Source organism: Acipenser ruthenus, chromosome 2 (assembly GCF_902713425.1).
Source record: "Acipenser ruthenus chromosome 2, fAciRut3.2 maternal haplotype, whole genome shotgun sequence".
Taxonomy (NCBI): domain Eukaryota; kingdom Metazoa; phylum Chordata; class Actinopteri; order Acipenseriformes; family Acipenseridae; genus Acipenser; species Acipenser ruthenus.
The window spans coordinates 75,948,296-76,092,474 of record NC_081190.1 but is presented as its reverse complement, the minus strand read 5'-3'; the positions used below and the strand labels follow the sequence as shown (position 1 = coordinate 76,092,474).

At 38.1% G+C, this 144,179-nt stretch overlaps 3 protein-coding genes, 1 long non-coding RNA gene and 1 pseudogene across 4 annotated transcripts; 3 read left to right on the top strand and 2 right to left on the bottom strand.

The window, feature by feature from the left end:
* The first annotated feature begins 14,279 nt into the window (after positions 1 to 14,279).
* LOC117408798 (uncharacterized) lies at positions 14,280 to 21,509 on the top strand. Its single transcript, XR_009308975.1, has 3 exons — positions 14,280 to 16,207; positions 20,197 to 20,321; positions 21,423 to 21,509. It is a non-coding gene; the product is annotated as an uncharacterized LOC117408798 (long non-coding RNA).
* A 4,838-nt stretch (positions 21,510 to 26,347) lies between these two features.
* LOC117408800 (interleukin-8-like) lies at positions 26,348 to 29,050 on the top strand. The gene is made up of 4 exons (XM_034014113.2): positions 26,348 to 26,501; positions 27,504 to 27,639; positions 27,891 to 27,974; positions 28,375 to 29,050. The coding sequence occupies exons 1-4, from the start codon at positions 26,444 to 26,446 to the stop codon at positions 28,385 to 28,387; spliced, it is 291 nt and encodes a 96-aa protein (XP_033870004.1). The 5' UTR covers positions 26,348 to 26,443; the 3' UTR covers positions 28,388 to 29,050.
* Positions 29,051 to 64,840: 35,790 nt separating this feature from the next.
* Positions 64,841 to 79,929, top strand: LOC117409118 (structural maintenance of chromosomes protein 2-like; annotated as a pseudogene).
* A 1,597-nt stretch (positions 79,930 to 81,526) lies between these two features.
* Positions 81,527 to 126,341, bottom strand: LOC117409438 (proteasome adapter and scaffold protein ECM29-like). Its single transcript, XM_034015483.3, has 49 exons — positions 126,045 to 126,341; positions 124,284 to 124,414; positions 124,046 to 124,162; positions 123,463 to 123,581; positions 121,204 to 121,353; positions 120,743 to 120,914; positions 118,028 to 118,167; positions 117,531 to 117,612; positions 116,113 to 116,232; positions 112,104 to 112,189; positions 111,419 to 111,494; positions 111,251 to 111,300; positions 110,881 to 110,947; positions 110,654 to 110,776; positions 109,504 to 109,607; positions 108,990 to 109,113; positions 108,427 to 108,507; positions 107,924 to 108,143; positions 107,043 to 107,134; positions 106,744 to 106,878; positions 105,851 to 106,016; positions 105,565 to 105,737; positions 105,082 to 105,183; positions 104,676 to 104,799; positions 102,641 to 102,786; positions 102,449 to 102,503; positions 101,893 to 102,007; positions 101,458 to 101,526; positions 101,055 to 101,172; positions 100,382 to 100,549; positions 100,008 to 100,087; positions 99,525 to 99,630; positions 99,049 to 99,096; positions 98,657 to 98,775; positions 94,796 to 94,946; positions 93,898 to 93,963; positions 93,389 to 93,478; positions 92,247 to 92,313; positions 91,853 to 91,944; positions 91,701 to 91,767; positions 90,588 to 90,779; positions 89,907 to 90,118; positions 89,720 to 89,763; positions 89,196 to 89,388; positions 84,434 to 84,581; positions 84,012 to 84,117; positions 83,483 to 83,571; positions 82,880 to 82,951; positions 81,527 to 82,512 (listed from the first exon to the last, which is right to left on the bottom strand). Exons 1-49 carry the CDS (start codon positions 126,064 to 126,066, stop codon positions 82,373 to 82,375), a joined length of 5,529 nt encoding a protein of 1,842 aa, XP_033871374.3. The 5' UTR covers positions 126,067 to 126,341; the 3' UTR covers positions 81,527 to 82,372.
* On the bottom strand, positions 86,713 to 89,171 carry LOC131701728 (uncharacterized). The gene is made up of 2 exons (XM_059001427.1): positions 87,573 to 89,171; positions 86,713 to 87,419 (listed from the first exon to the last, which is right to left on the bottom strand). The coding sequence occupies exons 1-2, from the start codon at positions 87,778 to 87,780 to the stop codon at positions 86,713 to 86,715; spliced, it is 915 nt and encodes a 304-aa protein (XP_058857410.1). The 5' UTR covers positions 87,781 to 89,171.
* Positions 126,342 to 144,179: the final 17,838 nt, after the last annotated feature.

The following is a 144,179-nucleotide window of genomic DNA, read 5'->3' as shown; positions in this document are numbered from 1 at the left end:
GTTGTTGTGGGTTGACTTGATTTTACATTGTAGAATTATAATAGCTGATTTCAAGAAACTAACAAAACACAATAAACACAATCAACAACAATAATTAAATTTGTGTATTTCAAGGGAGCACTCATTACACTCTTTACAGATTAGCAGATACATTTATATTATTGAGTGCATAACATCAGTGACATGCTGGCGAGCAATTTGTCATACAGTTTGAAAATGGTATCGAGTCTAGGCTACTCTGGAATTGATGTAATCTTAAAATTGATGGGGCATGCTCCTAATCAGGCGGCAGATGACGTCTTCAGAACACCATGACGGCAGAAAACACCAAGCTCTCTGATGTCATGTGGAGGGTTACACATATGTCCCACTAATTTACAATATCAATATAAAATATTTTGGAATTAGTTGGTAAAAATCCACCATTTGCATATAGCCTTGTCATCTTCTCTGGCTAACTAGCAGGTGTATGGTTGTTAACGTGAGTGTTTTGTTTATTTTGTCTTGTCTAAAATCTACTTGTTTGTTGTTATTAGATGGCTAACATGATCCAGAGCTGTCGCTACAGGCCAGCACAAAACCCAGACAACACTGCACTTGTTCACAATAAATTGTATTTTCACCATGAGCACTACAGCGCTCACTTCGGACTTGTGACTGTGTTTGTATTATCTGTGTGTATTTAAATACCGTGTTTATTGTTTCGGGACTGAACCCATGGATTTAACTGATTGTAGTGTCAGAGTGGGTCATAATATCACTTTGTGTATGAAATTAACATATGATCAATTGAGGTTGATAACATATTATTAGTTTGGTAGATCATGTCTAAACTAAATAAACACGGTAAAACTAATTTGCTAAATTAGGTACTGGAATGTTGGATTCTGTTCTGAATGGAAAGTTGAATTAATTCTCGTGCATAGTGACATGATTACAACGAGAAACGAGTATTGAAAATACTAATGCAAAATAGACACTTTGTTTGATTAGACATAATTAATATTAGTATTTTAACCATGTATGCTAATAATGTTATGGTCGTTGTAATCGTTTGACTATGAAATCAATCAGCTGTATACTATTCACGCATATCTCCAACCAATAGCCTTTCCTTTCGTAATGTTTGATTAGTTGTGCACCCCATTTAATTCTTAAATAAACTATTGTTTTATATTTCTGACACATTGTGTGAATGTCGGTTATTGTCAAGGGAACTGGAGTTCTACATGATCCAGAACTTAAATATGGTATGTCCCATTTCTTACATTTTGACATCCCTGAGTGGGCGACTAGAGACTAATTTATATTTAAATAAATTGTATACCTAATTCACTACATGAGCAATACACATTGTTGTGTATTGCCAGTTCTCATTATTCTTTACTGTTGTCATCAGACTTTAGATTATAAATAAACCATCATTTCACTAGTACTTTGTTGTTTGTCCTTGTCTTGAGCACTGCATCACCTCTACACCTGCGCACTGCAAACCACTTTGCCATGATTTCTATTACACGAGAGTAGATGTTAAAACTTCATGCTGATTTGAACTTGGCTCTCGCCAAGATAAGCACCAACTAAGACGTAGCTTTACAGTAAACTAATGTGATCCATATGTGTCTCCACCCATTTGCGCTTCCTTCCATATGATGATGTATATATCCTTCTGTCTGGTGTTGATGGCTGAAGTGTAATGCTGGCTCCAGGGATCAGCTTATTGTCTCCCTAGCGCATCAGCACACACAACGGCTGCAATGCTGGCTCTAGGGATCAACCACAATCCGGTCTCCCCAGCGCATCAGCATGACAAACGTCTGGATTGAGCTAAGAAGGGTACATCTCTGGGGTCTTCAAGTGGGCACCTTCCATCCTCGATGTTTCGTCGACTAGCCCACGACACCTCAAGAGGGCTCGACGGTAATTCTGGAGTCCCAGCATCACCCCACTCCGTCCCCCACTCAACTCAGCCCAGCTTACTTACCCTTACATCAGCGTTTCTTTCTTTCTGTTGTGCTTGAGATCCCCAACCAGAATCCTTCTGTATAAACCACAGCCAGTTGCTGCTCCTCACTGCTGCTTCAGATAAGTTCTTCACTGTGTGACGCAAGTCTTGGCCACTGAATCCGACGTCTCTGAGAAACTGGATTGTAGAGTGTGCCACAAATCCTTGACAACCCACCTCCACTGGGTAAACCCGGACTCTCCATCCTCGCTGTTCTGCTTCAGTGGCTAGTTGAGCATACCGCAGTTTTTTCCTCTCATACGCCTCATCTACAGCATCCTCCCATGGCACTGTTAACTCTACCAGGTATAGTGTCATTTTGTAGAATACTGGAAATGTACTTGGATGTGTGGGAGCTGTTATCTGTGCCTAAGTAAAGTCTTCACTATACTGACCAGTTCTCCAGATTTTACTGATCCATTTTTCTGTTCTACAGAATGGCCCATGAGTTGTCAATTTTTGAGTGTTACTAGTGATTCCTTTGGCATAACAAATAAATCAGTTAGGGACAACTCATTTATACAAAGTGGGTGCAACAATTCAGATGACAAGCATTTCAAATTCATTTGTCCAATCCCTGTAACTTTATGTGCTTATTTTGCATAATACAAAATCATTAAAAATAAAATCCCTTTCAACAGTGGTTTTCTTAAAACTTGAAACACATCCTTCTTGACAATAAAAAAGACTGCTCTTAAAATGATAAGCTATTTGCTTGTAAAGCAATAAATCTAAGACAGGCAGTAAAATTATTATAGCAAACATTTAGCTCATTGTGAAATAGTGTTGTTTAAAGGGAGCTATTGATACTGTGATAGAGCCATATAATTACAGACCACCTATAAAAATGATCTGCTCATGAAAGGTATTATTAGCCACAAAGGCTGTGGGTAAAATGTTATAGTACAGTACAATAAGTGAGATAATAACCGATATAGTACTGACAGGTTCCACCTACTTTACCTGTAAAGTTTTAAAACCATACTAAAGTATGCTTCAGGCTATGTAGGTCTGTTGGACTTTTGCTTACAACTTTCAAGAATTCTATAATTAAATAATTCTATAATTATGTATGATGACTTTAATTTTGAACCCTAATTTAAATGCCATAGAAATGTCAAACTAATACTACCCCTTCACTATCTAAAAACACCCTGAAACAACAGTTTAACTCATTACACTGAAGAAGTAATTAGCCAAAATGATTGTCTACATGAAACCACCACAACTACTATTGCTAACACGGAATGGGTGTAACTAAAGTTTTGAAATATTATTTGTACCGTATTATTAGAACTAGCAACGTTAAGACCCTCCTATCCCCTATCTACTGGTTTGTTGAAGGATTTGTACTGTATACTTTAAACTGTGGTGTGCACATAGCTGTCATTCGATGCTAAAATTAGTGGTCATTATTATTATTATTATTATTATTATTATTATTATTATTATTATTATTATTATTATTTGCAAACTATTTCTACTTTTTAAAATCTGCATTATGCTTAACAGTATTTGCTTAATTTACTGAATCTGCAGAGTAAGCTAAACTACAATACTGTACTGTACTGTACTCAATACTGACAAAGGAAGAAGCATTTCCTTATTTCTTGAGTATTGCAAATTCAATTTATTTGCTGATTTAAAAAAAAAAAAAAACTTTTCCTTTCGCGCTGGCATTTCACTGACCTTAGCAAAGTAGAAAATGATGATCTATTTTACAGCAGTATAAACAACAAGTTCACAAATATGTATTGCATTCTTCAACTTTTAAGAATGATTACAATATATCCTATTAAAGGAATACATTCCCGAACTGAGGATTTGTGTTCTAATAGTATGTGACAAAAATCCTTTTAAAATGATGAAATTAAATAATGCTTGTGTAACCGGTATATAGTGCAGTATTAATCCTACACCAAAGATCCTGATCCAGTGCCACGTTTTCACTGCAGCCACTATTGTTTATAGTGTGCGAATATGTAGGCTGCATTATTTTCTTTCTCTGTTATTTGTTATTTTCTATGAACTATTTTGCTGGAATGTAGTTAAATAATACTCATGAATATAATACAATGTGGATTGGTACAATATTGCGACTGAGTTTGTGAAATGAAGTATTTTAATTACATTAATTTTGTTTTAAAAAGATGGTAATTCCGAAATGTTTCTGAAGTTTTTTTTACCCCATAGGAGATGAATGGTGAACCGAGCCATCTTTTACTTATTTTCTTTTATTTTCTGTTATGCAGAGAGAAATAAACGTCGCCGTCTTCCAGCATTTGATCTCCAGTGGTATACTTTTTAACAAAACATCCAGTAACACCAACACAACGCAGATATAGGATAGGAAACAGAGACGCAGGTTTCAGAGCTTGCTAGCCAAGGACAGACACACATAGACCGGTTACACTTGCATTGTACCGTTAAACTTGTTTATTGTCGTTTGCCACCGGTGTCCAGGCCAAGGCAAAACAGGATGAAAATCCCCTCCTAGGAGCATCCAATTCCCCATCCAAAGATATGTCAACCAATGCCACGTGTCCAGATTCTTTTGAGGATGCTCCAATAATCTGACCAGATTAAAGATTAATTAATATAATATACATATAATATATATATATATATATACAGACGTGCTCAAATTTGTTGGTACCCCTTCACAAAAAAAGAATGCACAATTTTCTCTGAAATAACTTGAAACTGACAAAAGTAATTGGCATCCACCATTGTTTATTCCATATTTAATAGAAATCAGACTTTGCTTTTGATTTTTTATTCAACATACTATTGTAAATAATAAAACAAATGAAAATGGCATGGACAAAAATGATGGGACCGCTAACCTAATATTTTGTTGCACAACGTTTAGAGGCAATCACTGCAATCAAACGTTTTCTGTAGCTCTCAATGAGACTTCTGCACCTGTTAACAGGTAGTTTGGCCCACTCTTCCTGAGCAAACTGCTCCATCTGTCTCAGGTCTGATAGGTGCCTTCTCCAGACTGCAAGTTTCAGCTCTTTCCATAGATGTTCGATAGGATTCAGATCAGGACTCATAGAAGGCCACTTCAGAATAGTCCAATGTTTTGTTCTTATCCATTCTTGGGTGCTTTTAGCTGTGTGTTTTGGGTCATTATCCTGTTGGAGGACCCATGACCTGCAACTGAGACAGAGCTTTCTGACACTGGGCAGTACATTTCGCTCCAGAATGCCTTGATAGTCTTGAGATTTCATTGTGCCCTGCACAGATTCAAGGCACCCTGTGCCAGGCGCAGCAAAGCAGCCCCAAAACATAACCGAGCCTCCTCCATGTTTCACTGTAGGTATGGTGTTCTTTTCTTTGAAAGCTTCATTTTTTCGTCTGTGAACATAGAGCTGATTTGACTTGCCAAAAAGCTCCAGTTTTGACTCATCTGTCCAAAGGACAGCAAATTCCACTCTGGCTTTTTTATGTTTTTCTTTCAAAAGTGGAGTCCTCCTGGGTCTTCTTCCATGGAGCCCACTTTTGCTCAAAAACGACGGATGGTGCGATCAGAAACTGACGTACCTTCACCTTGGAGTTCAGCTTGTATCTCTTTGGCAGTTATCCTTGGTTCTTTTTCTACCATTCGCACTATCCTTCTGTTCAATCTGGGGTCGATTTTCCTCTTGCGGCCGCGCCCAGGGAGGTTGGCTACAGTTCCATGGACATTAAACTTCTTAATAATATTTGCAACTGTTGTCACAGGAACATCAAGATGCTTGGAGATGGTCTTGTAGCCTTTACCTTAACCATGCTTGTCTATTATTTTCTTTCTGATCTCCTCAGACAACTCTCTCCTTTGCTTTCTCTGATCCATGTTCAGTGTGGTGCACACAATGATACCAAACAGCACAGTGACTACTTTTCTCCATTTAAATGGGCTGAATGACTGATTACAAGATTGGAGATATGTGTGATACTAATTAAAGAAACTAATTAGTTTGAAATATCACTATAATCCAATTATTTATTATTTTTTTAAGGGGTACCAACAAATGTGTCTAGGCCATTTTAGAATATCTTTGTAGAATAAGCAATAATTCATCTCTTTTCACAGCTTCTTTGCTTTATTCTATGACATACCAAAGGCATGCAAGTATACATGATAAAATAGCTTTTAATTTCATCACTTTTCAGGAGGAATGAAGCATTATTTCAATGAGCTGTAAGGGTACCAACAAATTTGAGCATGTCTGTATCTATATATATATATATATATATATATATATATATATATATATATATATATATATATATTCATTATAACAGGGCTTGGAAAAATAACAACCTCTGATTGGTTAAACAGCATCACATGACTGTGCGTATATATAGCATATAGCACGGCTTGCATACTAATGAGCCGCTTCACACTAAATAAATCACTACGCACCACTACATTCTAAATTCCATGACAAACTGCCATTTTGTTATTAGTTACAAAACCACTGCCAAAAGTGAGTGGCATTTCACCTATTTCCTTTAATATATTTGGAGATGAAACTCCACATAACATATTTTTATAGTAGAAGTTTTAACATCTCTGCTGACAGCGAGTTTAAAACCAGCAATAATGTATTCCTGTCAGTCAGGAAAACTCTTAGAAAAGCAGATAACGATAAGGCCAGACATCACCCCCCGAATTACCGGGCTGGATTTTAAGCGTCTGCGGGAAACTGAGGTACTGTCTCCTGACACCGCGGTCGTATTGGTGCGTAACTGGTTCAATCATCAACTTAATCTGGCACGACTTGGACGCGAGGGTGTCCGACAACAAACAAAAACATATTTTGAGATCCAAAAGGATGAAAACGTACTAGAATGAACAGCGAGGATGAAGAGTCTGGGTTTACCAAGTGGAGGTGGGAATAGATTTAAATATTCTGTATAAAGTTAGTGCTATTAGTAACAATGAGCAAAATGATTATGTATGCAATGTAGTGTTTTACTTACACAATGGGATCAATAGGTTCTTCCAAATCAACACCCCAGGGGGGGAAAGTTGTCATTAAGGCAAAAGTGTGTGGGGGGTGTTGGGCGGGGGGCGAAATTACAGGCATTATTAACATTAGGTTGATACATTACGTTTACAATTAGGCATGCTTAAAATTCAAAGGTAGAGCACAGCAATAATCAAGAAGTGCAGTTAACATATTTCTTGACTGGTGAAATATAACTCAAAGTTGCTGCAGTATGTCCACTGTATTGTCATTTCAAATATTTTCACAAAACAAACATTCAACTTTAAAGTGTGCAGTGCGAAAACACATCATGAAAAAAAACACATTTGTAGGTGAAAATCACTAGAATAAAAGTTGCTACATTTAATATATATATATATATATATATATATATATATATATATATATATATATATATATATACAGTGCCTTGCGAAAGTATTCGGCCCCCTTGAACTTTGCGACCTTTTGCCACATTTCAGGCTTCAAACATAAAGATATGAAACTATAATTTTTTGTGAAGAATCGACAACAAGTGGGACACAATCATGAAGTGGAACAAATAAATTTGTTTATTTTAACAAATAAAAAACTGAAAAATTGGGTGTGCAAAATTATTCAGCCCCTTTACTTTCAGTGCAGCAAACTCTCTCCAGAAGTTCAGTGAGGATCTCTGAATGATCCAATGTTGACCTAAATGCCTAATGATGATAAATAGAATCCACCTGTGTGTAATCAAGTCTCCGTATAAATGCACCTGCACTGTGATAGTCTCAGAGGTCCGTTTAAAGCGCAGAGAGCATCATGAAGAACAAGGAACACACCAGGCAGGTCCGAGATACTGTTGTGGAGAAGTTTAAAGCCGGATTTGGATACAAAAAGATTTCCCAAGCTTTAAACATCCCAAGGAGCACTGTGCAAGCGATAATATTGAAATGGAAGGAGTATCAGACCACTGCAAATTTACCAAGACCTGGCCGTCCCTCTAAACTTTCAGCTCATACAAGGAGAAGACTGATCAGAGATGCAGCCAAGAGGCCCATGATCACTCTGGATGAACTGCAGAGATCTACAGCTGAGGTGGGAGACTCTGTCCATAGGAAAACAATCAGTCGTATACTGCACAAATCTGGCCTTTATGGAAGAGTGGCAAGAAGAAAGCCATTTCTTAAAGATATCCATAAAAAGTGTCGTTTACAGTTTGCCAGAAGCCACCTGGGAGACACACCAAACATGTGGAAGAAGGTGCTCTGGTCAGATGAAACCAAAATCGAACTTTTTGGCAACAATGCAAAACGTTATGTTTGGCGTAAAAGCAACACAGCTCATCACCCTGAACACACCATCCCCACTGTCAAACATGGTGGTGGCAGCATCATGGTTTGGGCCTGCTTTTCTTCAGCAGGGACAGGGAAGATGGTTAAAATTGATGGGAAGATGGATGGAGCCAAATACAGGACCATTCTGGAAGAAAACCTGATGGAGTCTGCAAAAGACCTGAGACTGGGACGGAGATTTGTCTTCCAACAAGACAATGATCCAAAACATAAAGCAAAATCTACAATGGAATGGTTCACAAATAAACATATCCAGGTGTTAGAATGGCCAAGTCAAAGTCCAGACCTGAATCCAATCGAGAATCTGTGGAAAGAACTAAAAACTGCTGTTCACAAATGCTCTCCATCCAACCTCTCTGAGCTCGAGCTGTTTTGCAAGGAGGAATGGGCAAAAATTTCAGTCTCTCGATGTGCAAAACTGATAGAGACATACCCCAAGCGACTTACAGCTGTAATCGCAGCAAAAGGTGGCGCTACAAAGTATTAACTTAAGGGGGCTGAATAATTTTGCACGCCCAATTTTTCAGTTTTATATTTGTTAAAAAAGTTTGAAATATCCAATAAATTTCGTTCCACTTCATGATTGTGTCCCACTTGTTGTTGATTCTTCACAAAAAATTACAGTTTCATATCTTTATGTTTGAAGCCTGAAATGTGGCAAAAGGTCGCAAAGTTCAAGGGGGCCGAATACTTTCGCAAGGCACTGTATATATATATATATATTGTGATGATTTGTCACAGGTTTTTCTTGTCAATTCCTCACAATATATATATATATATATATATATATATATATATATATATACACACACACACACACACACACACACGGAAATGGCTTTACATAATCTCTGTAAGTAAACAGTGTCCAGTGTGAAAACACAACATGGAATAATAAATTAACATAGCATCCAAAGTAGTACTGTAGCATTAAAATGTTCAATACAAAAAATTGGTGCCTGAGTTACAAGTTCTTGCAGTGTCTTAAAAAAAAAATTAAAATCAAAAATATGGTTGCACAATAAAACCAGGAAAGCGTAATCAACCAATCAGACTGCAGTGTGTATCATCCGATCTGAAACCACCGAACTCCATGTCTTTATCATGTGAAACTTCATCATTGATGATGCAAGCAATTGTCTGAATCATTAATGCTCACAGCAACTTTGTCAATCAGATTCAAAAGTCTTTTTGTGATCTACGTTTATTGCTTAATGTTGATAAAACTAAATGTATGTTATTTAATAGGGGACGTGCAAATGTTACCAATCCTGCAGTTCTTGAGCAAGGCTGCAAAATTGGTACCTTTTGTAAGGTTCACCTTGAGCAAGTGGAAGTTTATAAATATCTGGGTATTTGGCTAGACAGTGCACTTACTTTTATACCACATATCGTTAAACTACAATCGAAAGCTCGAGCTAGACTTGGCTTTCTTTACCGAAATAAATCATGCTTCACACGACCAGCTAAGTACTTACTGGTCCAGATGTCTGTACTACCCATTTTAGATTATGGAGATGTCATTTATAAAGCTGCTTCAATCAAAGTTGGAACCCAAAACTGACACTCAACAGATGAGTTCTGGATGGGGGCTCCGAGCTTTACAGAAGGATCGGGCTTAAATTAGTTACTTATTCCCGACTAGATTGCTGAAGTTAGTTACTTATTCCCAATTCGAGGGCTGAAGTCAGTTACATAGGGCAGAGATGGGGTACCCATGTTCCTGGAGGGCTGGTGTCCCTCTTGGTTTTTGTTCCTGGTTTTTGTTCCAATGGGATTTTTTCTCCTTTGATTTACAAAACCTACTCAACACGTTGAAGAGGCAAGTGAATTTCTATTGTGAAACAACAGTTAAAGAAAAATTAAAAAACGGAAATGTCTTGGTTAGATAAGTATTCACCCCCTTGAGTCAATACTTGGTAGAACCACCTTTGGCAGCAATTACAGCTGTGAGTCTTTTGGGGTAAGTCTCTACCAGGTTTGCACATCTGGATCATGCAATGTTCGCCCATTCTTCTTGGCAAAATTGTTCAAGCTCTGTCAAGTTGTATGGGGATCGTTGGTGGACAGCAATCTTCAAGTCTTGCCACAGATTCTCAATAGGATTCAAATCCGGGCTTTGACTGGGCCACTCTAGGACATTCACTTTCTTGTTTTTAAGCCACTCCAGTGTCGCTTTGGCTGTGTGCTTGGGGTCATTGTCCTGCTGAAAGGTGACTCTCCATCCCAGTCTTAGGTATTTTGCAGACTGAAGCAGGTTTTCCTCAAGGATTTACCTGTATTTAGCTCCATCCATTTTGCCCTCTACCCTGACAAGCTTCCCAGTCCCTGCTGATGAAAAGCATCCCCATAGCATGATGCTGCCACCACCATGCTTCACAGTAGACATGGTGTTACCTGGGTGATGTGCTGTGTTGGGTTTGCGCCAGACATAACACTTTGCAGTTAGGCCAAATGTTCATCGGACCACAGAATCTTTTGCCACATCTTTTCAGTCTTCCACATGCCTTTTTGCAAATTCCAAGCGGGATTTTACATGGGCTTGCCACTCTTCCATACAGGCCAGTTTTGTGGAGTACCTGAGCTATTGTTGACACATGGACAGTTTCTTCCATCACAGCCATGTAACGTTGTAGGTCTTTCAGAGTTGTCATTGGCCTCTTGCTTGCTTCTCTGCCCAATGCCCTTCTGACCCGGCTGCTCAGTTTGGGAGGACGGCCTGCTCTGGGTGGTGCCGTATACCTTCCACTTCTTAATGATCGACTTGACTGTGCTCCAAGGGATATTCAATGCCTTTGAAATCTTTTTATACCCCTCCCCTGATCTGTGCCTTTCCACAACTTTATCCCAGAGTTGTTTTGAAAGCTCCTTGGTCTTCATGGTAGTATCTTTGCTTTGAATGCACTACCCAACTGTGGGACCTAACAGAGACAGGTGTATTTAATCTGAAATCATGTGAACCACTTTTATTGCACACAGATGGACTCCATTTAACTTATTGTGTGAATTCTGAAGGCAGTTGGTTGTAGCCGAGCTTATTTAGGAGTGTCATAGCAAAGGGGTTGAATACTTATCTAATGAAGACTTTTTAGGTTTTTATTTTTAATTGATTTGGTCTTTCACCTCCCATTTTTTCACACATTGAAAGTGTTGAGTAGGTTGTGTAAATCAAAGGAAAAAAAAATCTAATTTAAATGCATCAAGGTTTCAGGTTGTAACACAACAAACTGTGAAAACGTCCAAGGGGGGTGAATACTTACTATAGGCCCTGTATGGGTATTGAAAAAGTATTAGTAGGTAGAAGAGGTGGTGATATTAATAAGAAACTATTACAATGGGAATCTTTCTGGATACAAATTCTCAATACAATGACACCTAATGGTATGAATGAAAAATTTGATTTAACTTCCTTTTTGGGTTGATTAATGTGAAAGATATAAGACGCTGACGTTTTAAATGTTTTTTTCCTGAAATGATTTGATTGTTAATTGGACACACCAGTATCCAATCATGTAGACAATTATATTGAGTGGTGATTGTTTGCTTTCGAAACATGTCTGTTATTTTTGTTCTCTGTTTTTAAGTAATAAATATGAATTAAATAGGACAACGTAACGTTGAATTTCTTTGTGTGTGGATCTGTACTTTTGCATCACTAGACTTTTTTTGTGGATTTACACACCTAACACATCCTGATTGTGAGGAAATAACTTTCTGGATTTCAAATTATCAGAGAATGAAATTACATTTGTCTGTCTCTACTGTCTCTTCTTTACAGTTTTGTTCTTTGCTTGTTTGATATTTTCCATTTTGCAATTTGAGCAAAATAATTAATAAATGCTCTCATTTTCATACTAAATAGCACTTAATACATGTAGTACTGTACATGCCACTATGCACCATACTCTATTCGCAAGACAATTGCTTAACCTTCAACATCACACCCAGCTTGAGGTGGCAAAGCCCTCACAATGTGCGCTAATATGCAGGACAAGAATGGTGTGTATGTGTGTAGATTTCACGGCATAGCCTATGAATGCCTACTTGTGCCACTCTGCAATCTACTTTATGTTGGAAAGAAATGCTCAAGCTATAAAATGAAACCCTACTTACTTTTGGGAAAGTATACCAGAGCCGTAGTAAGGGAGAATGAGTGGACAGCATCTGAGCTGCATCTCACTACCGCCACCTAGTGCTGGTGGTGTGAGCATGCAACCTCAAGGACCTTAGTGCCTATTAACCCTTTGCGGTCCATTGCCGGACCCTGTCCGATATCATCAAAAAAATGCAAAAAACGTGTTTCTAGTCGTTTTTTTCTCCGGAAAAAGCTGAGAAAATCATTCAATGGCCGAGTGGGAGTGACAGGAGCCGAGACAAGCCAATAAAAAAAACAAAAAAAGGCATATCTCATGAATAGTCATACACGCCCCTGTCATTACATAGGGGCGGTCATAAGGAAACAAGCTGGCTGTTACTGAATCAGCGCACAGAGACTATCACAGACATTTGCAGAGCTTTTTTGAGATGTTATAGTAATAAAATAATGACTTGGATTGCATTATTGAGGAGTATGGTGATAAAACGAGTGATCAGGAGTTGATTGATCGGTATCTACGACTATTATTATTATTATTATTATTATTATTTATTTCTTAGCATATGTGAAAGTGATAGCGAACAAAAGGGTGGGGCGGGGCTGGAGATGCCTAGTGAGTGCTTTGTTGATGTGCAGGACCTTTTAAAATTAAAATCTAAAATTAACTGCACGTGTGAAAATAAATTGGACCTGACGCGCCTGACACGCGCTGAATAAATGGACTGCGAAGGGTTAAAGGCATAGAGCAGGGATGGCGAACCTTTTTTAGCTGGAGTGCCCAAAGTTGGATTTTTTTTGTCATTAAGTGCCATCGGTGCCAATGATTAAATAGGGGTGTAAAAGGTTATACGGCGGCTAAACGGTAACTTTTTAAAACAATATTTACTTTCCTTTTTTTTGTAATTAAGTTTTTATTAAGCAAACATACCAAAAAAAAACAGCAATCCACAATACAAAATAATCAAGAACATTACATGAATTAGGACAGAACCCCTCCATCCGCCCTCATCCCCTCGCAACCTCCCCAAACCCTGAACCCCCCTCCCCCCTTTGCTGTCTGGAGAGCAGGTGTGGGGGAACAATATTTACATTCCTATGACTAATGGGACTTCTGCTGCTGAATATCCGCTGACATTTTTTCAAACCATGGTTCATAGTCAGAGCAACACATGCAGCACTCATGTCATCTGTCAGTCTATTGCACATGTCTGATTTGATCAAATTCATGCCAGAAAAAAGCTGCTCACAAAAATATGATGAGCAAAAAAAAGTTAGAAGTGAAATTTCAAGAGTTTTCATTGCTTTAAAAGAATGTGGCAAAGAATTCCAGACTTTCAATATCTCATTTTCTGCACTTTCTGCTTTTTCCCCCCATCTACTCTGTCACACTCAATCTGCTGTAATGTTACATGCAGATCAGTGAATTTTCTTTTCCACACTGCACTTTCTTGAAATTCCAACAATTTCATTTCCAAACTTTCAAGTCCCATCCATTCCAACTGGGAAATATTCAGTTGGTCAAACATGGCTGTGTCAGGCTGTCACGGGTGACCTCGAACCAGTTATTATGTGTAGTAAGAAATTGGATTCCTTTGCATGGAGAATTTCAGTGGCTAGAGTTCACGGCTCCTCGATTGATTCAGATTCAGTTGTATTAAGTCTGCCCACTAATAATGTAGAGCAAAATAGGTATTGTGGTGTTTGCAGAGCCGACCCGAGCTGAACCCAAGACAGAAGTGGAGTCCTGCTGGGAACGAGCTGAAACATTGGACATGGACTGGATGATTTAAAAATGAAATGTATTAATAAGATGATATGTGCTGTAACCATTTGTAATGTTTGAATAATCTTTAGTCTGTAACGAATACTGTAAAGTGCTCTCTCTCTGTAAGACCGTATAACAGAATCTGGTACAACTTGATACACTGGCCGGCCTTGAGCAGTCTCTTATTAAAATTGGCACGATTCCCAGAATTTAGTGCTGAAATCTCTGTTAAGACTTTTCAGCTTGACTACAGAATAATGCTGTACTAATAGATGTATGTTAATATGCTTGTTTTAAATGGTATAGATTGCTGTGGTAACATATAATCATAGGTAGTGATAATTATTGTTAGTATGAAATACTATGAACAATTTTTATGTATAAGATCATATGATTCACTTTGCTTAATATGATAGCATACCTGAAGCTGTTTTCTATCAAGATGAGCATAGTTAAAAACTGAGTCCTAATTCAATGAAAAGAATTACTGTGTGCTTACATTCAAGAATTATAACTTCTGAATATAAAGGGAAAAGGAGTTAGGAGTATTCTTAAGGGAAAGAGAAAAACAGAAAAGGATTAAAAGACCTCGCTTTGAGTAGGTTTCTGCTTGTAATTCAGTTTTAAAATAAGTAGGTGAGTAAGAACAACCTAGAGTAAAAGCAGACTATAACTTAAGAAAAATAAGCATTGTCAGAAGATACACCACAAATAGAGAGCAGAAAAATTGAATAAAATCCTATTGTAATATTGCGGATATACTGCTGCTAGCAGAAAGTAATAAGGTTAGCAGCCATACGCTATAAGAAGTAATGTACTAGTTTGACTCTGAAGTTAAAAGACGCAGCATAAAAAGATGTTGTGTTTAAAATACAAAATAAAAGGATTGAATAAATAATGAAGAATAAAAGCAGGAGATAGGTTTTAGGAGAGTAAACTCTATGTGACCTGTCTTCTTGAACTCTCTATCAGCCTGCCCTTGGAGAAATTAATATTAGCTGCTGGAAGGCCTCTTTGGTGGGAAGAAGCCGGAATTTTTTTATCAGAAGGCTTATAGTATCGGGCCGGACTGCAAAAATAGGGAGTTAGAACGGATGGTCTTAGCACCTAAGATAGTTAGTTGCCGGGCGGAACAAGCACGTAAGATACAGGTGTAAGGAAAGTTCTAGGGAACATTAATCACTATTAAACTTGGCAAGAAAAGAGGTGTCTCCAGCAAGCTGGTTTTAGCCAGTATGTGTATAGCTGAAAAATACAGGGTCATCTGGATGTCAATTAAGTTCAAGCTACCAGGGGCCCATAGGAGAAAAACATTACAGCTTTACAGCTCAGTAAAATAGTTAGGTTTTCCATAAGGAGAAAACTCTACATTAAAAAGATATAAGATGGAAGTTCCCTATAATACCTGCTAAACACACACCTGTAAGGAAAGAATGAAATTAATTTGAGAGTGAGATGACATGAGGGAATATATTTTTGAAAGCCAAGTTCATGTAATCAATTATAATCATTATAACTATAACTGCTATATTATGATATAACTATTGGTGTTGCATATATTCAAAAAACACCACTTTTCTTATATTGGTGTTGCATATATTTAAAACACCACTCCTTTTTATAATGCACCCATATTAAGTAGTGAATCAAGGTTGCAGGGATTTTGTGAACTCTGCTTCACCTAACTTTTCAGATGAAGGAGGGGGGCCAAGAATGAGTGGATGAGAACATGGGCTAGTGTTGATTTGTTGACATATGACTCTAATTGAGTCTGAGGAGTTGGTTGAATTCTTTAGAGATTACTGTTTGCCAAGAGATAAGGACTGTCAATATAGATTGATGACTGGATCTAATTGGGGCTTCCCATTGCTTTCAATGGGACGAAAATTGTATAAAAACCCTGGGCCGATCACACTGAGACCACCACAATCAAGCTGGGCAGAGCTATGTGGTCCATCCTTTGCAGATCTCTACAGAACAGTCCTTCTCTTTTGTTCACGCTACTCTTCCTTATAATAGGAGGTAAGCATATTAATGGTATTATTGTATCTCACATTTATTGGTTATATTGCTATGAGGTTTTGAAACAATGTTTTATTATTAAGAGTGTTATATTGAATGTGCTAAAACATAGCAGTGGGTGCTTGTAGGCTTTGTGCTTAACCAGCCTGAGGGCTGCACTGAATACATCTAATTGTATTATGTTATTGAAGTATTAAATGCTGAAGCTTGTAATAAACTTAGGATTGCTAATTATTGTTACATGTTTTCGGGTTTTGGTAGTATGCGCAAACTACTAAACCAATATTAAAGGCATTTTAATAAAACGAAGGAGCGCTGATGTTGCTCTGATTCGTAAAACTTTGAATAAATGAGTCTGAGTGATTTTCTTGATTAAATAAAAAGGTTTTAAGGACACACCGCTCGTCCAGTGCTCGAACATAAACCACTAGGAGTTTTAAACATCTCTGTCCTCCTTAACGTCTCCCCTGAGTTAAGAGTGTGTGCAGAGCAAATAATATAATAAAAGAGAACGTGAAAAGTGAAAACGTGACAAGGCCTGCTCATGAAAGGCAGTGTTGCCTCCATGTTGCGGAACTGAATAAACCTGGCTGCAAATGCTTCCCTTGAAGCCCCCACGATTTTGGAAAAATGGTGGTAAACTTCCTGCAGGTTACTGGGACTGTCTGCAAAGTGTGCAGATTTCTGCAAATGTGTTTTCATGTTTGGGAAGTATTTGAGCTGTCCACAGTCAATGTATCTTTCAAACACATCTAACTTTCTTTCAAAAGCTCTGATATCCCCAAACATGCTTTCAGCTGTTTTGCCAAAACCCTGCCATTTTTGATTCACGCCATTAAAATCAACCACATCCACTTTTTTTTTCAACTGTATATTTACTTACATATAACATATCTACTGCTTTTACATTTTGTAAAATAACTATTTAAAAGACGAGTAGCAGATAACATACTTATTAGAAAAAGATTTCTGTGGTGTCAAACTACCTTGAAAAAAAGAAGTATCCACAAATGTACTCTACATATCAGAGGGATCATTTATTTTGAGACGTTTGTTTTTTGAGAATTTACAACCTGCTTTTCCCCACTGTATGAAGAGGGGTAACATACCACAGTATGACCCGTCAGAATTTAAACATGCATTTCCCCATAGTTTGAAGATTAAAATAGTATTTAAAAAACAAAAAAACAAAACAGTGCATCAAACAAAGAATACATAGTTTGAGATACGAGTATGTGACAGTGAAATATATTTTCGGTATTTATGACAAGGGAAAGGTTTGACAATCAAAATAGAGTGGGATATTTGCTTTAAAGTTCAATGCACAAATACACGTGTTGCCGCCAGTGACACCTGCAAAAGACCTTGCAATGCGCATTAACACGTGTGCGAAAGTGCTTGGTTATGTAATTTCGACCTATTTTAGGCTCGCAGACCCCCGACCCTGAGTGTAAAGTATGAAAGATTGTGGCCATTTCTCCATTTACAGGAGATGACGGTCAGTAAAATGCTACAAGCATCAGGCTAACGATCCCTTCCTCCCGGCGTGTCCCGCTGACACATCCATAGCTGACCACAATTACATTTGATCCTCCATGGGACAGATTCTGGTATAGTAAGCAAACTTGTTAAATTTGCAGACGACACAAAAATAGGAGTAATGGCCAACACTGTTGCAGCAGCAAAGGTCATTAAAAATGATCTAGACAGCATTCAGAACTGGGCAGACAGATGGCAAATGACATTTAATAGAGAAAAGTGTAAGGTACTGCATGCAGGCAATAAAAATGTGCATTATAACTATCATATGGGGGATACTGATGGGGAATGTGGGGAAGCTATAAAAAGGCCAACAAGGTGCTCGGATACATTGTGAGAAGTGTTGAATTTAAATCAAGGGAAGTAATGTTAAAACTTTACAATGCATTAGTAAGACCTCCCCTAGAATATTATGTTCAGTTCTGGTCACCTTGTTACAAAAAGGATACGCGGTGATCTGATTCAAGCATTCAGAATCCTAAAAGGTATAGACAATGTTGACCCAGGGGACTTTTTTGACCTGAAAAAAGAAACAAGAATCAGGGGTCACAAATGGAGATTAGATAAAGGGGCATTAAGAACAGAAAATAGGAGGCACTTTTTTACACAGAGAATTGTGAGGGTCTGGAACCAACTCCCCAGTAATGTTGTTGAAGCTGACACCCTGGGATCCTTCAAGAAGCTGCTTGATGAGATTCTGGGATCAATAAGCTACTAACAACCAAACGAGCAAGATGGGCTGAATGGCCTCATCTCGTTTGTAAACTTTCTTATGTTCTTATGTTCTAATGCACAGTAGTAATGCAATTGCGGCAAAATCACAAGTTTAAAATAAGCAATTCCTTGTTGTTGCAACAACCTTAACATAGTTACGCAAAAGCACATACACGATACACGTTGTCCTGGCACGGAGCATGGAGGGTAAGGCTGTTCAGTAATAATTTGAATTTGGTACTTATCTATACAGAATACTTCAGCTGTGGATCTCCGAGGTTACAAAATAGCGCAACCGGGACAAGCAGAGATAACGTCTCAATGCAATTAAACAGAAACAGGTGTTACGCAGATTTCTGTATCCCCAAAGAATTCTGTATTATGGATTTGACACCTGCGTAGATCAAGATTGTTATACGTGAACGTTTGATGTTTCTGAACAGTATTTTACATGTAATAAAATTAAAATGTGTTTTAAAAGGAAAATAGTTTTATAAGGTTACTTATATAATCAAGGGTTTCGTGTATTGAGCAACGCAAGGCCGAGCGTAGGCCCTATAGAAATTCAGTGGTGTTAAATGTGCTGTTTTATTTTGCTACAGAATTAGTTTGGTCTTGTTTTCAGTATTTGTTGCAAACTGCAGCAGAACTCAATGGCAGTGCTTGAGAACACAGTGGGGCTGAAGCACAGGGATATCACGCATCCACGTCCAGCTTTGAAAAACTGCATCTGCACGCATGGAATCATGAGGGGATACAGAATTCTATGGGGATACAGAAATCTGCATAACACCTACAACACTCTCCATAGAACAAACAGTAATAGTCCTTGCGCCTCCCACTGCCTCCACACTCTGTTCACCAAAACATCTCATGGGATGGGGGTTGACTCACTTTAAATACTATTTGCCTACAAAGAGAAAACAATTAAAACACTTAACAAACAACCTGTTTTCTCAACTGGCACTTAAGTTCTTACAGGTATTAATAGAAATGGGTTCTACATCTGTACAGTGTAATGTTTTTTTTTTTAAACGATGACATTGAATTTAGAGGGTTTTTTTTCTTTTTATAAAATAGGTGCCATAGCTCGTCTTTTAGTTTTGTTGTGTGATCCTGTGCATTTCTAGTGAAAGATACTGTAAATCAAAATGTTAAAGTTACATATGCTCGTCACCAGTTTTTTTTTTTAAATTATTTTTATTATTTATTTATTTATTTTGTTATTGTTTTTATTTTACTTTCAAAAAAAAATAGCAAATAGCATTTGGGTATAAACAAATAATTTGTTGCAGAACTTTAGGGACAAAATAAGACTTAATTTAGCAGGATTACGTGATTCATCATATCCGTTTTAAAGGTATTCAAGTGAAATGAGTCACATAATAATTAAAGTATAGCCACATAAAATGTTGGTGGAAAAACAAATCAAGCTCCTACTGCTTGAAAGTTTTTGAAATTCACAGTATTCTTACTAACCTCCCACCTCTTTATTTGCTGATATTTTATACTTCAATATTGAATAACGTATGTCGATATTTCAAAGACAATACTGTAAATGAAGGTTTTGCTGCTTTTTGGTGCATACTGTGTAATCTAGTAGCAATCAGATCACGTGTGACCTGCAGCAGAGACCTATCAACATAAGAAACAATTGAGGCTACCAATTACATTATAAAAGCTGACAACAGGTAATAAACTACCTTTGATTACCTTTGTTTGTCTGTTTCCTACAGATGTCAGGACTGTGTCAGGACTGCCCAGTCCCTGACCACATTCCGGCGCCTCCTTAAGACTCACCTCTTCAAAGAGCACCTGTAGAACTCCTCTGTTTGTATCCTGGGACACTATCACCCTTCATGTAAATGTGCTTTATTTTGCTCTTATCTGCCCCCTATTTTACTGCATTTAATCCTGTACTTCAGAATACTGTAATCTGCCAAGTTTTTAACCTGTAGTACTTTGTATTTAATCACATCCTGATGTAACTATCACTATTTAATCATATCCTGATGTAAGTATCACTATTACCTGCTGTATTATTGAATTGTGGTTTGTCAAACTTGTACTTTACTTGATCAAAAGTTATTGTATTTCTTGCTCTTATTGTATTACTTGTATTGTAACGCTTGAAATGTTTTTGCTTACGATTGTAAGTCGCCCTGGATAAGGGCGTCTGCTAAGAAATAAATAATAATAATAATAATGAATAAGTAGCCTAGTTTCCAGTGCTGAAAAGCTGGCCAAACCTCATCGTCATAACCAACACTGATTTCTCACTCTTTTTTTATGTACACAGGTTCAGTAAACAAGACATCTCCACCACAACATTGTATTGGTGTTATATCAAACTTCAATTATTTTACAGTTTTTAGAGAATACAATATCATCAATACAATTACTTTTGGAGTAAGCCCTCAAACTATTTTTTTTTTTTTCTGGTTACGTCACCGTACCTTGATTAAAGAAGCACCTCCTCCTGCCAGTTCACTGTCGGGACATTCCAGTTTCCGAAGTGAAGTAACACGCAGAGTTTAAAAAGCCCCTCTGTAAAGCGCTGGAGCAGTTAATCACTAGCTTCTAAAATAAACTACTTCAAAAGGAAAACCGTAAAGAGACGCAAATTCTCCGAGCAAAATGAGCAGCACACTTTCACTGACCCTTCTGCTTCTGTTGACAGGCTGTACAGTTCTTATCCATAGTAAGTGACATGTATTGCAATTTATTATCGCCTGGCTGTACAATATCCATGGGCATTTTGCAGCTGGACTACTGTACTGCATACGATAAAAATACACTGTAATATATTGCTACTTAATTGTAAACCAAACCACTAAAGATTTCTAAAGCAAAGGCGTAGACAAGTATGTAAACGGTGGACTATAAGCGTGCATGTTTGTCGGTAACGATGTGCAAACTAGTTTTATGCATGACATAAACACTCATTTGTTTTCTTTTTCAGCTGCTCCTTTGGGAGTGGAGTTGCGCTGCAAGTGCGTCAAGACGATTTCAGACTTTATTCATCCAAGACAAATCACTAACATAAACATAACACCAGAAGGACCACACTGCACTAACATAGAAGTAATGTAAGTACCGTATTTGTCTTAAAATATGAATTTAATATAATGTGCATTTGTTTGTTAAAAAAATATACAATACTATGTATGCTTATAATTTTTTTATTATTATTTTTAGTGCCACTCTAAAGAATGGAGGGAAGGAGATCTGTTTAAATCCTGAAACCAAATGGGTGCATATAGTTATTAAAAGAATGTTGCACAGGTATGTTTCCAGTTGTTTTATATTTGTAGTCTAAAATGATAATAAAGCATAATTAATTATGTATGATAATGCAACAATATACAGTATATAAAATAAACATCTTGCCAGGTGAGTTGTATCTAAAAATGGTTGTTGTATTTAATATATATATATATATATATATATTGCAAAATGTGTTAGGAAAAAAGCTTAGATCATTGAGTTTGTTCGTGGATTCTAAAAGTAAAATGTGTTGTTCTTTTCAGTGCTAATGGGAAACAATGAGAAGAATCTTCATCGCTCTTGGAGGACATGAAAATTTCCTGTGAATTGTCAGTTTAACAAATGTGTGCTGCAGAGCTGAATGCACTGGCTTACTGCTGCAGGAAGTGAACCTGAAATGTATTTTTGTTTACTACTGTAAGTTGCCCTGGATAAGGGTGTCTGCTAAGAAATAAATAATAATAATATTCTTCTGGTAATTAATAGGATGATTGAGCACCTACTTGTGTTCCTAATTATTATTATTATTATTATTATTTATTTCTTAGCAGACGCCCTTATCCAGGGCGACTTACAATTGTTACAATCACATTATACATTATACAGATATCACATTATTTTTACATACAATTACCCATTTATACAGTTGGGTTTTTACTGGAGCAATCTAGGTGTCCCCCCACTGGGGATTGAACCCACAACCCTCCGGTCAAGAGTCCAGAGCCCTAACCACTACTCCACACTGCTGCCCCAATGTTCCAATGGCATTATTTGTCTGTCATGTATGGCATACTGTTATGTTATAAGGTTACCCTGAGGCTGAGATTTGTCTGGTGTGTAAAATTTGAAGCCCTCAGTGATACTCATAGTCGTTTGAAACTAATTTTTTTTTTTTTTTGTGAACATTTTTTTTTTTATAAATTTTTCATTTTCAAAACAAAAATACACAAAACACACAATTAATGTTATTGACTGGCTGTGATAGTAATTAAAGCTGTTAAAATATTTTAGAAAAGTTAACTTACTTTGGAGCCACATTTAATTTTACCTTTCTTAACTTTTCATGAATATTATTTTTTAACAGTGTAATACAGTAACATTACTTGCACTAGTGGATTTTAAGTGTAATGTTAATAATATTTATTGTGTGTATTGAAATGTATTTATGTTTTTCATGCTATTTTGTGCTATGCCTATTTATATTTTTTAATACTGAAATAATTAACCAACAATAAATGTATTATTTGAGTAATAATAATAAAACAATGATTATATTTGATTCTCTTTTTCATTTGTGTGAGAAAACCATATTTAATTAAATCCTTAGAAAGTGGTGGTTATAAGTGATCCAGTTCTCATTCAAATAATACTATAATCCTCCTATAAAAAATGCTAACCATCTCTAACACATGGTTACATTTTAAACACTGAATTTGAAAGGCACTGTGGTCTAATGGGACAAGGCTCCAGGTAGGAAAGTAGAAAATTGACCCTTGAATAATATTCATTACAAAGATCAGAACCTCTGAGGTTCCCAATTCCCCATTTAACACCACCATTGTAGAAAATAACGTTCACCAATAACGTTGTGTGATAAGACTTTTTATGGTGGGGAGCATGTTTGACAATTGTTAATTAGGCACTATAAGGGCCAGCAAAGCAGTGGGATGAAGCCGGTTCCAATGTAATGAGCTGAATTGCTTGAGTGTTCAAATCTCACGTGCTGCAGCCAATGTTTAACCTGTCTTCAGGTGTGCAGTGCATTTTTCATGGTTTAACTGTATAGCTGCTCATTGTACAAAAAATCTTGCCGTGATGTCATGCTTTCAATTTTGCTTACAGCTAAAATCTGTGTTTTCAATAAAACGTGTTGCTCTTAAAAACACCGTTGGGTTTTTACTGGAGCAATCTAGGTGTCCCCCCACTGGGGATTGAACCCACAACCCTCCGGTCAAGAGTCCAGAGCCCTAACCACTACTCCACACTGCTGCCCCAATGTTCCAATGGCATTATTTGTCTGTCATGTATGGCATACTGTTATGTTATAAGGTTACCCTGAGGCTGAGATTTGTCTGGTGTGTAAAATTTGAAGCCCTCAGTGATACTCATAGTCGTTTGAAACTAATTTTTTTTTTTTTTGTGAACATTTTTTTTTTTATTAATTTTTCATTTTCAAAACAAAAATACACAAAACACACAATTAATGTTATTGACTGGCTGTGATAGTAATTAAAGCTGTTAAAATATTTTAGAAAAGTTAACTTACTTTGGAGCCACATTTAATTTTACCTTTCTTAACTTTTCATGAATATTATTTTTTAACAGTGTAATACAGTAACATTACTTGCACTAGTGGATTTTAAGTGTAATGTTAATAATATTTATTGTGTGTATTGAAATGTATTTATGTTTTTCATGCTATTTTGTGCTATGCCTATTTATATTTTTTAATACTGAAATAATTAACCAACAATAAATGTATTATTTGAGTAATAATAATAAAACAATGATTATATTTGATTCTCTTTTTCATTTGTGTGAGAAAACCATATTTAATTAAATCCTTAGAAAGTGGTGGTTATAAGTGATCCAGTTCTCATTCAAATAATACTATAATCCTCCTATAAAAAATGCTAACCATCTCTAACACATGGTTACATTTTAAACACTGAATTTGAAAGGCACTGTGGTCTAATGGGACAAGGCTCCAGGTAGGAAAGTAGAAAATTGACCCTTGAATAATATTCATTACAAAGATCAGAACCTCTGAGGTTCCCAATTCCCCATTTAACACCACCATTGTAGAAAATTCTAACACGTAAAACACAAACGCTGGAGTTTTCAAGAGTGGTTTGGATAAACACCTGGTAGTGTGTGTATATATATATATATATATATATATATATATATATATATATATATATATATATATATATATATATATATATATATCACCAATAACGTTGTGTGATAAGACTTTTTATGGTGGGGAGCATGTTTGACAATTGTTAATTAGGCACTATAAGGGCCAGCAAAGCAGTGGGATGAAGCCGGTTCCAATGTAATGAGCTGAATTGCTTGAGTGTTCAAATCTCACGTGCTGCAGCCAATGTTTAACCTGTCTTCAGGTGTGCAGTGCATTTTTCATGGTTTAACTGTATAGCTGCTCATTGTACAAAAAACCTTGCCGTGATGTCATGCTTTCAATTTTGCTTACAGCTAAAATCTGTGTTTTCAATAAAACGTGTTGCTCTTAAAAACACCTAAATGTGTTTCTAAAGTGTGTCAAGGCGAAAACGGTAAGTTAGCATTTTCAGGTAACATCAATGAAAGGTATAATTGTATGTAATACAATTAGAAACATATTTAAAACAGCCAGACACTCTAAAGTTAAGTAGTGAATATATTTCAATTTCATTTATCTTGCTCTTAATTGTATTATTACTTGCACTGTGATTCTTGAAATGTATTTTTGTTTACGAATGTAAGTCGCCCTGGATAAGGGCATCTGCTAAGAAATAAATAATAATAATAATAATAATAATAATAATAATAATAATAATAATAATAATAATAATAATAATCTAGCCGGTAAAAAAAACAAAGAAAAAAACTTACAATACAGTATATTATTAATACAATGACAATACAATTGTAGTAATATTCGTATTGTAATTATTTATGTGTACAACTCGTCAAGACAGTACAGTAAAGTACAACTATACAGAATTCTGTTTATTACATTTCGAGTTAACCTTTGGGCAATTCAATTTAGAAATGCATGTAACCTGTTATTGTTATTATTTCATTTTTAATAAATACTCTTAGTATATCACAGATTATTATATACATTTTAAGATATCCAAATCACTGTACAGAATTCTATTTATTAAATTTCAGAAACCTTTTTTTCCTTTGGTGGTTGATCCAAATATCTCCTATCTAATTCAGGTAAGAACTGACAAGACTTGAAAGATGAGCCTGACAGATAGAAGAAAGAAGCGACGGCAAATCCAATATGGCATCAAGACCTTAAATTGCACACAACACATCCGTCTGCCTAAAAACAGACAGAGCCACACAACATGAAGAGTAACTGCTCCCCGGCAGTAGTGTTCAAATAATGTCTCCAGCTCTCCAGTCTCCAGCTCTTCAGCCTTTTGGACATTTGCAAACAAACCTTAACGTTATTTTAACAAAGTTTTTGCCATTGAATATATATATATATATATATATATATATATATATATATATATATATATATATATATATATATACAGTATATTCAGAGATTCTATTCTATTCTATAGATGTTTTATACTTGTATTACAAAAAATCTTCATGTATAACCTCTTATTACTGCAACAAGGAGCATGCCTACTGTATTTGGCTTACAAAGTTAATATAAAACATGTTTCAAGTAGGAGGAAGCTACACCCCCACCCCACAGCTGAAACTACCTAAGGAAAGCAAACATTCAGGTAAATTCATACATGCTGTTATAAAGCATTAACTATGTTACAGTGCCCTTCCCTTCCTTCTCAGGGACATTGGTTTTGGAGTGTTTCCAGCTGACTTACGTCATTTAAAGTTTAACGCCATGCAGCCAGATTAGCCAGTAGTTGCATATAAGAGACAACTTTTCTGAGAGTAGAAGCACAAGCCTAAACCATAGCAGGCAGACGAATCAGGCAGCCAAACTGAACTATTACCACAATGAATAAAAAGATTGCTTTTATATTATGGATTGTCATGTGTGCTGCAGTTTCAGAAGGTATGTTCAACCGTACTAGAAATACTATATTTTTTATTTTTATAATGTGTATTGGATTTTGTTGTCTGTAGAAAATACATACAAAGTAGCACACAAAAAGCTTTTGTTACACTTTGATGAAAGTGGATTGGAACTGCAGTCAGCCATATGTAAAAGTATTTTACTGGCTTATAGTTTTACTATGTACAGACTTGGAATGCAATCTTTTACTGCTACATTAGTTTGGTAAATCATTCTGTATACCGGCAGCTACTAGTGTACACGAGTAGCAGTTTAAAGAACCGATAATCTTTGGAAATTAAGTGCTTAGTGTTTATAGAATTAATAAAGGTGCACGCATCTGTCACATTAACTTTTTTTTTTACAGTTAAGACCAAATACTTATCAGGTAACATTGGTACTGTAGCATTATTATTATTATTATTATTATTTATTTCTTAGCAGACGCCCTTATCCAGGGCGACTTACAATTGTTACAAGATATCACATTATACATTTTTTCACATTATACAGAGATCACATTATTTTTACATACAATTACCCATTTATACAGTTGGGTTTTTACTGGAGCAATCTAGGTAAAGTACCTTGCTCAAGGGTACAACAGCAGTGTCCCCCACCTGGGATTGAACCCACGACCCTCCGGTCAAGAGTCCAGAGCCCTAACCACACTGCTGCCCACTTACTTAGGTTACTTGCTTCCTTTTTATACATGTGGCCACTCCCCAGTTAGCACTCAATTACCTAACTGGAGAATGGCAACACTTGTGATTGCTGGCAGGGGCAGGTTTAACCCCATCCCTGCCAACCTTACCATCCCACACACCCACTATTTACAGTAGCAGGGCTTCTGCCCTGCCACAGGACATTATATTACTTTTTTTCTGAAGAAACAAGTAACGAGTAATACGTTTTTTTGTTTTTTTTTAGCTTGCCCAACCCTTTAAATAAATGCATTTATACGTGTTGTTTGGATTGAACCTATCCTTTCCTCTTTTACAGCTGGAGTTCTGGGCAGAGCAGGAATCACTTTCCGTTGCCAGTGTCTACAAACCTCTTCACATTTTATCCACCCAGTGCACTTTGCTGATATTCAGATGATCCCTGCAGGGCCCCACTGCATCAACCTAGAAATGATGTATGTATGTGCTTCACTAACAGAAATGATGTATGTATGTGCTTCACTAACAGAAATGATGTACATATGTGCTTTACTAACAGAAATGATGTACATATGTGCTTCACTAACAGAAATGATGTACGTATGTGCTTCACTAACAGAAATGATGTACGTATGTGCTTCACTAACAGAAATGCTCATACATTGAAACTGGAAATGCTATTACTGATAATAACGCCTAACACTATGAACATATCATTTTTTTCCAGTGTACAACTGAAATCTGGTCGAAAAGTCTGCTTGAATCCTGGAGCTAATTGGGTGAAGATGATTATTAAAAGAATTTTGAACAGGTATGTTTACAAAACATTATTATTTAATTTGTGACAAAAGGTTTCAGTACTTACAATTTAAAGCATGTGACTCGATCCCACAGAATCAAATAATCTAAATATTTTTGGGGGATAAGGGACATCAAAACTTAAACAACTACCTACAGCTATTTCTGTAGCTACAGCTACCTGTAGCAATTTCTATCATACTATCTTAAAAAGGCGGAAGCCAAAACATTGTAGCTAATTATTAAAACAATGAGTTTTCAGTTTGCCAATTATGCAAATAATATTTTGGGGGCAAATTTTAATTGCTGATTGTAATCAGTAAAATGTTAAAATAGTGTTGAAATTTCATGTTCTCGTCAGGTTATCGATTTATAGTAACATTATTTTTTTTATTTCTACTTTTTTTCTCCAGGCAAAAAGATTGATTGCAAGAAGAAAAGAGAGCACCTGCTTGTTGGTCACAGGTCACACCACTCTAGTATGAGAAATAATATATCTTTATTAGCTGGATTCTGCTTCCAGAGAGTGCCAGCTACAGCTCTCCAGTGGCTTAGAGGAGATATGGATGCTGCTGGCTCAGCCTTACACAGAGCCCTTACTTCAGATTGGGTCTGAGCAATATTAGCTTATGGGTCAGTTTAGTACTGCACCTGTCAATACGCAGCTTGAAGAACCATTTTTCTCTGTCAATTTGGAGTACAGTAATGGTATTTGCTACAATACTATACACATTAACATATATGTAATATGATATAATCAAAAAGTGAAAGAATTAATTAACCTTGCCACTTGTAATGCTGTAATACACACTTTGCAATAAGAGTTGTATGGAGTTGAATATTGCGAAAACAGTTTACAATGAAATTCACTTTTTTCTTTTTCTTTCAACTTATTTTGTATCACAAAAACTAAAATCCTACCTGAACCATTCCTGCATTAAACTCAAATATACTCTAAATTAGCTGAGCTACTTAAGAATGTATCCACTGACTTGTAAATGTATGTTTTGTTTTTATCTTTCTACCCTGTAGAGTCAGTTTTGTATATTTTTTAAAGGAAAAATAAAGTGTTTAATATTACAAGTCTGATATACTGATTCTACTTTACTGCACTTCTTAGTAACAACAGAATGGTCCACCTCCATAGAAAACAAGGGGTGAGCAGTGTCCGGTTGTTGTATGATAATCCATAACTTTAAACACCCAATCCTAAAATACATGCAAACTGAAAGAAAAGTCTATATAAAAGACAAACATTTGTTTAATAGTGTCATATTCGTTGAAATAGCATTCATTTTTAAAGTAATAAAAAAGATATATATAACATTAGCAAAATGCTACCATAGTAATGTCTCTAAAAGTGCCTTTAAAAACAAAACTATTCTATTTGGCATTTCTTCCCTCATTATTAATTTGGCAGATGCCTTTATCCAAGGTGACTTACAGAGACTAGGGTGTGTGAACTATGTATCAGCTGCAGAGTCACTTACAACTACGTCTCACCCAAAAGACAGAGCACAAGAAGGTTAAGTGACTTGCTGAGGGTCACACAGTGAGTCAGCCGGGATTTGAACCGGGGACCTCCTGCTGAGAAGACCTTTTCTTTAACCACTGAACCACACAGCCTCCTGTAATCATACTCATATACCAGTAAAAGGAATCAGGAAATGTTCCTACAACAAGTCTAGCTTCAGGGGCTGGAAATATTTGTCAGAACAATATAAAGCCAACTATCAGATTTTTAGGACTTTCTATGTGATTGTTTTCCAAGGGGAAAACACAGACTCTGTGTCTGTGGGTCTTATCTGGTTTGTCTTTTCTCAAATAGTGACAAACTAAACATTAGATGACCTTTTCTGGGTAATGTTCAATGGTGTGGCAAATTGGCTAATTTGATAACATTGTAACATATAAACAACTAGACCAGCTGTTTCTTCTTTGTTGAAACTCTTGGGTCACACTCAAATATATAGTATACTAAATTAAAGAATATGTAGAATGTATTGCAAACTATGTTCATACTGCGTGCATATTCATACATACTGTACATACAGATAATGCATGTCACCGTTTAAACCTTGCAGTTTGCACAAATATTTTCAGATGAACTGAACTGAAAAAATACAGTAGCAATTAAATATTAGAATTATGATATACCATTAAAACTCCAGCCACACACAGCTAAGTAGTTATTTATAACAGTCTACAGATTATAATTCTTTGATATACTGATGAGAAGTTTAACGTATATATTCCAAAAGACTGGATTTAAAGCCGTGGTGTGGGGTGTTTGTTACTGATATACTTCTTTGGTTTTTCTACAGTATTGTAGCATGTTTTGCAGGTATAAACACACTGGAAGTTATAGTTCTTTAGGCATAGCAATACTTTATTAAGGATAGTTTTGCTATTCCCGTAATGTGTGTGTGTTATTATCCATTAAGTGAAAAAATAAGTGATATCTGAAACAAATAGGTCAAGTTATCAAAAGTGCCCAGCCATTTAATGTGGAGATATCAAAAACACAAGCCAAGTTTCAAGCAACCTTTGGGGCAACTGTAAAACCGATGGGGTCAACCAATATCCCCCACACCTGTGCACCAGCACTGCTTTCACCCTGCCACACTTACAAATAACAAAATAAATGACGTAATTATTGGATAATTACACACAGACACTTTTTTATTATTTATTAAATACTGTCATGTTAAACACTATTACTGGCACTTAAAGGAGACGGTAAGTTTTATGCATATGGGCCACAGTATGTTGCTTGTTTTACTCCACTCAGAACAACTGCTTACTAAACATCTTTGTGTCCCTGAATCAATAATGGTCCAAAGATACATGCAAATGACTTACTTGGAATAACAAACAAGGGATGGGACATTTATTACGTTTGACCCCACTTTATTACAGGACTTTATTAAGGATAATATAGCCACCCTAAACTAACTCATGCCAATTTGTGCTGGTGACAAAACATTAACATCACAAACACCTCCTCAAGTGTGATAAAATGATAACATATATATCACCCGAGGCACCTGCAGAGACAATTTCATCACATAGAAAAGAAAAACACCTTCCTGCCAAAAGGGTGTGGTGAGAAATTGGCAGCGCGGTGTATAATATTTGGCTTAGGGCTGTATTTCAAGTTAATAATTCTGTTTGGAAAGATAGTTACCGTAATCTGGGGCTATTTTGGACAGTTTTGATACGCTTTTTTTTATAGTTATTTTTTTAGAAATAAGTTTGTGATATATTTACAAAAAAAAACATTGAAAAATGGAAACATTTTTGTAACACGTGACTTAGACCCTTTTTTTATTTAAAATGTGTCCAATGTTCCAGGGCTTTGTGGAGTCTTTGGACACCCCTTCAAAACTGTGACTTAACCACTTTAAACCATCCTCATTTCAACATTGGACACCTGAGAATGTTTTAAAAAAAGAAATAAACAAAAATAGTGTAGTTTGTTCACAGCAAAAGTAAATTGTGCTTTTTGGCCAAAAAATCAATTGCTGTGCAGGCAGAACTTTAAACCCCTGAACTACTTTTTTTTTTTACTCAAAAAGCTGTAGAGAACAAATATAAACTAAGTAATGTTAACCTGCAAACAAATATTTGGGTCCTCTTTTTTTCTTTTTTTTGTTGTTTCACTGAACACAGAGTCCATCAACAGGCCTTCTTCAAACCGGACAGCGCCATTTCGGCGAGTTCCCTATAATCATGGTAGCTTCGAGCACCAAGTTTTCTTTTACATGTTTGAACCATTTCTACCCTCTCTGCAATCTAATGCCCTTCAGCGATGAGGATTTCCTAGTCTGAAATTCTTATCACGAGATTTAATGTTAACACCCTCACATGATCAGTGATGAGATGAAAATCACCTGATATGCGGTAAAGTAGTATGCGGTATAGTAACGTAGTATATATCATATGCAGAACTATTTCTGTCCAGAGTTACTCCAAAGAAGTCACACAAGTTGGAGATAACACTGGACAGGTCATTTTCTTGGCCATGGAAAGGGCTACAGATTAGAAACAATATGTCCCCAAATCAGTGATTTGTGCAGATTCTGACAATACAGAACAGTGGTTCTCGTACGGTAAATTGTGAGAAAAAAGCAAGCAAAGCAGATAATAAATAGTATAACATAACTTACCAGTTTTTTTTATTTTTTATTTTAAATAAATGTATAGCACTTATTTATGCTTTTGTATTAAATCTTATTAAATATTAAAAGCAAGTCAGTTTTTTTGCTGGTTTAACAAACACAATCAGCCTTTCAGAAGGCCATTTTTTATATAGATTTAGTCACAAGTTATTATTTTGATTTATTTTCCCCCAATTTGGAATGTCCAATTATGTTGTTTCTCCTCACCGCAGCGAGTCCCCACACAGCACAGACGTTCTGAGGGCATGTGAGAGTCCTCCAATCTCACAAGCCTAAAGCTAGAATCGCTTTTACGCCGACCAATCCAGAGCAGAAGTGGGCGGGATACCGATCCTACAGGACAGAGACCAGCCCTGCCTCTTATTCACTCTGAATGTGCTCCGTGTCTGGCGAGTAGGGTTCGCTGTTGCGCAATGAGAAGCAATATCTGTCAGTTTCCCATCCCCCACCCAGGGAGCGTCAGAGCTAATGTGACCCCCCCACCTCAGGGTCCCCAGCAAAGTTCGGCCTCTTTGCACAGCCTCGACGCGAACTGGTGCCGTCCAATATGTGTGACTCATCCTGCACTCCCTGTGACAGCACTTTAACTGGTTGAGCTACTCGGGGACCCCTAGAAGGCGCATTTCTTGAGAGAAAATGTATCACAATGCATTTTCACTGCAAGTATTGTTATGGGGAAACTTTTTTTAAGAAACTTTCTTCTGGAAATTTTGTATCTTTTTACATTTGACCATGTTCGAATTATGTAAACAGTTTGAAAATAACATTCAAGTTGTAAGCTTTTATGGTGATTAGGTACAATTTGAATGACTCTTAAAGAAAAAAAAAAACAAAAAAAACCCTGACTCAGAATTCCAGCATAGCAGCCTAAACCGTCTTTGAAAGGGTTATAATAAACCCTGAAATACATAGTTAAGGGGTGGAATTCAGGGTAAACCAACCCTACCCCCGAATTCATGCAATTCGTGTTTTTTTTTTTTTTTTTTTTACCTGTAAACCCCCTTAACATTAGGAATCCAAATCATGCACTGTGTTTGTAACTTTCATTAATACGGGGACAACCTTTTTTCTAGCAGTTCAAGTCTTGAGCTGATGTTCTGGTTCATCACAAAGGTGAATAATTGTGCTCCTGTTAAGTCGATACCTGCTACAAATCACATCAGGGTCAAGTTGCAGCTCGAATGTGCAGGGTCTTCTCACTCTTCTGGGATGATCATTTTCCAAGATATCTCCCTCAATGTACAGCCCATACAAGTCTGCCATTTTTCCATTTAGTGCGATGAATAGGCTTGTCACGGAGTGACCCTAAAACCCTTCCCTTGTACAAAGTGCGAGGACCTTTTTTGAGTGAAAGGTATATGCAGCCGAGATGTCTGACTCTTTTACAGAAACAGTTTAATTTATTTGAAGTCTTCCCACTAATGATGGGAATGGGAATGTAGAGATGGGAGCCCAGCTAACAAGATTTTTGCAGGTATCAAGTACACCACACCTCTGATGTAAAACGCTGGATGCACAGGGCTGTCGTGGTGTTTGCAGAACCAGTCCGAGCCGAGCCGAGCCTAGTGCATTGCTCGAATCCTGCTGGAAACGTGCTGAGTTATTAGACATGAATTGGATGATTTAAACTGGCCTGTATTGATTGAAATAATATGATATATGCTTTGTCAATAATTATATTAATACTGTATATACTCCTTTCAAATAGATCTGTAAAACCAGTAGAAAATATTATTAGCAATCTATGAAAGCACCTGCTGGAAGGAGTCAAACTTAGCAGGTTCTTATCATAAGGCCTTGTTAGCATATTCCAGTTTTATGAGAAAAAGTAGCCAATTTCTTTTGTTACTTTATTTTCATTACTTTCGGATAACAGAAGGTAGGAGTATTAGAAAATGCTTCTCATATTAAATGAACACCAAATATTAAGGCTAGGATGTCAACACATGCTTCAACTGGATTTTGTATGAACAGAGAAAGGAGTCAGACTTAATTCAGTAAAATAATATTACCATTTCTAGGAGCAACTGTTATACTAAAGTAACTGAATTAGAAATACATGTTTGCGGCAATGTGCCCCACCCCATGTGCATTTGTATTTTATGTTGTATGTTGCGTGTGTTAATGTTGGTGTATTGTAGTTGGTACACGGGATATAATGTGGGTAATGAGCATGAGTGTTTAAAATGTATAATTGTATTTTGGCACAGGGATTGTACTTCACTTCACATGCATTTAAAGTATGTAATAATATGTGAGCACGGGGTTGCACAGAATTAGTTTGGATTCAAGTGAATAATTAATTAGTAATTGAATCCCGGCACAACAGTATATATAGATGCACAAAGCACTCACTCTGGGTTGTGTGTTTGGTGAGTGGAGAATGGGTGTGGAGAAGGAGTAAATAATAGTAAAATAAAGTAAATATAAGTTGTCGTGTCCTGTTTTCTGTTTAAATCCTTTTGTTTGTTTATTTATTAAAACACTGAGCGCTACTGCATCTCAGATTCACTCATCACTACTGCCTTTGTGTATGATTCTTTCTGGTCTGACATCATCTCTGTAGCTAGCCTGCCACAATGTTAAAGTTAACCTGTTATACAAATAACATATTACAGTTACAAACGAAAGAAGTTCAGTACTAACTGACACTGTCAGAATATTGTAATAATTGTACTGTGTTTTAAAGAATATAAAACCAGCATAAATAATATTGCAGCAAATTATGAACAGGTTACAATGATTTGAACTAAGAAAACTGAACAAGTGTTAATGTTAGAAAAAAAGCTTGTCTGTGTGCCTTTGTTATTCGTGCACATACACTTTTGGAAGCAGGTCAGACTATTGAATATAAATGTTTAGTTTATATAAAGGTTTTACTGCAATAAAAAACAGGAACTGTTAGGTTAGGATATTAGACAAGTAAAGTGTAAACTGTATTCAATCATTTTAGTACACAATAAATCTACAGAAAAATAGCCTTGCCCTTATCTGCTTGCATGCAGAGTGGTGCTAGATATGGCAGGTTCTTTTTGGCAGTCAAAGTGAGATTTACTTGTAGTCCGCAGTTTTGAATCCAAGATCTTTCTATCATAAGAAAACCTTGTAGTCGAAGTGAGCATTCCACAAATTAGGGGAGTTGTGTCCATTATCAGTTCTTATCAAATAAGTAGCGACTTTCTTTGAGAGAAAATTCGATTTTTTTTTTTCCCCCAGACGCAGACTAGGGTGTGTGAACTATGCATCAGCTGCAGTGTCACTTACAACAACGTCTCACCCGAAAGACGGAGCACAAGGAGGTGAAGTGACTTGCTCAGGGTCACACAATGAGTCAGTGGCTGAGGTGGGATTTGAACCGGGGACCTCCTGATTACAAGCCCTTGTCTTTAACCGCTGGACCACACAGCCTCCTATAACTGACTTCATGGAGTGAATTTGGAGAAGTGCTTACAATGGTGTTTCATATTAATCAAAACAATAGTCTTGGCAAGAAAACAGGGTGTCTGAATCCTGTTTGAGCAGGCAACTTTTAGAAACAGAGAGAGGTCAGACATAGTCAGAGAATGGCACAGTTAAATAAGGTTTTTATACTTAACATGTTCATTATAGCTTAAATTTAAATGGAAATAATTGAACTAACCGCTGTATACTTATTCAAAGGCAGTCTTCGTCAAACACTTTGTTAACACACATTTGTATATGAAGTTAAACTAGCCCATTTACAACACACAGAAAAGGTAACATAATATGTGGCTAAGAGGGACATATAACTTTGGACCCAGCTTAATATAATCAAATAGAGCTGGTGTTACATATTAAAAACATCTCTCATATACTTGCATTAAATTATAGCAAGGACTCTCTTAACTTTGGTCCACCTAACTTTTTAGAAAAAGGAGGAGTTGGAAAAAGAGAGCGATGAAATCATGCTCCAATATCTTTTGGCAAGAAGATATATTCAATCAGTTTTGAAAAAGGGGTTGACCAGATCCTTCTAGAATGTATAATTAATTTAAAGATAAGAAATGTCAAGGCCGAGTGATGATTAGATTTACTTGGGACTTCTGATGTATTCAATGGAGGGAAAATTCTGGGAAAATTCTATATAAGCCCAGAGCAAGACCCCATTCAATATCGCTTAACTTGCTAACTACAAGCTGATGTGATCCTTGCTCTGAGGATCTCTGAACAACTGATTGCTGTTTGGTCGAAGTCAAGTCTCTGCCTTTTGAAGACAGTTCCTTATTTTTGCTGTCCTTATATTATATTCTACACTTCCATATATTTTGGAAGGTAAGCATATATTTGAATTTATTATCTCTTTTATATTGGATGCATTGCTATAGGGTATAGAAGTTATGTATTAGTTTTAAGAGAGTGATATATTGAAGGCTTTAGAACATAGCTGGTATGGCAAGCCAAATTATCATTTAGAGATATCTCTAATTGCATTTTAAGATATCTTGAAATATTTAGAGATATCTGTAAAACATTTCAAGATATCTCAAATTGAATTCCAGATATCTTTAATTGTGCAGTTTTTAAGATATCTAAAATTTATTTAAAGATATCTGTAAATCAATTTGAGATATCTAAAAATGAAATAAAGATATCTCAAATTGATTTACAGATATCTTTAAATACTATGGAAACTATATGGATTGTGCTAGCATGGTACGCCAAACTGTCGAGAGATAGAGATATCTTAAAATGAGGGTTTTAAAGATATCTCTAAATCATTAAAAGATATCTCGAAATAACTTCCTGTTCATTTAAAGATATCTTTAAATAGTTTGAAGATATCTTCAAATAACTTCCTGTTCATTTAGAGATATCTCTAAATGATTTAGAGATATCTCTAAATATCTTCCTGTTCATTTGAAGATATCTTTAAATGGACAGGAAGTCCATTGAAAACATAGAGCATTTTCACAGGAAGTCATTTTGAGATATCTTGAAATAACCTCCTGTTCATTTGAAGATATCTTCAAATGATTTAGAGATATCTCTAAATGAACAGGAAGTTATTTCGAGATATCTCTAAATGATTTAGAGATATCTCTAAATAAACGGGAAGTTATTTGAAGATATCTTCAAATGATTTACAGATATCTTTAAAACCCTCATTTTAAGATATCTCTAAATGACAGTTTGGCGCACCATGCTAGCCATATCCACATATTATTTAAAGATATCTCAAAATCATTTGAAGATATCTTTAAATAACGTTCTGTTCATTTAAAGATATCTGCAAATCATTTGAAGATATTTTCAAATAACTTCCTGTTCATTTAGAGATATCTCTAAATGATTTAGAGATATCTCTAAATATCTTCCTGTTCATTTGAAGATATCTTTATATGGACAGGAAGTCCATTGAAAGCATTTTCACAGGAAGTCATTTTGAGATATCTTGAAATATCTTCAAATGAACAGGAAGCTATCTTCAAATGATTTAGAGATATCTCTAAATGAACAGGAAGTTATTTATAGATATCTCGAAATGATTTAGAGATATCTCGAAATGATTTAGAGATATCTCGAAATAAACAGGAAGCTATTTGAAGATATCTTCAAATGATTTACAGATATCTTTAAAACCCTAATTTTAAGATATCTCTAAATGACAGTTTGGCGCACCATGCTAGCCAAATCCACATATTATTTAAATATATCTGTAAATCATTTGAAGATATCTTCAAATAGCTTCCTGTTCATTTAAAGATATCTCTAAATCATTTGAAGATATCTTCAAATAACATCATGTTCATTTAGAGATATCTCTAAAACATTTAGAGATATCTCTAAATAACTTCCTGTTCATTTGAAGATATCTTTAAATGGACAGGAAGTCCATTGAAAACATAGAGCATTTTCACAGGAAGTCATTTTGAGATATCTTGAAATGGCTTCCTGTTCATTTGAAGATATCTTCAAATGATTTAGAGATATCTCTAAACGAACAGGAATTCATTTCAAGATATCTCTAAATGATTTAGAGATATCTCGAAATGAACAGGAAGCTATTTGAAGATATCTTCAAATGATTTGCAGAGATCTTTAAATGAATAGGACATTATTTAGAGATCTCTCTAAATGATTTAATGATATCTGAAAAGTATTTAAAGATATCTCAAAAACATTTAGAGATATCTTAAAATGATTTAAAGATATCTAAAAATGCATTTTAGATATCTCATTTAAAGCTCCATTTCACTGGGCGTGAGCTGGGGGGAAAGATAAGGCAGAAGAAGCAGCAAGGAGCAGTTAGTAGGACAGAATGTGGTCACCGACTGGGGCCGACGCTGTCGACATCCCAGGGGCGGAGGACCCGGCAACCGGAAAGGATAGAAAAGAGGTCGTCGACTGGGGCCGACGCTGTCGACATCCCAGGGGCGGAAGACCCGGCAACCTGAAAACACATATGAGGGTTAGACTTGAAAAGCCACCCCTCGGGAGGAGATGAGAGAGGTACCCAGCATTTGAGGCTTATGTAAGGGGCGCTCGTAAAACCCCTGATTGGCCGAGACATCACGCTGCCTGGGACCTGAAAATAAGGACAGAGCATTGAGGTTAGTATAGGACTCGGCACGAGTGACCACGTCCTGAAGAGAGGCAGAATAGAAGAGAGCCTCGAGTGAGATGAGCGCAGGAGCTGCGACAGGACAGAGTTTGGCCGGGGGTCCGCTCTGACTCACGCGGTGAGAACCCCTGAAGGTAAGGGAGGCGGCTGCCTAGCCCTGAGGTCGGGGAAGTGAGCCTCACTTGCCCCCCAAAGGATGGACCCCCGGCACCTACGAAAATTCCCACACCATGAGACAAACAAGACAGAACATGCCAACGCATAACATAAACAAACAAACAAAAGACCAGAAGGACGAACAAAGGGGGATTAGTAAATTTGTTAATGGGATGTGACTGTGTATACTTGACTATGTGTATACCTGCCGCTCAGTGGAGAGGAAAAAACCCCTCGAAGCGAATTTAGGGGAAAACCTCAGGTGGCCCCGGCGAACAGGTAGCCCCCACTCCGGGCATGCTAGCAATTTTAAAATGGGCTGCTGCTAGAACGAAGGGAGATGAATGGACGTAATAGTCTACTGCGGAAGAGGACCAGCGGCCCATGGTCTTGATCAGACTGTGATTGATGCTGGCTCTTGCAGCGGAGGTAGCTGCACCTATACGAAATGAATGGGGAGAATACAGCTGAGGAGGGAGGCCTGTTCTAGAAAGGAGGGAGGAGAGCTGGGCTGATTAGGAGATTTTCGTCGCTGCAGGGAAGCTTGAAGCTGAAGAAACTGTGTATTCTGAGCTTCCGAGGAAGCCGAAGAAGGCTGTGAGTGATGTTGGCCCTCGCAGCAGAGGGGGCTGTGCCTACGGAATGATTGGGGGGGGGGGGGGGGGAGGCCCGCTCTGGAGGCAAGGTAGGTTGGAATCCAGTGACGAGTGATCCTAGGAGTGAGAGAAATCAATGAGGGGGTGAAGTAGAGGAGGGAGGCTTGCTCTGGAGGGTGGAAGGAGGGGCGATGAGTGATGATAGGAGCGAGAGGAATCAATGAACCGAGGGTCCTGGGGGGGGGGGTTCTTGCTGGGGAGATACCTTGATGATGAAAAGGGGCAGATAGGGGACTCTACTTGACAGCTGAATGGACTAACCACGTTGAAATTGATCCCTCTTGGGGGTATGACCGAATGGTGAAGTAAATCAGAAGCAGAAGAAACTGCGAGTTCTGAACGTAATAATCTACTGCGGAAGAGGACCAGCGGCCCATGGTCTTGATCAGACTGTGGTTGATGTTGGCTCTCGCAGCGGAGGTAGCTGCACCTATACGAAATGAATGGGGAGAATACAGCTGAGGAAGGAGGCCTGCTCTAGAAAGGAGGGTGGAGAGGTTGGCTGATTAGGAGATCTTCGTCGCTGCAGGGAAGCTTGAAGCTGAGGGAACTGTGAAGTCTGAGCTTCTGAGGAAGCCGAAAGCGGCCGAGAAGCAGATGAGATACCTTGACGTTGAAAATAAGGGGCAGATAGGGGAATCTGCTTGACAGCTGAATTAACTGACGGCGCTGAAATGGATCCGTCTGGAGGTACACAACTGAATGATGGCGTAAATTAGAACTGTGAATTCTGAGCTCCTAAGGAGACCGAAGAGGGCTCAGATGCAGATGATCTCCATAGGTAGATCCTTGTATGGGGAGAAGCGGCGTTTCAGAAGAGTAGAATGAGCAAACTGAGAATGGTCATTGATGCGGACAGCGGGAAGGTGAGGCAGAAGGGAAGGCTCTTAAGAATCAGCTGTTAGGCAGATGGTCTCCATGAGGAGATCTTCGTAAGGGGACAAGCAAACTTTCCAAAGAGTAGAGATAAATGAATGGAGAATGTCTGTTGATATAGGCAGGCTGGAAGGTGCAGCAGGGGGGGGGGGGGGGGACTTTGAAGATTCCGGAAAGAGTCAGACAAACTACTGGTATGGAGAGAATGGTGGGAAGAAAAAATCCCTAGCTGGACGATGAAAGCCATGATCTGGTTTGATTTGAAGGAATAGGATGAATCAGATTCTGGCACAGAATGTTTAAAACACTGACCAGGCTGTACAATATGAAGCTGTCGAAGGAGGGAGAGAGCTGCAGATACGAAATGCTGAGCAGATTGAAGGAGGTTACTGAGATGATGAGTCAGTCAAATGACAGCTGGTGAATCGGGGGGGGGGGGGGGGGGGGGGGGGGGGGGCACGCAGCAGACGGGACCAGTCGACGGAACTTGAACACTAAAAGTGGAGGCCGAAGGGGAGCTGGAACTGACAGTTGAGGTAGCAGCTGGAACCGACGAACATGTGTAAATCGACTGCTGGGGAAGCTCGGCACGCTTTGTGCTCCATTTACTGGAATTGAGGGCAGAGATGAGATGTTGACTATCCTATGTGTCAGTGAATACGGGATCGATCTGTGGTCTGCTACTATCATGTCTGCTTGAAATGGAAAAGGTGAACTCACATTGAGAGACTGGGTTTCACAACTCCAGTTATTCTCCTAGAGTGGAACTCCTTAACTCATAAACAAGACAGATTTCCAGTCTCACCACGTCTCTCACCATGTATTAATGCTGTAATATTTGAGAGGATGTGTGGACATATGAATAGATTGCTGAGAAAGACAAGCACCTCGTATTTTTGATTAGATGGGGATTAGCATTAGCCTTGACTGCGGAATGCTTCCACGATCTGCGTATTGGAGGAAAGCGGAAGCGTTGAAAGATCTGGAGTAGTGCAGGTACAGATTTAGACTGTAAACTAAAGCAACTTGCATGCTAGAACAGTGAGTAGATCTGAAGAGGGAGCAGAGATCTGCTGCAGGGAAGAGCAATTAACAGTAGAGGATGGGATCTGCTGGACGGTGCAGAGATCTGAGGAAGTAAACAAAGAAGTGCTGTCAATAATGAGCGGTGGTCTGCTGTAGAGAGAGATCTGCTGAAGCAGTGATCTGTTATTGTGAATGGTGGACTGCCATTGGTAGAGCGTGGTGGTCTGCTGCAGAACGCCGATATCTGCTGAAGCAGGGATCTGTAATAGTGAATGGTGGATTGCCATCGGTAGTGTGATGATCTGCTGTAGAGCACAGACATCTGCTGAATGCGGTGGATATTGGACTGTGAGTTAAACTGATTTAGATGAAGCCAGAGATGGAGAATACAGAGAGCTGAGGCTGCTGTAGAACCTAAGAGGATGAAGAATCCACTGCTCTGAGGCTGTTGAAATATCTATAGATTTGGTCAGGAGCAGTCCGCCTCAAAAGGGGCGGGGGGAGGGGGGTAAGAGTTGAAATTGAAGAATGTCATTTGATATAGATAGACTGAGGATGAGGCAGGATGGGAACTCCCGAGAATCCATCCGAGTGAGAACTGCGGGAATAGATAGAAAAGCTGTAGTGTCCGAGCTTTGCAGCGAAACCAAACTGGTTTAATGTATAGAGAGAGAGCTTGTGGTATTATACTGCCATCCAGAGGTTATGATTGGAATTACATCATTGACCTGAGTGAATCAGGGTATAATCTAAGAAGTTATTACGATTAAAATCCTTGTCTATGTAGAACAACATTTGCTTATTCCTTTAGATTTGTATAATAAATATTCTAGACATGTTTAGGACAGATAGTCATGAATGGAAATAAGTTAACGCAATATTTAGATGTTATGGTTCGGCGCGTTGAATTCGTCTCTGCCAGTTGTGAAAGTGCAGCAACAGGAAGCCGGAAGATTGCGGTGCTGAGGCGCAGAGCACGCAGAGCCTGATGAAGCTGCCTGGTCACCATGACAACTTACCACTCCCCGCAGTCACTCAATAAGGGCGTTGCCGTGGTAACCATAGTCTGTGAGGCGCCGGTGGAAAAGTTACAGTACAATAGTGTAGTTGGAGAATGTTGTGACCAGTCGAGTCACGAGCCGCCACTAGTTACAAATTGAGTTTAGAATGGGCTGGATACGTCTTTAAAATGTTGAACGTAGCTGATGGAGGTCCAGGGCAGGATCTTCTGATGAAACGGTAATTGTGCTGGCTCAGTGGGAGCGGGGGGAGGGGCGTCTGATTGCAAGCGAGGAGTAAAGAAGGATTAAGCCGACAAAACTTCGTGGTAGAATTAAATAGAGCTAAGGTAAGGCAATCGCAGACAACGGGAATGTCGATGTCATGTCGAAGGAGCTTGGAAGTTTAACGGAGGACCAGACTTTCTGATAAAGTTGCAGACAAGTTGAGTATTGAAGCTGCGGTTTGGACGGCTATGAAGCCGAGGTGGAGACCGGATGGAACAGGAAAGAGTAACGTTGGAGCTCTTGGAGCCGAAAAGAGAAGCTGACTGAAAAGAAAGATCACCTGAGCAGGTAAGAAAATGATTGATAATATCTTGGCAGCGATGTGCAGAGAAACGACCTGCGTGAGCAAGGCAACGAAGTTTAGATATTAGAGGTGAAGCACGAAACGACGGCGTCTAAGCGTTTGCTACAAAAACGAAACACTAGACAGAAAAGGTGCAGGTGATCAGGTCTTAAATAGTAAATAGAACTAATTAACTGGATTAGAAAATTGAAAGATTACAGATTAGCAGCCCCCCAGCTTCACGCCCCCCGAACCTCGCAAGCTAACATTTAAAGATATCTTCAAATGATTTAAAGATATCTAAAAATGCATTTTAGATATCTTAAAATGATGTAGAGATCTCTCTAAATATTTGAAGATATCTTCAAATATTTAGAGATATCTGGAAATGATTTAGAGATATCTTCAAATATTTAGAGATATCTACAAATGAATTAGAGATATCTCTAAATGATAATTTGGCTTGCCATAAGCTGGGGGTGTTTTAGCTTTGGCTGACCTAAGGGCTAAATATATGATAACAATATTCATATTACTGTATTGAAGTACTAATGCTCTTAAACCTGTACAGGCACTGGATCACCCAGACTGCTTTTTACTTGGGATTTACGGTGGTCTGCGCAACCAACCAATCCAATTTTTAACATAAGCATTTAATAAACCAACAAGAGCACTACTACTGCTCTGACTTACCAGGAGACCGAAACATCTTTATGTCCTCTTGAACGTATCTCCTGAGTTTATGAGTGTGCTTAGAGTATATATATATATATATATATATATATAAATAAAAAGAGCACGATGCGAAGAATTCTGACAGGCTACACATGTGATTTATGTTTTCCAACCAGTAAGTAGTCTGTCCTGTTCAGACAAGTTAACAATGCAATTCAATGTATGCGTTACTGTGACAGGATAGCGTGACGGCCCAAGATGTTAACTGGCAGGAAGCGAGACTCAGAGATATATGTTGCCAGGTGTGACAGGGCCAGGAGCCCTGTACATGAGAATATTTGTTTTGTATTATTGTTATAATGATTATTATTATGATTTATTTAAATGTTTTAAAATGATAACATATCCATCACCCGAGGCACCTGCAGAGACAATTTCAACACATAGAATAGAAAACCACCTTCCTGCCAAAAGGGTGGGGTGAGAAATTGGCAGCGCAGTGTATAATATTGGGCTGTATTTCAAGTCAATAATTCTGTTTGGAATGAAAGATAGTTATTTAAAATAAAGTGGTTATATTGTGAAAAGAGATTATATTATATTATTTTTTAATACACTGTAAAACATTACTTATGTACCTGTACTGATTAATTAACTGTTTTGTTAAATGGACAAGACGGACGCCCCCACATATTCCAAAGAGCTGACATTTTCAATAACTTTAATGCCAAATAATGTTAATAATGTACCAAATTGAACTATTGGATTAACAGTACTCCAAATAAAAAATGTGCGAATGTACATCAGTGGTCTAGTCCTAAATCTTAAAGTAGCGGAACACCAATTAAAATCTAGATTTTTCTCAAACAAATTATATGAATGTATGTTTTATTTGTACATTGAACTTGTGGTAACATTTAATAGGTAATGCATGTGTCTCACATGCAACTTTTAGACTACATTGCTGCCAGATTGGCGTTTTTCCAGACAAATGTGGCTTGTTTTGAAAGCATCTAGCGGGTAAATGTTGTCTTCGGTGGTTTCAGGGTTTTTTTGTCTATTTTGTATCATGCATGTATTTTTCTATTCCTTTCGATTATGAGGTCATCACCAGCGCAGAGCTTCAATCACCACGATTCCCTGTATAGTATATCACGTCCTTCCCGTCTTTTTTCTGGAGCTCTGCAGCCAATAAAATTACAAATCACACAAACGCTGTTATTTATTCGTCACTAATTTAAGAACTGTATCAGTACAATTAGAATTGTTTTTGTTTTTAAATTGATTTTTAAACACTATCTGCCGACAGTTCTGGACAATTTTATTTTACACTACATTCTGAATTTCTTTTTTTTTCCTGGACCAAGCGCATTTGATCTCATCAGATAAAAAAAACAGTGGTTCTGGTACGATAAGTTGTGAGCAAAAAGCAAGCAAAGCAGATAATAAATAGTACAATACTTACCAGTGTTTTTTATTTTTTATTTTAAATAAATGTATAGCACTTATTTATGCTTTTGTAATATATATATTAAATTTTAAAAGCGAGTGTGGTTTTTGGCTGGTTTAACAAACAAAATCAGCCTTTCAGAAGGCCATTTTTTCTATAAATTTAGAGTCACAAGTTATTATTTTGATTTATTTTCCCCCAATTTGGAATGTCCAATTATGTTTTTTCTCCTCACCGCAGCGAGTCCCCACACAGCACAGATGTTCTGAGGGCGTGTGAGCGTCCTCCAATCTCACAAGCCTAAAGCCAGAATCGCTTTTACGCCGAGCAATCCACAGCAGAGGTGGGCGAAGCTAATGTGACGCCCCCCTTGGGGTCCCCAGCAAAGTTCGGCCTCTTTGCACAGCCTGGACGGGAACTGGCAGCGTCCAATAATAATAATCTTTATTTTTATATAGAGACTTTCATAGTGGACCACCATCACAAAGCGCTTTACAAGATACGAGATAAGCTGTGTGACTCCTCCCTCGCTCCCAGCAGCAGCACTTTAACTGGATGAACCACTCGGGGACCCCTAGAAGGCGCATTTCTTTAGAAAAAATAGAGGTCGCAATGCATTTAAACTGCACGTTTTTTTGCCACCTAAATTATGTCTCGATTTTCAGGGACAGGTAATTTATTCTACTTGCAAAACCCTTTGCGGCTCCTGCTTATGACTGATTTAATTGATACAACAATTGATTTTCAGGTTCATTAACAAGCCAGTTAGTCACATTTCAATAGTCTGGACTTCCATTTAACTGGAAAATATAAAGGCAGTGCACATGTTGTTGCAACAATGGGACAAAAAGAAAGGAAAATACATTATTAGCCAATACATTATTACCCAATTTGAGCTAAAGGGTCTTCATATGGAGACAGATTACTACTGCATCTCCTGTGGTGCCATTCCTTTATCTGTAGCACCATCATTTGGGACCTGAAACACTAAAATGGGATAGTAGGAGGATACATTATTATGGGGAAAGTTTTTTTAAGAAACTTTTAAAACTTTCTTCTGCCAATTCTGTACCTTTTTACATTTGACCATGTTCCGAATTCTGTAAACAGTTTGAAAATAGCATTCAAGTTGTAAGCTTTTAAGTTATATTATATGGTTTTATGGTGATTAGATACAATTTGAATGACTCTTTAAAAAAATATAATACTAAAAATAAATAAAAAACCCTGACTCAGAATTCCAGCATAGCAGCCTAAATTGGCTTTGAAAGGGTTATACCCCTTAAATAATCTCCTTAATCTACAAATTGAAGGGATTGAAACCCCTTAATAAACCCCTGAAACACATAGTTAAGGGGTGGAATTCAGGGTAAACCAACCCCCCCCCCCCCCCCCCTTACCTGAATTCGTGCATGAAGATTAAGGGAAAATTAAGGATGAAACCTTCTCTTACATTTAAGGCCAGGGAGAATTGACCAATTAATGACAAAATTAAGGTAATTTTAAGGGATAAAATAAAGGGATTTGGTTTCAATGTGTTCCTGGGCTTGTAATAAAATATAATTTACTTTAAAATGCCTTGAACTGCCTCTATCGGTAGGTGGAATGCTATGACAAATATGTAACGCTAAGTACTAGCTTTCTGCACACGGACAGTGATCAATATAGGAACGAAAAAGAGTGTTTTTTTTTTTTTTAACCCCCTTAACATTAGGAATCCAAATCATGCACTGAGTTTGTAACTTTTATTAATATGGGGACAGCCTTTTTTCTAGCAGTTCAACTCAGCAGCAGTGTGGAGTAGTGGTTAGGGCTCTTGACCGGAGTGTTGTGGGTTCAACCCCAGGTGGGGGACACTACTGGTAAAGTACCTTTGAGCAAGGTACTTTACCTAGATTGCTCCAGTAAAAACCCAATTGTATAAATGGGTAATTGTGTGTAAAAATAATGTAATTGTATGTAAAAAATAATGTGACATATTGTAACAATTGTAAGTCGCCCTGGATAAGGGCGCCTGCTAAGACATAAATATTAAGTTATGAAATATTAAACTCCCGCTCATGTTCTAGTTCACCACAAAGGTGAATAATTGTGCTCCTGTTAAATCGATACCTGCTACAAATCACATCAGGGTCAAGTTGTAGCTCGAATCTGCAGGGTCTTCTCACTCTCCTGGGATGATCATTTTCCAAGATATCTCCCTCGATGTACAGCCCATACAAGTCTGCCATTTTTCCATTTAGTGCAATGAATAGGCTACATACTGTATGTGATTTATGTTTTCCAACCAGTAAGTAGTCTGTCCTTTTCAGACAAGTTAACAATGCAATTTAATGTATGCGTTACTGTGACAGGATAGCGTGACGGCCCAAGATCTTAATGGCAGGAAGCGAGACTCAGAGACATATATTGCCAGGTGTGACAGGGCCAGGAGCCCTGTACATGAGAAGGGGGCAGGGCAAAGCCTTGCTTCTATAAAGTATATTTGTTTTGTATTATTATTGTTTTGTTATTATTTTGATTTAAATGTGTTCTGGCAGAGGCGAGGTCGGCAGCTCGTCCTCTGCCAGTAGTATGAGAAAACCCATGTAGAATGTGACCGAGGGATTATCAGATAATTGATAGCTAGTTAATCCCTTGGTTACTAATATAAAAGCCTGCAGCTCTCCCTGCTCCGGGTGGGTGTTCGGAGGAGCGAGCGAGAGCGAGAGGAAAAAGGAGAAAATAAATAAAAAATCATACAGGATCAGACAGCGTTTGCCCAGCTTGACCTATATTGGTTTGTTTGTTTTGTGTTCGAGATTTTGTTTTGTTCTCTTTCAATTCAAAGACGACCACCAATGACATTATGTACGGGATAATGTATACCAGAGCCGTCGCGAGGGAAAAGGAACGGCAGCATACGAGGGACGCATCAGAACCGCATAACCCAAAGGTTAGCGGTGTGAGCTTACACCCTCAAGGACCCTTGTGCCTAATGAAGGCAGGGCATGGTCTACCACATTAAGGCGGTAGAACCTGGAGAAGGTACGCAGTGTAACCCAGCTAGCCGCAGTACAAATATCAGGACATCAAGGCTCCTCTGAAGAGGGCCCAAGATGTAGCCAACCCTCTAGTGGATTGTGCGGCTACCCTACCAGGTGGGGGCAAGCCAGCACCATTATACGCAGTCGAGACTGTGTCCACAATCCAATGTGACAGACGCTGCTTAGAGAGGTGCTGTCCTAGGGTCCGTGTCCCATGACAGACAAAGGGCTAATTTTATTTTATTTAAAAACAATTAATAAAAATTACAAAATTGATTTAAATAAAAAAAAAAAAAATCTGAATCAAATAAATCCGATTTATTTTTATTTAATTTTTTTTAATAAAAGAAATCTCCAACCCTACAAGCTTCGAGTCCTAACAGGTCTCCATGTGTAATAAACTTAAAACCTCATTAAAAACTGCAACAAACAAATATATAATAGTACAGTATTTATCACATTCCCACATGTTTTTACAGGAAGGAATTTAACCCCCTCCCTGCCAACCAATATCCCCCACACCTGTGCACCAGTAGGGCTTTCACCCTGCCACACTTACAAATAACAAAATACTTAAATGACGTAATTATTGGATAATTACACACAGACACTTTTTTATTATTTCTTAAATACTGTCATGTTAAACACTATTACTGGCACTTAAAGGAGACGGTAAGTTTTATGCATATGGGCCACAGTATGTTGCTTGTTTTACTCCACTCAGAACAACTGCTTACTAAACATCTTTGTGTCCCTGAATCAATAATGGTCCAAAAATATATGCAAATGATTTACTAGGAATAAGAAACAGGGGATGGGACTTTTATTACGTTTGACCCCACTTGTGTAGTAAACATCTTGGAAATACTTTAGGTATCCCAGATATATGGCAAGCCAAATTATCATTTAGAGATATCTCTAATTGCATTTTAAGATATCTTGAAATATTTAGAGATATCTGTAAACATTTCAAGATATCTCAAATTGAATTCCAGATATCTTTAATTGTGCAGTTTTTAAGATATCTAAAATTAATTTAAAGATATCTGTAAATCTGTAAATTTGAGATATCTAAAAATGAAATAAAGATATCTCAAATTGATTTACAGATATCTTTAAATACTATGGAAACCATATGGATTGTGCTAGCATGGCACGCCAAACTGTCATTTAGAGATATCTTAAAATGAGGGTTTTAAAGATATCTCTAAATCATTTAAAGATATCTCAAAATAACTTCCTGTTCATTTAAAGATATCTTTAAATAGTTTGAAGATATCTTCAAATAACTTCCTGTTCATTTAGAGATATCTCTAAATCATTTAGAGATATATAAATATCTTCCTCTTCATTTGAAGATATCTTTAAATGGACAGGAAGTCCATTGAAAACATAGAGCATATCTTCAAATGATTTAGAGATATCTCTAAATAAACGGGAAGTTATTTGAAGACATCTTCAAATGATTTACAGATATCTTAAATGAACAGGAAGTTATTTGAAGATATCTTCAAATGATTTACATATATCTTTAAAACCCTCATTTTAAGATATCTCTAAATGACAGTTTGGCGCACCATGCTAGCCAAATCCACATATTATTTAAAGATATCTCTAATCATTTGAAGATATCTTCAAATAGCTTCCTGTTCATTTCGAGATATCTCTAAATCATTTCGAGATATCTATAAATAACTTCCTGTTCATTTGAAGATATCTTTAAATGGACAGGAAGTCCATTGAAAACATAGAGCATTTTCACAGGAAGTCATTTTGAGATATCTTGAAATGGCTTCCTGTTCATTTGAAGATATCTTCAAATGATTTAGAGATATCTCTAAACGAACAGGAAGTTATTTCAAGATATCTCTAAATGATTTGCAGAGATCTTTAAATGAATAGGACATTATTTAGAGATATCTCTAAATGATTTAAAGATATCTGAAAAGTATTTAAAGATATCTCAAAAACATTTAGAGATATCTTAAAATGATTTAAAGATATCTAAAAATGCATTTTAGATATCTCATTTAAAGCTCCATTTAAAGATATCTTCAAATGATTTAAAGATATCTAAAAATGCATTTTAGATATCTTAAAATTATTTAGAGATATCTCTAAATATTTGAAGATATCTTCAAATATTTAGAGATATCTGGAAATGATTTAGAGATATCTTCAAATATTTAGAGATATCTATAAATGAATTAGAGATATCTCTAAATGATAATTTGGCTTGCCATACAGATAAGATTCTCCCTCAATCCATCCTTGCACTAAATAGGACAAATAGAATTGTATTAAACAAGTTCAATGGATCCCCAAATGCTATTAATGTACTACCAATTCAGAATGGCTGGGTGGGATATTTGTTTTTCAGTTCACCTCAACCACTCTGCAGCAAATTCCTAGACTTACCGGCAGTTGAGATAAATAGTCCACAGTGGAAACTTACCGGCAGTTGAGATAAATAGCCCACAGTGGAAAATCCCAGGGTTACTTAAATTTAGGACTCCATTGTTTAGGACTTAATTTCCCAATACTCTGAATTTGAATATAGTTAGTGAAGTATGATCAAATGTTGCTTAAGAAACACAGAAAAATCTCACAGAGGTTTTCTTAAACAACATTTTTTTGGCATTGTAACCATTTCATGCAATCCTTAATGCGGCTATAAAGAATGTGAAATTTAAACAGCAGTGTGCATGAAAGAGTGAATCATTTTTAAATAGATAGTTGGAGGTGGATCTTTGGTTCTTAATTTCTTTTGTTCAAGCTCATGCCTTGAGTAAAAACACACAGTATTGTTGCTGTTTCTTAAAAGAGTGCTAATAAAGGCTGTACAATTTAATTTCTTACCTTGAATTGCCTGTATTATCTCATTCTGGTGATTAAATCCCCAGCAATGGAGATGTAGTGGAGGCGCCCGTACGTATGTCACAATTCACACATTTCTCCATAAGAATGGGAAAAAAAACAACTTGGTAGGTTGACAGAAAATTTAATAGCAAACATTTCTGTGGTTCTGTGTGGTTTACACATAAATGAATAGCATTGTGTAAAAGAAATTATGTATTTTCATATCCTGCTAGTCAAAATTACACCAACTGAATCATCACAAATATATTTTCTCATACTATTTCACCATCACATCCTAATATGCCAATTGAGTCACAATGGCTTATTGCAAAATATGCTAATTTTTTTTTTGCTAATTTGTCTCTGGTGAGATTTTCAGTGGTCCACAGTGGTCCAACATATACACAGTGAGCTGTTGAGCGAACTCACTCATCAGCAAGTAGCCTCACCCATACAAACATCTATACAAACTTAGGAGTCCTAACAGGTCTCCATGTGTAATAAACTTAAACCCACATTAAAAACTAAAACAAACAAACATAAAACAGTACAGTATTTATCTACTGCTAGCAATAGCTCAAGCGCTGGCCTATTGACATGATTTCCAATTTCCTTTTAGCGTTACAGTATGCAGACACAGGCCACCCAAACCTTGGCATAGTGGGTTACAAGTCAAACATTCTGCTGTAGGATTTGGAAACTGTGTGGTTTTACTTGGAAAGAAAGCTACCTTCCTTAATTTGACCAAAATTACACATAAATCTTTAGAGTTAGAGGAAGATATCCTGCATAGCTTACCCTCTTAAAGTCCATGTTAAAACTGGTGTTAAGGACAATGTCGTGGACAGTCGTATTGTACATAATTGTTATGCATCAGTGTTTCAAGAAGCATTTTTGCAACAACTGGAATGATTATAGAGACTCTTTACATAAGTTTATTTGTCATACTTTATACATCTTATGATTGAATGTTTATAAAACTATGGATGGATGAACACCATGAATCGCTGGATTCTGAATAACTTTGTGTAACTACAGGTAATCACTGTTCATTGTACTCAATATACACACTCAATATGTCACTGCGCTTACTGATGATCTCTCTTAGTTGACCAAGGGTCTGTTGGTTGCCTCAGTTTTTATGGGAAGAATGAAAAAAAAAGAACTTTGACTCCCATCATCAAAAAAAAACAAACCTCTGTACCTATAATATTCTACTTTGTGGTGCTAGTGATAGCGATTTAGGATCAAAACTTGTTCTTCGTAATCATTGTCCACTTGCAGAGCAGAAATGCATGATTTGTTATTATTCAACTCAGTTACATATTCTTTAGCCATTTTGCATACCTTGAGATTATACAATATTACTGAAAAATATCCTGTGTCTGATTTGAAATGATTCTGTATTTTATTAATGTTTACTAATATAGTTTTAAATGTTGACCACCACTATTTCTCCCTTATTGCCGTTTCTTTAGTTGATTTGAATCATATGTAAATGATATTACTATTTACCTGATTTCTTCATATGCTACTAAAAGTGCATCACCCCAGCTGCTTTGGCATAATGCATAAAAATACTTGTAATTGCGGTAATTTTTGTTCAACTGTAAAAGGTTGCAATATATTTATTTATGGCTAAACAGTCGTCAAACGGACACTATCTACAGAAAATACACATATATATATATATATATATATATATATATATATATATATATATATATATATATATATAAATAATTATCTAAATTAACTACAAAATTCATATTAATAATATAAATTACAAGACATTCACTCTGATTCAACTTAAGACGTTTGGAAAACTCATCAATGTACTTAATGAAGAAAAGATAACGGTAAAGAAATATCACAGCTTGGAAAGCTCCAGCCTGTTCTGGAATTAATAACAGTTTGCAGAAAACCACCACAGAAAAACTTGTGCAACCTTTTGTGACCAGCAAAAGACTTTAGTGACCCAAACCACCTAAACCACCAACACTGGAGAAGACACATCTGTTTCCACACAAGCAATTGACTCATTTCTGCTAAAGAATGTCCAAACCAACCAAGTTTCATCCCAATTGAATAAGCGCTTTACAAATGTAAGTGTAGCATACAATGGAGAGAAAGACAGGGCACTTCCACATACATATTTGTCTTCATTTCTATTTAAATTTTGGTCAACAAGTTCTATGTCACTGGGAAGAATTGGGTCAACGTGAATAAAAGTGGCATATCACTTAAGCAATGGTTATTCACTGGTTGCCTACGAGGGCTTGAGAGGAGGCAAAATTGGGAGTGAGATATTAAGAATGAGACAAGATGAGAGGATTTCTCCGGTTGCTTAGGAGGCTTGAGAGGGGCGAGACATTTGAGAGTTTAAGAGTGAGACGTGTTTGAGAGGGATGGCGAGATTGAGGGCTGGAGTTTGGGAATGGTGCTTAGTAACATTGAGGTTAGATACTGATAGCGGGACGAGATAGGGGGACGAAGAGTTTTCCCTTCTCGTCGGGTCAGGCAGCATCCTCTGGCTGCTGGGCGACGTAGAGAGGGAGACACGAGAAGAGCAAAGGATTAGATATAAACACTTTCCGCTGGGTCAGGCAGCATCCTCCGACTGCTGGGTGACGTAAAAGTGAGAGAGAGAGAGAGCAAAGTTTAGACACATAACATACAACAAACTGACTCTCGCTCCCGACGGGTCAGGCAGCATCCTCTGGCTGCTGGGCGTTTAGTGGAGCAAGAGACAGGAAGGGGACGAACAGGACAAAAGGACAGATCCTCAGGCAGCTAAGCTGGCAGCTGGGCGGCTTGGAGAGCTTAGGAAAGTGTCTCGGGTCCGTTTAGGAGAGACGAAAACAGAGAAACAGAGAAACCCCCCCCCCCCCCCCCTCGGTCGGGGCCCGCTCGGCAGGTGGAGGCACGGCCTACTGCATGAGGGGGCTGAAATGGTCCTGGACCTGAAATGGAAGAGAGGAGATGGGACAGCAAGGTTGAGGCCTGGAAGGCTTAGCGCATAAGCAGCAGGAGAATAGGATGTGGCCGGGGGTCCCCTCAGGCCGACGAGGAACAGACGGGTGGCAATGGTTGAGACGAGAGGCCGACCCGGACAGCCGGGGAAGTGATTCTCACTTCCCCCCAAAAGAGGACCCCCAGCTCCCCGCAAGAACCACACTGTGGGATAGAAAAGAGATTGCAGAGCCGCACACATAGACAAAAGCTAGAAGAGAAAAGACAAGAGATGTTAGTAGACAACCTATGCCTATAAGCCGACCTCACTGTGGAGAGGAAACCCCCCCCCTGCAGGGAGGAAACCTGGTGGGCCTGGCGGAGAGGGCGCCCCCCACTCCGGGCAAGCTAACAAGTGCTTGGTGAGCTGTGGCGATGTCTGCAGAGGATGATCCAATATAAAGTTCAACAGCTGAAAAGATCCAGCGCTCCATAGACTTAATCAAGTGTTGATTGATTCTTGCCCTGGCCACGGAGACAGCTGCTCCGATCCAGAATGAATGGGGGGAGAAATAGTTCGAAGAAAGCCCGATCCGTGACAAGAGGGTGCATAAACGGGATGAGAACCAGTGTCTTGTAAGTATAGATCTGGAGCTGTCGATGAAGAGGGGATCCGACGGAAGATACTGAATCCTTGGCTTAATTGGACCGTTTTTGAAGATCTGATGTGGAGGATAAAGTGGTTTCCGGGGATTTGAGAGAGATTGGAGCGCTTGAGGCCTAGAGCTGGAAGTTGATGGAGATGAGAATTCTACACAGCAGAGAAATCCAAAGGCGGCAGTCGGACACAGGGTTTCCATGACGATGTCGTTGAATAGGTTAAAACATCCTTGCCGGAGAGCAGTGATGAGACAAAGGAGAAGGTCTGTAGAGATTGGTTAACTTGATGGAGAGGAGGGGAGCAGGCTTTTCTCCATACATCTGAGCGTTCTCTCTAGAGATCCGCTATCTCTAGAACGGACGAGGCGAAATTGATACTGAATGCCCGCTAGGTAGCATCTAAATAGAGGAGAGGGCAAAACGTAGAGAGCCTGAGGTGAGTGATGAAGGAGAGGAGGTGCTGAAGGTTGCATGAGGTATGAGAGATCCGTTTTTTGCTCGCAAAAGTGAGTAAATGAAGACCAGGCAGTCGAGTAGATGGAACGGGTAGATGGGGCGAGAGCGTACTCCATGAATCCACGAGCTGATTGAAGGAGGCCGGAGACAGAGTTATTCAGTTGAATATTGTCTTGCTGAAGGGTGGTACGAGACGAAGGTTGGGGTCTGCTCCTGGGACCAGGTTGCGGAACTTCTGGATCTTGATGTAACTGTCTGTTTTGAAGTCCTGATGAATAGGAGGAAATTATTTCCGGGGACTTGAGTGAGGTCAAAGTGCCGCAGGCTGATGGCTGGGAAACTGGAGATTCCGATGAGATTGGTTGTCTTGATGGAGAGGAGGATGCGAGACTCTCAGGAAGACCTCTGGGATTGAAAAGAGGGGGGGGGGAACAGAGGAGGAACTGGTGCTGGATACCTGAGAGATAATTCCTGATGGAGGAAGGAGCCAGGTTAAGGGATAGCCTGAGGTCTGTCATAAAGGCAAGGAGGTGCTGAAGGTTATAGGTGGTGAGAAAGATAAGAATCTGGGCACAGAATGTGGTGAAGAAATACCAGGCAGTAGAATAAGAAGAGCGAGTGGAAGGGACGAAGGCAATTCTCCCTGAAGCTGCAGGCCGAATGGAGGAGGCTGGAGAGTGTGGAGTTTAGTGGAACACCAGCTGATTGAATGGAGGAACTTGTCGCGGGTTGGGGTCTGCTTTTGGGACCGGGCTGTGAAACTTGCGGACCATCACACAACCTCCACCATGTTTAACACTGGGCATGGTTAACTTTTTTTTTTTTTTACTGCAAGGTGTAGTATTCTGTAGTAAAATTACTACAGCTGGCCAAAGTCCAGCATCTGGGCGCACGGAATGGTTCACAAGACCTCATGGTTGAAATGGCTTAATGCTCCGAGTCTATCCATTTTATTCCCCTTAATGTCCTGGTAACTCTTGCTTTTTTTTTTTTTTTTTTTAAATGGTAAATCACTGGTGTTGTCACGGTAAGTTCACAGGGTGCACTCTGTTCCTTCAGGAGTCCTGCAGAGGAAGTGCTTCACAAGAGCAGTTAGACATAGTACTTCCAAGGTCAGGTCATTGAATAGACAGAGCAGCTTTTTCTGAGGGTAGAGTGAAGGATGTCTATTGCTATAGGGAGCCAGGAGGGAGCAGTGGGGGGGGGGGGGGCTCTTGAGGATCTCTCTGAGTGTCAAGCAAACTGATGGGATGGATAGGAGTGTTGGAAAAGGGGTGGAAATGAGGCGGCAGAAATACTGAATTCCAGAGATGTAGGCTTTAACGGTAGTGGGGGCTAAGTGAAGAGAATCCTTTGCATGGGCGATGGAAGCTAGAATCCGTTGCTCATTAAATCAGAATGGGATGTATTTTGTTTTGAGTGCAGAAAGTTGTAAATGTTTTCCATCCAGTGGTAAATGAAGATTTGGTCGCTGGGGCTAAGAGTGTGGCCATGTAGTGATGAGCAGATTGCAGAAGGTTGGAGAGTGTTGTATTTAGTTGAACGGCAGATGTTGGTGTTGCAGAGTTTGATGAGGGCTGAAGTGGCAGCTAGACCTGAACAAATAAATGAAATCGACTGCCGAGTTGTTTCTAAAAACGAAAGCAGAGAGATGAGATGCCGACCATCCTGTGTTAGTTAATACGGGATTGATCAGCGGTTTGCTACCATCATGTCTGTTTGGAATGGAAAAGGTGAAGTCATAAATCAGAGATTTGGGTTTCATGATTTATGATTTATGGTTTTTTTCCCCCCTTCAAATCCACTGTTTGCCCTGGATTATAAGTGCAAGGCCTCACAACGCCCGGAGGCGTCCATATATTTGACATATACGGACGGCCTGTCCGGCCTTATTGCATACATACACATATTAAGTAAAAAACAGTATTATAGTCTATAAGGTAAAATGACACACAAAACATATTAAATATTCCTAAATATGAGACCATTTTATTGTAGGGAGAATTTTCCACTGTGAAATTATCAAATATCACACCACCAATCTTAGTGATAACATAATTGGGCAATTTGCAAATAACTATGTAGATTGCTGTCCTGACGTCATATTTCACAGTACAAATGAAGGATATTTACAAGTTATATATTTTTAATATTTTTTTTTACTCTAGTCTGCACAATAAAAATTGTATTATATTTTTTTTAATTGTACTTTTTTTTTTTTTAGCACAGATCTCATAACCGACACCTGTCCTCGAACTAGAATTTTGATTTTCAGAGTTATATTTTAGATATTTAAACAGCAGAAATGCTGGATTTTACTTTAAATTCTGGAAAAGACTTAAATACTTTATGAATCTGCAGCTTGTAAAGATACTAAAAATGAATTATTTATTCATAAAACATTTTATGTGTGTCCCCATGTTTTCCCACATAAAATCTCATAACTGACATCCGTAGGCATTTTGTCATAAATCATAGCATATCAATAAGTTTTTCAAATGAGGTGAAAGGTCAAGGCTTCATGTCAATGAACACCACAGACACAGGTAAAAACTGCTTTATCTTTTTTGAAAAATATTTGTGTTAAACTTATAAGTGCCACTTGGCACACTGTTGTAGCACATAACCAACACCTAAGAAAAAAACTGAAACCGAAATATTAAAGAAATATGTACATATTTAACAAAAAAAAGACTTTGTTCTCACTGCTAATTTAGTTTGTACAATAACAAAAATGGCTGCCATGTTTGTTAAAATGGACAAGAAAGTGGAATTTCTCATAACCGACACCTTTATCTCATAGCCGACACTTTTCAGCAAACAGAAAATATGTTGGTTATGAGAATTTGGTGTCGGTTATGATTTTATTGTTTAAATTATTTTATTTATTTCAATCCTTAGTTCATTTCAATGTTTTTGTTTGTTTGTGGTTTCTTAAACCAATTTCAATGCTCATTACGTTATTGAACCAAGTTAAATTTAGTAATAAAATCTGATCATTTGTATTATAGAATGGTAGAGATTATGGGTAATTCAAAAGGGCAGCATGTTGGTATTGGGTAGATTACAATGTATTTTTGCCATTTTACAGGCCATGAAAACTAAAGCTAGTAATGCAGAGAAGTGTAGAAGGTACAGAGAGAAGAGAAAAAATGATACTGTGAAACACAGTGCATACTTAGCAAAAGAAAGAGAAAGACCTAAAAGGAAGTATGTGCCAGTGAGTGAAGTGTCAGATAGAGAACGTGTAGAAGAAAGAACTGGAAAAAGGCTTCTGCCAAAAAATGAATTAAAGAGCAGCTAAAGAATTCGGCCACATTCACTCCACCTGACACACCTCAGTCATCACCAACACAGCCTGCAAGACAGAATTATGGTAGTGTAGAAAGGCCATCAGTATCTAACAAAAGAAAGGTCTTAAAATCTGCAAAAGAAACAGAATTGCTAAAAGAAAAGATAAGACAGCTGGAAAGTTAGGTGTCAAAATACAAAAAAAAATATTATACAGGATTAAGGCAAAAAAAAACAAACAAAAAATTCCCCTGGCAAAGCTACAGAGAAACTCCTGAAAAATAGCAAAGTGGGCAAAAATGTGAGGAAGGCACTACTCTTTCACCACATGCTCAAATTTAAACAAAGCAAAAAGCAAAAAAAAAACAAAAAAAAAAGGAACATGAATCGTGCCATTTTCAAGAAATACAGACTTGCTATATTACACAGCAGATTTCTTTCAGAAAGATCACAGGTCTCTTACTAGTACCAACACTTCAAATAAAAAACAGAAGTTGCTAGCCAGAAACAGAAGTTGGTCATCAAATTTCTTTCCTGTGACAATATAAGTCAGATGTTGCCTGGCAAGAGAAATACTATCACCTTGCGCAAAGTAAAAAAGAGAAAGCGACTTCTTTCTGCTCCACTGAAAAAGTTGTTCCTGCAGGTCAAACATGAAAATTCCAGTGTCAGAATGTCACATGTTCATTCTGGATTGCTCCACAGAGACAGGCAGACTTGCTAGTGTGTAAAGCACAAGAATCTTCAAATGAAAGTAGATGCTCTCTTCTATAGAAAGATCATGAATATCGGTGATGCTGAAGAACTTGCAAATACTCTGGTTCGTTCATCTGAAAATAAGCAGTGCTATTACAGAGTGTGAACAATGTGGGGACAAGAAAATTGAAACAAATCCTAGCAATGAAGACCTCACAATGACAGAAATAAACTGGAAAGAATGGACTACACAAAACAACATAAAAGAAACTAAGAATGAAGAAAGCAAATCTGTGACTACAACATTCAAGCGTACAACATGGGGAAAGCTGGAAGAACTAATATGTGCTACAAATAAGGAAGCAGCAAATATGTGTACTCACATTCAATATCAGTTAAAAATAAGGAAACAACTGAAAGAAAACCTCACAGAAAACAAAGCTGTAATTCTTGTTGATTTCTCAGAAAATTACAATGGCAAATCTAATAGTCAGATTCAAGGTGCTCATTTTGGAGCATCCCACAAACAGGTGTCATGCCATACAGTGGTAGTCTATGTAGGAGATAAGCTGTTTAAGAAATGCTTTTGCACAGTGTCTGAAGATCTTCATCATTGTGAAGTGGCCATCTGGGCTCATATGACACCAGTCTTTAAATGGTTGAAGAAAGAGTTCCCCAAGGTGAAAACTCTACATTTCTGGAGTGATGGACCACACTACCCAGTACAGTAACAAAGGCAACTTTTACTTGCATTTCGACTTTGCCTTTCATCCATGGCTTTGTAAAAGTGTACTGTAATTTCATGGAGGTGGGAAAAGGTCCTCATGACGGTGTTGGAGACACAATCAAGTCCATAGCAGATAGAATTGTGGCAGAGAAAGAGAATATTGAAGACACAAAGGAGCTTTATCAAAAAGTTCAAAATGTCGCTATGGATCTCATCACTACAGAAGACATTAGCAAAATCGAATAACAAATGCCTGCGAGTCCTCTTAAACCTGTGAAGAGTACAATGAGTTTTGCTCCTGTTATTCACCTGTAACAGTTCAAATGACTCTGCAACCATGTGGAAAATAAAGAGGAAGCAGACATAATCACACCCATTCAAGAGCTAGCTGATGATCTTGTCGGCCAATGGTGTGTTGTGTGCTGTGATGGAGATGTGTATCCTGGAACTATTGCAGGAATGGCAACAACTGAAATGGGTGATTGCATCAGAGTCAAATGTATGAACAAATTAGGCAAAGACAGATTCTACTGGCCGACAGTTGAAGATCAGGACAAAATTTATTACACGCTGAAAGATGTCCTCGGTCTAATGAAACCACATTTTGTGCTACCAGCCCAAAACAGTGCCCACAATTCGAAACTTGACCAAAAACTCTGAAAAAATAAAGGAAATGGTAGGAAAGTAATTACTAGGAAAGTAATCCTGAGTTATCCTCAATTCATGACACACTAATAATTGCTGCCACTGTAAATAAAATTAAAAGGCATTAACACAAGAACCGCCCTCTGGGTATTTACTTCATATATTTAGGAAAAATCAACAATGGGACAACTGCATGACATTCACCAAATTGTCAAATTGACGCACATGGCGATTCTAGTGTTATAATTGGCCAAGAACATTTTAAATAGGTTAAACCCCCATGTTTCCTGTGGGTTATTAAAAACAAAAATAACCACATAATCTTTGTTCAGTTTTACTTTTTGATGGCATTACATTTATAAATGTAGGATGTATACAGTTATATTCTATTACTTAATTTTCTGTAGGATTTCTATCTCTTGAGTGATCCTTGACGTCAATCAGCTTACAGACTAAAAAAAAAAAACATAATTGGACCAATCTAATTTAGCTAATTCTTTGTGGATGTCTCTTTACCTCTAGCCACCGTGGAAACACTTGGGAAACAAACTTTATTCCATCCCCTTTTTTTAAAGAAATTAACTCTTCTGCACAAGACATTAAGCTAATTCTGAGCTACTAAGCAACTGACAATTTAACTTACTGTAGGTCAGCAAAACTCAGCATTCGTTACAACATGTTAAATAAACCAGCATCAACCTACATGCAACACTTTGTTATTTCAAGAATTTAAAAATAAATGTTTATTTCAGAAGTAATGACATCTTGTTTTTCTTTCATCTGTTATATTGTTATTCATTGAAAGCGTAAAATCTGTATCTTATTATCTCGCACAGAATAATGGTCAAAATGTATGTCTTTCCATCTTCCCCAGTTCTTTTCTGAAACAATTTGATAGCATAGCCTCTTAGACTTCCCTTTCCAAATTTGGTTATGCCCCCATATGTAATCAAATAGGGAAACATATAAGACTCCCATTCCACAGCACTTTGATCTATTTCAAGTTTTATGAGTTGCAGGCTCATATACAATTTGTAGTGATGAAGCAGAAAAGCTGTATATTTAATATAAGTTTAACTCTAGGTCTGTGTATGCAAATGGCTTATGTAAGAGCTCACAGCTCTTAAACCTGAAATAGTAGTGAAATAACTACTAAGGTAAAGCGAAGTCTTATTTGTTTCTCTGCATTGAATGACCTATTTACTATTATTGGGTACAATAAGCCTTACTTAATTTAACTTGCAAGTACATATCACCAAAAAAAACCAAAAAACATTATTATAACTAACACCAAGACGCCATAACCGACATCAGGCATTCATAACCGGCATTCATATGAAAAAGACAATTTATGCAAAATAAATGTCAGTTATGATATAAAGCCTGAAATAAAAGCAATAAAAAAAGTTTATATTAAAAATGATTTTGTACATTATAGAAACTAAGAAAAGCATTTTACAAAATTTAGAACAGTTTTATAATACCTTTTCGCAGTACCATCAGATTTAATAGGTTTTTATATTAAGTGTCGGTTATGAGATTCTAGGGGGTTTATTACAAAAAAAAAATAATCTATATAAATGAACAAAATTAGGTGTGCCAATATTTGGATGCAAAACTTCAAAGTCTGCTGAACAGGGAAATGTTTCTGAACGTAAAAAAAAAAAAAAAAAAAACTTTTTTTAGATTTTGTTTTTTAGCCCAATCTAGTTATTTGAAAACTGCCCACTTACACATTACCACCTGTATTTTCCCGATATTATATAAAAAATACAAAGAATACCAAAATACTGAATGAACTATTGTTTTATGCCTTTTTATTTTTTACTGACTTTGCACTGTTTTCTATTCAACTGCTTTGGAATAGAAAAAAGTACACTATATAGAAGGTAGAAAACATTGGTTTCATATATACAGTACCACAGTGACAGCTAGCGGTAAACTAATCCATAGCAGTTTGAATGCAGTACAACAGTATAATGTCATGTTCTTTCATTTTTAAATCTTTGGCTTCGAAGAAAGTAATAAAACAAACAAACAAACAAAACAAACAAAAACATAACAGTTAGGTGAGAACATGAGGGGTTTTGGACTACAAATGAGCTTGCAAATAGTAATAACAAGATATTAAAACTATCTGTATCAAAACTAACAATTCTGACGAGAAGCAGAGACCGTAACAATATCTTATTGAGATGCAAATTAAACGATAAAATGACAGGACATATTTTACTACGCTAGAATTATATAAATATTACGTGGTAAGATTTTAATATCCAGAGAGAGAGAGAGAGAGAGAGAGAGAGAGAGAGAGAGAGAGAGAGAGAGAGAGAGAGAGAGAGAGAGAGAGAGAGAGAGAGAGAGAGAGAGAGAGAGAGAGAGAGAGAGAGAGAGAGAGAGAGAGAGAGAGAGAGAGAGAGAGAGAGAGAGAGAGAGAGAGAGAGAGAGAGAGAGACACCCTACACACCCTAATAGACAAACATGTAAACCAAAATAAAAATAAATTATTTGCTTGCTTTATAGATTTCAAAAAGGCTTTTGATTCAATCTGGCACGAAGGATTATTTTATAAACTCCTCCAAAGTGGTGTAGGAGGTAAAACCTATGACACAATTAAATCAATGTATACGGAAAATAAATGTGGTGTAAAGATTGGCAATAAAAGAACACAATTCTTCTCACAGGGGCGTGGAGTGAGACAGGGGTGCAGTTTGAGTCCAACACTGTTCAACATCTACATCAATGAATTGGCCACAGTGTTGGAGCAATCTGCAGCCCCTGGCCTCACTCTGCTTGATACTGAAATTAAATTCCTGCTCTACGCAGATGACCTGGTCCTGCTGTCGCCCACAGAGCAGGGGCTGCAGCAGAGCCTGTCAGTGCTAGAGCAGTACTGTCAGACCTGGGCCCTGGCAGTAAACATGAACAAAACTAAAATCATGATATTTCAGAAAAAACCCAGATATCAGGAAAGTAGATACATCTTCACACTACACCACACCACAATAGAACACTGCATGCACTACACCTACCTGGGCCTAAACATCAGCGCATCAGGTAGCTTTAACCCGGCAGTGAATGCACTGAGAGAGAAGGCCCGCAGGGCTTTCTATTCCATAAAGAAAAAGCTTTATATAAAACTCCCCATTAGAATTTGGCTCAAAATTTTTGAAAGTGTTATCAAACCCATTGCCCTCTATGGCAGTGAAGTGTGGGGTCCGCTCACAGAGCAGGATTACACTAAATGGGATAAACACCCAATAGAAGCCCTGCACACAGAGTTCTGCAAAAACATCCTGCAAATACAGAGAAAAACACCAAACAACGCGTGCAGGGCAGAACTAGGTCAATATCCATTATTGATCTCAATACAAAAAAGAGCAATTAAATTTTGGCTTCATCTAAAAGAAAGCAACCCAAACTCCTACCACAGTAAAGCCCTGCAGTACCAAGAACTGAGCCAAAAGAAGAGTCCCCTCAGCCAGCTGGTCCTGAAGCTCACTGCACTAACACACACTAACACCAACCAGCCTCAGGACAGCACTGCTCCAACACAGACAATTCGAGTAAACCAAATTATAACACAACACAAACAAAACTACCTCACCTATTGGGACACACACACAAAAACACAAAGCAAATTAGAGTGCTATCGGGCCCTAAAAAGACACTACACCCTGGCTGAATACCTGAGCAGGGTGAAAGACAACAAGCAGAGGCAGATCCTAACCAAATACAGGCTCAGTGAGCACAGCCTGGCCATAGAAACAGGCCGACACAGGCAGACCTGGCTGCCCAAAGAGGACCGGCTGTGTCATCACTGTCAACTCCAGCAAGTAGAGACAGAGATGCACTTTCTACTGCAGTGTACAAAATACACAGAAATAAGGGAAACTTTCTTCCCACAAATAAAACATCTCTGCAAAACATTCCCAGACCTGCCAGACTCTCAAAAACTCCCAATCCTCTTTGGAGAGGAGTCCAGCTGTGTCCAACTGGCAGCCCAGTACACAGCCGCCTGTCACAGCCTGAGGGACAAACAGTGAGCACTCTACATTAGTTCAAGTCTTGTTATATTTCATTGTTGTTATTGTTAACTTATTAATAACGTGGTTATTATTTATATTTGTTTACCATTATTATTATCATTATTATTCTCATCAGTGTTATTGTCTATTTAATGTTCAGATGATGTACTGTGTATGCATTGCTTTGGCAATACTGTGAATAATGGTCATGCCAATAAAGCACCTTTGAATTAGAGAGAGAGAGAGAGAGAGAGAGAGAGAGCGAGAGAGAGAGAGAGCGAGAGAGAGAGAGAGAGAGAGAGAGAGAGAGAGAGAGAGAGAGAGAGAGAGAGAGAGAGAGATTCCAGAATTTCCAGAATATTTAGGTATGGCCATTGAGCTTAACAACCCCAAACCCATGTACTCTCGCTTCACAAAAGTATGAGTGCCTGAGAAGCTCGCCCTCAAAAAAATACATTAATAATTATGGAGTGAATTTTTTATATATATATATATATATATATATACCAAATTAGTAAAATGTTGTCAGAATCTGCAATTTTATTTATCCCCCACCGAATAGCGTTGATCGCATAGTCTTTCAGGTTATCCGTTGAAAGAAAGAAAAAAAAACACACAAAAAAGGAAGTTTGATGTGTTGCCAAAATGTAAACATAAAGCACACATAGACACAAATATTTAATTTTGCAATGCCTTCATATTTTTTTCCCCACTCAACAACCCTTTCTCCACTTTTCACACAGCACCCTGGTCTTAAAAAAAATCAAACATTCGTGACGTATTTTGAAAACATGCCCACAATGGACCCTTTTAAGCTGACAACCATAGCGCCTGAATTGTATAAACAACTTTCACATATTTTATCTAAAAGTAAAGGTATCGTTAAAAGTTAAAAAAATATATATATTATATTAAAGTCAAAGTATGGGGTAATTTGGAAACAGAGGCATGTAAAAAAATATTATAAAAACGCAATCAATAATTTCATGCGCCCAAGTAAGAAACAGACGGCCGCCGTTAGGCGCCAAAATTCAAGTCAGAAAAACAAAACAAATCTCGTGCCTCTAATCTCCAGGATTTGGTGTACAAAAATGGTCAAGCAGGGATTACAAAAGCTACTGTTTCCATTACCTTTGACAATTCTTTTGACAAGTTAACATGTTTTATTTTCTGACTGCTGGGGTTCGTTGCAGTATAACAGTATGCCCTTTCCATATATTCTTTAGATCTTGGAAGAAGAGATCACACCAACCCTGCAGAAACTGAAGGAGGTATGCATTTCATAATTTTACACAGGTCAATATTAGTTTAAAAAGCACAGTGGAAACACATACGTCATCGTCAATGGGTCATTTTGTCTTTGCAGTTTTTTTTAATGTGCATTATATGTCAGTGGTTTTGCAAATGGACTGGATTTCTATCAGTCGGTTTGAATCATTCACAAACACCTATTTGTTTCTTTTTGTTTCAACCTGTTCTTTGTAAAATGTAACTATGTAACATTTAACATAGAATACATTTTTACATTTGTTTTGTTGTTAACCCCCAGAACATTACTTAAAATAATTAGTGCTGAGACAAATATCCAAATATTGGAATGAATATTTTTTGACATGTATTCGGATACAAAAATCAGATGTTCGTGTTCGCTAGAAATAGCAAGAATACCTTGGACTTATTTACCGCCTCACCAGAAGTTGCGTGAAAGTTTAAAAAATGGCAAATCAAAAAAGAGCTCTGTGTGATAAGTGAGATTAGTATATTAAAAAAAAAAACACACAAAAAATTGGATCAACACAGCAGCTCTTGAGCAGCTATTCAGTTTTCGTTTGCTTGTTCAGATACAAAAACGCACAATTAAACTCATGTCATTAGATTTTGAAAACGATCGAATAATTAAATTAAAAGCTAATATCCAAACATGAAAATCCTGTGTTCATCCCAGCACTAAAAATAAAACCATTTCCCTGTTATAGACATGAATTGTAACAAAATAACAAAATGTACCGGTGGCATTATGCAAGCATCTTTTTGCAGTTCCTATCGTAATATATTTCTTTCTTGGATGTTATTTTTTTATTGTTTTAATACATTAGGAACGATCCTCATATTTGGAGTATCAGAAGGTAATGAGGGAGATAGAGCACCTTAGCCGTCTGTATGTAGCCTACCTGTTTGTGTGTGCTGAGGAAACCAAGGTTAAATCAGCTGAAGACCTAAAGGAGATGCAGGACTGTATTGGCAAACTGCAGCAGAACATGGCAGAGAATGAGAGGAAAGTGAAGGAGCTCTCCCAGGAAATTGCAGAGCTGGAGAAACAGAGGGATAAGGTAAGCATCTGAGGCTACAGGGTTAAGTTAGGCATTCTGATTGAATTGCTAGACCATTATACTTGGCGCTGTGTCAAAATAGGATGCACTTTTTTACATAGAGAATTGTGAGGATCTGGAACCAACTCCCCAGTAATGTTGTTGAAGCTGACACCCTGGGATCCTTCAAGAAGCTGCTTGATGAGATTCTGGGATCAATAAACTACTAAACCAAATGAGCAAGATGGGCCGAATGGCCTCCTCTCGTTTGTAAACTTTCTTATCAATAACAAAAGTAAAAGTGGATTAAACAGATTATTGTATACAGTTAATTGTCAAAAATAAATAATAATCTTGCCCCAACAATATTGTGTTTAGCAATTGCTCTATAAAATATGAATGCAAAATTAATTGTGTTGTGATTGAATTGCTATAGGATGTGGGTGGTGTCCTGCGGTCCCTGGAGGACACCCTTTCAGAGGTCCAGCGAAATGACACCAAAGCACAGAGCGCCCTTGACCTGAAGAAGCAGAACCTGAAAGGGGAAGAAAAGAAGCGGAAAGAGTTGGTCAAGAGCATGGAAGAGGTATGGGCATCATTTTTAAGTGAGATCACCAGCACACCCAGGAGCTGTACAATCCTAGTTGTTCAGAAATTGTTCAGATTCATAAAACAATGCCATGGGAAAACTGTATGGTAAGTGGTAGACTATGTACAAAAGAATGATCAACATTTTAAACAAACTCATTCCATTGTCAGGAGAGGTCTTTAATAAAACAACTTAATTTGGTTAGTTTAGTTTATTCACTTTGTGCCCGCAGGGCCAGTTATTATTATTATTTATTTCTTAGCAGGCGTCCTTATCCAGGGCGACTTACAGTTGTTACATATCACATTATTTTTAAATACAATTACCCATTTATCCAGTTGGGTTTTTACTGGAGCAATCTAGGTAAAGTACCTTGCTCAAGGGTACAGCAGCAGTGTCCCCCACCTGGGATTGAACCCACGACCCTCCGGTCAAGAGTCCAGAGCCCTAACTGCTACTCCACACTGCTGCCAGTACAAGTACATCATCTTGTTGCTGCCATGACATCCTTGTTTTAAAATACATAAAATCCTGACTGTTGGATTGAAGTTATTTGATCATTATCCATCAATGCATTTATAAAATATCACTCCAAAGCTCACTGTCTTCCATGTGTTCACATACAGTATACTGAAAGCCCAGGTAAAGCACAGAGCATATCTTAGTAATCACTTATTTGAAACACAGTAGCTGATTCAATTGTAGAGAGTTTCTGTCATAATGACTGGTCCATGCAGTAACGGGCCACTTGTTCTGACTGCTCTGTTCAAATGTATTCATTTTATTTTTTCCTGAAGGATCAAAAAGCCCTAGCTGCGAAGGAAAAGGAAGTGAAGAAGATTACGGATGGATTGAGTGCAATGCAAGAGGCGAGTCAGCAAGATGCTGAGGCCCTGACTGCAGCCCAGCAGCACTTCAATGCTGTCTCAGCAGGGCTGTCCAGCAACGAGGACGGGGAAGAGGCCACTCTGGCAGGGCAGATGATGACCTGTAAAAACGACATAAGCAAAGCTGAGACTGAAGCCAAACAGGTGTGCTTAACATTCTTTCAATACCAAGTCCTCCAATAGGGGTTTGGTTGTGTGAAAGGCACTGGGTATAAAGATCTTCAAAGGTTTCTTTACTAATAGACATTTGAAGGAATTTGATGTGTGTGTTTGTCTGTGAGGTTTTAATTTTATTAATACTCCTGTTCTCTGACTTCCAGGCCCAGATGAAACTGAAGCACGCCCAGCAAGAGCTGAAGACCAAGCAGGCTGAAGTTAAAAAGATGGATGGCGGATACAAAAAGGACCAAGATGGTTTTGAAGCTGTGAAGAAGTGCAAAGAGAAACTGGAAGATGAAATGAAAAAGCTAATCTATTAAGGTTGGAATTTCACTGGTTCACTTTTTAGTCATCACTATCAACTGTTTATAGTTTTAAGTGGCTTATATGTGGTTGAACTGTGTTGTGTTTTTTTAGATGGAATGGAGGAGAATCTGATAGAGAAACAAAGGCAGCTTTCACGTGGCGTCAACCAATTGAGAGAGGAGTATGAGTCTCTTATGGCCAGATTCCCAAATTTAAGATTTGAATACATGTAAGATTCTCATTTTTTCTCCTTATTTCAACTTTTTTGCTTCTTATTACATCAATCAAGTGCTGATTTTTCAAGATTTGTTTTGAACACACTTCATGCAAGCCTGGATTGTAATAAGTGGATCTGAGACCATCTGACTATAGAGTAAAACCTGTCATGTGATTCATTTTTTACAGAGAGTTGTTTTACATAGCTTTATATACCTTTGGCATAAGAAAAATAAACAAATGCATGTCAGCGTGATTATCATTTCTGTTATAAATAATGACTTTTATTGCTTTTGTGTACTTCGTGAGTGTGACATCTGAGCTAGCATGCAATGTACAGGCTACACAAGTATGAACCCACCAGCAGCAGTCCAGCATAGTAGCCAGTTATTAAAAAGTCACTCAAATATCAGAAGACAGCAGCAGGAAAGTAACAACCAGTACAAGACAAGTTTCAAGGGGAGCATTCCAAAGAGCAGCATCTGTTTGGTATTCTGGTTATCACTGTACCTTTTGTTGTAGTTGGCCCTATTCACAAACCATTTAAGGACTGTTTTTTTGAACAGTGTTCATATAAATTATATTTGGTTAAGCAGTTCTGAAATGAGAATAGACTAACAGACCCTCTCTAAAACAGTTTTGTGGACTGTAAGCTTGTTTGAAATGATCAATATGGGCTTCTAAAAAAAGGGGCTTATCAAACATTCCTTATAACAGTCCTTTATAAGTTTTGTGAATAGGACTTAAGTTACATTTTCATGGAATTGATCTCATAGCTTTTCCTGGAGTAAATACTGAAAGCATTCTTTGAACATACCCATTCTAATATACAACAAATGACATACCTCTCAATGTTATGCTATTTTCCCAGAAATCCTGAGAAGAACTGGGATGAAAGGCATGTAAAAGGACTGGTTGTAAATCTAATTGCAGTAAAAGACATCTCCACCTCCACTGCCCTAGAAGTAGTGGCAGGAGGGCGTCTGTATAATGTGGTTGTGGACACTGAGGTGAGTAATGTTGTCTGGCAATCTTTTAAATTGATTACTTTCATTGATTTCACCCCCTTATAAAAAAAAGAATGGTACAAGGTGTATATTTTGCAGCTTTTTAAATTGTTTCTGATTGAGGGCAGAAGCCTCAAATACTCTTACTTCTGTTATCAATAATTTTAAGAAATAAAAGCACTTCTCTAAGCTGATTGGTAAATGACTGAGATGGGAATTTGGCTGTATCCTTATTAAACCTCTTAAACTGTCCATTACAGGTGACTGGTAAGAAGCTATTGGAGAAAGGTGAACTAAAATGACGATACACTATTATCCCTCTGAACAAAATTTCAGCCTTCTGTATTAATGATAACACTCTAAAGACAGCCAAGAGCCTGGTACGTATCTGAGGTCAAGCAAAATACAGGAAAGACTGTTTTACATGCATGCATACCACTTCTTTGTGTCTTGGAATGTATTAAGCACTTTATATTAGTAAACTTACAGCTATAAATAATAGGAGGGGGTCTTGCTTGAAGATGTGGTCTTTTATAAGAAATGCCATACCAACAGTTACTGTATAAACATATTAATAGTTATACAACAAATATTCTTTTTCATTAGTATTTAATAACTGTTTATATTATTTTAGGTTGGCGCTGATAATGTACACACTGCCTTGTCCTTGGTTGGATATGAATCAGAACTTCAAAAAGCCATGCAATATGTTTTTGGATCCACTCTGGTGTGTGATTGCCTTGATAATGCCAAAAAAGTGACCTTCGACAAGAGGGTCTTGACAAAAACTGTAACACTTGGGGGAGACACCTTTGACCCCCAGGGAACACTGAGTGGAGGTAATGTCCTGTGCTTTGGCCAGGTTTTGAAAACATGATAAAACCAAAAAAATTGTTGTGGTGGCCAAATTATATTCAAAGTATAAATCTATATACTGTAGTTCAACAATCCTTTTTATATTGAAGATTCTACACTGTTGATTTGGTTTTTCAACAGCAATTTAGTTCAGCTAATTGTGTTTCTACTTTTAGTTTGGATGTGCAGCCATTGTTTTTATTTATAAACATTGACTGCTTGTTTGAGCCAAGCAATGGCATACTTTTCACAACACCACTTTTGACAAACTTTAAAAGCTTCAACAAAATTTAAAATGTATTTTGAGGCATATCAGCCTAAATTTGTTTACATTATATCCCTGCTTGCTTCACCACTGTAGTTTAGTGGTGTTTGTGCTGAACCTAGCTGTGCAGCAATCAAGTTTTATGAGCACTATCTTCTGTTTGTATTCCCAGGTGCTCGCACCCAGACTGCTTCAGTTCTGTCTAAACTACAGGAGCTGAAGGATGTCCAGGATAACTTGAAGGCTAAAGAAGCTGAGCTGCAGGCAGTGGATAAGCAACTGAGCAACCTGAAGGGAATTGCAGAGAAGTAGGCTCCTTCTCAACAGGAATTTACTATTTGACAATTAAAGCACCAGTCATCATTAAATATGTTTGCTCATATCTCTCTATCTCTCTCTCTATCTCTCTCTCTCTCTCTCCGTTTTAGTTCTGGAGAATAGTTGCCGCAGTTATTATTATTGAGGTGTACTTGGCGCTCGCTGTGTTACTGTTCTATAAAACGTTGATATCCTGTCAGTTAAGAAAAGGCTTAATGCAAAAGCTTGTTTTAACGTTGTCTTTATTACGCCGACCAGTGGAGATGAAAACAAGGCTTTATTTGTAAATGTATAATATGTTTTAGTGTAGGTATTAGCATATTGCAGTATTGTACCAGTTATACATTTTTCAAAATGGATTTTTAACTCTGCAGGTACAGACAGCTTAAACAACAGTTGGACATGAAAACTGAAGAGGCAGACATTTTGCAGACCAAACTTCAGCAGAGCTCATACCACAAACAGCAAGAGGAACTAGACACACTCAAGAAGACTATCGGTAAATTTGGGTGTAGAAAAGAATTACGGGCAATGTGTTTTTGATGATCTGTATTGTAGAAATCCTTAAGTGGATTTATTCATTTAAGTTGTACAACCTGTGGCAAAATGTATGTTTATACAGTAAATGTTCAGTGGCTACCTCAGTCAAGTTAAGAGTGTATTTCTCATGCTGTCTTGTGTCAGGCCTGTAAGAGAAAGTACACTCAACTTTATTAGAGGTAGCCACCGAACACTTAGAAACCTATTATAAGTAGGGCTGTATTTTGTTTTCACTGTAAAACATTACTTATTTCACAGTGTAAAAATCGGTATTTCATGATTAAACATAATAGGCCATATAAGCGTTTCCTCCATTCCTTAAGTCCTGAAAGGAGAAAAATCATGTTAATGTTACAAAATGAAAAACAAAACATTGAGAGTGCTTAAGAGGACCTGAAATATATAACTTGTTTGTATGGTTCTAGTTTTGTAACATTAACAGGTGTTTTACCTCTTTACAAAATAGGAGTTAATTAAAGACAGGAGTAAACCCTTTAAAAATATGACCCATTATTTATTAAAGCACAAACAATAGCATTGTCACTTTTATTAAAGCACAAACAATAGCATACTGTACAACAAATGTTCCTAAATATTTAAATGCTTACCTGAAAAACAGTAAATGCTCAATGGTAGAATATTTCGTTTTTTTGTCTACCTTTTTATTTTCGCCATCAGTTATTTATCAAACAAAATAAAAACAAATAAATGTAAAAAAAAAAAAAAAAAAAAGACATGTGAAATGTCCCCTTCATTTACTGGAAAGAGTGATCTTTAGCAGAAATATTTCCGATCTTTGATGCAGCTGGTGTCTTTTTCGTTTACAAATTTTAAAGAAGTTCACAGGGGGCGGCACACAATTGGCTGAGCGCCGCCCTGGGTGGGGAGGGCTTAGGTCGGCCAAGGTGTCCTCGGCTCACCGCGCACCAGCGACCCCTGTAGACTGGCCAGGCGCCTGTGGGCCTGTCTGCAAGTGGCCCAGAGCTGCGAGGTCCTCCGATGCTGTAGCTCTGAGGTAGCTGCATGGATGGCCTGCAGAGTGAAAAGAAGCGGACGGCTGATGACCCACGTTTTGGAGAACGCGTGTGTTTGTCTTTGTCTCTCCCAAGTCAGCGTGGGGGTTGCAGTGGTGAGCCAGGCTTAAAATTGGGCATTTCAAATTGGGGTGAAAATGGGGTAAAAATTACAATTGGCGATTTCCAAGTTTTTCAAGTATAACATTTTTTTTTAAAGAATTGTTGCAGTTCTGCAGTGTGTTCAATCATGTACTGGAAGCAAACTGAACCAGCTGCCAGGTTCCACACTGCAGTGAAACAGGTAGTGTGTCAGTATAGCAAGTGTGTGCTGTATTTATTTAAGTGATAAAAAAATGTGTATGTACACTGTTCTTTCAGAAATGGGCATTTTCACTGGGAAGCTATATATTACAATGCAGAGGGTACATTTCATAGAAATTGTGAAATTCATAACTGCAAAATTACAAGTCATTAAATTACAGGTGATATTAACACATTCAATCAGTTTATGCCAATCCAGTTGTGGTTTAAAGGTATAGCATTTTTTGTCATTGACTTTCTGAGTGCGAGATCTACACCCTCAGAGGAATGGGGACGAGACTTCTAATAAACATTTATTTGTCTTACAATTAAGATACGTCATAGTTAAAGAATGAAATAAAAACAGTTTAATAATTTTTTAATTGCATCAGATTAACCCCCCCGCCCCCCCAGACCTGCTGCTATCCATCCTCACAGTTGTCTGATTGTTACAGAGGAAAGTGAAGAGGTCCTTAAGAAAACCAAGGAGGTGCAGAAGAAAGCTGAGGAGAAATACAAAGTGCTGGAAAACAAAATGAAAAATGCTGAGGCAGAGCGTGAGAAGGAACTCAAGGAGGCTCAGCAGAAACTGAACGCAGCTAAAAAGAAGGCAGACGTCTCTAATAAAAAGATGAAGGAAAAGCAGCAGGTAAATCATGCATGCAGGGTGGATTTGTTGAAAGAGCTTGAAAATTGGCCATATTTGCAAGAAAGAAGGTAACCCCCTCCACGTTTACTGTCGCAAACAGTACCTATGATGGGTGTTTCTGATGATTGCATTGCTGGAAAAACCTGCTGTAATTTAGATCCATGTCTAGTTTGATGTTTTCTGTGTTTGCATATCACCTTGCTCTCATACACTCATACCATATAAAATATGCTGTGCAGAATATTTTCTGATTAAGAACGCTTATGAGGGGATGATAAACACCTTTACTTCACAGGATGCTGATGCCTTGGTTCTGGAACTGGAGGAACTGAAGAGGGAGCAGGCTGCCTACGTGCAGCAGATCAAAGCTGTGGATGAAGCTATGAAATCCATTCAGGAACAGATTAACAGTATGGCTTCTGAAGTCTCCAAAAATAAGGTTGCTATATATGTAGCAATACTGTGGCAATAATATACGTGAGTGTACATCTCAAATTCTATTAAAAAAATGAACTCTGTATTGTTTTCAGGAAGCAGTCAAGAAGGCCCAAGAGGATCTTGCCAAACAGAAAGAAATAATCATGACACAAGACAAGGAAATCAAAGGCAAATCGTCTGAGGCATCCAAGCTCAGAGAACAGAACAATGATGCTCAACTTAAAATAAAAGAGCTGGAGCATAACATCAACAAGCATAAAAAGGACAGTGCTGATGCAGCGGCTAGGGTAGGTCAGGCTTTCCTGTGTTTTTTTGTTGCAGCATTCAGGCTTGGTTTCATTTTCACAACAGGTACTCAAAGCTGAAGCTCACTGATGCATTCCTGGTAAATGAACCATTTGTGTGACAATTAGTCAACAGAACTTGAAAGATACTTTGTCCCTTTCAGTTTAAAAAAGGACAAAGTTACCTTAACTTTGTATAAAATATTGTGTAGAAGAAAATTGGGATTTCCTTCCTATTTTATGCAATGCTAAGCTTAAACATTTTGGTTTATTAGAGCTTTCATATATTGCCACCTACTGTAGGAAGTGGTAGCAGGGAAATGCCTATTTATCTCAGTGATGGGGCCAAGTGATATCAATTTAAGAGAAAAGCTTGTGTGTTTACATTTAAAACAACCTTTGTAGGATCTAAAGACATGAGCAGTCAACCCACTTTCTGATAAAGTTGAGTAAAATATGAAAGCATGTACTGAAGAGAAACCTATACTTCAATATGAAAGTAAACATGATTGTTGAACCTCAGGTTTAAGTCTGCTATATAAAAAACATCATATTTTTTTTATAAAAAATTATGCTTCTGTAGATTTAATTTCTACTTTTATGTAAGTGTGTTGCATCTCTTTATTGGACAGCGGCATATATGATTCAAGCATTCAAAATTCTAAAAGGTATTGACAGTGTCGACCCAGGGGACTTTTTCGACCTGAAAAAAGAAACAAGGACCAGGGGTCACAAATGGAGATTAGATAAAGGGGCATTCAGAACAGGAAATAGGAGGCACTTTTTTTACACATAGAATTGTGAGGGTCTGGAACCAACTCCCCAGTAATGTTGTTGAAGCTGACACCCTGGGATCCGCCTCTTGTTTGTAAACTTTCTTATGTTCTTATATGATTTAGAAAGGTAGATTAATATTCGTGGCATGGGAAGCCATTACTGTAGACATTTTTTTCTCACTAAGAGCTTTATTGTAGTATGCATGCCTCAATTGCACATTGATGATACTGTAATGTACTTTAATGTTTGACTTTCACAGGTGGCAAAGATGCTTAACGAGTATGAGTGGATTGCTACAGAAAAGCATCTCTTTGGACAGCCCAACACGGCCTATGACTTTAAAAACAATAACCCCAAGGAAGCTGGCCAGCGACTTAAAAAACTACAAGGGACTAAGGAGAAGCTGGGAAGAAACGTCAATATGAGGGCAATGAACATGCTCAGTCAGGCTGAAGAGAGGGTAATTAATGCACTTTTGATTTGCAAATGCAAGTATATAGTTTCTGCTGGGTTGTCATAGTGAATGACTATGGGGTAGTGGTCCAGGTTTTGCCTTCATACAAGACACAAACACTGGCTCCACAGAACCTTTTGGTGAAAATCCCATGTAACATGTACAGGGTCTTGATGGGCAACATCCTTACAATTGAAGGGAATGTGTCAAATCTGGACCAGGGTGTGATGGATCCTCATTTCTAGAAAACCATAGAAAAGGGTCCCCATGTGTTCAGCCTATTCTGGCAAGAATCTGTACATAAGTCTTTAGTTCCGTATTCTATGTAGGTCTGAATAAGACATTTTGGTCCGTTTTCTAAAATTAAAAGTGAAAACACTACTGTAGAATGTAGACCTGTAGCCATTGCATCACTGAATAATAATAACAAACAGTCCTTGAAATGTGTTCAGAACAGTAAGAGTTAAAGGAATTGTTTTTGTTCTTCTGTGATAGTACAATGACCTGATGAAGAAGAAAAGAATTGTTGAGAATGATAAATCCAAAATCCTTACAACTATTGAAGAGCTAGACCAAAAGAAAAATGAGGCTCTTAACATTGCATGGCAAAAGGTGAGGAATCCTGTTTTTCTGTTTTTGTTTTTTGTTTTTTTTGATAAGAACTTCAGTATTGGCAAGACTGTGTCAATTATGATATACGTCTTTGAGTACTAGGACAACAGTACCAGTAGAATATCAGATACTGATACGGTTTGAGTACTAATGTGAAATAAGGAGATTCAGCCAAGGGGGTACAACATTCCCACAATAAAGTGTATAAAATGGGGTGGGTATGTATAGGTAGTCATAGGAATATTTGAAATGTATTTTTAGGTGAACAAAGACTTTGGCTCCATCTTCTCTACCTTGCTGCCAGGAGCAGATGCAAGGCTGGCTCCACCTGAAGGTAAAAGTGTCCTTGATGGCTTGGAGTTCAAAGTTGCTCTTGGAAACACCTGGAAAGAAAATCTAACTGAACTTAGTGGGGGTCAAAGGTTAGTTGTGTTTTTTTTTTTTTGGGGGTTGTAAGTACATGCATAGCATACTAATGCATTATTCTAGCAATGTCATGACAAGACCATAGAACATAGCTTTTCACTATCTGACATGGTTTTTCTATTATGTTCGCATTTACTAAAAGTAAATGTGTAGTCCCTGTGAGGTGTTATCCACTTCCTTAATTTGCAAATTAGAAGTGCACAGATATTTATTTGTTTAAAATATTTCCGCAGGTCTCTGGTAGCCTTGTCTCTGATCTTGGCCATGCTCCTCTTCAAGCCGGCCCCAATCTACATTCTAGACGAGGTGGATGCTGCCCTGGACCTCTCCCACACACAGAACATTGGCCAGATGCTGCGGACGCACTTCCGACACTCGCAGGTATTCCACACGTGTAGTGCCTGCATGTTGATTTTGAATGGTTCGCTTAGAACAGAAGAGGAGTGACTGGCAGCATTTATTGGGTAGAGGATATATGTAATTTATAGATGAGTGCACTAGTTGGATTAAGTGTGCTTAATGCATCCTGGGTCAGAGTTTGACATGAGTTAAATAGGAAACATTTCTTATTTTGAATTAAATGCTGCTAATTTGATACTAAGCCAATAAGCAAACCTTACTGGAGGGGTTATAATGAGCCCTTATAAAATGGTTTGAAAACTTCCTGCATTCTGATTGGTTGCTGAAATTCTAAAACCAGACAGTTAAAACAGTACAATCAATTGTTCATGCATAAGATGAAAGCGGGTTTGGGTCAACAGTATTTTAAAGTGAAACACCACCATTACAGGCTACAGGCCACACAGATTAATCTTTGTTCATAATTATTAGTTAATCTAACATGCAAGAAAGTAAATGGAATCATACAAACTTAAAATGTCAGTCAATCTCCACAGATTACTTTTCTTTAAAATCACAAAATCACGATCCAGTAGGCCGCAGTGAACGTAAAGCCTTGGGCTGTAGTACAGAATGCAGCCGATCAATAGATTCTAAAACCAAGTGTTATTTCTTACATATAAATACTCTGATCTTGCCTTAAATAAGACTAATGATTACACTGTGTAACAATTTTTTTTTTTTTTTTTTTTTTGTTCCTGGGTAGTAAGTGTTATTTCCTAATTGCTTATGCCTCAAAAGTATAGAAAATGGCTATTATTCCCCACAAACTTTGCTTTTGTGACCAGGACAGTGATATTTTGAAATTTACCTATTTTTCAGAACATTCCAGATAGATTCAGTGCTGAGTAAACTTGGAGTAACTTCTAGAACTTTCTAGAACTTTCCAGTAATATAAATAGTAGTATAAATACAGGGGCCTTGAGCCCACCAGTTCAGTTTAGTTCCAGCTGCCTAAGTGGATACATATCTGCATTTTTCTGAGATGGCATCAAGGTCATAGGAGACTTCAAAATGGTGGCATTCCTGATGGGTCTCCAAGGTGGTTTTACCAAGTTTCCCTGCTATCTTTGCCTTTGGGACAGCAGGGACACCAAGGCGCACTACCACAGGCGGGACTGGCGACAGCAGACCGAGTTCTCTGTGGGGAGGAACAACGTCACGTGGGAGCCACTGGTGGACCCCCGGAAGGTGCTGATGCCACCACTGCACATCAAATTGGGCCTCATGAAACAATTTGTCAGAGCTCTAGATAAGGAGTCGGCAGCCTTCAAGTACCTTCAAGACTTCTTCCCTAAGCTGTCTGAGGCAAAGGTCAAAGCCGGTGTCTTCGTCGGACCACAGATAAAGAAGATCCTGGAGTGCAATGAATTCCCCAAGAAGCTCACTAGTAAGGAGAAAGCGGCTTGGAACAGCTTTGTTGCAGTGGTTCGGGGCTTCCTGGGCAATCACAAGGCCGAAAACTATGTGGAGCTGGTTGAGACTCTGGTGAAGAACTACGGCACAATGGGCTGTAGGATGTCCCTCAAAGTCCATGTCCTTGATGCTCATCTTGATAAATTCAAGGAGAACATGAGAGCGTACTCGGAGGAGCAAGGCGAGCGCTTCCACCAGGATATACTGGACTTTGAACGTCGCTACCAAGGACAGTATAACAAGAACATGATGGGAGACTACATTTGGGGGCTGATTCGTGAAAGTGATTTACAGTATAATCGTAAATCTCGAAAAACTACTCACTTCTAAATCTTTTGTAGTCATTTTTGTATTACTTTAGTATAAATACATGTTAATTTGGATTCATATGTTGTTTTTTTCTGACTTTATGTGAACGAAAAGACACAAATTCGCCTGTTTTTTCATTGGGAAATAGGTAAATTTCAAAATATCACTGTCCTGGTCACAAAAGCAAAGTTTGTGGGGAATAATAGCCATTTTCTATACTTTTGAGGCATAAGCAATTAGGAAATAACACTTACTACCCAGGAACAAAAATTGTGTTACATAGTGTTATGTCATTAAAACTATGGTCTTTTTCATTACTTAAATTTCTCCTTTTGTTGTTCCAGTTCATAGTGGTGTCTCTCAAGGATGGCATGTTCAACAATGCCAATGTTCTGTTCAAGACCAAGTTTGTGGATGGAGTGTCTACGGTGGCAAGGTTCGCTCAGAGCCAGAACGGGGTCAGCAAGGCTGGGCAGAACAGACCAGACAAAACTAAATCAAAGACAGCACACTGATAACTAAACTGGTTTTATTTACCTGCATACTCTTGCCATGCATCCTGAAAAATATCTTTATCTTTTGTAGATGAACTGTCTTTTGTTATTCACCAAAAACCTTTGCATTAGGGGTGTGCAGATTGACACACTGACTTGAATCTTATGACATTTAAACCATATCTTTTAAGTAAAAAAAAAAAAAAAATACACATACTTGTCTGATATAAAAACATCACAAGACTATTGGTCCGAAGTATAAAGGGATTAATGCAAACACCCCTAGCAGTGTACCTGATGTTTAATTGTTTTCACATAGTCTCCTATGCATTTTAACTCTGTAATCCATGCACTTATCCTTTTCTTTATATGATACTGTCCATTTTGTGTTTTTTTCAGTAAGACATTGCTAATAAAATATGATTTATTTATATACCCTACAGTGTGATGATTGATCTATTTATCTGTCAGATACACAAACTCAGCGCTACATCTTAAATGTATTTATCTTGGGTCCTTTTAAAATAATCACTTCATAAGATACTTACTTGAAAGCAACTATCTGTTAATATGTAAGCAATAGCCCACAACAGTAGTTAAGAAAATGCAGTAGTTAGGAAATTACTGCACAGCCTGGATGTATTGTGAGGCACCATGCAGAGCCCAGTGCTTTCAGCCACCCAGGAAGGACGGTCATTTCATAACTACTGCACATCCTGGAGTGTTGTTGCATTTTTAAAATGGGCAATTCAATTACAGCATTCAGTGTTCACTACGATTTAGAAAATTAGATCTGGACTGCAGGACTGCAAACATTCCTGCAGTCATCATCATTTTTGATCATGACATTTTATAAATCCTGTTTAATAATGTTATTAGGCTAGCTAATTTATATTTGCAGTGAAGTCAAAGTCTGTCTTCCTGTATTTATTTTTTATTTTTTTAAACCTGCTCTTCAAAGTTATTCTTGGTAACACCTGTTAAGAAAATCAACCAATCCCATGTCTTTCTCTGTTCTACAAAATATTCTGCTGTATCTTTCCTTTTAGGGCTTATACTACATAAATACATCTTCAACCAGCTTTAATGATATTGGAACAACCATGGGACCAAGAACTAGTCAAACCCAAGGGGGGGATGATTATTATTTGAATAAAAACATATTCAGTTATTGAATTGAATATAATCTGCACGTCTGAAATGTTATTCATTGGAATCTGTTAATGACCAAAAGGTACCTGAATAAAATATACCAAATAACCATGATGTTGCTGGAATACTTACCTGTGTTTTGTGAACAAATAACTTGGATAAGCCCTGAGAGAATAATATGGGCTTGACAGCCAACAACTTGCACCTGTTCAATTCTGATACCACAAAGTAGCAATTGGTGTACAATGCTTGGCTGGTCTATAAATGCATCTCAGTCATATGGTTTTATATGGTGTGAGTGTATGAAGGCTAGTTAAAAATGCATTATCCATATATAATATAGGGAGTTGTATGATGCAAGCTGTTATCAAGGCCACAAGATACAAGTGAAAATCAGCTTGCATCTCACAGTACCCTAACTTGATAGTTAAAGAATCAGTATACTGTAGATAATTTTAATGCAACATCATCCGATACAAAGGTTTTAGATGGCTGTAACGTGTTGATTTCAAAACAAGAAAATATGCCCTTACCTAACCTTTACAATTTGTACAAATCAATCAATGGCAATTAACTTCTGCATTAAGTGTTTTAAAAGCAGATTGGAAGCTAATTTTCCTCTCATCTGGGGCACTGCCATTGTTCTTTGCCATACCCAGGCTGTAATTCAGTGTCAGCCGATTGTAAACATGAAGGAAGGACAGCTTTTCTTGTGTTGAAATCAATGTATTTATTTAATATCTGCCTATAAATACTTCTTAAAAGGCAATACGGAGTATGAGCTACTTAAGAACCACATCCACTAAACATACTATAAAAAAAGAACTGGTAATACAGTTAGTACTGTAGATCATACTGTAAAAGAAACACCAAAACTCCCAATAAAGCAACTTTATTAATACATCTTGTCATCTGGGAGTCACAAATGGGAATATCCAAAAGATAGTGCATGCCTCTTATCTTTACCAACTTTGGTATTTTGACATTGTTTTTAATCCACAGAACTTCAAAACATGCAAGCAGAATAGTATAATTTATAAAGAGACATTGCACTAAATCTTTCCTGAACAAATCAGTTTACTAAAAGGGCTGGCTTTCCCAATGCCCCACTACAAGAAAGCAAATCTGTTTCAGTGGCAAACTGCAGCAGCGAAATATGCCCATTTTGGGCACAGTGTTTTAAAGTTAACATAGTGCAATCATTTTATTTTACATGGTAGCACAGCCACAATTATAAGATGCAATTGTGTCCCCTCCCCTGATTTAAGATGTTAACGAAAATATACACCTTATCAAGTTATGGTTGGTTGATGGATGGAAGGCCCAAGAGAAAAAACACTGCTGTAGACTTTTCCTGCATCACACTGATTTTTATCAGTGCTACATAATGAGTATGGCTCTGGTATTTAATATAGCCAAGGTTCACCTTATACAGATATTACAATAAAAAAGGGGTTCATAATATCCATGACAGTATGGTATGAATTTACATAAAATACCAAATAACTTCACAATCTAAACCGTTTTGTTAGTTGTATATTCAAATCCATTGGGCATGGTCTGTACATACATTAAATATTAACATTAATACTTTTTAAGTCTGAAGTTAAGCTAAAACATCCTGACGCATTATCTGATAAATAGCAATAGAGGTTGGTGAGCCACAGGTCTTGACAAATGAAAGAACAAGGCGGCTTAACAAGAGGGTGTTTCGAGTGCAGTTCATGAGAGATTTTGTAACCGTTTCCTCAACTCAGTGGCTTTCTCTCCCAATTCTGGCCTGCTGTCCGACTCCATGGTGGTTAAGGAATTGATCAGCTGGTTTCTGCTATCTGGTGTCAAACCTCCCCACTGATGACATTCTGAAATAGTTAACAAAATTTAGATCAAAACGATAGATAAATACTAAAAAAGACCCCCCCCCCTTTACAGACACAAAAATGTGTTAATTGTTAATTTGGACACACTTATTTTTTCTCTTTCTATATTCAATACAAATAGGATTCCTGTATTTACATAGCAGTGCTAATCTGTTGTTGAAATCATATTGTTTAGGTTACAATAAAATGGTAGGTTTTACAAAATATTCAAAATAGTCACAACAGGATAGAAAAGTGTTAACTATATCCAGTAAATAGTTCACAGGTTGAGTATGTATCTTTGGCAAAACCACTGAATTTTGTGATGTAAACAGCTTCAACACAAATTTACTAACAAAAAAATACCCACCGTCAATTTTCTTTATTAGCAATTCCACTATGTTTAAAGCTTCTGTTCTTACAGAGGAGTAGCTCTTGTTTTCTAAATAAATTAAAGAAAATTAACATGTTTAAATACAGGTTATGTTAATAATGTTTTGCTTTTACTAAAAGCGGTTGTCATGCTAATGCACTTGACAGGCCGCACTGTGGTTGATCCCTGGAGCCAGCATCGCAGCCATTGTGTGTGCTGATGCGCTGGGGAGGCAAAATAAGCTGATCCCTGGAGCCAGCATTACACTTCAGCCATCAACACCAGGAAGAAGGATATCTACATCATCAGATGGAAGGAAACGCAAATGGATGGAGACGCAGATGGATCACATTAGTTTACTATAAAGCTACGTCTTAGTTGGCGCTTATCTTGGCGAGAGCCGAGTTCAAATCAGCATGAAGTTTTAACATCTACTCTCATGTAATGGAAATCACTTGCATATTGTTTGTAACATTGTATTTCTGAAAAGCCTACCTTCCATAGGGTGTGAACAATTTCTGAAAGCAAAGAAAAAAGCAAAGCATGCTCACAGTTCAGGTTATTCACTTGTTTAAACAAGGAAATAAAGATGCATCTTACCTAATGGAAATGTGACTGCATCGCAAGTTTTAGTTAAGATTTCTGATAATGCAACAGAATCTGTATGGTCCTTGTCTAAAAGTAATAATCTGGAAGAAGAAAGAGAATAAACCAGTTAATTGTTTTATACAGTACTACAAACTAGCTCTTTACACTGTTAGGATCTAAAACACAGATTTAAATGTCCAGGAAAACATGGGTTAACATAGTGCTTGTTTTTATTGTATTTTAAACAAAATGCATCAATGCAGCTTCCTCGGTGATTCAGCCTCCTTTGGCATGAAAAACAAACTGTGCTTTGTTTAAAAATTAAAATGTTACAGTAAAATTGTCCTTTCCGGATACATTTGTCGGTACAGTAATTCTGCCTTCTCCATGACCAGCATGCCACTTATAGGCGCGTCTATCTGGTTGCATTGCACACAGAATTGAGTGATTGCATATGTCCAGTTGAAAGTGGGGTGTTCGGAAGACCAGTCGTAAGTTTGGGGATTCTACTGTAATATAATTTTAAATAACTTTCATTTACCCTTGAAAATAGGCCTTCATGGACTGCAGAACTCCAACCTGAACTCTCCATGTGCTGAGCTTCAGTCTCTCGCACATTAATTGACAAAACTGTAACTGGTATTGACCTGAGGATGGAGCAAGTAATATTACATATTCACATTCAAAAACAGGGAAATACAGAAAATGAATTAAAGCAGATGTATCCATCTCCCTAAATATAAAGTATGTTTTAATGTTTAAATTTGTTAGGATAATATATAGAACAGTTCCCAATGGGATCCTGCTTGCTATTAATTTTTCAGAGGGGTCAACTAAGCAAACGTGGCAGTGTGATTACTCTACTAAAGAATAGCACCTTCCACTTCCCCGTGTTTGCTTGTACCCACATTGAAAAAAAGCAAAGTGAATCTTATGGTACTCATTTGTATTCCATGTCCTTACCCTGGGTCGCTGGGCTTTTGGGCCAGGCCTTGCCGAGGGATTCAAAGGCACAAAGCAGAGACTCCATCTGCAGCTCCTTCTCTTTCTCATCCAGATCATCATCGTCATCCTCTTTGTTCTTCTGGGTATGTGCACTGGTAGGGGAATTCTGAAAGTGAATTTCAGAAACTTGAGACAGATACCAACTATCCAAGGCTTTTAAAAAGTGTTATGGACTGTATTTTCTGTTTCTCTTTTGTATTTATGCTGTCGTAGCATATCTCTCCCACCACAGCTGTAAATACAAAATTAGAGCTATCGGTATCATGAAAAAGTAGATGTCCACAACCTATCTGTATTGTCCATAGTCCGTTGGAGGATGTGTATACATACTTGGATGGACAAGATTCCTCCATATATAACAACGTTGTGCCGTTTCATTAGAAACTCTAGATATACCATGTGTAAAAAGTGTGAAATATGGGCATTTCCGCTATATCCCCAGCAGTAACTCAGGGGGATAAATAGTGAGGGCCAAAAAAAAAAAAACACAAGAGTTGTTGTGCTTAACATTTCCATTTCAAATTATATCTCAGAGCCAGTTAAACAAAACAAAAAATAATAATAAATCAGTCCTGGCTCTTCAAAAGCACAGGAAAAACTGGGCCTCAGGCCTTGCTGAGGCTTAAGGAAAAGCAGTGAAATCAAATAGTACATGGTGTTCTCTAGTACCCCATGCATTTTGTAGCTCTAGACATGTTTAGGTTACAAATGTATGTAAAGAGTCAATTTGCATTATGTTTGCTTGCTAGGTGTAGTGTAAAAAGATTGGCTTAAGTTACAATAGAAAGCATTCTTTGCAGGAAGTATATTTGGGTTAAAATCACCTCATGTATTATTAAAATGTATGGCTTGCACAACTGACTTGCATCAAGTATTTTTTTTTCTTTAACAGTTTGGAAGCAAATACAAAATTACTGTGATCGTTTTTGACCCCACACACACACACATCTGCAATGATACAACGTTGATGAATTATAGTGGAGTATAATCAAATATAGAAATATGCTTTTCTAAACAATTGCTAGGGTGGTTCAGTTTAACATGTATAAGTATTACATCCACTGTACGCACACGCAACAATACAAGTGTTACATATATTTATATATATATATATATATAACAGGCAGACAGACAGACAGGTTCATCCTTATATCCCCAGATTCTGACATACAAACTTGTGGTAAAGAATGTCCTAACTAATTCACTATGTAACACAATTTTTGTTCCTGGGTAGTAAGTGTTATTTTCTAATTGCTTATGCCTCAAAAGTATAGAAAATGGCTATTATTCCCCACAAACTTTGCTTTTGTGACCAGGACAGTGATATCTTGAAATGTACCTATTTCCAGTGAGAAAACAGGCAAATTGTTGTCTTTTCATTCACATAAAGTCAGAAAAAAACAACATATGAATCCAAATTAACATGTATTTATACTAAAGTAATACAAAAATGACTACAAAAGATTTAGAAGTGAGTAGTTTTTTGAGATTTACGATTATACTGTAGATCACTTTCACGAATCAACCCCCAAATGTAGTCTCCCATCATGTTCTTGTTAAACTGTCCTTGGTAGCGGCGTTCAAAGTCCAGTATATCCTGGTGGAAGCGCTCGCCTTGCTCTTCCGAGTACGCTCCCATGTTCTCCTTGAATTTATCAAGATGAGCATCAAGGATATGGACTTTGAGGGACATCCTACAGCCCATTGTGCCGTAGTTCTTCACCAGAGTCTCAACCAGCTCCACATAGTTTTCGGCCTTGTGATTGCCCAGGAAGCCCCGAACCACTGCGACAAAGCTGTTCCAAGCCGCTTTCTCCTTACTAGTGAGCTTCTTGGGGAATTCATTGCACTCCAGGATCTTCTTTATCTGTGGTCCGACGAAGACACCGGCTTTGACCTTTGCCTCAGACAGCTTAGGGAAGAAGTCTTGAAGGTACTTGAAGGCTGCCGACTCCTTATCTAGAGCTCTGACAAATTGTTTCATAAGGCCCAATTTGATGTGCAGTGGTGGCATCAGCACCTTCCGGGGTCCACCAGTGGCTCCCACTTGACGTTGTTCCTCCCCACAGAGAACTCGGTCCGCTGTGGCCAGTCCCGCCTGTGGTAGTGCGCCTTGGTGTCCCTGCTGTCCCAAAGGCAAAGATAGCAGGGAAACTTGGTAAAACTGCCTTGGAGACCCATCAGGAATGCCACCATTTTGAAGTCTCCTATGACCTCCCAGCCGTATTCATCATACTTCAAGGCGTCCAGCAAGGTCTTGATGCTGTTGTAATCCTCTTTGAGGTGCACCAAGTGAGCCAGGGGAAGAGACGGGTACTTGTTACCATTATGGAGCAGCACGGCTTTGAGGCTCCTGGATGAGCTGTCAATGAAGAGGCGCCACTCATTCTGGTTAAGGCGATTCCGATTGCCTCGAACAGACTGGTCACATTGTGGCAGAAGCAGAGCCCATCTTGACGGGTGAAGAAGCTGGAAAAAGGTTGGTGACGCTTCCTCTGATCTGCGACTTGCACACCTTCATCCAACAAGTTCCACTGCTTGAGCCTAGACGTCAAAAGCTCGGCATTGGACTTGGTGAGACCAAGATCTCTAATCAAGTCGTTGAGGTCTTTTTGGTTGGGGTAGTGTGGGTTTCTCTTCTCAGCTCCACCTCTGAAATTGTCATCTGGATCTACAACGTCTTCCTCGCTCTCTGACTTGCTGTTCTCTTCTAAATACGGCTGCTCTCTCTCCGGAGGAGTGGGTACGGGGAGCTCATGGTAGTGTGGCACCGGGGCGATGGATGAAGGAAGGTCCGGATACGTGATAGCAGGTGCATTCTTGCCAGTCCGACGTTTGGAAGGGTCCACCATGCAGAAGTAGCAGTTGCTTGAGTGGTCAGTGGGTTCCCGCCAAATTCTTGGGATAGTGAACTTCATGGCTCTCTTTTCCCCTCTGTACCATCCTACAAAAATACATTTATTTCATTTTTCATATATGATATATTTTTTCAATAACATTGAAAATTGTAAAACATTTTAAAATTAAAAACTTTTACAATTTTAAAAATTAACACATTTTATAACATAAAATTCAGAGCAACAATTGTCCATCTTACCTTCCAGAGTTTTTTTGCAGTGCTCGCAGGTGAAATGAGGTGCCCAGGGTTTGTCTTGATCTCCGACAGGCATGCCGAAATATGCCTTGTAGGCCTCACACATCTTAGCAGATGCTTCCACGGAGTACTTTTTCGCTCTTGTCTTGATAAATTGGCCGCAGACATAGCAAAATGCGTCTGCCGGATGCTTGCAGCCTCTTGATGCCATCTCAGAAAAATGCAGATATGTATCCACTTAGGCAGCTGGAACTAAACTGAACTGGTGGGCTTAAGGCCCCTGTATTTATACTACTATTTATATTACTGGAAAGTTCTAAAAGTTACTCCAAGTTTACTCAGCACTGAATCTATCTGGAATGTTTTGGAAAATAGGTAAATTTCAAAATATCACTGTCCTGGTCACAAAAGCAAAGTTTGTGGGGAATAATAGCCATTTTCTATACTTTTGAGGCATAAGCAATTAGGAAATAACACTTACTACCCAGGAACAAAAAAAAAAAATTGTTACACTGTGTTATTATTTGGAGAACAATTTTTCTAGATACCGTATTCCTTCGAATTTAAGATTTTTAAACCAAATTTCTCTTCTCAAAAATGGCCTGCTTCTTAATTTTGAGTATAATGATGCATGTATTTAAAAAAAAAAAATTAAAATAAACTAAAAAAAGACATGACTGCCCTGGTACACAAACAGGAACGTGACTTGCTGCTGAGAGGAGACGAACAAAAACGTCACTGCCCAAGTACACAAACAGGAACGGGATTTACTGCTGAGAGAAGACGAACAAAAACGTCACTGCCCGAGTACACAAACAGGAATGTGATTTACTGCTGAGAGAAGACGAACAAAAACGTCACTGCCCAAGTACACAAACAGGAACGTGATTTACTGCTGAGAAAAGACAAACAAAAAACGCCACTGCCCGATCCTTGAATCATCCATGACATACAGGCAGCCATTTTCAAAGACGTGTCATTAACGTTCTGAGGAATTAGAAAAGCAGCTTTTACAATTTCAGTGTTTCGCTGTTAGGCTCAGTTGTAACAAACAGTACCAGTTTGGACAGATCGGAAATGCTGATCAGACCCCCATATGTTTTGATATGCCAAGCAATACCACAGTTCACAAAAATGGAAATAAAAAAAAAAAGGTGCGAAAAGCAGCACATAACTAATGTTCTGTGTGACAGCAGACGGACGCAAACTGTCTCCATATGTGTAACTGAGACTGCATCTTTGTAAATGCATCTTTATTTTAGGTTTTAATTTTTACTCAAATTGAGTGTGGGAAATTTGGGCTGCATCTTAAATTCGAAGGAATACGGTATATAAAAAACTCTGAAGTGTGACATGTGTACACATGTATACATGGATACACAGGGATATAATGAATGAAACGCCTATGAGAACAATAATGCTACATTTGCAATTGGCTGAACAGGGAGTGCTATTGGATAAAAATCAACATCTCTGGAATACTCTGGTCATTTTGTGGTTAGTCTTTTGGCCATGATGAAATAGTCAGCAGGGTGATAACATTTTGAAGTCGATCAACACAGCTCATAGGATTCACACTCTGTTTGCCAGGGTGATCCTCCATTCAAACTATTTATTTATTATTACCTTTTTTATCAACAGAATCAGAATGCCTGCCAGTTCCTGGAAACGGTCCTCTTGCGTGGCTTGGAGGACGTCTGCGGCACATTTCAAAGCAGCTATCTTGTACCTGAGGTTCTCTTTGTGGCACTCTTTTAAGACTAACTCAATGATCTCAATGATGTTGGGCTGGCCAGGTACAGACTTCTTAAGTTCTCCACTAAAATGAGGAAGACAACATTTTATTAGGTTTTTCCTAATTAACATAGTATTATATAGGTAAGGACAGTCATGCAATCAAGAATCACAGAAGACACAGCTATTGAATTGTTTGCAAAAGCTCAATTGGACATGATTCCTAAGTACACTTTCTGCCAATTGCCTGTGTGTCTGCATGTCAGCTATGAGTCACATGGCTATGTGATTTTCCCAGGAGTCTAGCAAACGTGATTACTTCATCATTACTTTCTTTGTTATTCTTTTCTTCATAATCAAGAAACAAGCATAGAGAACAGTGTTGCATTCAACTTAAACGTCATTAATTAACTTACCTGCATGCTGACACCACACTCCCTATTGCCTTCAGTAGTTCTTCCTAGAAAGACACAAAACATGACTGAAAATGACACCATCTTGAACACAAGCTGCTTGTGCCAACTTAATGAGGTTTTCCCGGTGTGTGTGGTGTTTTTATTGTATTTATTTATTTAATTAAAGTAAATAAAAACTAGAACATACTTTTCCTGACCAGGTCCTCCCAGCCAGTCCTTGCAGCAGTGCACTCAACACCATTCCCAAGTGTGGAGCCACCAGAGACCCGGTCTGCTGTTTAGCAATGGAGGCCATTGCAGCTGCCCCCTGTGCTTTCATTTTCCAGGACTGTGACTGCAACGCTTTTTGGGTGATAGCAATGAGCTCCTGCATATACAGCCTGATGCCACCAAAACTACCTGAATGGACAAGCAAAGAAGTTAACAAATGGATGAGTATATACCCACTTCAGGTTGGCAATTGTCTTCATCATTGTTTGTTTATTGTAAAAATGTATCAAAGTCACTGCTTTGTTCACGCCAATACTAAATAATACACAGTGACAGCTGTCACAGTGTTAAGAAACAATAAGTTGTAGATGATTTTAGGGGTCATATAGTATGCACCAAAACATTATCACACCAATCCAAGGGTCTAATTCCTCTAACTCATGTACATTATACAGGAGTAAAGTGTATGAGGACTGTAATGCTTGTATATTTACATCGCAGGTGTATGATCACTATGTTCTGCTTGTATAACTTGACATGGCAAAATCAATACGTGAATTAAAAGTGGCTAAATATCTCTGCAATACCATTTACTAAAATTTATAAAAATTAAAATAAAAAAAATAAAATCACCATGACCAAATCTGCAAATACCTACCAGGAACATTATCCTGCCAGACCTCTGTCCACAGGGTTGAGTCTCCATTTTCCCCTTGCTCTTCATCTAGAGCTTCATGCATTCCTAGAAATGCCAGGGGCAGTGCCTGCTCAGCATGGTTCTTCAGCACATCAGGACTGTAGTGCCCAATGGCATGCACCGTTAGAGCACAGGAGGATTTATAAATTGGCTCTAAGACATGGGGAGGGGAGGGGGAGAAAGAATATTCTACTTCAATATGCTCCTCAGCCTCCTTAAAGGGTACATAAGGACCTTTTTATTTTATTGTGCTACATGTTCCCATGTGTTGCTACGTACGGTGTGTGCATTGTTTTATTCATTTTTATTTACATTTTGACCACTTTTGTAAACTTTTAAATTGCATTCCCTGCCTCAAGGTGGCTTTGAGATGGATTTACCAGTGAGCAGGAGGATGGGAAATGTAGTTCTGAGAGGTCCATGCAGGTACATGTGAAGCCATCTTGAGGCAGGGAATGCAATTTAAAAGTTTACAAAAGTGGTCAAAATGTAAACATTTTTTAAAAAAAATTAAAACAATACACACACCTTACGTAAACAGTTGTAGCAATACATGGGAACATGTAACACAATAAAAAGGTCCTTATGTACCCTTTAAATTAAACTGTTACAGTGTTTTATGGGTGTCTAAAACTGGGAAGGATGCTTTTGCCATAAGATGCCCTTAAGGTTCTCCATTATTCAGCTATACCATTAACGTAGAACAGGATCAGCCAAGAGAACATGTAGATATGTAAAAGGCAAAATACCATCAGCAATGAGAATGCATAAAACAAAATACAAATATTTAAGAAATCCCACAGCAGCCAACATAGCCCTTGGTGGTTAAGAATGCATACATTAAAATACATTGTGTTTCTGAACCTGTAAGTTATACAACATATGGTCTACAACTACAGGGAACAATGGAAGACCCAATTACATAGTATACTGAACAATTCTACGCTTTCATTTGAGTTCTAATTGTATGTTACCTGTACAAAAGGGATGCAGTATGTCTAATTAAGCTCAAAACTTAAAAGTAAAATCACAAGGGCTTTCTGTATTATAAAAAAAGCTTTCTAACTATCATACCTTCTTTTTCAAGATACCAGGTGCAGAGTTTCGTAAGAAGCTTTTCCACGCTGCTATCTTTTGCAGTCTGTCAAAAGGAAATCAGGTTTAAAAATCACTTGAAAAACAATAATATGATCGGTTCTGCTAGGAATAATTTGAATTTAACTCACCCGAACTACATGTCCCAGAGCAAATGCAAACGATTTTTGAACCACGCTACTACGGTCATTTAACCCGTTCAGCAAAGCACTCATCAGTTTACCTGCACCAAAACAGAAAGACTGTCCAATTCATAAGCACAATAAAATGTGTAAAAAATATTACCTTGGTTTAGTTTAGAAGCTTTTCGTGCAGAAAAGGGTGATGTTAGTAAATCAACACATATTTTCTTCTCATGATAACTGGATTACTTACAGTACTAAATCTTACATCAGGTTTTTAAACATAATCACTCCAAAAGCACTGGGAAAATGCATGCAACTATGAATGGAAAGATCAAATATTTACTGGAAGGATTAAAAGGCAATAATGATTGGATGAATGACATGACTGTAAGCAAAATACCTGAGTAGGGTGTTAAGTCTTGAGGACACTGTACAGTCAGAGATACAATGACGCTAGCGCAGGCTCCCTGAAACACAATTGAAAGGATTTTGTTAATTCAAATGAATTGAATATTGCTCCAAGATGATTGAATTGGGCCATCAATTGATAAACAAGGATTTAGGGTAGTGGTCAGAAAGATTTTGTTTTAGCAGTTTATTAAAGTATTGAGATTCCTTATAGCAGCCTCGGCTATAATGCAATTTCCAAATGGGTTAACTAATTAGCTGGTATCATAACTGATTTCCACAATGCAAGCCTATTGATCTACCACTACTGAAGGACGATGTGTTGTGTAGTAGTGAGGGTTCCAGTTTGTCTGTACACACAGTGGTCACCTCAGTTAAGCTAATTGTGCCCCAACTGCGAGCGCACACACACACACACACACACACACACACACACAAAGGGACAAGCATTCATTTTTAACCCTCTGCGGTCCATTGTCGGACTGGGTCCGACATTGCAATTATTCCTCACTGGGTCCGACATCATTATAGCAACGCAATAAACAGGTGTTTAGTCGTTTTTTCTCCGGAAAAAGCCGAGAAAACCATTCAATTGCCGAGTGGGAGCGACAGGAGCCAAGTTGGGAAAAAAAAAAAGGCGTATCTCATGATTAGTCATACATGGTATCAGGTATCAGATAACGGGGCGGTCATATTAAACAAGCTGGCTGAGTGCGTCAGCGCACAGAGACTATCATGGACATTTGCAGAGCTTTTTTCAGATGTTATAGTAATAAAATAATGACTTGGATCGCATTATTGAGGCGTTTGGTGATAAAACGAGTGATCCGGAGATGATCGATCGGTATGTACGACTATTACTATTATTATTATTTATTTCTTACATAGGTGAATGCTATAGCAAACGAAAGGGTGGGGCGGGGCTGGAGATGCCTAGTGAGTGCTTTGTTGATATGCAGGGCCATTTAAACCCGTTAAAATACTTTTAAACAGCGCGTATAAAATTAACTGCGCGTGTGAAAATTAATTAGACCTGGCGTGCCTGACGCGCAATTAATAAATGGACTGCAAAGGGTTAAAGAACACCATACTGAGCTCTTAACACATACCTTAGGACCTACCGTACAACCTTACCTTTGTGCCCAGTCCTACTGCACCTTTCAACAGGTCACAAAGTCTCGGTACCAGCTGTCCAAGAACAGAAACATCCAAATGTTGCAGGCACTGCAATACAAAATCATCACAACCATTTTATTTTATTTTACATCAATTGACCCCAAAATACAATTGGAGCGTTCAAGTCATTAACATTACATTTATAGAATTAGAATCTGGTGACTGAGACCAATTGGAAATAAACATAAAAATGCAGTATTTAAAATAAAAAAATGTAAGTACTGCAAATGTAGAAACAAGTAAAGTTTATGTTGTATCAACACTGCAGACTTGAATACATGTTAAAAGAAAATATCTCCACACAAAACTACAAATGGTAAATTTATGAAGTTACTAGATAATGGGTCTTTTTGTAAAATATATTAATTGTAGATTTGAGACAGATCATATAAAAACTTTGTACATTATACACTAACATAAATAACAGACCACTTGAACAATCTGCATTACTAAATGTGTAAATTTACCACGTTGATGGTCTCCATCATTGGAGATGATTTTGCAGCACTAAGCCTGGCACCATCCATTGCTGTCTGAGGAGATAATACAAATAGAGCTAATGTAACCTACAATGTAATAGCTTCTGAAAATCATACAGTGCAGATGTGTAGTATAAATAAACACACAGTGGGCCATATTGACAAAGCTTTAACCTATGATGCATACCTGTCAACTTTTGAAAATACAAAATCGGGAGCTGGGAGTGCAATCCGCAATACCTTTTTTACTGCTTTCCTTGTGGGGGGGGGGGGGGGGTTAGTGCGTGGCTAAGTACGTGAACTTGCCTCGCGTACTGAGTGCAAGCCTGCCGCAGGGCTCCCCTGGGTCCTAAACCCTGCTAGGTACAAGGGGATTGCAGTAACCACACACTGGCCATGCCTTTTGCAGACATTAAAGTTTTGCTGACATAAGGAGGTTTAACAGTAGAGTTTTGAGCAAAATATGGGAGAAAATCTGTCCCGGGAGATGTCCGGGAGAAGGGTCCAAAATACGGGAGACTCCCGGTGAATACGGGAGAGTTGACAGGTCTGATGAGTTATTTAAATAACGCTTTACCTAAATTTAAATTTTATTATTACGAAACCTTCCTAAACTGTTAAAAGATGCCAATAACAGCCTACAACAGTTAAATGAAAACCAAACTGTCGAAAAACAGACTTCTTGAAAAAGCATTCTTAGAAATGACTCACAAGTTAAAGATTTTTTAACAGGGCCCAGTATTTCAAATCCCACTTCAGGTCAGTGACTTACTAAATGTCAGTCTGGCAATAATTTGAGTTCCCTGTGCCTTTGTCTACCCATGTGTTCCAGTAATGAGACAATGCAGCATCTCATCTTAAAATGATACGCGTTTAATTTTCATACCTTCTCTTGGTCGGTGGCCCGTAGACTGAGGTAGTTAAGAACTTGTGGCTCTAACACAGTTAATGACTCCAGCAAGGCAGGAATCAGTCTTGGCGCATGAGGCTTCAGTCTGGTGCCAGCACTCTTGCTGATCTTGACCAGAGTCTGAATACTGAAAGAGGATAAATGTATAGTCTAGTTTAAAAGCAGGTGGAGCCAAAACACAGATGCTTTTGTTTTTCCTGGAATCTGGTGGAAACTGATTGCAGTAAGATTCTTCTTGCAAGCTATAAAGCTAGAAGCACTTTCTCAGAAAAACATTTTGCAACATGGAACCTTACTATAATAAAATGTAATATTTTAGATCAACATATTGAAACCAAATAAATAAACAAAACATGTAAAAAGATATATATAAACAAATATATATATATATATATATATATATATACACACACACACACACTACCGGTCAAAGGTTTTAGAACACCTCCATTTTTCCAATTCTTTATGAAATTTACGCAGTTTAATGTCTCAATGTACTCTGAAATTAAAGCATAGAACAAATAAACAATTGGAGATAAAAAAGAAATCATGGAATCGTTTTGTTTAACAAAATTTAATCTAAATTTTTGACTCAAAGTAGCCACCTTTTGCAGATATAACAGCCGAACACACTCGTGGCATTCTTTCTACAATGGAAATCAAATATTGTTCGGAAAGTTCTTCCCAACACTGTTGCAGAAGTTCCCACAAATGTGTTGCACTTGTAGGTTGCTTTGCTTTCACCCTTCTGTCCAGTTCATCCCAAACCAGCTCGATGGGGTTTAAGTCTGGAGACTCTGCTGGCCATTCCATGATTTGAAGCCTACCGTCTTGTTCTTTTCTTCTAAGGTAGTTCTGACATAGCCTGGAGGTATGTTCTGGGTCATTATCTTGCTGTAGGATGAACCCCTGACCAACTAGGCGTATACCAGAGGGTATTGCATGGCGCTGCAAAATGCTGTGGTAGCAGTTTTGGTTCAGGGTGCCACTCACTCTGTGCAAGTCGCTGACTCTGGATCCAGCAAAAGAGCCCCAGACCATCACGCTTCCTCCTCCATGTTTGACAGTTGGTGTCACACACCAAGGAACCATCCTTTCGCCTACTCGACGGCGTACAAAAACCCTGCGTGATGAACCGAAGATTTCAAATTTTGATTCATCGGTCCATAAGACCTTCTTCCAGTCTTCAGTAGTCCACTGGCAGTGCTTCATGGCCCAGGCAAGCCTCTTTTTCTTATTTTGCCATCTTAGCAATGGCTTTCTTACTGCCACTCGACCTGTCAAACCTGCAGCTCGAAGTCTTCTCTTCACAGTTGAAACTGAGACTTGATTACTTCGACCAGTGTTAAGCTGTGCTGGAAGCTGTTGTCCTGTGAGCCGCCTATCACGCAAGCTGTTGACTCTCAGAAACTTGTCTTCTGATTCTGTTGTGGCTTTGGGTCTGCCAGACCTCTTCCTGTCAAAGTTTCCTCCAGTTTCCAAGTGTCTTTTGATGGTGTAGGAAACTGTACTCACTGGCACCTTGGCTTTCTTTGTAATTTCTCTAAAGGAAAGACCTACACTTTTAAGGGTTATAATGGTCTGTCTGTCTTCCTTTGTTAATTGCCTTTTTCTCGCCATTATGAGAGCAATATACTACTTTCTGCAGTACAATACTGTCCAAATAATGCTTAAGAGGGTGTAGTAACACAGTCTGTTCCAACACTGCTTTTATACAGACAGAGGGTTTGTAAGTAATCAACAAAAGTTGGGACACCTGTAGGAATTGTTAACATCAACTTTCAAGGCTTAATTTACTTCCATTGCTGCAGAACAGCTGTAAGTTGTTAACCCATTACTTGTTCCCTGAAAAAGGCCTTTTTGTATAACTGTGAAATGTACATTATTTTTCAGTTTTTGGAAACCTAAACTTTTTTTTTTAACCTCTGGCAGTTTACCGCTTACCTTTGTACCATTTCAGGTTACTCACTGGACTTGAACTGCTTAAATTTCAATAAAAACTGGAAAAATGGCAGTGTTCTAAAACTTTTGACCGGTAGTGATATATATACAGTGCCTTGCGAAAGTATTCGGCCCCCTTGAACTTTGCGACCTTTTGCCACATTTCAGGCTTCAAACATAAAGATATGAAACTGTAATTTTTTGTGAAGAATCAACAACAAGTGGGACACAATCATGAAGTGGAACGAAATTTATTGGATATTTCAAACTTTTTTAACAAATAAAAAACTGAAAAATTGGGCGTGCAAAATTATTCAGCCCCCTTAAGTTAATACTTTGTAGCGCCACCTTTTGCTGTGATTACAGCTGTAAGTCGCTTGGGGTATGTCTCTATCAGTTTTGCACATCGAGAGACTGAAATTTTTGCCCATTCCTCCTTGCAAAACAGCTCGAGCTCAGTGAGTTTGGATGGAGAGCATTTGTGAACAGCAGTTTTCAGTTCTTTCCACAGATTCTCGATTGGATTCAGGTCTGGACTTTGACTTGGCCATTCTAACACCTGGATATGTTTATTTGTGAACCATTCCATTGTAGATTTTGCTTTATGTTTTGGATCATTGTCTTGTTGGAAGACAAATCTCCGTCCCAGTCTCAGGTCTTTTGCAGACTCCATCAGGTTTTCTTCCAGAATGGTCCTGTATTTGGCTCCATCCATCTTCCCATCAATTTTAACCATCTTCCCTGTCCCTGCTGAAGAAAAGCAGGCCCAAACCATGATGCTGCCACCACCATGTTTGACAGTGGGGATGGTGTGTTCAGGGTGATGAGCTGTGTTGCTTTTACACCAAACATAACGTTTTGCATTGTTGCCAAAAAGTTCGATTTTGGTTTCATCTGACCAGAGCACCTTCTTCCACATGTTTGGTGTGTCTCCCAGGTGGCTTGTGGCAAACTGTAAATGACAATTTTTATGGATATCTTTAAGAAATGGCTTTCTTCTTGCCACTCTTCCATAAAGGCCAGATTTGTGCAGTATACGACTGATTGTTGTCCTATGGACAGAGTCTCCCACCTCAACTGTAGATCTCTGCAGTTCATCCAGAGTGATCATGGGCCTCTTGGCTGCATCTCTGATCAGTCTTCTCCTTGTATGAGCTGAAAGTTTAGAGGGACGGCCAGGTCTTGGTAGATTTGCAGTGGTCTGATACTCCTTCCATTTCAATATTATCGCTTGCACAGTGCTCCTTGGGATGTTTAAAGCTTGGGAAATCTTTTTGTATCCAAATCCAGCTTTAAACTTCTCCACAACAGTATCTCGGACCTGCCTGGTGTGTTCCTTGTTCTTCATGATGCTCTCTGCGCTTTAAACGGACCTCTGAGACTATCACAGTGCAGGTGCATTTATACGGAGACTTGATTACACACAGGTGGATTCTATTTATCATCATTAGTCATTTAGGTCAACATTGGATCATTCAGAGATCCTCACTGAACTTCTGGAGAGAGTTTGCTGCACTGAAAGTAAAGGGGCTGAATAATTTTGCCTGCCCAATTTTTCAGTTTTTTATTTGTTAAAAAAGTTTGAAATATCCAATAAATTTCGTTCCACTTCATGATTGTGTCCCACTTGTTGATTCTTCACAAAAAATTACAGTTTCATATCTTTATGTTTGAAGCCTGAAATGTGGCAAAAGGTCGCAAAGTTCAAGGGGGCCGAATACTTTCGCAAGGCACTGTATATATATATAAACACTATATTATATTCAATTTGATTGTAAGGGAATACAGTGATTTTAATAGTAATTTGCTTTTTAGTATCAATGGTCCTCTTGATTTCACCACACACAGCCTACAGTAGATATTTCTATGTTAAACATACAATTGCTGGAGGTATACCTGAGCGCCCGGACCTCGGACACATTACTCATGATGCCCTTTTCTAAGAGGCAGGGTAGAAGGACTGCAACAGTACGTTGTGCTGCTGCACTTGAGGGCTCGCACATTCGCACACAAACCTACAAGGGAAAAAAAAAAAAAAAAAAAAAAAATGACTGATTACAAAGATTTAAAACACAGCCTAATAAACTAATCAGTATGCACTAACTAATTTACTGCTGTTGTGTGTTGAATTCAGGAGGATAAATCAGTGCCTTTAAATCATCACATAAAAATAATAACATTCTGATTAAATTACAAGAGGTCAGTAAAATCTTTTTTTAAAAGTGACCTTGATGTAACTCCTTCTGAAACTAAAATCTTTTGGAACTATCAAATTTAAGCAGACTTACTTTACTCAAAGTCTTAAGTGTTAGATCAGCAGCTTTCCGGACTGATTCCTGTGGAAACATTAATTGAAAAGATCCAGTGAGCATGAACAGTGGTGGGACAAATAAATAAAATAACATAAAATAAAAATAAGAGAAACACCTATTGTACCATCTATAAATCACACACACTTCAAATTGAACTGTCCTTCCCACGAAGTGTCTCAAACTGTCTTGAAGAGACCAAATATGAAGAGAATACCTCAGCATGTTAAAAATCGAAAAAAATCATCATCATTTAAATTATGATAAGGATGTGTTTTAATCTATAGTTTTCCACACATTCCAGAAGTTTATTATACACTCATCTCTGTGGAACTGCTTATTGAGGAATCAAAAAGAAAAACCTGTACATCTGTAGTGTATTATCACTATGCTTAAAATATTTTCTGAAACACAGAAAAGCTGTACTTGCAAACAGACCAGAGTTGACAAATTACCTTGATATCATCCCTCACTCTGAACAAAGTTTCCCAGATCTCTGGAAGTTGGTCAATGATGTCATCAAGTTGCCTTCCTCGTATTAAATCATTCAGTGCCAAGCAACTACATCAAAGGACAACATTGAAAAAGAAAAAATGAATTATTGAACATATGCTAATATTGAGCAGACATCAATATAAAAAGATATATATATATATATATATATATATATATATATATATATATATATATATATATATATATAAACAGAGCTTCCTTTTTGGAAAGCCTCTAAGGAATTGTTACCAGTTTTATTCCAGGACATAACGTACCTTCTCCCTATGATTATTTACAATCATGTCCAGGGGATACCTCTTTCTTGAAAATACTGGTTCATGCATATGTAACAGAACCAATATCAAAAGCCATGTACTCTCCATAAAGTGTAAAGGAAGTATATATTACTAAGGAAGTGAAAGTGAGGTAATATACTTATATACCTAGATTCTCGAACTCTCCACATATTATTGGTTAGGTTGGATATTATATCTTGAAGAATCTCTTTCAAGTATCGATCAACCTGTGTAGAGAAGAGGTTGCAAGACTTTAGCTTCAGTACACTGCATTCACTCCTCACCTAGAAGGCCCATTATGAAAATGGATTTTGCTGCTGTTTTAAAACGCTATTGACTATATAGACTATAGTATTTACAGGTATCCTAAAACATATAAATGTGATAGTTTTTCATTGATCATGTTAGCAGTCCTTTCCAATTAGTAAAATCATCTTTTAAATGGCTGAACTACAGCAGCTATGTATATAACTACATTACAAACATACATTAAACAATAAAATGATAAAAAGGAGACATACAGATTTTTTGTCAGTAACAAGAGCATCCCATATGCTGGTCATTGCCTGTCGGATTCCCAAATTGGGATCAAACTGATAACGGTAGAGACGTGGCACCAACTGGGACAAATAGGGAGTCAGCTGCTCTCCAGCCTTCGCTGCTATCATGTTAAAACCAAAGGCAGCTCCCTAGCATGAGAAACAAGGAGACAGAGATTAAGCCATTGCAGCAATCCCAGTAACAATTAAGTTAAAAACAAATTAAACCTCTGATCTTGAAATGTCTTAAATGGTATCCATTTGTTTGATCAATAAATGATTGTAATATACATTAACAACAACAACATAAAACTATAATTCAATAGTTTCTGGTGACATAAACCATGAGAGTACTAGCTCGAGTAATGTATTAGAGTCACCAGAAAGAAAACGAAGAAATCTGAGTAGAAGACTTGATTGGAGAAGATTTCCTTGTCACTCAAGCCCCTCTGCCTAACATACCATGCGTTATTCTGCTCTTCCACACATTTTCCCTCATCTTCTATGGATACAACTTTAAATCTGAAGACATTGTTGTTTGTGTTGGCATTGACAGTGTTTTGTTGTGTTCATGTACTGGCGGCACACAGGCCTCGTGCCACCACCAACGTTTATCATTGTTCACCATGTATTATGATAATAATAAATACATTACCTTTCGAGAATTCCACATGGCATGATGATTGGCCAGGTTCATAAATTTGTAGACTAGGTCTGGTTGATTAAGGTCACTGGCCAGTGCACAGAGCTCTTTGTAGGTTGACAAGCTTTGACTGGGAATAAAATAAATAAATAAAATAAAACAATGTAATGTAAAACAGGATGGTTTCAAAGCACTTTATTCTATGAGAATCCAATACTTCTCAATGCAATAATGAGGTTATTACATCCAAACCATATTTCTAAGATGTTTTGTCTCCCAAAATATTGCACATTGGTATAATCGGGTAACTGTTTGTTGGAATCAGACAATTTTTTGAATACAAATGGTTCTCTTTTCAGAGCAGGGTCTGAGACATTCCTGTACCTGTATTATTATTATTTTTTTGTACTCTTACCCATCTGGGGTTTTTCCCAGTGAACCACCCTGAAAAACCTCAGTGTCCTCTGATACTCCGTGCTTGGCCCTGAGCGGGAATAAACAGACAACGTCCAGATTATTTTTAAATTTTAACCAACTATGCATCATAATAAAAAAAAACAAATTGCCAATTTAAGCAACTTGACTATTAAGATGTACAGCCCAGGATGTTCTGTAGACTTTATAATAAGGGGTGCAAATGAGATGAGCATGGATGGCAGTAGTAGAAGAATGACTGCAATGCAATACAGCATCTGTGCAAAGATTATAGGGGTAACATTTTAGCTAAAGCTTTCTGAACAGGGTCCATAAATGCAGACTCAGAAATTTACTTGCTTTTTATGGTACACCTGAAAATATTTTATCTTACAATTTTTGATTCAACGCTAGTATAATGAAAAGCACACATTACCGCTTTCCAGTCATCAGGGTCTCTACTAATGTGGAAACCAGCTCTTGCTGATCCTGTTCATTGCCCAGTTCATACACCATACCAAGACCCTTGGAAGCAACATCTTGGCTCAACTCTGAAAGCATTACAATAAAAGTGCATTAATGTAGTGTTGTCCATTTAACACGTCATAGCTTCCCTACTATAATATAAAAGCACTGCATTTCTGTTTAATGCAGTTAGAATATATATATTTATTTATTTATTTGTTCTTTTGAGAAGAAAAAAATATTCCACTTTCAAACAAGTTTCTTTCCCAGAACTCATAAAGTGCTATTATGTTGCTTGTAAATGCATTTGAATAAAATATTATTCCACCACAAATAGATGGAAGGCAGAATAACAGCCACTATTTAGTTGTGTATCCAAATATTAGATTGCATCTAAACAAGCATGAACAACAGCACAAAAAGAAACATTTGAAAGATGTAAGGGGGGTAGCTGTACTCATTCATAGGTCACAACTCCAATTCAAAAGTCACTTAATTAGTTTTTAACAGAAATGTTAATTACTTACCATCAGGATCAGACAGGATGGAAATGAATGCAATCTGAATTTCTTTCAGATGAGACTGACCAAAAAGAAAGAAAAAACAAACTTAAAACTATAAATTACTAGAGCAGAGGTGTTACAATGCATACAAAAATGAAAAGCACCTACAGCATCTTTGTGAGGTTAACCATTTGCTGTACCAAACTGTTATTTTACCTTGATCTCCTTGTGCTGGCTGAGTTTCTTTACCAAGGATAGCAGCCAGATGCAGGAAGCTTGGCGGACATGAGGGTTTTGACTGATAATGTATTTGTTGAGGATCATATTGAGAACCCAGGGCACAACATCATTCACCGTCACTTCTAAAGGATATTAAACAAATAAATATATTAAAATTGAGAGACAGTCAACTGATGTGTATATATATATATATATATATATATATATATATATATATATATATATATATATAGACACACACACACACACACACAAACATGGTAGTGATGTTGTTTGATAAATAATTAGGGCTTCTGTTTTTCTGTTTTTATTAATTTTTCGGTGCTTATTTTTGGCTATTTTAGAGTTTTTTCTTTCGGGGCTTTCACTTTTTATATACAGTCCACACCACTTATTTGCATATTGGATAATTGCATAAATTGCTTAACTGCATAGCAAGCAGCTGGTCTGGTTTTTTCACTGCATCATTTTCCATGATTGTACGATACGATTAAATGGATTGCGCCTAAATACATAATTCTCTTAATTGCTTGAAGCTGCGCGGTCCCGGAGTCCATTGTACATTGCATTTAATTTGGATAATTGCAGAATGCAAACAACATTCAAGTGTTTATATATAATTTAATTTTTTTTTAAGAAAACACCCTTTGAGTGTTTCAGCAATAGCAGTGACATAGAGCGCATAGCAACAGCATGACAGCGGGAAAAGCCGGCAAGAAAGACACAGAAAATGGCAAAGCGAATCTGTGAAACTCAAGCCTCAGCACACTACGAGCCTTCATAGAGGCAAATGGTTGTCAGTCTGTTTATCAGCAAATCAGCCGCGCTGTAGTCACAAGACCTATAGTAAGGTACTGTACACACCAGCTGTTATGTACTGTACATTATTTTACATTGTTTTACTTTTCATATTGTGCGTTGCCAGCGAATAGTGTTGTTTGTTTTGAGTGCATAACCTATTTCAAGTTGGTTTATTTTTCTGAACTTGTTTTTCTACAGCAAGGAATTGGGTGGTATGATGTGCAAGCTCTGCCAGAAACACAAAAAAAAAAGATTGCAAATGATCAGGGGGTAAATGGAGCAGTGTAGCCTGGGTATGAATTAGGGTGGATTATTATTATTATTATTATTATTATTATTATTATATATTTAAGGTAAGGCACTTTTATTTTTGGGTTAAAAGTGATCCTAGCTATAATGATCTGCCACCCAGCTGTACAGAATTCCTGGGGAGAACTCTGAATCTGATCAAAACGAGTCATATATACATGTATACGTACATATAGACCTATTGTCATTGTATCTCATTGTATTCCCTCACTACGGTTATGTGCATGACCTCACACCGGTCCTGAGCCCATGCAATTATGCAGAGTCGACTACACTGTATGAAATTAGTGTTTTCGGTTACTTTCCAAAATGTTTAGGCGTTTTTTTCTGTCAAAATATTTATAGTAGTAACTCGACAGTACTTGCACACTTAAGTTGTACCTTCCTTTACTGTCTTCCACAACGAAATCCTTATGGTCATGGGCACATTCATCTAGGGTTTTTGTGTGCAGCCATTTTTTAAAATTTCGCCACAATTTGCAATTCTGTTTTAAATCCTCTGTATCTTAACTGTAATACAGCTTTAAATCCTGTGAACAAACCTCCATTCCTAATTGTAATCTCGTTTTAAATCTCATAAGTGTAGTCTCCAATAGAAATGTAGCAATGTGCTGTCAATAAGTAGTTGGGGTGGGTTAAAGTTTTCAGAATAAATCAAAGATAGATACAAGTCAGGAAGGAGGGATGTTGCCCAGCTGAACTGGGAAACTTTTTTTGTAGTAAGTTTGATTTTTTAATGGGAAAGGGGTGGTTAGCGTGACTTGACTAACCATTTCCACTGTTTTTCCGATGTTTATTAGCTATACACCAATTTCATTTTTCAGGGGTGTTTTATTGTTTTTTATCGGTTAAAACTGATATTTAGAAGCCCTATACATAAACTACATAAATGACAACGTACCTGCGGGCGGAATGTATTCTTCCTCAGTACATGTCCATACATCTCGTGCAGCTACAGCGCTAGTCCCAATGGCAGCACTGGTGATTGCTTCTCCCACTGTGAATTGAAGCTCTAGCTGCTTAGCCTGAGGCAAAAAGAAATTAGTGGTTACCGTAGATCAAGGCAACTACTTAGAATGACAATTTCAAAACAACGTATGCACGATGGGCTATAGCCCCTAGTGGACTCCTTTAGGAGCCATAGAGTTGATAGCTTTAACAATACTCTTAACTAAAGTTAAATTACATTTTTGGCTTTTTAAAAGTACACTCTTTGCCATTCCAAATTCCAATGATGACACATTAATACTGTATTACATTTCAGGCAAATCTAGTATTGCATTTCAATTATAGTCAAACTTCCATACTTCCACAGAGTCCATAAGTCCTTGCAATAATTTCTTTTGATGAGGAAATTCTCCGTCTCCCACTGGAAAGAACCCCAATGTCTGTATAGCTCGCTCCTTCATCTGAAACAAAGACAAACTATTACCGGTAGCCTTTGTTCAAATCTCTTAAGCAAAATTAATTTGTTTCCATGATTAACAACCACACATATAGATCATACAAAGCTAGCAAATAACACAAACATTATATATATATATGTTGCTACTTTAACAATAGCAAAAATTTGAGGGTTCTACTGGGGTTTTGGAGCTTTTTGGCAAGCAAGAAATTTTTTCAAATTTATATCTGGAAAAATGATCAAAATCCGTTTTAGCTTTAATATTTGGCAAGCACTATATTCCACCTACTGGACACATACTAAAGTGGGTTCAATTTTTCTTTTGTCTAGACTGGACTACAAAAAAAGGTTCAGGTTAAAAACCACATGATTGCTGTAAACTCACCTTATTGCTCTCCTTGCCAGATGGTATTCTGGCCAGCAAGCTTTCTACCAGATGTAGCTTTGTGAAACCTCTGCCTTCATTGGGTATTAGCAGTCCTCCATTCCTACTGATCTCTCCCAGCGCTGTACATGCTGCGACAGTCAAAAGAGGAGAGGGGCTATCTAAAAAGGAACCTAAAAATTAAGGAAATTAAACAAAAACATTATGTTAGTCTTGATTTGTTTTTTCAGAAACTGTTCAACTAAAAAAAAATATCAGGAATAGACTGAGGGCTCAAATAAATTACCAATAGTATTTGTGGCAGACCGGATCAGTTCTTCATCTTCAGGAAGACTTCTGGTGATCATTGGCTGTTCTTGATTTTGGATATCAGCTGAAACTTTCTTTTTGGCTAAGTATCGCCCTACCAGGTACCCCAAAGCCAAAATTGCTCCATGCTGTGTTTCTGGACTCTAAAGAGAATACAATAATAATATTATATGCTGTGTTCTTATTCTTAATGATGTCCCAGAACCCCCTTGATGAAATATTCTCACTGTAATTTGCTGCAGGTCATCACTTATTCTCTATATAACACATACTAAAAATCCATCTCTGTATGAACTTTATGAAGGTACCCATATATGAAATTCTTCCCTACACAATTTACATTGAAATTCTACCAAAAATAATTCAGTGCTTGACAGATGCCAACAGGGAAAAAAAATAAAATAAAACACAATCCCCCACAAATGCTTGTTTAATATTGTTTTCTATTCCTCTCTTAAATGCCCTTGAAAGGCAACCTGCCATTGAATGCATCCCCCCACCCACATCACAAAATGATATCTGGTACATTCCTAAATGATCAATTATGTTTTGGTTTGTTATTTATCTTATTTTATCCAGGAAGTAAAAAAATGTAACATATCTATATAAAATCACAATTGTAAACCATCTCGGGCATGTGCTCAGTGGCACTGGCTTGCACGGTATAAGATCATTAAATCAGTCTTGTTTGTTCTTTCCATTCCCTCAGTCCACGGAATTCACAGGAGAGCACTTTGTCTGATAGAACCATTAGAAGTACTCTTTTTGAAAGCTCAGTGGAAAAAAGACTAGTCACCACAAAATAGAGCATAAATAAAAAATGTTCAGCATTTAAGAACCAAGTCACAGCTGATAGTTGATTCTACTTACATGGTTGTCTTTTGTGATCTTGACAAGATTCTGCACAGCAGTCTTCAAATCATTCCCAGACATGGTCGATACCACCACTGCATACAGCTGCGCAGCCAGCTCCCGCATATCTTCTTTATTGGTGTTCATTAAACCCTGTGAAACCCAAGTACCATTAGATGCTGTACGACTTATACTGTATGTGTTTTAAAAAGAATAATCTTCATTTTCAGTAAACAGCAGTCTATCCGAAGTGCTGAAAAAGGTGTTCACTGGAACTGTGTGCGGGTATACACATCACAATTTTAAACCCTCATTACCTTAATCCAGTCAATCTTGTCAGTGAATTTAGCTGCAAGCTTCTGTGGATAAACAGACACCACTTCCAACAGGCAGTACATGACAGGAACACCTACACACAAAAAAAAAAACAAGATATAAAATAAATTTGAAACTTTAGTGTTTGATTTTGGGTGCTAGCTGAAGAGTAAAAACGTACATTTGTAACCTGCAGTATTAACATGTTTTATGTTGTGGATAGTTCCTACTGCAAATTTAGATTTACACAAGCACCACAATTAAAGTAGTGTTGTAAGGTCACTGTATATTGTATTTAAGAAATACAAAATAAGGTTTCAGTGATGCTTGCCTGGCCTGCCTTGTTCACGCTTCCTTTCAGTTTCTATTATTACAATATATTTGAACTGGACTGACACATGCTGCTTTTCCTTTCCTTTATTTCATTTTCACACACAATTGTTTGTTTTTTAAATAAATCCTGCTCGCCTGAGTGGTGTTTCAACATCACCTCCGTGTCTCTTCTCCATCTGTCAGTGGTTACCCACAACCCCCCTTTCAAAGTGTAGTTCTGATTGGCTGAACCTGCTCCCTGAATTAGGATTTCAGTTTAATTTGATACAGCTGTCCTTATAGCAGATTTTATAGCAGATTTTACTAAAAACAAACAATTGAGATAAATAAATATAACTAATGGGTTTTAAAAGCAGCCAATTGCTTTTAAAAGCAGATTAAAGTTACTCTTATGTCAGTGTATGTTATGAAATTAATATTACTATTGTATATTTATTTATTTTGTGGTTAATAAAAAAATGCATGGCACAGGAACATTGAAACCTGCCCTCCCAAATTCTGTGCAACAACTCAATCTTGATTTTCATACCGATGTGAACGGCATACTAACCTCCAATTGCAGACAGCAACTGCTGAAGCAGCTCCATGTAAAGCTGCACAGGGTTTGAATCCCCTCCCTTGGGCACCAGTAACGAATTGTGGTTTCCAGACAGTAGGTTTCGGACATAACTTGCAATAGCTGGAGAGTTATCCTGCATGTCAGCCAGACTCTGGGAGGTGGGCATAGCCCCTGCACTGTGAGCAAGGCACATTCGTAGGTACAAGATAATCTGAAACAGGCAATCAATATAATTGAACCATACTGGAGGTTTGGTATGTTATAACCTAGGATTAACACGCTATGATTGAACTAAATTATTAGACCTCCCTTTAATTGGGCATGTTTAATAACCTCAGCCAATTCCAGTTTTGTATTTCTAAATATTCACACAGCAGATGGAAAAAACAAACACAATTAAAAGCATCAACATATTTTATGTTCTAGGATAGGATATATACATTTTTTTTTTTATTAAACTAATACGAAACAAATTCCTCAAGAATATTAATTACCTCTCCAAATGCAGAAGGGTTAAAAGGAAGGGTAGAAGTTCCAACAGTGTACTTTGCTGGTGTTTCCATTCTCTGTGATGCCTAAAATATTAATTTAAAAACAAATATTTACATAAATCAAAAAGTAATGACACACATCATCACTAGAATGTTTAGGTTCTGCAAAGTGCAAAGATTTTTTTTTTTTTTTTTTAAAGCTGTTTAAACTGACTGTCAATGGCACATGTTAGATAATAACATGTATGGATAAAAGATTCCTCGAGTTTAAATCCAACTTGAATGCAATTTAAGTAGTGTAATTGATAAATGAAAGCATCATTTAGTACAAATGCAGGAAAGCAACATACAAAATCCCCTGCCAGGGATAAAATCACACATTACTTAAGTCCCCTAAATGCCGTACCATGTTCAAATACTTAAAGGATTATGTGCACCTGGCAGGGGATAAGTAATTGTTTTGCTTATTGACTTAACCTTAATTACATTCAACAAAATTAACATCCCATTCCACAAACGATCAGGATGTCGGATCACCAAATGATGAATAGAAATTGAGTAAGTACCTTTTCCTGAATGTAGCTGACCATTTCAGGGAAGGAAGGCATCGGTATAGAACCTTCCTTTTCAGTAGTCTTGACTGGAAACGCTCTCAGTACACGCTGAGCTTCACCATGAACTTCTTCACGACTGTGGAAAAAAAAAAACAATAATAAAAATGTTCAGCCTTTTACTTTATCAAAAGGACATTGCTGGTGTACCATTATCAACTCCCCAGCCAGCATGGTATACTTCATCCACATACTGACCATCTGCCAAAATCTCACTCTACTGCCAGCTGACCCATTTCTGATATCACATTGTAAATAATTTTGTCTGGTTTTCACAACAGAGTTATCTGCTATAATGCAACCTCGATGTGGTATTTACAGTCCAATGATACTCAAAAGATGGAGGCATCGCAAAATGAATGAATAAATAAATAAATAAATAAATAAATAAATAAAATAAATACTATTTTTGTGTAATCAGGTTTTACTTGATATTTGTTTGACTTCCAACCCACAATAAAATACTTACAGATCTCCAGCAGCCAGAAGGAGGAGGTATCTGGAAGGTATGTGGTCAGATGCAAACACTGTGCTAGCAAATTTCATAGCTACTTGACGAACCTGCACTTCTGGCTGTGTAAAAAAAAAAAAAAAAAAACTGTTTTTAGTAAGCTGTTTAGAAAAAAAATATTTGAATTCCTGAATACAGAGATGAAATTGTTTCACATCATAAAAATATTCAGCACAACGGAAATGGCACTAGTGGTAATTTATATTATTTTCTATGACAACGTGCCCTCCCAAGTTAGAACAGGGCTTCTGATTTTCGGTACTTTACCCCAACTTTTCTACTCTCCTTTAAGAATTCAACTGACACCTGTTAAGCCATTTGTGTATTTCAAATCACAACTGAGAAACGTGTTAATAGTAAAATTGATTTAATTTACAGGTTTTTTTTTTTCTGTGAAACAACTAAATTGGCTTTTAAATTGGCCAAGCCTTAATTTCTGATTAACAAGCAGAACGTACAAATGAGATCGTAACATGTTAATCAGTGACTGATCTTTATTAAAGTTATAATGAAAAATAAAGTATTTTACGCTGGACACACTTTATTACAATCGTTTTGCGTGACTGTATTTACACTGATAAAGAGGAGTCGCTTCTGCTTTGAAATGAAAAAGTAAGACTTACGATTTAAAAGCACATTAAGTTGTTTCATAGAAAAACCCTGTAAATTAAATACATTTTACTATTAACATGCTTCTCAGTTGTGATTGAGATACACAAAAGGCTTAACAGGTATCAACTAAATTTCTAAAAAGGAGAGTAGAAAAGTTGGCAGAAAACACAGAAACTCAGAAGCCCTAGTTATAAAGCAGTTGGGAAGTTTGCCTGTCCACTGCAGTTTGTATGCTCTGCATAAGCTTGGATTTAAAACTTTAGTGGTGCCAGTCAAGGTATTAAAACTGATGTACCAAGTCTTCATGTGAAAAATCTAGGGGTCAAACCGTAATTACAAAACTCAGGTCTAGCTCTGTATTAAGTTCTACAACAAATACTGTCATTTTGTTGTTATGGTCATTTCAAATGTCAGGGATGCGCTGCATTTTATGGCATGTAGTTTAAAACATAAACGCCAGCAAATATTTAGAACTCACACAATTCATCTTGATTACCTTTTCCATATATGCAGCAACAAGAGCTTCCATGAGATTCAAAAGTGCCCCTTGTAAAGAGGTATACGCTCCCACCATCAAGGAAAGAGCTTCCTGAATGGAGAGTCTGATCTCAGGATCATCCTGAAATGCAGTGATTTCAAGACATTAAAAAAAAAAAAAAAACTCACATTTCAAAATCAAGTCAATAGGTGCTGTACTGCCAATATTCAATTGATTAAACCTACCTTGCACATAGCTTCAAAAAACTGTTGAACTAGTGCTATATCCTTTGAAAAGAGCTCAGGCATCCGACTAATGAAAGACAAAAAAAGGAAAGAAGTAAACAGCAGCAAAATGAGTACTTTTAGTATTTTAAATAATTTGTTAACATTACAAAACATTTCAATGATAAAAATAAATAAATTGTACTGGGGAATGTGTAACATTATGAAAATCCATTGTTTTGTTTGTGACATGAGTCTCTCGGTAGCCTGCCCCTCTGAACTGCTAGTCTTAATTTTAATTTCACACTACGACTTATAAATTATAACTGATTTCTTACTTATTAAAAATAAACGCATATTAAATATGAAGTATACTTTATATGAATGTTACCTTGATAACTTTCCCACAGCAGAGTAGGCTACACACAGCAATTTAGGATCCTAGGAGAAGAACCAATGGTGTTGCATTTATCATCTATACATCAACACAAAATTATCACCATTATCAAATATTATTTAATCTTCAATAGAGAATTCCAATTGTAAACACTTTTCTTACCTCTTTATATTCATTAATAAGCTTTGTCAGTCCGTTCAATAGCATGAGACCCAGAGGCTTATTATTGTCAGGGCAACTATCAAAAGGGAAAACAAATCCAAATGAGTGTTTTATTTATTATTTCACAGCTAAAATTTGTAAATATTTCAAAGAATAAAAAAATAGAAAACACATCAGTACAGGAGTTGAAATGATCTTAAAGGTGAGGAAGCTAAATACTGCCGTTATTTATTTATTATAAAAACAAGGGGACTGTGTGAAAACAAACATCTCTAATAGTGTGTGCGAGTCTCTTCAGTGTCAGTTAATATTTCGATATGTCACTGTAAATCAATTGAATATACGCATTTAAGTTATAGTTCAAATAAAAATGGTTATAAGACACCCACCCACCCATGCAAACAAAGTTAAAGAGATGGGGCAAATCCCCCTTTAGGACCACTGCTGAGAAATTACGATTAAAACTACATGAATCTTTTGCCCTGTTGAGTCTCAGTAGACTTGGGTGTCTTTCATGTCCCCACTGTGTTAAAAAGAAAAAACACATTCCTATTAATTTGTATTCAACTTAAACTGTAGATCTCTATAACTGCTGTATACATCTCACTCATTGTAAATCGTTGTACAAAAGAACATGAAACCAAGGTATTTGTTAATGTCGTTAATATCATTAATCAGAACTTACACCAAACAAATATGATGAACAAACTGCAAGGACAGGGATCTCAATTTGTTATTAGTATTTGCACCAAACAATCCATCATACACCACCTGCAAAAAAGAACAAGTATGTTAATGACATTAATCCCCAGCCATAGCTTCAAGTTAGAGCTATCTAAAAATAAAAATAAAAAAATAGCTCAAATTAGATGGAACATTGAAAGTATGCTTACAAACACTTTATTGATATATAAATCAACATTTTTTATATATATATATATAATCAATTAATAGAAGTTCTGCATTTTGTCCACGGCAGTCCAATCATAAGTGAGCGAAGGCGGGACATATACAGTTGAAGGTATTCTCTGCCTCGGTTGAAGGTCTTGAATAGGTTTAACCAATGGGAGTCAAAGATCTGGAGTAGGTTTAACCAATGGGAGTCAAATATCTGCCCCTTGTTATGCAGGTGTCCAATCATGAGTGAGCAGAGGCGGGACATAAACCGTTGAAGGTAATCTCCGTTTCAGTTGAAGATCTTGGGAGTTTAACCAATCGGAAAGTCAAAGATCTGCCCTGGTTTTGCAGCTGTCCAATCATTAGTGAGCAGAAGTGGTACATAAATATGCTAGGGTAAGCTGTGTAAGAATAGCTGAATTTTGCGCGATATTGCTTATTATTGAGACCGTTATTGAAAATTATATTGAGAACTTTAAAGTAGTATTTTGAATTGCTTTTTTAAAAAAAATGGAGACAACAGAGACTTGGTTAAAAGAAGAACTTTCTCAGAAAAATTGGAGATTTAAGGGAGCTACACACCACAAATACCCAAACTGACACAGGAAGGGAAGGGATATACTCACCACTTCCATTCAAATTGTGAAAAGCATCTGTGGCCTATTGGTAGCTGCCAATTAAAAAAATTATACTGCTAGAACAATCTTTTGTTTAATACAGAAAAGGCGATATGGAACATCACAGGCTAAAGCAATCTATGATGTCTAATGAAGTCAGCACAAAAACATGAGTGTTCCCAAAGTCACTTGCAAGCCACTGTAACACTCAAAACTTTTGAACAAACCTGGACTGCTGTTCAGCTGGATGAGCAGAAGTGTAGGGATTATTATTATTATTTATTTCTTAGCAGACGCCCTTATCCAGGGCGATACAATACATCGTAAGTAAGAGAAAATCGTGAGGTTCTAACGCTTGATTGATTCTGCTGTTTACCTTGGCAAGCAAGAACCGGCATTCACAGGGCACAATGAAGGCACCAATTCCTCAAATAGAGTTAATTATGTGGAATTACTTTCTCTGATTTCTGACTACGACAGCATGTTAAGCAATCACTTGTCAATAGCCACAGTATTCTTGTGTACCACTAACAAGATTCAGAACAACTTAATCTCTTTGGTCTCTCAGGTTCTGCTATAGGCAATAAAAGCAGAAGTACAGGAATCCAAGTATATAGCTGTAATGGTAGATGAAACAACCGATGTTGGAAATGTAGCTCAGCTGTTTTGTGTTTTCAGGTATGTGACTGACAGTGACCCAAAGGTTGTTCTGTGAAAAGTTGTTACATTTACTAAAATAAAAATAATAATAATAATAATAATAATAAGGTTTTTAAAAAGACTACATTCCCATTGGGCTTGTTTTATTTTTTTAGATTCTAGTATTGAGTTTTTAAGTATTAGTATGCAGGACAACTGCTATAAGATCATTACTTTTATTAGTGGTGTGATTAATCTACTAATGCCCATAAATTAACCAATCAAAAATTTGAATTGCGTGACAGCCCAAATATATTATATATATATATATATATATATATATATATATATATACACACACACACACACACACACACAGGGGAGTGTGTTTTGTTGCTGTTTTCACACAGCCACGTTTAATTGTTTTGTTGAGCCAGGATCCGAATCACCTGGCACTAATTTAATTACGTACACCTGCCTGTAATTAGTAGGCAGGTGTATATAAGCAGGGTAGCACATGGACGGGTTGTATGTGTTAAGGTTAAGGCCTAGGGAGAGACCTGTGTGGGACCCTCAAGTACTGTGTTTTGTTGCTGGTAAACAGTTTAGCCATCCAATTGAGTAGTTAGAACTTAGGAAAAGTTTAGTGAGCACTTCTTGATGGAGTTAGGTTTTTGTTTTGTGTTTTGAATATACAGACACTGCCCTGTTTTGAATACATCTGTTCTTGGAGTACTTCATTTTACACAAAACAACGGTGGAAAAGGTAACGAAGCATGGCAAAGAATACCCCACTTTGCCACTATTCACTATAATGAACCCTGCTTATAACGAACACTCGTTTTTAACGATCCCAACAGCAAGAACCGATTTTTTCAATGCAAATTAGCCCTATTAGAACAATCACGTACAGGATCGACCGGGATACACCGATCTCAGTACTGAATGACACTGAACTTTCTCCAGTGTGTTATTCTCTCAGTGAAAACAAACACCTTGGTTGACTAATTCAAAGATAACGCTAATTCAAAAGATGACCTATTGTAGCACAGACTGCAATCACGCAACGGGTGTGAGAAGCAATCTACGCTAGATAGTTTTTTTTCAAGAGAAAGGACATGTAATTACTGTGTTGAGCATTTAAGTGTACATTCTTTCCTTTTTCATTCTTTATTGTTTCTTTTAAACATACCTGTAGCAGGGTGATTGCCCTGCACAGGGGGAAATTTGTGTTGGTGTAATTTATATGTGGAAACGGTTTTGTTTTGTCTGCTTTTTGGAGTTATGTTTGATCAAATGATTGTTTACAGACGGCGCTCGATTGAGACTTGCTGCCTGTCTGCCTTCTGTATTGTGTCCTCTGTGCGTTACCATCGTTGGTAGCATCACATGACCCGTTTGTTTACTTTCTGTTTTGTGTTTAATAAATCATGCACGTCTGTGCCGGCATTTCAACTCCAATCCAGTCTCTGTCTTGCAATGTGGTTACACACACATGTGACACATGTACCTTGTCACAATACCGTTTAAATGTAGATCAGTGTGAAGGAATCTTCATAAAAGTACTATATATTGATGTTCAATTCAAATTTGCATTTTGTCATTACTCTGATACAGAAAAATGCCAAACCCTATTATAGTGAACACCCTGATACAACAAACATTTCTCCAGGTCCCATGGGGGTTCATTATAGTGAAAAAAAAAAAATCCAAATTTCTGTAATGCTAATAATACTGAAAAAAACTACTTTGTTTAAATGTTAAATATTATTGCAAATGTTATCCCTTTAAAATAGCTCTAGTGGAACTTTATTAAGTGAATTATGGAATACAGTGTATCAGCTGCAAAGACACATGTCCGTAAAATGTTTAATTTTTTTACTGGACACCACCAGTAAAAGAACTTAAGAAATGCATAGAATACTGCTGTGTGCCAAATATTAATACAGCAACTGAAATTGTACGGCCTCTATCGTCCCTGAAAAATAAAAATAAATATGAGCTTAATATGGCTGCCATATTCGGAGGTCAATGTCAGCGTCCAAGATATGAGGCAGTGGCATTGTGGCAGAAAAAGCTATGTAAAACTAGTGACATGAAAGAGTAAATTGTTCTTGTACGTACGTACGTATAGTATTAATATACTTAAGCCTAAATATGCCTACTTATATACACTACTGTGTTAAGAACTTACATACTGTACTCTCTCTAATCCGAACCCTGGTAGTCTGAACGGACCTAAAGTCTAAGCCCCCATGATGTATGTTTTATATTATATACACACACACACACACACATAAAAAAAACAGTGGACCCCAATGTTAGCCATCCTTGGACAGAGGTCAAGTTATAGGGTTAAGTGAAAATATTTTGAGTTGGCACCTTGAACGGTTTATGAGATATTAGCAGTTAAAATTACATCAGTGGCAGGTTTACAAAAATACACAAGCTCCCCTCTCACAGGAATGCTTAAATACAAGGCTAGGCACCATAACAATAATGTTGTAGTGCTATAAACTCTGCTGGAGAATAAAAGCCAACCTGAATATTAGCTGGAAATGTGTCAGCTGCCAGCCTGGATCGCAGGAGATGAGGGAGGATCTTCAGTTTAACACGTGTACTGACAGGCTCTCGCTTTAGTTCTGGTTTCAGTGCTGCTCCCTGGAACAAATACATCAATAAATAAATCAAACAGAAAATAGTCCTTAATTCAGACCTGCGGTCAGTTACAACTGTAATTTCTAATTCATAGCTGAACCTTTGCACACTGGCGTAATTGTGATTGTAATTATACCAATTAATGAATCAATTACAGTTCAATAACACATTTGTCACTTAATTTTCCAGAATTTCATAATTTGATAAACATGTGATCCACTGCATAGTAGGATAATATTGCTGAATACCAATTAGAGAAGCACTTTTAGCTTGATATTAGAAGCATCTTAAACAAATCAAATCTAATTTCATTTAGCAAACAAAGGAAGAAGTACATATTGATCAAAATGAGCTCTAGATAAAGGACAAACCTTTCCAAGCTTAATCATTCACAGTCCCATGGTGTGTTTCATGTGAGCAATCATTATTTTCATATTTTCAACCACTTTTAGTGACCCATTTGTTTGAAAACAATACAAGCTATATGGTATGTTTCTGTATTTGTACCTGTGATTATTGCTTAGTTATTTAGAATACATAAACATGTTAATGTGTGTCATGTATGTTACTTTTTAGTATAATTGTAAAATTATAATTGCCATTACTGCAGCAGAATTGTAACTAATTGAACAAAATATAATTGAATTTGCAATTTCAGCTTGCAATGTTATAACTGACCACAGGTCTGCTTAACTTACACCAAAAACTACTGTAGAATAGAAATGAATAAAAAACTAGAAAAAATAAACATATGCGTGATCCTTCCGGAATACAATAATGTTTTTGCTCTGAAATGTCCTCTAACTTAAAATGTTCTTGCACAGATCATAGAACATTTTGAAACATTCACCTGCTTGTATCTTTTCATTGACACAAGCATTAAGCAAACACATCTATAATAAGAATTTTCAATGTAAATTATTATTATATAAAAATACTAGAGCATGTTATGATATTAATATACTTATGCCTGAATATAATATGCATACTTATATACACTACTCTTACATACTGAAGAGGTTCTAATCCAAACCCTGGTAGTCTGAACTGTCTAAAGTCTGAGCCCCCATGCTGTATGGTTTATTTTAAAGTAGTTATTTTTTATACAATATGATATGAGCATAAAAACATAAGACAAACATCAGACACCGATATCTTTTGTATATTACCAATTACTAATCTAAACAGTGATTGCACTTTTCAATTATGAGGCAGCACATCTTGCCTCTCAAAAATGCTGATATTTACTATTCAAAAAGTTTAACAGAAGTAGCAGTCATTTCCGTATTACATCATCTTACCTCTTTTGTTTTAAGTGGAATATCCCCAAGGTACACTTTATAAATCTTGTTAATAATTAACGGATTGTTCCAGTCAATTATGCTGCAAAAGATTACATTGAGTTATGCAATGAACAATCAGCAGACAACAAAACCCACACTAAATAACTCTCATCCAGAAACTTTAGAAACCTAGAATTTGTACTCAACAAGCCAATCTAGTTCCTAGCTAACATTTTCCATTATCACTTACCTCTCATCCACACAGTGCCATCATTTCAGATGAGAACAAAATGTTTACTATAAGTTGCATAATTCTGCAAAATCACTCATGAGTAATGTATATTCTACTTCACATAAACTGATTTGCTGCACTGCAAAAAGCATGCACAATGATTGAACGATGAGGCTGAGGGGAGCTTTCTGGAGTACAGTACAAAATGCTGCAAATAAGTGAAACTATAACGTAAAGGTGTATTCAGCTGCTCTCCCCCAGCATACTACATTATTTTCCTTACCTTTGTTTGCTCTTCAGCTCCAGATCTGCAGCGGTTGCCACACTGTGACGAGTATCACTGGAAGCAATCACCAAGTGCACAACTGCTTCAACTTCAGGCACCTGCTCTGCTTTAATGAACTTTACAATCCCAAGTTTACACTGTTAAATAATATTAATACATAATATTGTTAATACATTATATATATATATATATATATATATATATATAGATATATAAATAAAATCAATACAAGTACTGATTTAGCAGTCTAAATGTACTTTTCCTGGTTAATTAAATACTTAACACTTTTTTTTTTTACAATTAGTCCAAAATAAAAATGATGTTCCTAATAAAGAAAAAGTCTTACTGATACCCACGAAATGATCCAGCGTGGCTTTACAGCAATTTGGTATGAACTCCTTAAGATTCATCACGGCATTGGCATTCACACACTTTTTGCAAAAGCCTGTAGGATATATTTTGTCTTCCCAAAAGACAAGTGCCAACTGCTCAATTCTTAAAGACTTTTACCCATCTCTCTAACTCAATACAATGATGTTCCATTGGATTTGAGAACTGAAGATAATATGGGCTACGAACTAAAACCTTTGAAGTTTCCACCCCAGTGTTAAAACAATTATAATCAACATTTATTTCATGCTACTGGCAGATTTAACTGAGGGGTCAATGCTTATGGGCACCACTGTACATATTCTTATCACTACAATATACATCATTTGCATCAGTGGTTCCCAAACCAGTCCCGAGGACCCACTGTATCTGCTGGTTTTCATTCCAACTGAGCTCTCAATTACAACTAGACCCTTAATTAAACTGATAATTTGCTTAATTAGACTGTTTTAATTATTTTCAGCTCTTAACAGTTGTATATTTCAAGTTAGCTGTAACATTTAATATGTTACTTGAACTCTGCAACTGTTTAAGAGCTGAAAACAATTCAAAAAGGTCTATTTAAGCAAATTATCAGTTCAATTAAGGGTCTAGTTAAATAATTGAGAGCTCAGTTGGAATGAAAACCAGCAGACACAGTGGGTCCCCAGGACCAGGGTTGGGAACCACTGATTTACAGTGCCTTGCATAAGTATTCACCCCCTTGGACTTTTCCACATTTTGTAGTGTTACAACCTGGAATTAAAATGGATTTAATTAGGATTTTTTGTCACTGATCTACACAAAATAGTCCATAATGTCAAAGTGGGGAATAAAATCAACATATTTTTCAAAATTATTTACAAATAAAAAACTGAAAAGTCTTGATTGCATAAGTATTCACCCCCTTTGCTTTGACACCCCTAAATAAGCTCTGGTGCAACCAATTGCCTTCAGAAGTCACATAATTAGTTGAATGGAGTCCACCTGTGTGCAATTAAAGTGTCACATGATCTCAGATTAAATACACCTGTTTCTGGAAGGCCCCAGAGTTTGTTAGAGAGCATATCTAAACAAACAGCATCATGAAGACCAAAGAGCTATCAAAACAAGTCCGGGATAAAGTTCTGGAGAAGCACCAATCAGGGTTGGGTTATAAAAAAATATCCCAAACTTTGAACATCCCCCGGAACACCGTTAAATCCATTATTAAAAAATGGAAAGAATATGGCACAACCGCAACTCTGCCTAGAGAAGGCCTTCCACCAAAACTCAGTGACCAGGTAAGGAGGGCATTAGTCAGAGAAGCAACCAAGAAGCCAATAGTAACTCTGAAGGAGCTGGAGAGATCCACAGCTGAGATGGGAGAAACCGTCCATGGGACAACTATAACCTGGATGCTCCACAAAGCTGGGCTTTATGGAAGAGTGGCGAGAAGAAAGCCATTGCTGAAAAAAACTATATCAAATCCCGTTTGGATTTTGCCAAAAGGCATGTGGGAGACACAGCAAACATGTGGAAAAAGGTTCTCTGGTCTGATGAGACCAAAATTGAACTTTTTGGCCTTAGTGCAAAATGCTATGTGCGGCGCAAAGCCAACACTGCTCATCCCCCTGAGAACACCATCCCCACGGTGAAGCATGGTGGTGGCAGCATCATGTTATGGGGATGCTATTCATCGGCAGGGACTGGGAAACTGGTCAGGATTGAGGGCAAGATGGATGGTGCGAAATACAGGGAGATTCTAGAGGAAAACCTGTTTCAGTCTGCAAGAGACCTGGGACTGGGGCGGAGGTTCACCTTCCAGCAGGACAATGACCCTAAACACACAGCCAAAGCTACACTGGAGTGGTTTAAAAACAAGAACCTGAAATGTCTTAGAATGGCCCAGACAAAGCCCAGACCTCAATCCGATTGAGAATCTGTGGCAAGACTTGAAAATTGCTGTTCACCAACGGTCCCCATCCAACAGAGCTTGAGCAATTTTGCCAAGAAGAATGGGCAAAATTTGCAGGATCCAGATGTGCAAAGCTGGTAGAGACTTACCCAAAAAGACTCACAGCTGTAATTGCTGCCAAAGGTGCTTCTACCAAGTATTGACTCAGGGGAGTGAATACTTATGCAACCAACAAATGTCATTTTTTTGTTTAATTAACTTTTGTGTCACAATAAAAAAAATATTTTGCACCTTCAAAGTGTTAAGTATGTTGTGTAAATCAAATGGTAAAAATCCCAATTAAATCCATTTTAATTCCATGTTGTAACACTACAAAATGTGGAAAAGTCCAAGGGAGGTGAATACTTATGCAAGGCACTGTACATGATATACACAGATTATAGTACCTGTTCAAGTTGCTCCGGAGTCCATGGTGTTTCTCCAATGATGCGTTTAGCACCATAAAAGCTCATGCCAGGTGGTGGCTGAGGAATTCCAATACCGCCGGCACTACCATTGCCCGCAGAGCTCTGAGGGGAGGCAGGGTTAGGACGACTCTGGGGTTCATTCAAAACAAACCTGCAGCATTGAAGGAAAGATTCAAATCAAATGCATTACCACTGTCCAACTGTTTTTATGTAGTTCAAATCCAAGGATACAGGTATGTACTTTTCTAACAGGTACTGCAAGTTCACATGCAGTACCTGTTAGAAAAGCTGCAACCTGATTTAACTGCATTTACAGTTTAACTTGTTTTATTTGCTTCTTTTCAGCTACTGTGTTATATTTCACTAACATTATATTGTTCAACTACAGAAAAAATAACATGGTATTAATGAGCCAAATAGGACAAACAATTTGGACATACCCATAAGGCATCATAAGAACATCTAACATGAAATCTAGAAGCAAATGCACAGTCTTTGGTTTCTCAACAAGGATAAAGGGAGAGGCAACTTTTGATGGCTCTGAAGGGTATTTCATACTGAAGAGTGTTGGTATTAGAAGATGCATCAAGCTGAAAAAAAAATAAGAAAAAAGTTTAGTTGCGTTAATCCACACATTCCTGAACACAAATGCAACAGGAACAAGTTACTGAATCAGTGAATATATATATATATTTTTTTTACTTTAAAACCACAAAAATGTAATGTGTGTAAATTGTGTGAACATTAAAAAAAAAATGAAAATAAGCATGAGATGAAAACAACATTAGTGTACCCTAGTGTAGTAAAGTGTGGGGAACGGTTGTAGAGGGAAGATACATAGGGCCAAGGATAACAAGTAGTTTGTATTCCCTATGGGTAAGGCCCTGTGTAAATCGCGACTTCACAGGCTGCGCGGGAATCGTGAAATTTGCCCAATACCACGATTTTTACAATATAGTCTTAAGAAATAAAAACAATTTCATAATTATTTGTATTTCATACAAAAAAAACACATTAACAAAACTGTACAGCTCTGCTGTGTGCCTGCGTGTACTATTTGCCATGCACATAGTGCTGTGCAGTGATTATGTCATGTGACTATATGCAATTTAGGCGGGAAATTAAAATACTACACACTGTAAACAAGAAAACGGATGTCTCTAAAAAGGCAAAAAATGTGTCTGCAGCAAATATTTAGATTCAAGTATTCACTGAAAGAGAAAGGCGTAAATCCAGAGCAGTACTGTGACTGCTTTACTTGCAAAAGAAACCAAAAAAACAACATGACTTCCATGTTCCAAAAGTCCACTGAAAACTGTGAAGTACGAAATACATTACATTTTGACATGACAGAGGTGTTTGTTTGAGCAAATATCCCTCTTGAAAAATTGGACAACCAAAAGTTACGTACGTTCTTCATTCTTCAGCTGAGACGTGAATACTTACCTAAAGTTGCAGAGTATCACAAGCAAGAGATTATGGAATTGGCAGTAATGCCCAAGATGTGGGTTACTGATTGTATTTGTTTTGCAAGACCTAAATGGTGAACATGCACCTGATGTACTAGAACTGAAAGCTGTCCTTGCAGATACACTTTACCTACAGGTTGTTAATTACAACACTGTTTCATAAGCTATTGTAAAGTGCTTGAATAACTTTGACGTTGAATTTTGTCAGTGTATTTATCCGTATATTTGATGTTTTAAAAAAATAATAATCTGTACACGCAATTTATAAAATTGTTCCGTGCACATTCCGCGAAATACAATACTTTACCCATGATGCTGCCATGAATTTTAAAGAAAATTTCAGTGACTTTCACAGTGCCTTACTTATGGGTTTTGTGAATGCAAGATGTAGTCCCAAATTAGACAGGGACATCAGGACCACATTTCCAGAGGTGCATTTAGTTAATTGTAGATTAAGACGGTAATGAACATCACCTAAATGCAATTAAGCATAAGTATTTAAGTCATGCAATAGTTTATTCAGGTTGTTTGTGTGAAGGTAAAAACCTGTGGATAGACCTGACCTCAGTGGAACGTCTAAAGAACAGCATTGTCACTGGTAATATAAATAATTGTTTGTTTAAAAATTGGGAAACGGTTTAGCCGTCCGATTTGAGAGACAGAATTTTTTAAAAAGTAGCTGAAGTAGTTAGACTTTATTTTTGATTATTTTGTTTTGTTTTGTATTACAACCAAAGGCCTTCTACGTAAGGATGCTGGTAGAGAAAATAAACATACAGGTATTGCCCTGTTGTGAACCGTATATTCTGCGTGGAATATTTCCTTACACTAGAAGACAGAGTGCAGGGTCCCGCATGTGGCAAAACAAACCCCACTTTGCCAACTAGATACAGCTGTGCAAGGGTTATTCATCAGATGTATTATTTTATCATCCACTTTCCCTGATGAAGGGACACATGTTGAAAGCTTGAAAATCATGGCAGTTAAAAGAAATTTCATGCAAAACTATTACATAATGTAGCTCAGTATTTCAATTTCCTGGACCAGTGGAATCTATGGTCAGAGGTTATCCAAGTCTGGATGATTGAACCCATTGACTCCCTAAAGAACCTTTCGTTCACTGGTCTGTTCTGTGCACCACGACAAATATATACATGTATATATTCATTTAAATCCTTTAGACTGCTGGAGTTGTAACACAGGTTGAGTTTTAAAAAAAATAACAATGACCTATCCTGCTGTGGCTGTGGTTTTCCTTCCATTGCAGTTAGTAGAGTAGGAGCCAATTCACACTGTTCTTCCACATCTAAACGAGGATAACCCATCTTGATGTAAATTATAGTGAAATTCTGTTGGAACAGAACATGGAACAAATAAGGCACATGAAGGTAGTCTTTTACTCAACCTCTTTACTTTGACCCAGTAATGTTCCATTAGATTTGAGAACTAAAGAGAAGTTGGGTTATGGACCAAGAACATTTTAGTGACACATTTTTTTTTGCATAGTACTGGTGGATTATATTGAGGATTGCATTGAGCTTATTTGCATTGAGCTTATTTTTTTTATATCAATACAAATGGTACAGTATGTGGGACCTGTCACATGAGCAGTGCCAAGTGTTGACTATCCCTAATTCCAACACTTTATTACAATAAAAAGTAGTGAACACCACCAAGTACTGTGTTTAACAAGAAGTGTGAGGAAGTCAGAAAGAGAAACATTATTGTACACTACAGGGAAAGTATCAAATGATTCAGATGTCAATGCGAACAGATCTGGTATATCAAAGTTTCGATGTTGTTGTTTACTTACAGTGACAAAAGAGGCAGCAGCAGGATCCTGGTATTGGACCAGTAATGTCTCAACAGGCAGCTGGATCTTAGGCCGGCTCTTTATGCGTTTGTTCAGGTGCACCAGCAGCTCCATGACCTGAATGTGTAGAAAATACAGATTGAAAATCTTGTAGATGCAGAATTATTATACAAGGTTTTAATCACCAAACAGGTCTACATACTGATACTGCACTTCTGAAAATACGAGAAAAAATTACCTTTTTTCTCACACCTTCCTGAATGCTGGACAACTTGAGCAAAACTGGAGGAAGGAACTTAGATATGATGTGCTGCAACTGTTCATCTGTTTCTGCATGGCCAAGGCGCAGGAAGACACGCTCCAGCTGGTCTGATAAGACAGATCAATAAAGTTACAATATACACTAGGAGGTTTTACTTCCGATGCATGTAATGTTCTGAACTGAAGACTGGAGATCTCTAAATATTGCGAGGACATAATATGAATAAAATCAACATAAATTCCCCCTCATTGTATCCCCATCATACCTAAACGTTGTCTTGCACACCCCACAGTGGAATAAGGTTTCCACATGAAAAGAAAGGTTAGTGTGATGTTTGGGATTTTCAAGAGCCTAGAAATAATAGTGATCATGATCAACCAAGGTGCTAAACACTGTCTTAATTTCACTGTGTTTTTAAAAGATGCTTGTCCTATGAAATGACCATCACATCTCATGTAACCTATTTAAAAAGGACCAGGAATTATTTGATATCAATGAAGGAAATAAAACTGTCATTGCCTTTTATGTTAAGCTGTCTCAACAAGTATTCTGATTATGAAAGCCAGCCACATTGCAGAAACAGAGGCAGAGAAGGGAGTGACTTCAGAATCCCATCACTAAATATGTGGGAGCACAACAGTATAAAATAAAAATACTGTATTCACTAAACCACTGAAATAGGGACATGTTAAAAAATTACCATACCAAAGACATTCAATTAACAACATTCACTGTACATAAACATACAAGGGCCAGAAAATGTATAACTAGCAATTTTCTTATAAATAAAACAGTTAGCAGTTTTTTTTTTTTTTTTTAAACATTCCAATGAAAAACACAACTAAAATAAAAGAACACGGGAAATTGTATTGAAGAAATCTTATGTTTACTTTGTTCATTTTGATGTTGTATCTATTCCAAATACTACAACTGTTTCCTACCAATGTTTTTATGAACTGTAGCCTGCCTATTCTCTGTTGGTAAGTCAAGTCCTTGTTTTAATAGCCACTACTGACTCAGTTAATCTAAATTAAGGATGGGCTGCAGCAAGTCTACTGTCCACCAATTCAAAAACACCAAGTACCAATATCCTCAATACAAAACAGACTAAATGATTGTGTAATTAGGACATTTTTTATATTACTCTATCCAGTTTTTATTTAATATCAGATATTGTGGAGACTGTAAGATACTTAGGACATGCATTCCCAGTATCAATAACATTTCAAATCCTGTCTAACTTTGGTAAAGGACAGTATCAAGTAATTAAAAAAAAAAATGTAAATAATGTGATATTGCAGCATTTACCGTTTTTATGCAGTGTGAACAGGGAAAGGCAAGCGTATTGTTGTATTTGTACAGTGGGTATTCATCCTTACATTTCTCAACATGCAGCGTCAACGACTACAACGAGCTTTAAAAAAAATCTGATTTTGATAGCCAACAATGCGCTGAAATTACTACATACGTGTCGATCTGCCAAATTAATACGGATACAATGTATCCATTATTTTCAATGTACACAAAGTAGTTTTGTTTCCACATCATGACTGTGCACCAGGCCTTGTCTTTTCTTAGACTGCACATTAAAAGGCTCCTGGCGTTAACAAAACCACAGTTTAAAAACACACACACACACACACACACACACACATTTCTTTCACATTAAATAAGATAAATGGTAAATAATGTGCATAAACGACTGACTGCCGTTTCTCCATTGCACTCGTAACTTACTCAGCTCATCCTGAGCAGCCATTTTTGCAGCGAGTCTGTTCCCCACACAGCAATCCTGCTACCAGAGCGCCAACACACAACTGTATCGGTCTTTAACTTTTTTTTTTTGTATATTTAGAAATAGCTGATACTACAGAAACTGTTGCAGATTCTAACGCAACAGCACCACTTAGAGTTGGAATGAAGGTACGGCTGGGGAGGAAACAATTATTAAACAAAAAGTGAGAGTCCAAAATGAAAATACTAGCCTATCTTTGTAGTATCCATGGTTGTGCCTATAAACCAGTGTGCTGCTGTTCAAAGTCCATACATGCAGCTGTTGTAATGTTACCCCGACCTCTCTCTTATCCTCCTTTAGTGCAGTCAAGTTATACCATCTCTGGTCTGTTTATTTGTTTGTTGGTTTGTTTGTTTGTTTTTACAATGGGACGTGGGGCAAGTAAGTTTTTACCTATGCATTTTACTTTGCTTAGAAGTGTAAAAAGTGTACACCTTTATTACCTGTGATAGTGTTTACTTGTAGTCCTCTATCATTTGATTGACTAGCCCACATTTTGCATACTTCTGTTACCATGAACAAAAATTGTTGTGTTATGATCAGACTTTAATGTAAAATTACAAGAAAAAATCAGTACTAAAAACATTGTAGACAATTTGTTAACACATACTTTTGCAGTTACTAATCCATTATTCTTACACAACACAATTTGGAATCATTAAGGGGTAATCAAATGTGTGTTGTTTAACTTTGCAAATTCCACATGACATATTAGATAATAAGTCACAGACCAAAGTATTTGGGCAGATAAAACAAATGAGAAAAAACACAAAGAAAGCGATTATCTATAATTTCTAATTGTTCTATTTAAAGATATAAATTAAAGTAATTATTAAACTAATTGTTATATAACATGCATACAATGAAAAATAACATGCAAAAAATAATTTCATACTTTGACAAAAGTATTTGGGCAATCAACATATTTCCTATGAAACCCATTTGTTGCTAATTATTGACAATTATGATTGAAAACCAACACCTGATAATTATAGAATAAATAAATAAATAAATAAATAAATAAATAAATAATCACCAACTGCTGGAAAATAAATTGGAAATTTGTGATTAAAAAAAGCAACAAAACTAAAGAGTACAGCAACTATAAAAAAATGACAGTGATACACTATACAAAAAAGGAGAAACTACCAGAAATAGCAGAAAGACTCGGTTTACCAAAAAGCACTGTGTGGGCTATTATTGGCAAAAACAGGAGAACATGAACTACTGCAACTAGCTCATGTGGAAGACCAAGAAAGATTTCTGTCAAGTCTGGAAGAAGAATCATTTGAGCAGCCTGGTAAAATCCTCGAATTACTGCAAAAGATTTGACACAAGAATTGAGAGGAGATGGTCAAGAAATTCACGAGCAAACAATTCAGCGATACCTTAACAAGATGACTGTCCAGCTCCTGAGTGGCGCATCCAGTAAAGGCGCTCCACGTGGAGTGCAAGATGCGCTCTATAGTCTGGATGTCGCGAGTTCGAGTCCAGTCTATTCCTTTGCCGACCGAGGACGGGAGCTTCTAGGGGGTGGCACTCAATTGGCCGAGCGCCGCCCGGGGAGAGGGAGGGTTAGGTCGGCCAGGGTGTCCTCGGCTCACCGCGCACCAGCGACCCCTGTAGCCTGGCCGGGATCCTGCGGGTTTGCCTGTAAGCTGCCCGAGAGCTGCGTTGTCCTCTGACACTGTAGCTCTTGGGTGGCTGCATGGTGAGTCCGCAGTGTGAAAAAAAGCAATCGGCTGACGGCACACGCTTCAGAGGACAGCGTGTGTTTGTCTTCGCCCTCCCGAGTCAGCGCAGGGGTGGTAGCGGTGAGTTGGGTATAAAAATAATTGGCTATTTCCAAATTGGGGTGAAAATAATAAAAAATAATTGGCAATGACTAAATTTATAATAAAAAAAAAAAGATGACTGTCCATGGGCAAAAACCAAGATGCAAACCTTTGTTAAAAACAATATACAAAAGAAAGCGATTGGAGTTTTCCATTGAATACTTGAAGAAGCCTGATGATTTCTTCAACTAAATTTTATGGTCAGACGAATCCAAAATATTTCTTTTTTTCACCAAGAATGCAACAATATGTTTGAAGGAAGAGAGGAGAAGAATTTAAAGAAAGTTTCATCATACCCAGTGTTAAACATGGTGGAGGGTGTGTGATGATATGGACTTGTTTTTCTTCCTCAGGCACTGGCGACCTTTGTATTGTTGAAGGATCAATGAATGCTGCAAAATGTTTAAGCAATAAGGCACGAGAGGGCATAGGTTGTGTTGGATATTGTCACTTCTTTGTGCTTTGTTGTACACGAGTTGCAGCCGAGTGCCCACAACCAACCAAGAAGTGACAGTATCCAGCACAACCCATACCCAATGCCTTATTGCTTTTATAAAGTTCCTGTGAAATAAATATAATATTCAGGTTAAAACATTCAGTTTTTTTTGTTTCAGTAAATGCATTTTTTTAAAATAAAGAATTTAAATAACTACAGGTTAGATGTGTTTCAGTTCATTTTTCTGACTTTAAATAACTATCAAAAAAAACCTTGCTTAGTTGTATATCTTTGAGGTGCCTGCCTTCCTGCGTATTCTATGTAACATTGTTGCTAGGTAATTCACTCCCATTGGTGCTAGCGTATACCAAACAGGTGCTTTGTTGGGATGAAGATTATTAATTTCAAGTAATTAATTTTAAAGTCAAATTGTATATTTCTTTTCAGAAAGCCAGTCATTTAAAGGGTACCTTTTTATTTTATTATGTTACATGTTCACATGTGTTGCTACAACTGTTTACATAAGGTGTGTGTATTGTTTTAATTTTAATTTTAATTTTTTTAATTTTTTTACATTTTGACCACTTTTTTAAACTTTTAAATTGCATTCCCTGCCTCAAGATGGCTTCCCATGTACCCGCACAGACCTCTCAGAACTACATTTCCTATCATCCTCCTGCTCACTGGTAAATCCATCTGAGGCTACAGTTTAAAAGTTTAAAAAAGTGGTCAAAATGTTAAAAAAAAACAAAAAAAAAACACAATGTACACACCTTACGTAAACAGTTGTAGCAACACATGGGAACAGGTAACACAATCAAATAAAAATGTCCTTATGTATCCTTTAAGCATTTAACAGCCCAATTTGTTTGTTTTGTGGTATTAATTTCATTTTGAGTTTTTTCTAGCACGTCAATGTTACATTTTTGTAGTTGTAATCGTTACATTGTGCTAGATATTGTAACGGCTTGGAACACTGAAGGACCAATCAGCATGCAGCATTTTAACACTCCGTTTATAACAAGAAATTTTGCACTCTCATTTGTTACCCAGTGCTAGAAGGCTTATTGGATGAAAGTTTGTATTTCAGTAGGATAATGACCCTTAGCATTCTGCGAAGTCTATAAAGGAATGTCTGAAAAAAAGGAAGATTACAGTTAGGGATTGGCCATCTCAGTCCCCAGACTGGAATCCCATCGAGATGTTGTGGATTAACTTGAAGGCTGCTGTTGCAAAAAGGAAACCAAAGTTGACTGCAGAACTTGTATGTGTTGAAGAATGGGAAAAATATCTCCGGAAAGATGCCAGGAACTGGTTTCTAAATACAAAAAAAGACTGCAAGCTGTAAAGGAAGCAAAGGGTGGGCACACAAAATACTAATGTAAGGGTGTGTGGCAATGCGCCCCGCCCCTGTGTGCATTTGTGTGTTATGTGTTATATGTTGTATGTTGCGTGCGTGTGTTAATGTTGGTGTATAGATTGGTACACGGGATATAAACGGGTCTGTGTTTCACGTGTATTTAAAAAGTGTAGATTTGTATTTAGGCACGAGGAGGGCACAAATCACTTCACGTGCTGGTTAAATGTAATATGTGAGCACGGGGTTGCACAGAATTAATTCACGTGCTGGGATTCAAGTGAATAATTAATTAGTAATTGAATCCCAGCACAACAGTATATATAGATGCACGTTTCTTTCAGTCGGGGTTGGGTGTTCGGTGAGTGGAGAACGGGAGAGAGAGAAGGAGTACAGTAAATATAAAAGAACGTAAATATTGTTATCTGCTCACCGTGTTTGTTCGTCTGTCTGTGCACTGTTTAGTTCGTTTTGTTTGTCATTTTATTTTGGCGTATAGTGCCGTGTCCAGTGTTTTTGTCTGTTCAAACCTTTTATTTTCTGTTCTGTTTAATTAAATGCTGAGCGAAAGCATTCGCTCAGCTTCACCAAACCACATCAATCTCTGTCTGTTTATTTCCTGCATCTGGTCTGATGCCACCCACTCTGGCCGTCTTTGTGACAGGGTGCCAAATACTTTTGTCAAAGTATGAAATTATTTTTTGCATGTTATTTTTCATTGTATGCATGTCATGTAATAATTCGTTTTATTATAAAGCTGAATCTCTAATTTATATCTTTCAATAGAACAATTAGAAATTATAGAAATTACTTTCTTTGTGGTTTTTCTCTCTCTTTTTTTTTTTTATAAACTGCCTAAATACTTTTGTCTGAGACTGTATAACAGAAACTAAGAAATTGCCACAAATATTCCAATAAATGCTAACAAGTGTTCCAATCTATACAAACTTCTGCAACCTGTGGAGATATGCCTCCATATCAGCAGTGCTTGCCCTAATTCATTTAACAACCAAATCACTTTGGGGTAGGGTGGGGGTGTGTGGCAATGCGCCCCGCCCCTGTGTGCATTTGTGTGTTATGTGTTGTATGGTGCGTGTGTTAATGTTGGTGTATAGATTGGTACACGGGATATAAACGGGTCTGTGTTTCACGTGTATTTAAAAAGTGTAGATTTGTATTTAGGCACGAGGAGGGCACAAATCACTTCACGTGCTGGGTAAATGTAATATGTGAGCACGGGGTTGCACAGAATTAATTCACGTGCTGGGATTCAAGTGAATAATTAATTAGTAATTGAATCCCAGCACAACAGTATATATAGATGCACGTTTCTTTCAGTCAGGGTTGGGTGTACAGTGAGTGGAGAACGGGATTGGAGACGGAGGTAATTGTAAATTGTAAAAGTGTAAATATAAGAGTATCTGCTCACCGTGTTTTGTTCGTCTGTCTGTGCACTGTTTAGTTCGTTTTGTTTGTCTTTTTATTTTGGCGTATAGTGCCGTGTCCTGTTTTGTGTTCCAACCTTTTATTTTCTGTTCTGTTTATTAAATGCTGAGCGAAAGCATTCGCTCAGCTTCACCAAACCACAAGTCTCTGTCTGTTTATTTCCTGCTTCTGGTCTGACGCCACCCACTCCGGCCGTCTTTGTGACACGTGGTGTCCTGCGTGGGATCTGCAGCGCCTCCAGGACTCAGGCCAGAGCAGGAACCACATTTTTGGATTAAAAAAAAAAAAGGAAAAAAAAAATGGCAGAAGACGCCATCAAAGTGCGGGACTGTATCCTGGAAAATGCTGGGCTGGAGGCCCAGTCTATACCAGTAGCCGTCCGGTTCCTGCGGTTGATGGACAGGGAGAGATGGGAGGTGTATGCAAGGGAACAGACCGTAAGCACCTGGGAGGAAGAATGCCTGCTGGTTTTGCCTCCACAGCCCAAGTGGGAGGAGCCAGAGCGTCCACAGCCCGAGCGGGAGGAGCCAGAGCGTCCACAGCCCGAGCGGGAGGAGCCAGAGCGTCCACAGCCCGAGCGGGAGGAGCCAGAGCGTCCACAGCCCGAGTGGGAGGAGCCAGAGCGTCCACAGCCCGAGCGGGAGGAGCCAGAGCGTCCACAGCCCGAGCGGGAGGAGCCAGAGCGTCCACAGCCCGAGCGGGAGGAGCCAGAGCGTCCACAGCCCAAGCGGGAGGAGCCTGAGCGTCCACAGCCCAAGCGGGAGGAGCCCGAACGTCCTACGCCTGAGTGGGAGGAGCCCGAACGTCCTACGCCTGAGTGGGAGGAGCCCGAACGTCCTACGCCTGAGTGGGGGGAGCCCGAACGTCCACAGCCCAAGAGGGGGGAGTCGGTGCATCCACAGCCCAAAAGGGAGGAGTCGGTGCGTCCACAGCCCAAAAGGGAGGAGTCGGTGCGTCCACAGCCCGAAGAGAGGGAAGTCGGGGCTTCCACAGCCCTAGGACACAAGCTGCCAGCAGAGGGAGAATACCTGCTGGTTCCACCTCCACCAGCAGAAGAACAATGCCTGCTGTCCCCATCTACACCAGCAGAGGAAGCATGCCTGTTGGTTCACCTGCTGCTGCCATCCCGAGAGCTAAAGGGGGAGGAGCCATCGCTGCCGTCCCAAGAGCCAGAAGGGGAGGAATTACAGGCTCAACCCCCTGAATTTTTCTGGGGGGGGGGAAGGGCAGGATGCTGGTGTCCCCCAGCAGCCTCTAGTTATGCTGCTGAAGGGAGCATGGCGCACGCCAGCCCAGCCGCCACAGCAGAGGGAGCCAGCACCGCCACAGCCTCCCTCTGAGTGGCCAGCATCAGCCCCATGGCCTCTGCCTCCACCGCAAGGAGCAGAGCAGCAGGAGCTGCCTCTGCCTCCACCACTTCCTCCACTAGGAGCAGAGGAGCAGGAGCTGCCTCTGCCTCCACCACCGCCAGGAGCAGAGCAGCAGGAGCTGCCTCTGCCTCCACCATCTTCATCGGCAGGAGCAGAGGAGCAGGAGTTGCCTCTGCCTCCGCCACCACCAGGAGCAGAGGAGCAGGAGCTGCCTTTGCCTCCGCCACTGCCAGAAGCAGAGGAGCAGGAGCTGCCTCTGCCACTTCCAGGAGCAGAGGAGCAGGAGCTGCCTCTGCCTCCGCCACTGCCAGAAGCAGAACAGCAGGAGCTGTCTCTGCTTCCCGTACTTCCACCACAGGGAGTACGGTGGCCGGAGCCCCAGAAAGGGGAGCTGTCGGCCACGAAGAAAGGGGAGGAGGTCTGGAGACCTGCTCCCACTGCAGCAGTTTCGCTGCCAGAGATCGTGGGGGAGGTCAGGAGACCTGCTCCCACTGCAGCAGTTTCGCTGCCGGAGATCGTGGGGGAGGTCAGGAGACCTGCTCCCACTGCAGCAGTTTCGCTGCCGGAGATCGGGGGAGAGGTCAGGAGACCAGCATCCCCCGCAGCAATTTCGCTGCAGGCGTGGACCAGCAGGCTGTCAGCCGTGCCACTACCGGCAGGGGTGCTGACAGCATGGCCAGCCATGGGCCCACTGAAGCCTCCCTATGGTCCAAAATCTGCAGGCCAAGGCGTACGTATATTTGACAATATTTGAACATCCTGTTGTGTTATTGTGCTTATAACGGAACTTTCTCCACTGTCAGTATATCTACAACTGGGATATACCTTGACCTTAGATTGTGTCATATAGAAATATAGTGGATCTAATTTTGACACAAACAGAGCTTACAACATTGACCTGCAATCCTTGTCCATGCCATTGGTATTTTTTTTAAACTGTTTTGTACATGTAAAATGTTTGATCAGATTTAAACAGTGAAGTCAAAAGTATAAATGAAATTTATCACACACAGTACAAGATATTACGGGTGTACACTGTTAGTTAAATGCACTTTCTCACTGGTGCCTCTAGAGGTAATGTCAATACAGCCACTAATGCGCAGTACTTCCTATCTCCGGCTGCAGCAGGAGTTTGTGGTGAGAGGAGAGCAAAGGAAACGAGCTGCCATTAACCGGAGGACTTGAACTACAGTACTAAGAAAAACAAACAAACACAAACACCGTCAAAACACACAGGTAAAGAAATTAGCGAGCAGCAGGAGACTGCAGAGACCAGTCCAGTGTTTATTACAACGTAAGTGGTTCTCACAGTCCAAATGTTAACAGCGTTTTTGACTGAAAATGTTATTGGTTTATTGTTAGGATATGTCAAATACAAACAGCAGCATGTCAGCTCAATGGCTTATATTCTGCTGTTCTTCCAGTTAAATCAGCTGCTTTTGGCGTTGCCAGGCCTATAGTACCAAGTTGTTTAATTTTGCACCACCACTGCCTCCGTCTGAGTCCATAAGGCTGGAACTCGAAAACGTTACACTGGTGTCAGAGTGGGATTGCAGTAGCTAAACGTAAGCAAGGAACCTCCCCCGCTTGGCAATGCTTAGTACTAATTGGTTGAAACACTAAATGCCAGCCTCCACATGGTAATGCAAATTGCTTGAAACAGTTGATTCACGACATTATTGCAGGCAGTGCAGATCTACCATGCTCGTACATAAACTAAGGTTAACAAGAGAAAGGTTGTGTGTGCTGCCGCACCCAGCAATGAAAACGGATGCACCACTGGGATGTGTTAGTATGTGAATTGTACCAGCCCGAGACCAAATAAGCCCACATTTGTCGCGTGGGCAGGTGCTAATTTCGAACCCTGCTCCATCATGCTTGGAGCACTAGTTTGCCCGGTACCTGTCCCTCGGCTGTATGGAACTGCTTGTAACAGGACTGATTGCCGCACCATCTTGGCTGTCTATTCTATATCAGACAATGGGGTTCATCTGGCTGTTGTGGCCCCCTGTGTTGCTGCCTCCATTTACCTGGGCGAGCTCATTTTAAATGTACTCAGATCTGCTGTTACTATATATTCAAATCAAATGAATCACAGAGGCACATTTTGCAATATAAGAAGCCATAAGAAATGGTGACTGGGTAAACCAGATTTTATTGTGCTTATTTTTTAATTTGTCATATATATATATATATATATATATATATATATATATATATATATATATATATATATTACACACACAGACACAACTTTTCTCCATGCTAAATGATCAGTTAGGGAGTTTAAAATGACCATCATCTTACTGACTCCCCTCCTGAGGTGGATTTATATTAAGATTTACCAAGCATAAATATTCACTATAACAAGTTATATAAGTTCACTGTAACAATAAAGCTTCTAACAAGTCCTGAATTAGAAAGAAAAAGTCTGATCCTGACTTCTTGTCAAAGATAAGTACTAGATTACTCTGGAAAGCCTCTGCATTAAGTACTGAGTAAAGGAGGAATACATTTACCTGGTTTCCTAGCTGCTGGGAGATAAAGCAGCATTAAGCTGTTGATGCATTAATGTGATTCTAGGTGAGCTTAAACCATATTTAATGCCAGTAGTCAGGAGTGAACGAAAGACTGAAGGCATTGCCTATTATTTGATATCTGCTGCTTGGTTATAATGTAGATCTTATTCCCTTTCTAGACTTACTGCTTCATTGATGATGACCTCAACACATATATCACTATATCAGTATATCAATTACAATGTATTTATTTTTCTAATGTCACAAGGTTACCACCCATACAGTTCCTCAGAGGAGAGGTTAATGTTTTGCTTTGACCTCTGTTTGGTGAGAAATATTGCAGTCACTGCTTTGTATCCTTAGAGGGCAACAGAGGTCATCCTTCACAGTGACTGATGACATAAAGGCAGAGGCACTGTCATCGAATATATTTGTATACAGTAGAACCTCATTTATCCGCACCCCGTTCATCCGCGACTTCAATTATCTGCGGCTCTGTGGTGGAGTGTCCCGCCCCTTTGTTTATTATTTATTTATATTATGAATTATGTTTATATTACGGCGAAGCGCCGCTTATTTTGTTATTGTTTTTGCATTTTAAAAACCCAGTGAGGATGCGTGACTGATCAGCTACTGATTATTTAACTAGCAGACAGTCACACATCCTTACTAAACTCGTGCAGACTGTGGCCGAGGGGTAATAAGATAATTAACAACTAGTTAACCCCTCGGCCAGAATCTAAAAGCCTCTAGCTGTCTGCGCAAGGGGGGATTGTACAGAGGAGATTACGGGAGAGTGGAGAGAGTGAAGAGAGCGAAGAGAAAGAAACAATTGCTATATAGAAAGTATACTTGTTTTGTTATTGTTTATTTGTTTGGCCAACGTGCCCTTTTGTTTCTGTGTTGTTTGTTTAAATCTTTTGGTTTATTTATTTAATAAAACGCTGAGCACCATTGCGTTCAGCTTCACCCGCCCATTCATTGTTTCTGTTAGTTCCTGGTCCGTGACGTCACCACACACGCCACTCAACAGTGCTCGGTCACATATGGTGTCAGAGTGGGATAGACAATGCCTCCAGGAGCCAGACCAGGAAAGAAAAGTGCAGGTTTTTTTGTTCGTTTTTTTTTCAAATAGTGTTTTTTGTGTTTGGAAAAAAAAAAGGAAGAAGCGGCCGAAGGAAGCAGCAGCAGCAAGTCCAGCAGAAACAGCGCAGGGCCAGTTGCAGGTCCCACTGCTTCTCTGCTACACCGGACGTCTGCCTCGCCTGTCTAGACGAGGAAGGGTGGTGCTTCCTTTGTGGTGAGGTCAGGTACCTTCCCCAAAACCCACCATGGCAAGGAGAAAAGGAGGATTGCCCAGGGCGGGAACCGGAGGATGAGGAGGCTGAGCATCCACAGCCCAAGGCTCCACTAGCAGGGGAAGACCTGCTGGTTTCACCTCCACCACCACCATCCGAAGGAAAGGAGCAGGAGCTGCCTCCGCATCCTCTGAGGCGGACTGGTCCACTCTCCTCAGAGGTGATCTGGGACTGGCTGGCGGTGCCTGAGAGGGATATCGTGGAGGCCCTCCCTGTTGTGATCAACCTCCTGTGGGCGAGAGATGGGGAGCGCTGGGAGGCCTGGGAACAGAAACACCACCCAGCATACCTGGCTGACGATATGGGAGGGGCCCCACTGCTGTGTCCCCGCCAGAGGGCGAGGAGCCCTCGTCAATGTTTCCAGCGCCAGAAGGAGAAGAGCCATTGCTGCCATCTCCAGCGCCAGAGGGAGAGGAGAGGTTGCTGCCGTCTCCAGCGCCAGAGGGAGAGGAGCCGTTGCTGCCGTCTTCAGCACCAGAGGAAGAGGAGCCATTGCTGCCATCTCCAGTGCCAGAGGGAAAGGAGCCATTGCTGCCGTCTCCAGCGTTAGAGGGAGAGGTCCCACCGCTGACATCTCCAACACCAGAGAGTGAGGAGTCCTCGCCACTGTCTCCAGCATCAGGAGCAGAGCAGCAGGAGCTGCCTCTGTCTCCACCACCACCAGGAGCAGAGCAGCAGGAGCTGCCTCTGTCTCCACCACCACCAGAAGCAGAGCGGCAGGAGCTGCCTCTGTCTCCGCCACCACCAGGAGCAGAGCAGCAGGAGCTGCCTCTGTCTCCACCACCACCAGGAGCAGAGCAGCAGGAGCTGCCTCTGTCTCCACCACCACCAGAAGCAGAGCGGCAGGAGCTGCCTCTGTCTCCGCCACCACCAGGAGCAGAGCAGCAGGAGCTGCCTCTGTCTCCACCACCACCAGAAGCAGAGCGGCAGGAGCTGCCTCTGTCTCCACCACCGCTAGAGGCAGAGCAGCAGGAGCTGCCTCTGCCTCCACCACCTCCACCAGCAGAGGGTGAATACCTGCTGGTTCCGCCTCAACCGCCGTGGGAGGACTGCTTGCCCCTCCCACCTCCACCAGCAGAGGGTGAATGCCTGCTGGTTCTGTCTCAAGGCTGCCTGTTGCTCCGCATTTCCCGGGGCTGCCTGTTGCTCTGTATCGCCTGGGGCTGCCTGTTGCTCTGCATCGCCCGGGGCTGCCTGTTGCTCCACATCGCCTGGAGAGCCACCAGTTACAGGGTACGAGGGAGAAGTGGAGCTCCCGCTGCCGCCTCCATGGCCAGGGGCTCCCCTCTTGAGTTCGCCTCCGGAGGGTCCGCTGCTGCTGCCGTCACCTCCCGAGGGTCCGCTGCTGCTGCCGTCGCCTCCCGAGGGTCCACTGCTGCTGCCGTCGCCTCCCGAGGGTCTGCTGCTGCTGCTGTCGTCTTCCGAGGGTCCGCTGCTGCTGCCGTCGCCTCCCTAGGGTCCGCTGCTGCTGCTGCCATCGCCTCCCGAGGGTCCGCTGCTGCTGCTGCCGTCGCCTCCCGAGGGTCCGCTGCTGCTGCTGCCGTCGCCTCCTGAGGGTTCACTGCTGCTGCCGTCGCCTCCCGAGGGTCTGCTGCTGTCGCTGCCTCCCCCCACCTTCTTCGTGTCTGCTGCTGCTGCTGCCGTCACCTCCTGAGGGTCCACTGCTGCTGCCGTCACCTCCCGAGGGTCCACTGCTGCTGCCGTCACCTCCCAAGGGTCCTGCTTCGCCTGGGGTCGCTACCAGTCCTGCCATGCGGCAGGAAATACTGTGGCTGGAGCCCCATGAAGGGGAGCTGCCGGACACGAAGAAGGTGGGGGGGAGGTCAGGAGACCAGCTCCCCTAGCCGCACTTTCATGGCAGGAGAAATTGTTGTCGGAGCCCCACGGAGGGGAGCTGCCGGCCATGAAGAAGGGGGGGGAGCTCAGGAGACCAGCTCCCCCCGCAGCAATTTCGCTGCAGGAAAACAGGTGGCTGGAGCCCCACGGAGGGGAGCTGCCAGTCATGAAGAAGGGGGGGGGGGGGGGGAGGTCAGGAGACCAGCTCCCCCCGCAGCAATTTCGCTGCAGGAGAACGGGTGGCCGGAGCCCACGGAGGGGAGCTGCCGGCCATGAAGAAGTGGGGGGGAGCTCAGGAGACCAGCTCCCCCCCGCAGAAATTTTGCTGCAGGAAAACAGGTGGCCGGAGCCCCACGGAGGGGAGCTGCCAGTCATGAAGAAGGGTGGGGGTGAGGTCAGGAGGCCAGCTCCCCTCACAGCAATTAATAATAGTAAGGCATGTCATAGTATTTTGTAATTGTACTTTAAGACAGCAAAATGAAACAAACTATACACACACACACAAACACACACACACATATATATATGGACTGGAGAGAAGGTTCATAGTGGGACATTAGGGCCTGGAGGGGTCGTGGGTTCAATCCCAGGTGGGGGACACTGCTGCTGTACCCTTGAGCAAGGTACTTTACATAGATTTCTACAATAAAAAACCAACTGTATAAATGGGTAATTGTATGTGAAAATAATGTGTAAAAAATAATGTAATTGTATGTAAAAATAATATGATACCTTGTAAAAATTGTAAGTCACCCTGGATAAGGACGTCTGCTAAGAAATAAATAATAATAATAATAATAATAATAAATAAATAAATAATATTTATTTGATTATCCGTCGCAGCCCATGTTTTTCTTTTTTCTCTCTGCATGCCAAATCAGTCTGTCTTATATTGTGCAGTTGCACAGCACTTCCTCCAGTTTAACCTGACGAAAATGCAGCCAAAACAAAGCAAGGAGACAAGCTATGGTAATGTAACAGTTCGTCATTAAACAGTTTTAGATACTGTGATGTATTTTTTTTTTTTTTAAATCTGTGATCTTTAGTTGCTTTTGTGCATTTTCATTTGCAAGTGAACTGTGACATTAGGGCCTTTACGAGCATTGTATTTTGAATACTGACTTTGGATACTGTTTTAAATCTGGAAACTATCGTTTTTTTTATCTTTTGCTAAATTGCATTGTGCATGGGTAACATTTTGATGTTGGGTCATGAAAGAGGAATTTTACATATTCATGCCAAAAATGTTTACGGTTTTTTATTTCATACTTGAAAAACGCATAATAAAATGCTTGCAAATATTTATGGCTTTACAGTATATAAAGTCATATTTACTATCCAACCTTGCCTCTCTTATTATTTTGACTGACTCATATATTAAATATGTACTTCAGACTGAGCTCATAGTGGAAAATTAAATGCCCCTCGGAAAGACTATTGTTACCTCTAGGATGCGGAGGCTTCGGGGATTATAGCCCCGTCAGTAGCAATTGTCTTTCCTCGGGTCAATCATTTTCCACTATAGCCCTCCTCTCCAGGCCATATTTACTATATATAGATAGATACATAAATAGATAGTCATACAAGAAAAGAAAAATATCAGATAAGTACTCCCTGGCATTGCCGATACCCACATCAGATATTTATTAGATTATTATTATTTATTTCTTAGCAGACACCCTTATCCAAGGCAACTTACAATTGTTACAAGATATCACATTATACATTATTTCACATTATTTTTACATACAATTACCCATTTATACAGTTGGGTTTTTACTGGAGCAATTTAGGTAAAGTACCTTGCTCAAGGGTACAACAGCAGTGTCCCCCACTGGGGATTGAACCCACAACCCTCCGGTCAAGAGTCCAGAGCCCTAACCACAACTCCACACTGCTGCCCTTTGATTTTTTTGACCACTGTATGCTTGCACAATCTTAGAACATTTAACTGATCGTGGGGGGATTTATAATTAGTTCTCTTGCTTCACACTATATTCCTATACATGAATAGATTATTGATTCATAACCCTGTGATTTCTGGGTCTGCAGACTCATGTTGAACACAAGTCTCTATAAAAATTGCAGGTTTGTTCTGCTTCAGCTCATCTGTATGGTTTTTTTTCTGGATGACTGAAAACATTAGTGTGTTTGTGTGTCTGTGTGTGTGCTGAGGTGGGTTTGCTCAATATCCAAGATTGTGATCAATTGTTCTCTGAAGTGAGTGATACACTAGGTGTATCAGGAATGGAAATAAGACTCCTACTGAATAGCAGTTTCACACGTTCCAGGTTTTACTACGAGCTTGATTAGCCACCCTGTATAGGTAACAAGCTCAGGTGTGTCTTACTAAACTCATAGTTAAACCAAGAATGGATCAAACTGCTATGTAATAGGAGTCTTATTTCCATCTCTGCTGTTCATGATTAGTTACTAAAGGCCTTCTAGCAGATGGTGCTCTGTAGTCATATTAATAAACAGAAAAAGTTCAAGGGAAATAAGAAAAGACATCAAGAACTGGTGGTTTTATTAAAATAAAATTATGTTTTTCTTGAATAGAGCCTTATTTATCACTTTTGTAGAACAATTACACTAGCGCTAGTCTCTCCAGCTATCTGCATACCTGCATCTCTGTTTGTCTACTCGCCCTCCTGTCTCTTTCAGGCGTTGTTGTTGTTATTATTGTTGTTATTTTCTGATTCACTCATCAACCAAACAGCATTGGTGAGAAGATTAGAAAACAAAATTAATAATTTGGCATGTGTTGCAGGGCAGATTTCAGTAAAACTAAGCCCTGATTACTAAACAATGCAGCCATAAACAGAGGGTATGTAATTTTATATTAAAAAAAATAACCAATAGGACTTTAAGTTACAAAAAGCTTTAAGTGGGCCATTAAAAACAAAAAAAAAAAAAAAAAAAAAAAATGTATCGATTTGCGGCACACAGGGAAGGAGGAGGGGCTAGAGTTCAGCCAAGTACTGTAAGTACTGTAAATGGAAAACTGCTGTTAAAAACTAACAAAATAAAATTAGTTGACGACGGTGCCAATGCACCAACAAAAAATGTTATGTACAATTATTTCAAAATACAGACTCCAATAAGTATGCCGAAACGAGTCCAAATCAAGAGGCCAAAAACAGGTTATGCTTGTGAAAAAAAAAAAAAAAAAGGTTTCAATTTAAAACAAAATCAGAAAGCAATTCTCAACAAAAGTAATGCGTTTTGTCTAACAAATGCAGAAGTGTAGAGAGAAAACTGATGGGGCAGTTTGCATAAAAACATTTTAAAAAGTTACAAATATAGGCATTTAAAAAAAAAAAAAAAAAAAAATTAAAAATAAAATAATAATAATAATAATAATAATAATAATAATAATAATAATTTAACTTGAATTTTATCGCTGAACACTTGAGCAGGGGCAATGTAAAATGCTATGCGTGTCTTGTGCGGTGTCGAATCAAGCCAGAATAAGCACAATATTTTGAAGTGAATATTTCCAAAAGCTAATTTGTTGAAAGTAGAATGGGGATATTTATATCAGGAAGTCACAAAATAACTTTTAGCAAAATGCTTACATGTTAAAGTGTTTAGTGCAGTAGTCTGTTTGTGTTAATCAGCTGTAAAACAATTAAAGCTTGTTGATGTGCACTCACTGTATGATATGAACACACTCAATGGGTCTGGAGCAGGGAATCCAATTCCAGACACTTCCCAATCCCAGGAGTTAGGGATTGATTTTGTTTTATTATTTTATTTTATTTTTTTTATCCCATGATTCAATTTTTGTAATAATAATAATAATATCCTGCTTTTGCTTATATTAATAATTACTGTAGTGGAGGTGTAAATGCACTCACACGACAAAGGTATTCTTCAACAAATGAATTAATTATGAAAGAACACATACAAGCATTGCAGTAAAGATAACAGTCGTGTCTCTGCAGCTCCAGTGCAGAACAAGTGAGTGCCTGCTCAGCTCAACAACTGTTATTTAAAAATGTCAATGTAGATAAAACATTGAACTGATTAAACTACTAACACTGAACATTTAAACTCCAGAGAGTAAACTTACCTAGTACATACTACACATTTTTAAAAGAAGCAACATCATACAATGACAATCAAAGTTTTTTTTTTTTTTTTTGTAAATTAGCCATGTGTGCGCTCAAAGCTCACTCACTGTCAGCAGCCAGCTGGGTGTTTATAGAGTTAACATTGCCCATCAGAAAGGAAATGTACACCAGTGAGGCTGTGGTTTTATTTGAAAGGAGATTGAATATTATTGATTCGATTGTTAAGTTGCAAAGTACTAAAACAAATACTGGATTGCTCTACAATACTTTCTTATTATGATTAGGTTATTTTTTTTATAACATTTTATTACCACTAGAGGTCACTCATGGTTTGCAGATTGTAAACAGTTCATATGTCAGTGAATGGTGTTTTATTCTGTTGGTACAGAATTATATATATATATATATATATATATATATATATATATATATATATATATATATATATATAGATCAAATAACAAATCAATGGGATAGGTTTTTTGGGGGGAAATGCATACACATTTAATATCTTTTTAGAAGCTAATCTGTGTCTGGATAAATTGACAGTGCTATCAGATTAGTCACATTGTGTTAAATATCACAGGTCAAAGTAAGTTACAATCAAGCATTGCCTATTGGCGACATTAAACCTTTGGTTATAGAAATGTGGGTCAGTAAGTTTATGACATTTAGAGGGGTTATTTGCTATTGGCTTTTTAGATAAAGAACAAGGATTAGGGAAAAAAAACTATACAAAGTAAATGAAGAGAAAATCACATCTGTGAATTTGTTAGGTTTTGTTCTTTTGCTAAATTCTGTTCAATGTTTTTTTTTTTTAATTTACCAATTGAAGTGTTTTATCTCTTGGAAGCTGGGAACTCTTTCTTGTAAATATTTTTGTACATATAGAGGTAAAATAGTGTAACAATCTTAATATTTAAACCTTATAACAAACAGAAATACATATTTTTTTTTAACATATAAATCTGAAACAAGACAGCAGTTTATTACTCATTTAGAGCATTTTACAATATCAGGATAACCTTGCATAGGTGGTTGGTGCAATCCAGGGTGATTCCCTAGTGCTGTAAACATGCTCTCAAAAGCTTTAGAATGCTCTGAAAAGCTTTAGAATGCTCTGAAAAGATTTAGAATGCTCTGAAAAGATTTAGAATGCTCTGAAAAGATTTAGCTGTGGCGTATCCTGGAAGAATGTAGGTTGATCAAATCAACTCCTTTTAAATACAGTAGAAAAGAAAAAAGAGTGACACTCTGCAACAAAATTGGTAATAAAGTGGTTAAAGTGGTATACGAAACTATACTTTTAAGACGGCGAATTACATTTAAAATCATTGCAAGTGTTTGTGTTTGTTTAATTAGAAAACAGAAACTATTTCTATTAGGAGGGGTTCAATGATTTGAAAAAGGTCCTGTCTTGACTGCTACCGATGTCCTCTGTGTAGCTAAACAAACATGCATTGCAAAGCAGCATGATGTCACTACTGTCGACTTCAAATTCAAAACTGAATTTACATGCATACGAATGTTTTGTTTCTGTTATATTTTGTATGTGAACAGTAGAGGAAAGAAGTAATTGGCACTCAGTGGATACAAAAGTAGTCAGACCCTTTTAAAAGGAAATACATGTACAGTAGCTCCCGCCTTGTGCATTTCTGCTTGATTTCTTCTTGATTTCTTGCTGTGTTAATTAGGCCCAAACTGTCTTATTAGTGCTAATTGTAGGGTGGTCTTGACAACTGTAATGAGCACAGTATGGTGTGACAAGTGAGGACAGAGCTGCCTTAATGGATTTTTAAGAGAAAATGTAAAAAAATAAAAAAATAATAATAATTCCGGTTTTC

Excerpts from the sequence above, each read along its gene's own strand:
- LOC117408800 (XM_034014113.2), top strand. The coding sequence starts at position 26,444 with ATGAATAAAAAGATTGCTTTTATATTATGGATTGTCATGTGTGCTGCA. Across the intron at positions 26,502-27,503 it reads GTGTGCTGCAGTTTCAGAAG|CTGGAGTTCTGGGCAGAGCA; the intron begins GTATGTTCAACC and ends CCTCTTTTACAG. Across the intron at positions 27,640-27,890 it reads TGCATCAACCTAGAAATGAT|TGTACAACTGAAATCTGGTC; the intron begins GTATGTATGTGC and ends ATTTTTTTCCAG.
- LOC117409438 (XM_034015483.3), bottom strand. The coding sequence starts at position 126,066 with ATGGCTGCTCAGGATGAGCTGA. Across the intron at positions 117,613-118,027 it reads GAGCTGAAGAGCAAACAAAG|CATAATTGACTGGAACAATC; the intron begins GTAAGGAAAATA and ends AATCTTTTGCAG. Across the intron at positions 110,777-110,880 it reads TTTTTGAAGCTATGTGCAAG|GATGATCCTGAGATCAGACT; the intron begins GTAGGTTTAATC and ends ACTGCATTTCAG.
- LOC131701728 (XM_059001427.1), bottom strand. The coding sequence starts at position 87,780 with ATGGCATCAAGAGGCTGCAAGCATCCGGCAGACGCATTTTGCTATGTC. Across the intron at positions 87,420-87,572 it reads CTGCAAAAAAACTCTGGAAG|GATGGTACAGAGGGGAAAAG; the intron begins GTAAGATGGACA and ends GTATTTTTGTAG.